Source organism: Pseudophryne corroboree, chromosome 2, assembly GCF_028390025.1.
Source record: "Pseudophryne corroboree isolate aPseCor3 chromosome 2, aPseCor3.hap2, whole genome shotgun sequence".
NCBI lineage: Eukaryota > Metazoa > Chordata > Amphibia > Anura > Myobatrachidae > Pseudophryne > Pseudophryne corroboree.
Window position 1 is genome coordinate 76,253,528 of NC_086445.1, and position 121,896 is coordinate 76,375,423.

General features: G+C 48.3%; 1 protein-coding gene and 1 long non-coding RNA gene across 3 annotated transcripts; one reads left to right on the forward strand and one right to left on the reverse strand.

The window, feature by feature from the left end:
* Window positions 1-32,650: 32,650 nt before the first annotated feature.
* LOC134999610 (uncharacterized) lies at window positions 32,651-89,851 on the reverse strand. Its single transcript, XR_010201693.1, has 3 exons — window positions 89,663-89,851; window positions 37,726-37,778; window positions 32,651-32,747 (listed from the first exon to the last, which is right to left on the reverse strand). It is a non-coding gene; the product is annotated as an uncharacterized LOC134999610 (long non-coding RNA).
* A 3,618-nt stretch (window positions 89,852-93,469) lies between these two features.
* On the forward strand, window positions 93,470-117,338 carry LOC134999589 (myb-related transcription factor, partner of profilin-like). 2 transcript variants are annotated; one of them, XR_010201682.1, is made up of 4 exons: window positions 93,470-93,569; window positions 115,649-115,708; window positions 115,784-115,996; window positions 116,611-117,338. XR_010201682.1 is itself a non-coding variant. In XM_063951437.1 (4 exons), exons 1-4 carry the CDS (start codon window positions 114,738-114,740, stop codon window positions 117,288-117,290), a joined length of 1,281 nt encoding a protein of 426 aa, XP_063807507.1. In that variant the 5' UTR covers window positions 114,727-114,737; the 3' UTR covers window positions 117,291-117,338. The 2 variants fall into 2 exon arrangements, 1 of the variants encoding a protein (XP_063807507.1); XM_063951437.1 differs by lacking the exon at window positions 93,470-93,569 and adding an exon at window positions 114,727-115,065.
* Window positions 117,339-121,896: the final 4,558 nt, after the last annotated feature.

Consider the following 121,896-nt stretch of genomic DNA (forward strand, 5'->3'; position numbering starts at 1 on the left):
GTGAGGCCACATCTTGAATACTGTGTGCAATTTTGGGCACCATATTACAAAAAAAGATATCCTGGAGCTAGAAAAGGTTCAGAGGCGGGCGACCAAACTAATTAAGAGCATGGAGACGCTGGAATACGAGGAAAGGCTTGCAAGGCTAGGCATGTTTACATTGGAAAAGAGGAGACTAAGAGGGGACATGATCAACATCTACAAATATATAAGGGGACAATACACAGAGCTTGCGAGGGACCTGTTTTCTATAAGATCAGCACAGAGGACACGTGGTCACTCGCTTAGGTTAGAGGAGAAGAGTTTCCGCACATTGAGGAGAAAAGGTTTTTTCACAGTAAGGACAATACGTGTTTGGAATTCCCTGCCTTAGAGAGTAGTAATGGCGGACTCAGTCAACACCTTTAAGAATGGGTTAGATAAATTCCTATTGGATAAAGATATTCAGGGTTATGGTGTGTAGGCACGCATTACAGTTAATATAACTAGTCCTATAATAAGACTGCATAGGAGACCACAAATAGGTTGAACTCGATGGACAATTGTCTTTTTCAACCTTAGTTACTATGTAATCACTAGAAATGGAAGGGAGGGGTGATTAGGACGCCCATCAGCTGCCAAATCTATGCAAGTAGCATTTCCACAACTGGAGTGCTTAATGTGCGACAGGGACATTGCAGATTACTGCTACGGCTCACCACTGGGGCATTAACCATGACAATCTATCTTCAAGATAGAATAACCATCTACAATGTTATGCCTCTTTCAGACATGCTGTCAGCAAATTCCCGGGTCTCAGGCCCGACCCTGGTAAAGAGCAGGCTTGGGGAATGGCACTTAGTCCCGGGTAGTTTGCATTGACACATGCAGAAATCCCAGATAAATGTGCATCATTCACGTGCAAAATCCTGGGATTTAGCTGCATGTGTGACGGGGTACCAATCGCATACTAGGTGCCTGATTCATATTTGTAAGTAAAGCAAAAAAGCAAGTAACTGTGTTTGGAACGCACCATGTTGCCATGCAAGGGGAGCAAATACATTTCTATTGTTTCTGTGCAGAGTAAATACTGGCTCCTTTTGCATGTAGCCAACAAATGTTACACAGCTTTATATTTTTAAAACTGCAATTTAATTTCAGTTTGAACACACCCCACCCAAATCTAACGCTCTCTGCACATATTACATCTGCCCCACCTGCAGTGCACATGGTTTTGCCCAGTAGCTTGCTTTATGCTTTACTTGTTACAAACATGAATTAGGCCCTGTGTGCCTAAACACGGGTATACCAAAGCCAAACCCCCCCAACATCCACGGGAGGCAAATCGGGACCCTCCGCGCGGCTTTCAGCGCCGTTGAGAGGGTGTGGTCTGCGGGAAAGGGAGCATTGCTTCGTGGGGATGCCGTGCTCGCAGGCCATGCCTCCCATTTTAGTCACAGTGGGCCATGCCCCCGGTCCCTCTGCCTCCCGGGAATAGACGCTGTGTACATGCGCACAGCGTCTATTCATTGCTGCTCTGCACTAAGCAGAGCAGTGAGTGACAGGAGCCTCTCAGCTGCCCCACCCACCCACCACAGGACACTGCGGCCTGCAGAAGGGACAGTCCAAAAAATAAAAAAACGGGACTGTCCCGCGAAAATCGGGACAGTTGGGAGGTATGCCAAGCCTCCTTCAAAATGTAAATAGTATAGGACACATACATTCATAAAAAAAAAAAAATATATATATATATATATATTTATTTTATATATAAAATAAGATTTTACTTACCGGTAAATCTATTTCTCGTAGTCCGTAGTGGATGCTGGGGACTCCGTAAGGACCATGGGGAATAGACGGGCTCCGCAGGAGACAGGGCACTTTAAGAAAGAATTAGGAATACTGGTGTGCTCTGGCTCCTCCCTCTATGCCCCTCCTCCAGACCTCAGTTAAGAAAACTGTGCCCGGAAGAGCTGACAGTACAAGGAAAGGATTTTGGAATCCAGGGTAAGACTCATACCAGCCACACCAATCACACCGTATCACTCGTGATAAACTTACCCAGTTAACAGTATGAACAACAACAGAGCATCAGACCAACCTGATGCAACCATAACATAACCCTTATGTAAGCAATAACTATATACAAGTATTGCAGAAGAAGTCCGCACTTGGGACGGGCGCCCAGCATCCACTACGGACTACGAGAAATAGATTTACCGGTAAGTAAAATCTTATTTTCTCTAACGTCCTAGTGGATGCTGGGGACTCCGTAAGGACCATGGGGATTATACCAAAGCTCCCAAACGGGCGGGAGAGTGCGGATGACTCTGCAGCACCGAATGAGCAAACACAAGGTCCTCCTCAGCCAGGGTATCAAACTTGTAGAACTTTGCAAAAGTGTTTGAACCCGACCAAGTAGCTGCTCGGCAAAGCTGTAATGCCGAGACCCCTCGGGCAGCTGCCCAAGAGGAGCCCACCTTCCTTGTGGAATGGGCTTTTACTGATTTTGGAGGCGGCAATCCAGCCGCAGAATGAGCCTGCTGAATCGTGTTACAGATTCAGCGAGCAATAGTCTGATTTGAAGCAGGAGCACCCAGCTTGTTGGATGCATACAGGATAAACAGCGAGTCAGTTTTCCTGACTCCAGCCGTTCTGGCTACATAAATCTTCAAAGCCCTGACTACATCTAGTAACTTGGAATCCTCCAAGTCACGAGTAGCCGCAGGCACCACAATAGGTTGGTTCAAATGAAAAGATGACACCACCTTCGGCAGAAATTGCGGACGAGTCCGTAATTCTGCCCTGTCCATATGGAAAACCAGATAGGGGCTTTTACATGACAAAGCCGCCAATTCTGACACACGCCTAGCTGAAGCTAAGGCCAATAGCATGACCACCTTCCACGTGAGATATTTTAACTCCACGGTCCTAAGTGGCTCAAACCAGTGAGATTTCAGGAAACTCAACACCACGTTAAGATCCCAAGGTGCCACTGGTGGCACAAAAGGGGGCTGAATATGCAGCACTCCCTTTACAAACGTCTGAACTTCAGGAAGAGAAGCCAGTTCCTTTTGAAAGAAAATGGATAGGGCCGAAATCTGGACCTTAATGGACCCTAATTTTAAGCCCATAGTCACTCCCGACTGTAGGAAGTGAAGGAAACGGCCCAGCTGGAATTCCTCTGTAGGGGCCTTCCTGGCCTCACACCAAGCAACATATTTTCGCCATATACGGTGATAATGTTTTGCTGTCACGTCCTTCCTAGCCTTTATCAGCGTAGGAATAACCTCATCCGGAATGCCTTTCTCCGCTAGGATCCGGCGTTCAACCGCCATGCCGTCAAACGCAGCCGCGGTAAGTCTTGGAACAGACAGGGCCCCTGTTGCAACAGATCCTGTCTGAGAGGCAGAGGCCATGGGTCCTCTGTGAGCATTTCTTGCAGTTCCGGATACCAAGTCCTTCTTGGCCAATCCGGAACAATGAGTATTGTTCTCACTCCTCTTTTTCTTACGATTCTCAGCACCTTGGGAATGAGAGGAAGAGGAGGAAACACATAAACCGACTGGAACACCCACGGTGTCACTAGGGCGTCCACAGCTTTCGCCTGAGGGTCTCTTGACCTGGCGCAATACCTTTGTAGCTTTTTGTTGAGGCGGAATGCCATCATGTCCACCTGTGGCAGTTCCCATCGATTTGTAATCTGTGTGAAGACTTCTTGATGAAGTCCCCACTCTCCCGGGTGGAGGTCGTGCCTGCTGAGGAAGTCTGCTTCCCAGTTGTCCACTCCCGGAATGAACACTGCTGACAGTGCTTGCACGTGATTCTCCGCCCAGCGAAGAATTCTGGTGGCTTCTGCCATCGCCACCCTGCTTCTTGTGCCGCCCTGGCGGTTTACATGAGCCACTGCGGTGATGTTGTCTGACTGAATCAGCACCGGTTGGTTGCGAAGCAGAGGCTCCGCTTGACTCAGGGCGTTGAATATGGCCCTTAGTTCCAGGATATTGATGTGCAGACAAGTCTCCTGACTTGACCACAGCCCCTGTAAATTTCTTCCCTGAGTGACTGCCCCCCACCCTCGGAGGCTTGCATCCGTGGTCACCAGGACCCAGTCCTGTATGCCGAACCTGCGGCCCTCGAGAAGGTGAGCACTCTGCAGCCACCACAGAAGAGACACCCTGGCCCTGGGGGATAGGGTGATCAGCCGATGCATCTGAAGATGCGATCCGGACCACTTGTCCAACAGATCCCACTGAAAGGTCCTCGCACGGAACCTGCCGAAGGGAATGGCTTCGTATGACGCCACCATCTTTCCCAGGACTCGCGTGCATTGATACACCGACACCTGTTTTGGTTTTAAGAGGTCTCTGACCAGAGTCACGAGCTCCTGGGCCTTCTCCGCTGGGAGAAACACCTTCTTCTGGTCTGTGTCCAGAATCATGCCCAGGAAGGGCAGACGCGTCGTAGGAATCAGCTGCGACTTTGGAATATTCAGAATCCAGCCGTGCTGTTGCAACACCTCCCGAGAGTGTGCTACACTGATCAGCAACTGCTCTCTGGACCTCGCCTTTATGAGGAGATCGTCCAAGTATGGGATAATTGTAACTCCTTGCTTTCGCAGAAGCACCATCATTTCTGCCATTACCTTGGTAAGTATTCTCTGTGCCGTGGACAGACCAAACGGCAACGTCTGGAATTGGTAATGACAGTCCTGTACCACAAATCTGAGGTACTCCTGATGAGGTGGATAAATGGGGACATGCAGGTAAGCATCCTTTATGTCCAGAGACTCCATAAAATCCCCCTCTTCCAAGCTTGCAATGACCGCCCTGAGCGATTCCATCTTGAACTTGAACCTTTTCAGGTAAATGTTCAGGGATTTTAAATTCAATATGGGTCTGACCGAACCGTCCGGTTTCGGTACCACAAACATTGTGGAATAGTAACCCCTTCCCTGTTGAGGGAGGGGAACCTTTACCACCACCTGCTGGAGATATAATTTGTGAATTGCCGCTAACACTACTTCCCTTTCTATGGGGGAAGCTGGATTTGAGGTAATGGTGAGGGGGCATCACTTCGAATTCCAGCTTGTATCCCTGAGACACAATCTGTATAGCCCAGGGATCCACCCGTGAGCGAACCCACTGGTGGCTGAAATTTCGGAGACGCGCCCCCACCGCTCCTGGCTCCACCTGTGGAGCCCCAACGTCATGCGGTGGATTTAGTGGAAGCCGGGGAGGACTTCTGTTCCTGGGAACTAGCTGTATTGTGCAGCTTCTTTCCTCTACCCCTGCCTCTGGCAAGAAAAGACGCACCTCGGACTTTGCCTCTTTGTGATCGAAAGGACTGCATTTGGTAATACGGTGCTTTCTTAGGTTGTGAGGGAATATATGGCAAAAAATTTGACTTCCCAGCCGTAGCTGTGGAAACTAGGTCCGAGAGACCGGCCCCAAACAATTCCTCACCCTTATAAGGTAAAACCTCCATGTGCTTTTTTGAGTTGGCATCACCTGTCCATTGCCGAGTCCACAGGACCCTTCTGGCAGCAATTGACATAGCATTTATTTTAGAGCCCAGTAGGCAAATGTCTCTCTGGGCATCCCTCATATATAGGACAGCGTCTTTTATATGCCCCAGGGTCAGTAATATAGTATCCTTGTCCAAGGTATCAAGTTCCTCAGAGTATCTGTCCATGCTGCTACAGCACTACACATCCAGGCCGACGCAATTGCCGGCCTTAGTGGGGTACCTGAATGTGTATAAACGGACTTCAGGATACCTTCCTGCTTCCTATCCGCAGGATCTTTTAGGGTGGCCGTATCCTGTGACGGCAGGGCTACCTTCTTAGATAAGCGTGTCAAAGCTTTGTCTACCCTAGGGGATGACTCCCAGCGTAACCTGTCCGTTGGCGGGAAAGGATACGCCATAAGTAACCGTTTGGAAATCTGCATTTCTCTGACGTCCTAGTGGATGCTGGGAACTCCGTAAGGACCATGGGGAATAGACGGGCTCCGCAGGAGACTGGGCACTATTTAAAGAAAGATTAGGTACTATATCTGGTGTGCACTGGCTCCTCCCTCTATGCCCCTCCTCCAGACCTCAGTTAGAATCTGTGCCCGGCTCGAGCTGGTTGCACACTAGGGGCTCTCCTGAGCCTCTAGTAAAGAAAGTATTTATTAGTTTTTTTATTTTCAGTGAGATCTGCTGGCAACAGACTCACTGCTACGAGGGACTTAGGGGAGAGAAGCGAACCTACCTGCTTGCAGCTAGCTTGGGCTTCTAGGCTACTGGACACCATTAGCTCCAGAGGGATCGAACACAGGCCCAGCCTCGGTCGTCCGATCCCGGAGCCGCGCCGCCGTCCCCCTTGCAGAGCCAGAAGCAAGAAGAACATCCTGGAAATCGGCGGCTGAAGACTCCGGTCTTCATTAAGGTAGCGCACAGCACTGCAGCTGTGCGCCATTGCTCCCTATGCACACCACATACTCCGGCCACTGATGGGTGCAGGGCGCTGGGGGGGGCGCCCTGGGCTGCAATTAGAGTACCTTAAATTGGCAAAACAACACATAATATAGTCTAATAAACTATATATGTGTAAAAATCCCCTGCCATAATATTAATAAAAGAGCGGGAGAAGCCCACCGAAAAAGGGGCGGGGCTATCTCCCTCAGCACACTGGCGCCATTTCCTCTTCACAGCTCCACTGGAAGACAGCTCCCCAGGCTCTTCCCTGCAGTTTCCAGGCTCAAAGGGTAAAAAAGAGAGGGGGGGCACTAAATTTAGGCGCAAAACTGTATTGTATAGCTGCTATAGGGAAAATCACTTTCTGTAATAGTGTAAATCCCTGTTTATATAGCGCTGTGGTGTGTGCTGGCATACTCTCTCTCTGTCTCCCCAAAGGACTTTGTGGGGTCCTGTCCTCAGTCAGAGCATTCCCTGTGTGTGTGCGGTGTGTCGGTACGGCTGTGTCGACATGTTTGATGAGGAGGCTTATGTGGAGGCGGAGCAGGTGCCGATAAATGTGATGTCAGCCCCTGCGGGGTCGACACCAGAGTGGATGGATATGTGGAAGGTATTAACCGACAGTGTCAACTCCTTACATAAAAGGCTGGATGACGCAACAGCTGTGGGACAGCCGGCTTCTCAGCCAGTGCCTGCCCAGGCGTCTCAAAGGCCATCAGGGGCTCAAAAATAAGATTTTACTTACCGATAAATCTATTTCTCGTAGTCCGTAGTGGATGCTGGGGACTCCGTCAGGACCATGGGGAATAGCGGGCTCCGCAGGAGACAGGGCACATCTAAAAAGCTCTTTAGGTCACATGGTGTGTACTGGCTCCTCCCCCTATGACCCTCCTCCAGGCTTCAGTTAGGTACTGTGCCCGGACGAGCGTACACAATAAGGAAGGATCTTGAATCCCGGGTAAGACTCATACCAGCCACACCAATCACACCGTACAACTTGTGATCTGAACCCAGTTAACAGTATGATAACAAAACGAAGTAGCCTCTAAGAAGATGGCTCACAACAATAGTAATAACCCGATTTTTTTGTAACAATAACTATGTACAAACATTGCAGACAATCCGCACTTGGGATGGGCGCCCAGCATCCACTACGGACTACGAGAAATAGATTTATCGGTAAGTAAAATCTTATTTTCTCTAACGTCCTAGTGGATGCTGGGGACTCCGTCAGGACCATGGGGATTATACCAAAGCTCCCAAACGGGCGGGAGAGTGCGGATGACTCTGCAGCACCGAATGAGAGAACTCCAGGTCCTCTTTAGCCAGAGTATCAAATTTGTAAAATTTTACAAACGTGTTCTCCCTTGACTACGTAACTGCTCGACAAAGTTATAATGCCGAGACTCCTCGGGCAGCCGCCCAGGATGAATGCCACCTTCCTTGTGGAATGGCATCTACATATTTCGACTGTGACAGGCCTGCCACAGAATGTGCAAGCTGAATTGTACTACAAATCCAGCGTGCAATAGACTGCTTAGAAGCAGACGCACCCAGCTTGTTGGGTGCATACAATATAAACAGCAAGCCGTCCTAACTATATATATATATATATATATATATATATTTATTTTTAGGGCCCTGACAACGTCTAGTAACTTGGAGTCCTCCAAGTCCCCAGTAGCCTCAGGCACCACAATAGGTTGTTTCAGGTGAAAACGCTGACACCCCTTTAGGAAGAAACTGGAGACGAGTCCCAGTTCTGCCCTGTTCAAATGGAAAATTATAATATGGGCTTTTGTAAGACACAGCCGCCCATTCTGACAATCGCCTGGCCGAGGCCAGGGCTAACAACATGGTCACTTTCCATGTGAGATATTGGTCAACAGCATGGTCACTTTCCATGTGAGATATTTCAAATCCACAGATTTGAGCGGTTCAAACCAATATGATTTTAAGGAATCCCAACACTATGTTGAGATCTCACGGTGCCCCTAGAGGCACAAAAAAACTGTATATGCAATACACCCTTTATAATCTGGACTTCAGGAACTGAAGTCAAATTTTTTTTTTTCTGGAAGAAAATCTACAGGGCCGAAATTTAAATCTTAATGAACCCCAATTTGAGGCTCAAAACACTCCTGTTTTCAGGAAGTGCAGAAATCGACCTAGTTGAATTTCCTTCGTGGAGCCTTCCTGGCCTTACCCACGCAACATATTTTCACCACATGTGGTGATGACGTTGTGCGGTCACCTCCTTCCTGGCTTTAACCAAGGTAGGTATGACCTCTTATGGAATGTCTTTTCCCTTCAGGATCCGGCATTCAACCGCCATGCCGTCACACGCAGCCGCGGTAAATCTTGGAATATACATGGTACTTGCTGAAGCAAGTCCCATCTTAGCTCCCCAGGCCCTTAGTCCTCTGTGAGCATCTCTTGAAGTTCCGGGTACCAAGTCCCTCTTGGCCAATCCGGAGCCACTAGTATAGTTCATACTCCTCTATGTCTTATAATTCTCAATACCTTGGTTATGAGAAACAGAGGAGGGAACACATACACTGACTGGTACACCCACGGTGTTACCAGAACATCCACAGCTATCGCCTGAAGGTCTCAAGACCTGGCGGAATACCTGTCCCGTTTTTTGTTCGGGCGGGACGCCATCATGTCCACCTTTGGTCTTTGCCAACGGTCCACAATCATGCTGAAAAACTTCCCTATGAAGTTTCCACTCTCCCGGGTGGAGGTAATGCCTGCTGAGGAAGTCTGCTTCCCAGTCGTCCACTCCCGGAAAGAACACTGCTGACAGTGCTATCACATGATTTTCCGCCTAGCGAAAAATCCTTGCAGTTTTGACACTGCCCTCCTGCTTCTTGTGCCGCCCTTTCTGTTTACGTGGGCGACTGCCGTGATGTTATCCCACTGGATCAATACCGGCTGACCTTGAAGCAGAGGTCTTGCTAAGTTTGGAGCATTATATATTTGCTCTAAGCTTATTTATGCGGAGAGAATTCTCCAGACTTAATCACACTTCCCTGGAAATTTTTTCCTTGTGTGACTGTTCCCCAGCCTCTCAGGCTGGCCTCCGTGGTCACCGGCATCCAATCCTGAATGCCGAATCTGCGGCCCTCTAGAAGATGAGCACTCTGTAATCACCACAGGAGAGACACCCTTGTCCTTGGATATAGGGTTATCCGCTGATGCATCTGAGGATGCGATCCGGACCATTTGTCCAGCAGATCCCATTGAAGAGTTCTTGCGGGAAATCTGCCGAATGGAATTGCTTCGTAATAAGCCACCATTTTTACCAGGACTCTTGTGCAATGATGCACTGACACTTTTCCTGGTTTTAGGAGGATCCCGATTATCTCGGATAACTCCCTGGCTTTCTCCACTGGGAGAAACACGTTTTTCTGGACTGTGTCCAGAATCATCCCTAGGAACAGTAGACGTGTCGTCGGAAAAAGCTGCGATTTTGGAATATTTAGAATCCACTCGTGCTGTCGTAGCACTACTTAAGATAGTGCTACTCCGACCTCCAACTGTTCTCTGGACCTTGCCCTTATCAGGAAAGCGTCCATGTTTCTTTTAAGAAAATTCATCATTCCGGCCATTACCTTGGTAAAGACCCGGGGCGCCGTGGACAATCCAAACGGCAGCGTCTGAACTGATAGTGACAGTTCTGTACCAGGAACCTGAAGTACCCTTGGTGAGAAGGGCAAATTTGGACCTGTAGGTAAGCGTCCCTGATATCCAGTGACACCATATCGTCCCCTTCTTCCTGGTTCGCTATCACTGCTCCGAGTGACTCCATCTTGATTTGAACGCTTGTATGTAAGTGTTCAAATATTTCAGATCTCACCGAGCCGGTTGGCTTCAGTACCACAATATAGTGTGGAATACTACCCCCTTCTGTAAAAGGGGTACTTTGATTATCACCTGCTGGGAATACAGCCTGTGAATTGTGTGAGGGGGAGACGTCTCGAATTTCTAATGTACACCTGGGATACTACATGTAGGATCCCGGAGTTCCCTTGCGAGTGAGCCCACTGCGTGCTGAAACTCTTGAGATGACCCCCTACCGCACCTGAGTCCGCTTGTACGGCCCCAGAGTTATGCTGCGGACTTGGCAGAAGCTGTGAGGGGCTTCTGTTCCTGGGAATGGGCTGCTTGCTGCAGTCTTCTTCCCTTTCCTCTACCCCTGGGCAGATATGACTGGCCTTTGCCCGCCTGCCCGTATGGGGACGAAAGGACTGAGACTGAAAAGACTGTGTCCTTTCTTGCCGATATGTGACTCGGGGTAACAAAAGGTGGATTTTTCAGCTGTTGCCATGGCCACCAGGTCCAATGGACCGCCCCTTTATACAGCAATACTTCCATATGCCGTCTGTAATCTGCCTCACCTGACCACTGTCGTGTCTTCGTCTGGCAGATATGTACATCACATTTACTCTTGATGCCAGAATACAATATATGCCTCTGCGCATCACGCATATATAGAAATGCATCCTTAAAATGCTCTATAGTAAATAAAATCTTGTCCCTGTCAAGGGTATCAAAATTTTCAGTCAGGAAATCCGACCAAGCCCCCTCAGCGCTGCACATCCATGCTGAGGCGATTGCTGGTCGTAGTATAACACCAGTATGTGTGTATATACTGTTATGATATTTTCCAGCATCCTATCAGCTGGCTCCTTGAGGCGGCCGTATCTGGAGACGGTAACGCCATGTTTTTACAAGCGTGTGAGCGCCTTATCCACCCTAAGGTGTGTTTTCCAACTCGCCCTTACTTCTGGCGGGAAAGGGTATACCGCCCATAACTTTCTATCGGAGGAACCCCACGTATCATCACACACTTCATTTAATTTATCTGATTCAGGCAAAACTACAAGTAGTTTATTCCCACCCAACAAAATACCCTTATTTGTGGTACTTGTGGTATCAGAAATATGTAACACCTCCTTCATTGCCCTTAACATGTAACTTGTGGCCCTAAAGGAAAAATACGTTTGTTTCTTCACCGTCGACACTGGGGTCAGTGTCCGTGTCAGTGTCTGTCGACCGACTGAGGTAAATGGGCGTTTTTACAAGCCCCTGACGGTGTCTGAGACGCCTGGACCAATACTAATTTGTCCGCCGGCTGTCTCATGTCGTCAACCGGCTTGCAGCGTGTTGACATTATCACGTAATTCCATAAGTAAGCCATCCATTCATGTGTCGACTCCCTAGAGAGTGACATCACTATTACAGGCAATTTGCTCCGTCTCCTCACCAACATTTTCCTCATACATGTCGACACACACGTACCGACCTATAGCACACACACAGGGAATGCTCTGATAGAGGACAGGACCCACTAGCCCTTTGGGGAGACAGAGGGAGAGTTTGCCAGCACACACCAAAATGCTATAATTATACAGGGACAACCTTTATATAAGTGTTCCTCCCTTATAGCATTTAATATATATTTATATCGCCAAATCATTGCCCCCCCTCTCTGTTATAACCCTGTTTCTGTAGTGCAGTGCAGGGGAGAGCATGGGAGCCTTCCCCTCAGCCTTTCTGTGAGGGAAAATGGCGCCTGTGTGCTGAGGAGAATAAGCTCCGCCCCTTTCTCGGCGGGCTTTTCCTCCCGGTTTTTTAATACTGGCCTGGGTTAAAATACATACATATAGCCTTAATGGCTATATGTGGTGTATTTCTTTTGCCAAATTAGGTATTTATATTGCTGCCCAGGGCGCCCCCAGCAGCGCCCTGCACCCTCCGTGACCGTGTCAGTGAGCCTGTGAGACAACAATGGCGCACAGCTGCAGTGCTGTGCGCTACCTCTATGAAGACTGAGAAGCCTTCTGCCGCCTGTCACCGGACCTCCGTCTCTGCCGTCTTCAGCGTCTGTAAGGGGGATCGGCGGCGCGGCTCCGGGACGAACCCCAGGCTGACCTGTGTTCCGACTCCCTCTGGAGCTCAGTGTCCAGTAGCCTAAGACTTCAATCCTCCTGCACGCAGGTGAGTTGCAAGTCTCTCCCCTAAGTCCCACGTTGCAGTGATCCTGTCGCCAGCAGGTATCACTGATTAGTTTAAACCTAAAAAAGACTTTTCTAAACAGCTCTATAAGAGAGCCATCCAGGTTGCACCCTACTCGGCCGGGCACAGAAACCTAACTGAAGCCTGGAGGAGGGTCATAGGGGGAGGAGCCAGTACACACCATGTGACCTAAAGAGCTTTTTAGATGTGCCCTGTCTCCTGCGGAGCCCGCTATTCCCCATGGTCCTGACGGAGTCCCCAGCATCCACTAGGACGTTAGAGAAAACGCCCGCTACCTCAGATGGCAGACACAGATGTCGACACGGAGTCTGACTCCAGTGTCGACGAGGATGAGACATATACACAATCCACAAGGGGCATCCGTTGCATGATTACGGCAATAAAAAATGTGTTGCACATTTCTGACATTAACCCAGGTACCACTAATAAGGGTATTATGTTTGGGGAGAAAAAGCAACCAGTGGTTTTTCCCCCATCAGATGAGTTGAATGAAGTGTGTGAAGAAGCGTGGGCTTCCCCCGATAAGAAACTAGTGATTTCTAAAAAGTTACTGATGGCGTACCCTTTCCCGCCAGAGGACAGGTTACGCTGGGAGACATCCCCAAGGGTGGATAAAGCGCTCACACGCTTGTCAAAAACTAAGATTTTACTTACCGATAAATCTACTTCTCGTAGTCCGTAGTGGATGCTGGGACTCCGCCAGGACCATGGGGATTAGCGGCTCCGCAGGAGACAGGGCACAAAAATAAAAGCTTTAGGACTAGGTGGTGTGCACTGGCTCCTCCCCCTATGACCCTCCTCCAAGCCTCAGTTAGGATACTGTGCCCGGACGAGCGTACACAATAAGGAAGGATTTTGAATCCCGGGTAAGACTCATACCAGCCACACCAATCACACCGTACAACCTGTGATCTGAACCCAGTTAACAGTATGACAAACGTAGGAGCCTCTGAACAGACGGCTCACAACAATAACAACCCGATTTTTTTGTAACAATAACTATGTACAAGTATTGCAGACAATCCGCACTTGGGATGGGCGCCCAGCATCCACTACGGACTACGAGAAATAGATTTATCGGTAAGTAAAATCTTATTTTCTCTGACGTCCTAGTGGATGCTGGGACTCCGTCAGGACCATGGGGATTATACCAAAGCTCCCAAACGGGCGGGAGAGTGCGGATGACTCTGCAGCACCGAATGAGAGAACTCCAGGTCCTCTTTAGCCAGGGTATCAAATTTGTAGAATTTTACAAACGTGTTCTCCCCCGACCACGTAGCTGCTCGGCAGAGTTGTAATGCCGAGACCCCTCGGGCAGCCGCCCAAGATGAGCCCACCTTCCTTGTGGAATGGGCCTTGATAGATTTAGGCTGTGGCAGGCCTGCCACAGAATGTGCAAGTTGAATTGTGCTACAAATCCAACGAGCAATCGTCTGCTTAGAAGCAGGAGCACCTAGCTTGTTGGGTGCATACAGTATAAACAGCGAGTCAGATTTTCTGACTCCAGCCGTCCTTGAAATATATATTTTCAATGCCCTGACAACGTCCAGCAACTTGGAATCCTCCAAATCGCTAGTAGCCGCAGGCACCACAATAGGCTGGTTCAGGTGAAACCACCTTAGGCAGAAACTGAGGACGCGTCCGCAGTTCTGCCCTGTCCGAATGGAAAATCAGATAATAAGAATTTACTTACCGATAATTCTATTTCTCGTAGTCCGTAGTGGATGCTGGGGACTCCGTCAGGACCATGGGGTTTAGCGGCTCCGCAGGAGACAGGGCACAATAATAAAAGCTTTAGGATCAGGTGGTGTGCACTGGCTCCTCCCCCTATGACCCTCCTCCAAGCCTCAGTTAGGATACTGTGCCCGGACGAGCGTGCATAATAAGGAAGGATATTGAATCCCGGGTAAGACTCATACCAGCCACACCAATCACACCGTACAACCTGTGATCTGAACCCAGTTAACAGTATGATAACAACGAAGGAGCCTCTGAAAAGATGGCTCACAACAAGAATAACCCGATTTTTGTAACAATAACTATGTACAAGTATTGCAGACAATCCGCACTTGGGATGGGCGCCCAGCATCCACTACGGACTACGAGAAATAGAATTATCGGTAAGTAAATTCTTATTTTCTCTAACGTCCTAAGTGGATGCTGGGGACTCCGTCAGGACCATGGGGATTATACCAAAGCTCCCAAACGGGCGGGAGAGTGCGGATGACTCTGCAGCACCGAATGAGAGAACTCCAGGTCCTCCTCAGTCAGGGTGTGCCCCTGACCAAGTAGCAGCTCGGCAAAGTTGTAAAGCAGAGACCCCTCGGGCAGCCGCCCAAGATGAGCCCACTTCCTTGTGGAATGGGCTTTTACTGATTTTGGCTGTGGCAAGCCTGCCACAGAATGTGCAAGCTGAATTGTACTACAAATCCAGCGAGCAATCGTCTGCTTAGAAGCAGGAACACCCATCTTGTTGGGTGCATACAGGCTAAACAGCGAGTCAGATTTTCTGACTCCAGTCGTCCTGGAAACATATATTTTCAGGGCCCTGACAACGTCAAGTAACTTGGAGTCCTCCAAGTCCCTAGTAGCCGCAGGTACCACAATAGGTTGGTTCATGTGAAAAACAGAAAACACCTTAAGGAGAAATTGAGGACGAGTCCTCAATTCTGCCCTGTCAGAATAAAAAATTAAGTAAGGGCTTTTATATGATAAAGCCGCCCATTCTGACACACGCCTGGCTGAAGCCAGGGCTAATAGAATCTTCACCTTCCATGTGAAATATTTTAATTCCACAGTGGTGAGTGGATCCAACCAATGTGACTTTAGGAAAACTCAAAACAACATTGAGATCCCAAGGTGCCACTGGGGGCACAAAAGGAGGCTGTATATGCAGTACCCCTTTTACAAACGTCTGAACTTCAGGCACTGAAGCCAGTTCTTTCTGGAAGAAATTCGACAGGGTCGAAATTTGAACCTTAATGGACCCTAATTTTAGGCCCATAGACAGTCCTGTTTTAGGAAATGTAGGAAACGACCCAGTTGGAATTCCTCTGTAGGGACCTTCTTGGCCTCACACCACGCAACATATTTTCGCCCAATGCGGTGAAAATGTTTTGCGATTACATCCTTCCTGGCTTCGACCAGGGTAGGGATGACTTCATCTGGAATGCCCTTTCAGGATCCGGCGTTCAACTGCCATGCCGTCAAACGCAGCCGCGGTAAGTCTTGGAACAGACAAGGCCCCTGCTGGAGCAGGTCCTCTCTTAAAGGTAGAGGCCACGGTTCTTCCGTGAGCATCTCTTGAAGTTCCGGGTACCAAGTCCTTCCTGATCCATCCGGAACCATGAGTATCGTTCTTACTCATCTCCTTCTTATGATTCTCAGTACTTTTGGTATGAGATGCATAGGAGGGAACACATACCCTGACTGGTACACCTACAGTGTTACCAGAGCGTCCACCGCTATTGCCTGAGGGTCCCTTGACCTGGCGCAATATCTGTCTAGTTTTTTGTTCAGGCGGGACGCCATCATGTCCACCTTTGGTTTTTCCCAACGGTTTACAATCATGTGGAAGACTTCCCGCTGAAGTCCCCACTCTCCCGGGTGGAGGTTATGCCTGCTGAGGAAGTCTGCTTCCCAGTTTTCCACTCCCGGAATTAACACTGCTGAGAGTGTTATCACATGATTTTTCGCCCAGCGAAGAATCCTTGCAGTTTCTGCCATTTCCCTCCTGCTTCATGTGCCGCCCTGTCTGTTTACGTGGGCGACTGCCGTGATGTTGTCCCACTGGATCAATACCGGCTGACCTTGAAGCAGAGGTCTTGCTAAGCTTAGAGCCTTGTAAATTGCCCTTAGCTCCAGTATATTTATGTGGATAGAAGTCTCCAGACTTGATCACACTCCCTGGAAATTTTTTCCTTGTGTGACTGCTCCCCAGCCACTCAGGCTGGCATCCGTGGTCACCAGGACCCAGTCCTGAATGTCGAATCTGCGGCCCTTTCATTAATGAGCACTCTGCAGCCACCGCAGAAGAAAACACCCTTGTCCTTGGAGACAGGGTTATCCGCTGATGCATCTGAAGATGCGATCCGGACCATTTTCCCAGCAGATTCCACTGAAAGGTTCTTGCGTGAAATCTACCGAATGGGATCGCTTTGTAAGAAACCACCATTTTTCACAGGACCCTTGTGCAATGATGCACTGATACTTTTCCTGGTTTTAGGAGGTTCCTGACTAGCTCGGATAACTCCCTGGCCTTCTTCTCCGGGAGAAAACATCCTTTTCTGGACTGTGTCCAGAATCATTCCTAGGAACATTAGACGTGTCGTCGGAAAAGCTGCGATTTTGGAATATTTAGAAACCACTCGTGCTGTCGTAGAACTACTTGAGATAGTGCTACTCCGACCGCCAACTGTTCTCTGGACCTTGCCCTTATCAGGAAAGCGTCCATATTTCTTTTAGGAAGAATCATCATTTCGGCCATTACCATGGTAAAGACCCGGGGTGCCGTGGACAATCCAACGGCAGCGTCTGAACTGATAGTGACAGTTCTGTACCACGAACCTGAGATACCCTTGGTGAGAAGGGCAAAATTTGGACATGTAGGTAAGCGTCCCTGATATCCAGTGACACCATATCGTCCTGGTTCGCTATCACTGCTCTGAGTGACTCCATCTTGATTTGAACCCTTGTATGTAATTGTTCAAATCTTTTAGATCTCACCGAGCCGTTTGGCTTCAGTACCACAATATAGTGTGGAATAATACCCCTTCCCTTGTTGTAGGAGGGGTACTTTGATTATCACCTGCTGGGAATACAGCCTGTGAATTTTTTCCCAATACTGCCTCCCTGTCGGAGGGAGACGTTGGTAAAGCAGACTTCAGGAACTTGTGAGGGGAAGACGTCTCGAATTTCCAATGTACACCTGGGATACTACGTGTAGGATCCAGGAGTCCACTTGCGAGTGAGCCCACTGCGTGCTGAAACTCTTGAGATGACCCCCCACCGCACCTGAGTCCGCTTGTATGGCCCCAGCGTCATGCTGCGGACTTGGCAGAAGCTGTGGAGGACTTCTGTTCCTGGGAATGGGCTGCCTGCTGCAGTCTTCTTCCCTTTCCTCTAACCCTGGGCAGATATGACTGGCCTTTTGCCCGCCTGCCTTTATGGGTACGAAAGGACTGAGACTGAAAAGACTGTGTCCTTTTCTGCTGAGATGTGACTTGGGGTAACAAAAGTGGATTTTCCAGCTGTTGCCATGGCCACCAGGTCCGATGGACCGCCCCTTTATACGGCATGCCGTCTGGAATCTGCATCACCTGACCACTGTCGTGTCTATAAACATCGTCTGGCAGATATGGACATCACATCTACTCTTGATGCCAGAATGCAAATATCCCTCTGCGCATCTCGCATATATAGAAATGCATCCTTAAAATGCTCTATAGGCAATAAAATATTGTTCCTGTCAAGGGTATCAATATTTTCAGTCAGGAAATCCGACCAAGCCCCCCCAGCGCTGCACATCCAGGCTGAGGCGATTGCTGGTCGTAGTATAACACCAGTATGTGTGTATATACTTTTTTGGATATGTTTCAGCTTCCTATCAGCTGGCTCCTCGAGGGCGGCCGTATCTGGAGACGGTAACGCCACTTGTTTTTATAAGCGTGTGAGCGCCTTATCCACCCTAAGGTGTGTTTCCCAACTCGCCCTCACTTCTGGCGGGAAAGGGCATACCTCCAATAATTTTCTATCGGAGGAAACCCACGTATCATCACACACTTTAATTTATCTGATTCAGGAAAAACTACAAGTAGATTATTCCCACCCTACATAATACCCTTATTTGTGGTACTTGTAGTATCAGAAATATGTAACACCTCCTTCATTGCCCTTAACATGTAACGTGTGGCCCTAAAGGAAAATACGTGTGTTTCTTCACCGTCGACACTGAAGTCAGTGTCCGTGTCTGTGTCGACCAACTGAGGTAAATGGGCGTTTTTACAAGCCCCTGACGGTGTCTGAGACGCCTGGACAGGTACTAATTTGTTTGCCGGCGGTCTCATGTCGTCAACCGACCTTGCATCGTGTTGACATTATCACGTAATTCCTAAATAAGCCATCCATTCCGGTGTCGACTCCCTAGAGAGTGACATCACCAATACAGGCAATTTGCTCCGCCTCCTCACCAACATCGTCCTCCTACATGTCGACACACACGTACCGACACACAGCACACACACAGGGAATGCTCTGATAGAGGACAGGACCCCACTAGCCCTTTGGGGAGACAGAGGGAGAGTTTGCCAGCACACACCAAAAACGCCATAATTATACAGGGACAACCCCTTATACAAGTGTTTTCCCTTATAGCATTTTCACATATGTAATCATATCGCCAAATAAGTGCCCCCCCTCTCTGTTTTAACCCTGTTTCTGTAGTGCAGTGCAGGGGAGAGCCTGGGAGCCTTCCTCACAGCAGAGCTGAGCAGGAAAATGGCGCCGTGTGCTGAGGAGAATAGGCCCCGCCCCCTAAAACGGCGGGCTCTTCTCCCGGAGTTTGTGAGATCTGGCAGGGGTTAAATACATCCATATAGCCTCAAGGGCTATATGTGATGTATTTTAGCCATAAAAAAGGTATAATACATTGCTGCCCAGGGCGCCCCCCCCAGCGCCCTGCACCCTCAGTGACCGCTGGTATGAAGTGTGCTGACAACAATGGCGCACAGCTGCAGTGCTGTGCGCTACCTTATGAAGACTGAAAGTCTTCTGCTGCCTGTTTCTGGACCTCTGGACCTCTTCAACTTCGGCATCTGCAAGGGGGGTCGGCGGCACGGCTCCGGGACGAACCCCAGGGTGAGACCTGTGTTCCGACTCCCTCTGGAGCTAATGGTGTCCAGTAGCCTAAGAAGCAAATCCATCCTGCACGCAGGTGAGTTTACTTCTCTCCCCTAAGTCCCTCGTAGCAGTGAGCCTGTTGCCAGCAGGACTCACTGAAAATAAAAAACCTAACTTAAACTTTTATTCTAAGCAGCTCAGGAGAGCCACCTAGATTGCACCCTTCTCGGCCGGGCACAAGAATCTAACTGAGGCTTGGAGGAGGGTCATAGGGGGAGGAGCCAGTGCACACCACCTGATCCTAAAGCTTTTATTATTGTGCCCTGTCTCCTGCGGAGCCGCTAAACCCCATGGTCCTGACGGAGTCCCCAGCATCCACTTAGGACGTTAGAGAAATGGGCTTTTATACGATAAAGCCGCCAATTCTGACACTCTCCTGGCTGAAGCCAGGGCCAGTAGCATGGTTACTTTCCATGTAAGATATTTCAAATCCACCGATTTGAGTGGCTCAAACCAATGGGATTTGAGAAAATCCAAAACTACATTAAGATCCCACGGAGCCACTGGGGGCACAACCGGGGGCTGTATATGTAGTACTCCTTTTACAAAAGTCTGGACTTCAGGAACTGAAGCCAATTCTTTCTGGAAGAAAATCGACAGGGCCGAAATTTGAACCTTAATGGACCCTAATTTGAGGCCCATAGACAATCCTGTTTGCAGGAAATGTAGGAATCGACCCAGTTGAAATTCCTCCGTCGGGGCCTTCCTGGCCTCACACCACGCAACATATTTTCTCCAAATGCGGTGATAATGTTGTGCAGTCACCTCCTTCCTGGCTTTTACCAGGGTAGGGATGACCTCTTCCGGAATGCCTTTTTCCCTTAGAATTCGGCGTTCAACCGCCATGCCGTCAAACGCAGCCGCGGTAAGTCTTGGAATAGACACGGTCCCTGCTGAAGCAGGTCCCGTCTTAGAGGTAGAGGCCACGGATCTTCCGTGAGCATCTCCTGAAGTTCCGGGTACCAAGTTCTTCTTGGCCAATCCGGAGCCACGAGTATCGTTCTTACTCCCCTTTGCCGTATAATTCTCAGTACTTTTGGTATGAGAGGCAGAGGAGGAAACACATACACTGACTGGAACACCCACGGTGTTACCAGAGCGTCCAAAGCTATTGCCTGAGGGTCTCTTGACCTGGCGCAATACCTGTCCAGTTTTTTGTTGAGGCGGGACGCCATCATATCCACCTTTGGTTTTTCCCAACGGTTCACAATCATGTGGAAGACTTCTGGATGAAGTCCCCACTCTCCCGGGTGTAGATCGTGTCTGCTGAGGAAGTCCGCTTCCCAGTTGTCCACTCCCGGAATGAACACTGCTGACAGTGCTATCACATGATCTTCCGCCCAGCGAAGAATCCTTGCAGCTTCTGCCATTGCCCTCCTGCTTCTTGTGCCGCCCTGTCTGTTTACGTGGGCGACTGCCGTGATGTTGTCCGACTGGATCAACACCGGCTGACCCTGAAGCAGGGGTTTTGCCAGGCTTAGAGCATTGTAAATCGCTCTTAGCTCCAGTATATTTATGTGAAGAGACATCTCCAGGCTTGACCACACTCCCTGGAAGTTTCTTCCCTGTGTGACCGCTCCCCAGCCTCTCAGACTGGCATCCGTGGTCACCAGGACCCAGTCCTGTATGCCGAATCTGCGGCCCTCTAACAGATGAGCACTCTGCAACCACCACAGAAGAGACACCCTTGTCCGTGGAGACAAAGTTATCCGCTGATGCATCTGCAGATGCGATCCAGACCATTTGTCCAGCAGATCCCACTGAAAAGTTCGTGCGTGGAATCTGCCGAATGGAATCGTTTCGTAAGAAGCCACCATTTTTCCCAGGACTCTTGTGCATTGATGCACAGACACTTTTCCTGGTTTTAGGAGGTTCCTGACAAGTTCGGATAACTCCCTGGCTTTCTCCTCCGGAAGAAACACCTTTTTCTGAACCGTGTCCAGAATCATTCCCAGGAACAGCAGATGTGTCGTCGGGGTCAATTGAGATTTTGGAAAATTCAGAATCCACCCGTGCTGTTGCAGCACTACTTGGGTTAGTGCTACTACGTCCTCCAGCTGTTCTCTGGACCTTGCCCTTATCAGGAGATCGTCCAAGTAAGGGATAATTAATACGCCTTTTCTTCGCAGAAGAAACATCATTTCGGCCATTACCTTGGTAAAGACCCGAGGTGCCGTGGACAATCCAAACGGCAGCGTCTGAAACTGATAATGACAGTTTTGCACCACGAACCTGAGGTACCCTTGATGTGAAGGGCAAATTGGGACATGCAGGTAAGCATCCTTGATGTCCAGAGACACCATAAAGTCCCCTTCTTCCAGATTCGCTATCACTGCTCTGAGTGACTCCATCTTGAACTTGAATTTTTGTATGTACAGGTTCAAAGATTTCAGATTTAGAATAGGTCTTACCGAGCCGTCCGGCTTCGGTACCACAAATAGTGTGGAATAATACCCCTTTCCCTGTTGTAGGAGGGGTACCTTGACTATCACCTGCTGAGAATACAGCTTGAGAATGGCTTCCAATACCGTCGCCCTGTCTGAGGGAGACGTTGGCAGAGCAGACTTTAGGAACCGGCGAGGGGGAGACTTCTCGAATTCCAACCTGTAACCCTGAGATACTACCTGCAGGATCCAGGGGTCCACCTGTGAGTGAGCCCACTGTGCGCTGAAATTCTTGAGTCGACCCCCCACCGCCCCTGAGACCGCTTGTAAAGCCCCAACGTCATGCTGAGGGCTTTGCAGAAGCCGGGGAGGGCTTCTGCTCCTGGGAGGGAGCTGCTTGGTGCACTCTCTTACCCTTTCCTTTGCCTCGGGGCAGATATGACTGTCCTTTTGCCCGCTTGTTCTTATAGGAACGAAAGGACTGCGGCTGAAAAGACGGTGTCTTTTTCTGTTGGGAGGGGACCTGAGGTAAAAAGGTGGATTTCCCGGCTGTTGCCGTGGCCACCAAATCCGATAGACCGACCCCAAATAATTCCTCCCCTTTATACGGCAATACTTCCATATGCCGTTTGGAATCCGCATCACCTGACCACTGTCGCGTCCATAAACTTCTTCTGGCAGATATGGACATTGCACTTACTCTCGATGCCAGAGTGCAAATATCCCTCTGAGCATCTCGCATATAAAGAAAAGCATCCTTTAATTGCTCTATAGTCAATAAAATACTGTCCCTATCCAGGGTATCAATATTTTCAGTCAGGGAATCCGACCAAACCACCCCAGCACTGCACATCCATGCTGAGGCGATGGCTGGTCGCAGTATAACACCAGTATGAGTGTATATACTTTTCAGGGTAGTTTCCAGCCTCCTATCAGCTGGATCCTTGAGGGCGGCCGTTTCAGGAGACGGTAACGCCACTTGTTTTGATAAGCGTGTGAGTGCCTTATCCACCCTAGGGGGTATTTCCCAGCGCGCCCTAACCTCTGGCGGGAATTGATATAATGCCAATAACTTCTTTGAAATTAGCAGTTTTCTATCGGGGTTAACCCACGCTTCATCACACACTTCATTCAATTCCTCTGATTCAGGAAAAACTACAGGTAGTTTTTTCAGACCCCACATAATACCCCTTTTTGTGGTACTTGCAGTATCAGAGATATGCAAAGCCTCCTTCATTGCCGTGATCATATAACGTGTGGCCCTACTGGAAAATACGTTTGTTTCTTCACCGTCGACACTAGATTCGGTGTCCGTGTCTGGGTCTGTGTCGACCGACTGAGGTAAAGGGCGTTTTACAGCCCCTGACGGTGTCTGAGACGCCTGGACAGGTACTAACTGGTTTGCCGGCCATCTCATGTCGTCAACTGATTTTTGTAACGTGCTGACATTATCACGTAATTCCATAAACAAAGCCATCCATTCCGGTGTCGACTCCCTAGGGGGTGACATCACCATTACCGGCAATTGCTCCGCCTCCACACCAACATCGTCCTCATACATGTCGACACACACGTACCGACACACAGCAGACACACAGGGAATGCTCTTATCGAAGACAGGACCCCACTAGCCCTTTGGGGAGACAGAGGGAGAGTTTGCCAGCACACACCCAAGCGCTATAAATATATAGGAACAACCCTACAGAAGTGTTGTTTCCTTTATAGCAGCTTAATATATCAATATCGCCAAAAAAGTGCCCCCCCTCTCTGTTTTTTTTACCCTGTTTCTGTAGTGCAGTGCAGGGGAGAGTCCTGGGAGCCTTCCTCGCAGCGGAGCTGTGCAGGAAAATGGCGCTGTGTGCTGAGGAGATAGGCCCCGCCCCCTATTTTGGCGGGCTCTTCTCCCGGTGTTTGTGAGACCTGGCAGGGGTTAAATACATCCATATAGCCCCAGGGGCTATATGTGATGTATTTTTAGCCAGAACAAGGTATTATCATTGCTGCCCAGGGCGCCCCCCCCCAGCGCCCTGCACCCTCAGTGACCGCTGGTGTGAAGTGTGCTGACAACAATGGCGCACAGCTGCAGTGCTGTGCGCTACCTCATGAAGACTGAAAAGTCTTCTGCCGCCGGTTTCTGGACCTCTTCACTTTTCGGCATCTGCAAGGGGGTCGGCGGCGCGGCTCCGGGACCGGACTCCATGGCTGGGCCTGTGTTCGATCCCTCTGGAGCTAATGGTGTCCAGTAGCCTAAGAAGCCAATCCATCCTGCACGCAGGTGAGTTCACTTCTTCTCCCCTAAGTCCCTCGTTGCAGTGAGCCTGTTGCCAGCAGGACTCACTGAAAATAAAAAACCTAATAACTTTTTCTAAGCAGCTCTTTAGGAGAGCCACCTAGATTGCACCCTGCTCGGACGGGCACAAAAACCTAACTGAGGCTTGGAGGAGGGTCATAGGGGGAGGAGCCAGTGCACACCACCTAGTCCTAAAGCTTTTATTTTTGTGCCCTGTCTCCTGCGGAGCCGCTAATCCCCATGGTCCTGACGGAGTCCCAGCATCCACTAGGACGTCAGAGAAAAGGTGGCGCTGCCGTCTCAGGATACGGCCGCCTTAAAGGAGCCTGCGGATAGAAAGCAGGAGGCTATCCTGAAGTCTGTATATACACACTCAGGTACTATACTGAGACCTGCTATTGCTTCAGCATGGATGTGCAGTGCTGCAGCAGCGTGGTCTGATTCCCTGTCTGATAACATTGATTCCCTTGACAGGGACACTATATTGCTAACCATAGAGCATATTAAAGACGTAGTCTTATCTATGAGAGATGCACAGAGGGATATTTGCCGGCTGGAATCTAGAATAAATGCAATGTCCATCTCTGCCAGGAGAGTATTATGGACTCGGCAGTGGACAGGTGATGCGGATTCTAAAAGGCACATGGAGGTTTTGCCTTACAAGGGTGAGGAATTGTTTGGGGATGGTCTCTCGGACCTCGTTTCCACAGCAACAGCTGGGAAGTCGACATTTTTACCTCAGGTTCCCTCACAGCCTAAGAAAGCACCATATTATCAGGTACAGTCCTTTCGGCCCCAGAAAGGCAAGCGGGTTAAAGGCGTGTCCTTTCTGCCCAGAGGCAGGGGTAGAGGGAAAAAGCTGCACCATACAGCCAGTTCCCAAGAACAAAAATCCTCCCCTGCTTCCACTAAATCCACATGACGCTGGGGCTCCACTGGTGGAGCCAGGTGCGGTGGGGGCCCGTCTCCGGAACTTCAGCGACCGGTGGGTTCGCTCACAGGTGGATCCCTGGGTTCTACAAGTGGTATCTCAGGGAGACAAGCTGGAATTCGAGACGTCTCCCCCTCGCCGTTACCTCAAATCAGCCTTGCCAGCCACTCCCCCGGACAGGGAGGTAGTGCTGGCGGCAATTCACAAGCTGTACCTCCAGCAGGTGATAATAAAAGTTCCCCTCCTTCAACAGGGACGGGGTTACTATTCCACAATGTTTGTGGTACCGAAACCAGACGGTTCGGTGAGACCCATTCTAAATTTGAAATCCTTGAACACTTATATAAGGAGGTTCAAGTTCAAAATGGAATCGCTCAGGGCGGTTATTGCAAGCCTGGAAGAAGGGGATTACATGGTATCACTGGACATCAAGGATGCTTACCTGCATGTCCCCATTTACCCACCTCACCAGGTGTACCTCCGTTTTGTGGTACAAGACTGCCATTACCAATTCCAGACGTTGCCGTTTGGTCTGTCCACGGCACCGGAGGTTTTTACCAAAGTAATGGCCGAAATGATGATACTCCTTCGAAAGAAGGGAGTTATAATTATCCCATACTTGGATGATCTCCTTATAAAGGCGAGGTCCAGGGAGCAGTTGTTGGTCGGAGTTGCACTATCTCAGGAAGTGCTACAACAGCACAGCTGGATTCTGAATATTCCAAAGTCGCAGCTGGTTCCGACGACGCGTCTGCTGTTCCTGGGTATGATTCTGGACACAGAACAGAAGAAGGTGTTTCTCCCGGAGGAGAAGCCAAGGAGTTGTCATCTCTGGTCAGAGACCTCCTGAAACCAAAACAGGTGTCGGTGCATCACTGCACGCGAGTCCTGGGAAAGATGGTAGCTTCTTACGAGGCAATTCCATTCGGCAGGTTCCATGCAAGGATCTTTCAGTGGGATCTGTTAGACAAGTGGTCCGGATCGCATCTTCAGATGCATCGGCTGATCACCCTGTACCCGAGGGCCAGGGTGTCTCTGCTGTGGTGGCTGCAGAGTGCTCATCTTCTAGAGGGCCGCAGATTCGGCATATAGGACTGGGTCCTGGTGACCACGGATGCAAGCCTCCGAGGTTGGGGGGCAGTCACTCAGGGAAGAAACTTCCAAGGACAATGGTCGAGTCAGGAGGCTTCCCTACACATAAATATTCTGGAACTAAGGGCCATTTACAATGCCCTAAGTCAGGCAAGACCCCTGCTTCAAAACCAGCCGGTACTGATTCAGTCAGACAACATCACGGCGGCCGCCCATGTAAACCGACAGGGCGGCACAAGAAGCAGGATGGCGATGGCAGAAGCCACAAGGATTCTCCGATGGGCGGAAAATCACGTGATAGCACTGTCAGCAGTGTTCATTCCGGGAGTGGACAACTGGGAAGCAGACTTCCTCAGCAGGCACGACCTCCACCCGGGAGAGTGGGGACTTCATCAAGAAGTCTTCATTCAGATTACAAGTCGATGGGAACTGCCACAGGTAGACATGATGGCGTCCCGTCTCAACAAAAAGCTGCAACGGTATTGCGCCAGGTCAAGGGACCCTCAGGCAATAGCTGTGGACGCTCTAGTGACACCGTGGGTGTACCAGTCGGTTTATGTGTTCCCTCCTCTTCCTCTCATACCAAAGGTGCTGAGGATAATAAGAAAGAGAGGAGTAAGAACTATACTCATCGTTCCGGATTGGCCAAGAAGGACTTGGTACCCGGAACTGCAAGAAATGATCTCAGAGGACCCTTGGCCTCTGCCTCTCAGACAGGACCTGCTACAGCAGGGGCCCTGTCTGTTCCAAGACTTACCGCGGCTGCGTTTGACGGCATGGCGGTTGAACGCCGGATCCTGATGGAAAAGGGCATTCCGGTTGAAGTCATTCCTACGCTGATAAAAGCTAGGAAAGATGTGACAGCAAAGCATTATCACTGCATATGGCGAAAATATGTTGCTTGGTGTGAGGCTATGAAGGCCCCCACAGAAGAATTTCAGCTGGGTCGTTTTCTGCACTTTCTACAGTCAGGACTGACTATGGGCCTAAAATTGGGTTCCATTAAAGTCCAGATTTTGGCCCTGTCTATTTTCTTTCAAAAAGAACTGGCTTCACTGCCTGAAGTTCAGACTTTTGTTAAGGGAGTGCTGCACATTCAGCCCCTTTTTGTGCCCCCGGTGGCACCTTGGGATCTCAACGTTGTGTTGGATTTCCTAAAATCACATTGGTTTGAGCCACTTCAGACCGTGGAATTAAAATATCTCACGTGGAAAGTGGTCATGCTTTTGGCCTTGGCTTCGGCTAGGCGGGTGTCAGAATTGGCGGCTTTGTCCTGTAAAAGCCCCTATCTGATCTTCCATATGGACAGAGCAGAATTGAGGACGCGTCACCAATTCCTCCCTAAGGTGGTATCAGCGTTTCATTTGAACCAACCTATTGTGGTGCATGCGGCTACTCGGGACTTGGAGGCCTCCAAGTTGCTGGACGTAGTCCGGGCCCTGAAAATCTATGTTTCCAGGACGGCTAGAGTCAGAAAGACTGACTCGCTGTTTATCCTGCATGCACCCAACAAGCTGGGTGCTCCTGCTTCTAAGCAGACTATTGCTCGCTGGATCTGCTCCACGATTCAACTTGCACATTCTGCGGCTGGACTGCCACATCCTAAATCAGTAAAGGCCCATTCCACGAGGAAGGTGGGCTCTTCTTGGGCGGCTGCCCGAGGGGTCTCGGCTTTACAACTTTGCCGAGCTGCTACCTGGTCGGGATCAAACACGTTTGCAAAATTCTACAAGTTTGATACCCTGGCTGGGGAGGACCTTGAGTTTGCTCATTCGGTGCTGCAGAGTCATCCGCACTCTCCCGTCCGTTTGGGAGCTTTGGTATAATCCCCATGGTCCTTACGGAGTACCCAGCATCCACTAGGACGTCAGAGAAAATAAGAATTTACTCACCGGTAATTCTATTTCTCGTAGTCCGTAGTGGATGCTGGGCGCCCATCTCAAGTGCGGATTGTCTGCAATACTTGTATATAGTTATTGCCTAACTAAAGGGTTATTGTTCTGAGCCATCTGTTCAGTGAGGCTCAGTTGTTATTCATACTGTTAACTGGGTATAGTTATCACGAGTTGTACGGTGTGATTGGTGTGGCTGGTATGAGTCTTACCCTGGATTATAAATCCTTTCCTAGTAATGTCAGCTCTTCCGGGCACAGTTTCCCTAACTGAGGTCTGGAGGAGGGGCATAGAGGGAGGAGCCAGTGCACACCAGATATAGTACCTAATCTTTCTTTAAAGAGTGCCCAGTCTCCTGCGGAGCCAGTCTATTCCCCATGGTCCTTACGGAGTTCCCAGCATCCACTACGGACTACGAGAAATAGAATTACCGGTGAGTAAATTCCTATTTCTCTAACGTCCTAAGTGGATGCTGGGGACTCCGTAAGGACCATGGAAATAGCGGCTCCGCAGGAGACTGGGCACATCTAAAGAAAGCTTTAGGACTAACTGGTGTGCACTGGCTCCTCCCCCTATGACCCTCCTCCAAGCCTCAGTTAGATTTCTGTGCCCGACGAGAAGGGTGCACACTAGGGGCTCTCCTGAGCTTCTTAGTGAAAGTTTTAGTTTAGGTTTGTTATTTTCAGTGAGACCTGCTGGCAACAGGCTCACTGCATCGAGGGACTAAGGGGAGTAGAAGCGAACTCACCTGCGTGCAGAGTGGATTGGGCTTCTTGGCTACTGGACATTAGCTCCAGAGGGACGATCACAGGTTCAGCCTGGATGGGTCCCGGAGCCGCGCCGCCGGCCCCCTTACAGAGCCAGAAGAGCGAAGAGGTCCGGAGAAAGCGGCGGCAGAAGACGTTCCTGTCTTCAAATAAGGTAGCGCACAGCACTGCAGCTGTGCGCCATTGCTCTCAGCACACTTCACACTCCGGTCACTGAGGGTGCAGGGCGCTGGGGGGGGCGCCCTGAGGCGCAATAAAACATGACAGAAATACCTTACATGGCAAAAAATGCATCACATATAGCTCCTGGGCTATATGGATGCATTTAACCCCTGCCAGAATATACAAAAAACCGGGAGATAAGGCCGCCGAAAAGGGGGCGGAGCCTATCTCCTCAGCACACTGGCGCCATTTTCCCTCACAGCTCAGTTGGAGGGAAGCTCCTTGGCTCTTCCCTGCACTACAGAAAGGGTTAAAAAAAGAGAGGGGGGCACTATTTAGGCGCAGTATTAAAACATACAGCAGCTATAAGGGGAAAAACACTTATATAAGGTTATCCCTGTATATATATAGCGCTCTGGTGTGTGCTGGCAAACTCTCCCTCTGTCTCCCCAAAGGGCTAGTGGGGTCCTGTCCTCTATCAGAGCATTCCCTGTGTGTGTGCTGTGTGTCGGTACGTTTGTGTCGACATGTATGAGGAGAAAAATGATGTGGAGACGGAGCAGAGTGTCTGTAACAGTGATGTCACCCCCTAGGGCAGAGGTGGCCAACCAGTCAGTGACAAAGAGCCAAAAAACCTTGTTATGTACGTCAAAGAGCCGACATCGAGCCGATGGCGCACATGCAAAAATGGAATGTGGCCTTGTGTGGTATAAAATACATTGAAAAAGCCAGAACGACATAAAATAAAAAAATTAAGCCAGATCCATTAAAAAAGCCACTTTCACATAAAATAATTGAAAAAGTCAGATTCACATAACAAATTTCAGCTCCCCCATGTGTCTCTCCAGTCAACACCCTCCTGTCACTCCGGCCAGCTCTTCCATGTGTCACTCCTGCTAGCACCCTCCTATGTCACTCCAGCCAACTCTCCCATGTGTCACTACTGCTACCACCCTCCTATGTCACTCCAGCCAGCTCTCCCATGTGTCACTACTGCTACCACCCTCCTATGGCACTCCAGCCAGCTCTCCCATGTGTCACTCCTGCTACCACCCTCCTATGTCACTCCAGCCAGCTCTCCCATGTGTCACTACTGCTACCACCCTCCTATGTCACTCCAGCCAGCTCTCCCATGTGTCACTACTGCTACCACCCTCCTATGTCACTCCAGCCAGCTCTCCCATGTGTCACTACTGCTACCACCCTCCTATGTCACTCCAGCCAGCTCTCCCATGTGTCACTACTGCTTCCACCCTCCTATGTCACTCCAGCCAGCTCTCCCATGTGTCACTACTGCTACCACCCTCCTATGTCACTCCTGCCAGCTCTCCCATGTGTCACTCCTGCTAGCACCCTCCTATGTCACTCCAGCCAACTCTCCCATGTGTCACTACTGCTACCACCCTCCTATGTCACTCCAGCCAACTCTCCCATGTGTCACTACTGCTACCACCCTCCTATGTCACTCCTGCTAGCACCCTCCTATGTCACTCCGGCCAGCTCTTCCATGTGTCACTCCTGCTAGCACCCTCCTATGTCACTCCAGCCAACTCTCCCATGTGTCACTACTGCTACCACCCTCCTATGTCACTCCAGCCAGCTCTCCCATGTGTCACTACTGCTACCACCCTCCTATGTCACTCCAGCCAGCTCTCCCATGTGTCACTACTGCTACCACCCTCCTATGTCACTCCAGCCAGCTCTCCCATGTGTCACTACTGCTACCACCCTCCTATGTCACTCCAGCCAGCTCTCCCATGTGTCACTACTGCTACCACCCTCCTATGTCACTCCGGCCAGCTCTTCCATGTGTCACTCCTGCTAGCACCCTCCTATGTCACTCCAGCCAACTCTCCCATGTGTCACTACTGCTACCACCCTCCTATGTCACTCCAGCCAGCTCTCCCATGTGTCACTACTGCTACCACCCTCCTATGTCACTCCAGCCAGCTCTCCCATGTGTCACTCCTGCTACCACCCTCCTATGTCACTCCAGCCAGCTCTCCCATGTGTCACTACTGCTACCACCCTCCTATGTCACTCCAGCCAGCTCTCCCATGTGTCACTCCTGCTACCACCCTCCTATGTCACTCCAGCCAGCTCTCCCATGTGTCACTACTGCTACCACCCTCCTATGTCACTCCAGCCAGCTCTCCCATGCCAGCACACACCCCAGCGCTATATGATCCAGGAATCACACAGTAACTTAGTGTTTACCCAGTAGCTGCTGTATACACTGATTTTGCGCTAAATTTATGTGTCCCCCTCTCTTTTTACCCTCTTTCTACCGTGATTCTGCAGGGGAGAGCCTGGGGAGCTTCCTCTCAGCGGAGCTGTGGAGAGAAAATGGCGCTGGTGAGTGCTGAGGAAGAAGCCCCACCCCCTCAGCGGCGGGCTTCTGTCCCGCGATTTTGTGTAAAATAATGGCGGGGGCTCATGCATATATACAGTGCCCAACTGTATATATGCTCTTTTATGCCAAGAGGTACTTAATTGCTGCCCAGGGCGCCCCCCCTGCACCCTACAGTGACCTGGGGTTTAATGTGGGAGCAATGGCGCACAGCTGCAGTGCTGTGCGCTACCTCATATTTAGACTGGAGTCTTCTGCCGCCACTTTTGACGTCTTCTTGCTTCTCACGCCGGCTTCTGGCTCTGCGAGGGGGACGGCGGCGCGGCGTCCGGGCGACCAAGGGTGCGTTCCTGTGTTCGATCCCTCTGGAGCTAATGGTGTCCAGTAGCCTAAGAAGCATGACCTATCCGCAGTTAGTAGGGCTGCTTCTCTCCCCTCAGTCCCACATAGCAGAGAGTCTGTTGCCAGCAGATCTCTCTGAAAATAAAAAATCCTAACAAAATACTTTCTTATTAGCAAGCTCAGGAGAGCTCACTAAAGTGCACCCAGCTCGTCCGGGCACAGATTCTAACTGAGGTCTGGAGGAGGGACATAGAGGGAGGAGCCAGTGCACACCAGTATTCCTAATTCTTTCTTAAAGTGCCCTGTCTCCTGCGGAGCCCGTCTATTCCCCATGGTCCTTACGGAGTCCCCAGCATCCACTAGGACGTTAGAGAAAATAATAATAATAATAAATAAAATAATAACCATAAAGAAAAAACAAAAAACAACCACCACAAAAGAGGATTTGTTATATTATTTATTCCAAAAATAAATATCAGGGCTGTAGGGTACAATATATTAGATTGACATTACCACAAGAGTCCTTTGGCAACGGAGACAGAATACAGCAACAGCGTTGTACAGGATTATAGCAAGATTCCACCCAACATTCCCCATCCTCCCTCTTATCTGTATAAGCTGGTCTGTTTAAAAACTATTTTTCAATTTAAAAAAAAAGGCACAACTGTTGCATGTTTCATAAAATGTATGGCACATCTGTTGTTCATACCCCATTTTTACATTCGATAAAAGTACAAGGCAGAAGCGATCAGAAAGTACTGCTGATGACTGACCAATTCCCCTTACACATTGTTGACTGTTGAAGATAGAAAAAGGTTGTATTTGGTTCTTTTGGCACGAGGCATTTGTACCCACACAAAGGGAGAATGCATTATTCAATAGTGTTTGGACGTGTTGCCACGTATACAAACACAACAATTAACACCACCACTACGGCCAGGGTGGGAAGCACCACAGTAGTTATTTGCTGCCGGGCTTCCTGCATCGCCTGTTTTCTTTCCTTCTTATCCCTGGAAGATTCTTTCTTAGGCTTTCCTTTCAGCTGCCTCATTGTCCCGTCCTCGCGTTGCAGCACTTGCGCGATTCACGTTGTGCAACAAGCCAGTAGATCAATAAACCTCTCAGCGGTATCAGTCAGCTGTTGGGCTGGAGTCCTAGAAAAAGCAAGATGGAGCACTATTAATGATGGATAAAATGTCAGATGTACTAGGTGCCGACACATGATGGAGGAAGCCATTTTGTGTACTAGATGCAGACACATGATGGAGGAAGCCATTTTGTGTGCTATAAGATTCACAAACATGCAACCTCTCCCTTATGAATTTGTGTGTCCCAGAGTTTTCCAAACTCCGCCATTACAGGCCAGGTTTTAAAGATATCCATGTGGACTCGAGCATGAATGTCCTTAAAACCTGGCCTGTAATGGCAGGGTTTGGTAAACCCTGGTGTGACCTAGAAGTCCCTCACGCCTCAGTGAAGTCTTCATTTTCGTGAAATCTGATTGGCCGATTATTAATGTCTCCCTCAATTGTGTATATATTTAAGTTCATGCATCTTTTTTGGTAATTGGAGGTGCTGTGACTTTTAAAACATGCTGGAATTTGTAGTTTTAGCAACAGATGGTCAACATTACTTGTTATGAAATGTGGCAACTTGCATTTACAAAAAACAAACAATCAGAATACGGCAGTGAAGGCTTACTGAAGGAAAGCTTTGTTATGATAAATTATGAAGCAGACAATGAACACACTTTGATACACATTAGTAATTGCGTTATTCAATATTTTGTATTCTCTCTGTATACCATTGCATTGTGCATTGCTGTTTAGGGGATAATTTAACTCTGCTCCCAGAGCTCTAATTATTCACCTTAACAAACAGGTCAAACAGTGTTAAGGAATAAACGCATAAAATTAGTTACTTATAGACTAGGTTCTAATCCTCCTTTAAATTAAAATAAACAGATACCTGCAGAGTTGTATTAATATTAATGACTATAATCCTACGTAAGTAAGGTAAATAATGCATACACGCTCTTGCTGTAGAAGGCAGGATTAACCACATCTTTTTATAGTTCATTAAAAATGCAGAACAATTTTAAATCATGTCTCTAAATATAGTTAAAAGTACAATGTGTGTCAGCAGTGTGCATAGTACAGAGCGCAGTAGGCGGTACAACTAAATGGGAAGAGTGGCTCTCCTTTGTAATGTAACAAATTCTAGTGCACCCGTTGCTTTATACACCGTGGAGGCAGCCATTTTGTGGGAGCCAGGGACATACTGAGAGAGCAAAAATGGCTGCTGTCTGTGTCTCATGCCTCAGTGATGGCAACTGGTGGCAGACTCATGAATATGGGCTCCATTGTTTGTACATATGTCTATTCTATATAAGTCAAGTGAGGGGTGTGAGAGCAAAAGGGCTTTTTTGGAGGGAAATGCTTAAAAAAGAAAAAAAAAAGGGACCACTATGAGGTAAATTGAAATAACCGCAATCTCCTGTTGCACCTGCTTCCAGGTACTATAGTAGTTTAAGTATTGTTTATTGGGGTTGCTTGCAAAGGACAGTGATCATGGACTACAATAACATGCTGCAGTTTTCCGTCAGCCCTCATGATTGTTACCTACTTTGGAAGAATCATCAAATAATTCCTATTTCTATTATGTTTTACTGTATTAATACATTTTCACAACGGCTGAAAAGCCACAGGCTACCTGCTTCCTACAATACCCTTGTGATATATGTACAGCATAGTTATGGATACGCGTATGAGTTACCTCAGCAATATTGTTTTTTTTAAACAAAACCCATGTCCCTCTATTCAGTTACAGACACGCTCTGAAGAGAAGGACGCTTGCTGCATTTCCGCGTCCTTTGTCCTTGGCACCGGTAAAGCATTAAAAGCCACGTAGGAGCCAGTATTTCTTGTTGAATAAAAGATCAGGGATGTTCTGACCTGATACGGCTGTATTGAACGCAACTCCAAAATGACCTTGCTGTACAGTGGAATGGGTGTTTGCAGTCCGTGAGCGCACTGCTATGTTATAAACCAAAAGAAACAATTCCATGGTACTGTAAGAACCTTCAATTTACTGTTACGTACCATTTATCCAGCAGATTCTACACACTAATTTTCTATTTTCCTGTTCGCCTCCACATGAAACATTAACCGTTTCATAGCACAGCATACTTAGAAATAGATTACTCAATGTAAGTTTCACTTGTAATAATGGTTATCTTGCTCATTCATGAATGACAGATCTAGGTGGAATACATGGACTATCAATACGCACATTCTATTCAGCACATTAATCATGCGCCTAATTGTGTGTCTGTGCCTACAATGGTTTAGAATAAGCCCCCTTTGCACATGCTAGTCCTTCTTGCCTAACCCCTGTGGGACAACACAGGAGAACAAGCAGCAGGTGAGGTGTAAGCCACAGTCCAGGGTTCTGTACATGTGCGAGGAGACTGCGGCACAGAAGTGTTGAGCAGTAGATGTAGTCTATACGCACAGTTAGATATTGAGCAACAGTGCAGGAGTGGAGTCTGGGCACTAAGCAGAAGGTGCAGCACATGGAGATACAGCCAGTCTTGGCAATAGCAGAACGCTCACATGACCCATAACGCCATGTAAAGTTGTCGAAAGCAAATTGCGCTCACTTTATTGGAGAATGCCGCTCTTGCCCAAGACAGACCGCCAGACCACCCAGGTTGCGGAGACTTTTCAGGTGGGGCCAGGTGTTAGGGGGTTATGGCCACTGGAGTGGAAGTAGAAAAACATGGAGGGAACTGTAGTGAAAGTGGGTGGGATGGGCTTACTCTACCACCCTGCCCTTCTCTTTACACAGGTTATAGGGGTTTTATCCTCGGGCCTTGGTCTTCCCCACCACTCTGTAAGCTACCGTTCCCGATTATTCCTAGTGCTAGCACCCATTTCCAGATTCCAATTCTTCCCAATGATCTGTTTTAATAAATAAATGGAATTATGGGGCTCATACATCTTTGAGCCGTATCCGGTCTATAGAGCTACAATAAAAAGGTCTACAGTCAATAGGGTCGACAGGATCAAAAGGCAGACACTTTTTTGTTTGTTTTTTAAAACATTTTTAAAACTTTTGCTGCATTTACTATCCATGCCACAAACTATTACCTTTAGTAACCTTGCGGCAAATGAAGCGGAGCGAGCCACCGAGCCCGAAGCGCGGCGAGCGAAGCGAGCCCACGAGGGGACGCATTTCAACAAATTGGGGGTAAAAGTGTTTAAAAACACCCATTTTTGTGTGTGTGTGTGTGTGTCGACCTTTTGACCCCGTTGACTTTTTACTGTAGACCAAATGACCGTCTATCTTTATAATGTCCATCTTCTGTATCTGAACCAGCCGATTGCCTGTTCAGGCGACGTCGATCCAATATGCTGATCAAGAACGCAGGTCAGCGGACAGTGATGACTGCCGATACAGTGTGTAATCGGCAACAAAACTGCATGTTTAAAATCCCAACTCGCCAATCCAGATCTTTTTTTTTGGTCAGAAACAGCAAATCGAGGATTTCCAGCATGTCCGATTTCCCCAAAACCCCTGATCCATGCTGTGGGAGAACGGGGAATTGCCCCCATAATCCCTTGACATATAGGCCCCATTACCTACTGTGCAGAACCATGACTTGCTTGTATCCTGTTTCCAAGCAGCCAGGACACACCAAAGCCTAAGTAGCACCATAGAGGTCAGGCTAGAGAAATCTGTTCTTGTTCCCCCTGAGCCTACTGCCAGTGAGCCGAGGCCTATCACTATCAAGAAATGGGCACTCTCTATCCGAGTTGCACGTTCACATTTCAGCCTCCGGTCTTGAGTTAGATCCTGGGAAAATGGAGGAAAACCTGGATTGGCCTCAACACCATCTCACATTTATTAGGATTTTCAAAGGATCTTTGTAAATTTTTCAAAAAGGATGTGCCTCTCTGCTAACAACTAATCTTAGGATTTTATAAACCTAAAAAAATGTGTCCAATTGACCCGTGTGTTGCGCCACTATATTACAAGGGCTGCCCTGCAGTTCCCGTAGCCAGAGGAAGTGTCTCTCCAAAACACAACAGAATATAGTCATACACAGAAGGAAAATTATAGCTACAGGTACCACCAGGCGCCTATACAGATATGTTCACAATACAATAATGGATAAGCAAACAATACAACCCTTTAGTTGATGCAGGGATGTTCGATCTTCAAAACTTTGTGCACCTCCATTTTGAAGGAAATGGTTCCATACATCAGTTCTTTAATTCACAAAGTTTGCAAGACTCTGGAACATTGTATCGGGATCAGAGCAAAATGATAGCAACACACTGTGATCTTGCAGTGTTGGAGTGCCTTGTACATGGAGGAAATAGACAACAACTATATCACTTCTAAGTTGTTGGCTCACAAGCTATATACAGCCGACAGAAGCTATACTATTGGAGATCGGGTACAATTAGCTATCAACTTTTCTAATTAAGAATGGATTCATCTTCTAGAAGGGGCTTATTTCATTTCCCAACATCTAAATCCCTGCCAAACGAGGTGGTCCCTATTTTCTCTCAGAGTATTAGGTTTCTACCTGTACTCCAGCATTCCTGTGTCTTACTAGTGCCCGTCCCTTGTGACTAGGAACTGACCCATTGCTGTAATCACTCTTGCATGCAGTTTTGGTTCAGACGTAGATTCGGCTAGCAGCTGACCCAGTTTGACCTGAACCTTACTTTGCCGCCGGTCCATGCACTTCCCTTACACTTGCCATAATCTCAGCAAACCTTGGGGTAGGGCGGGGCGCTGCCACCGGCGAACCTACCAAAAAAGTCAATCTAAAAATTCCTTGCGGGAATCCCTGGTGAGAACCGGATGTTCATTAGTCTTCACATTCTGTTTCTGCCAGCGCTAACCTAGGTTAGAATTCGAATATCTATTATACTGCACTAAAATGCAAATCAATATTAATAAGAAAAAATAAATAAAAGAAAGGAATCAAGGGGATCACTAGGTTACTATGATGTGTTGGAGGGGATGGGGGGGGGGGGGGGGGAGGAGGATTCTTCAGGTTGTGGGTCAACAGAGAAGTCATGCTCGCATTGCGTCAGACCATACACACATTCGTACCTCACAGCTGGTCTGCAGATCTTCCACAAATGATCCGGAGTCTCTTCTATAGCCTATAATACAAATAATGGGAATAGGTTAACGTCTAACTGCAGTAGATATAAAGAACACAGAAAGATAGCCACAATGGACCAGTCCTGGCAAACCTGAGGTGCTTCAGCTGTTGCGAAACTACACATCCCAGCATGCCCCGCCACAGTTTTAGCATATGCTAATAGCAAAGCTGTAGCAGTGAATGCTGGGACTTGTAGTTTTATAACAGCTGGAGAGCCACAAGTTGACCTGACCTGCAATAGGCAAATGCTTTTTCAAATCATAAGCTGCGGGTACCGGGGTCTAAGAACTACAAATTGCCACATTATCATAACCAGCCACTGTCTGAAGGTATGGCAGTGATCATCAGCATTTACTTATAAGATGCCACTTAGTGTACACAGCACCACACAGGAATTACAAAAGAATATGTAACAATAAAAATGAATATTAATGTAAAAAAAAAAAAATAGGATAAAACAGTCATAAACAGGGGCAAATGATACAACAATAATGAGATACAGGTCTTAGGAAAAGCATCCATGATCCTCTGCCAGAGAGAGGGTGAGGACCCTGCTCATGATATTACAGTCTAAAGGAATGGCGGGAAACTTGGAGGTTACCTGGGAACAGATGAGGGAGGACAGTAGATGAGTATGAATAGCGCAAATGCTAGAATACCGGACGTGTGAACAGACCTCGGTCAGTCACTAAACATTATGCATTTATTAAACTATAATAAAAGTAGGTAAAGTTATGGGGATGGTTCCATATACCCTGACCGTATAACCACATGCTCTATTCACTTGTGTTACGTCATCCGCTGACCACCAACCCACAATGGGCTCACATTTGACAAAGTATTACTGGAGTCTTCTTAAGGACACTGAGTAACCAACCTAAGGGCTGAATGCATTACATGCTGTCTAACACAAGGATAATGGATACCAATAGCTTCATCTTCCACAAGGGAAAGGGTCTACTAGCTCTATCATTAAGAAACTCAGATTAAGGGCCGGAGCTATTCTAATGTTGCTTCGGACGGGCGCGTCAAGTTCATTTCAGCTTGCTAACCCCAGAGGTAACGAGGCGAAATGCGCGTAAAGAGACCCGTTTGGGCGCCCAATCGGGTCTTTTCACGATTGCGCCCATCAGTTTAGTTGGGTTTAGGTGCTTTGCGCGCCTAAACCCAACTGTACTGGGCGCGATAACGGGGGACTTTTTTTTTTTTTTAAAGTCGAACCGAGATGGTCGGAAACAAGGCCAAAATCTTTCGAATTTGGCCCCGTTTCCCCCAGAAGCACGTGAAATCGGCAGCTATACAGATGATTCACGTACTATTCGACAAGTTGAATTCACAGACTTGTCGAATAAAAATGCTGGGGCCTGGATAGGTCGGAACCCCCTTCCGACCTGAAAAAGTCGAAAACTGCCGTCTTTTCGACAAGACCTTAATTGAATATACCCCACAGAAGCGCAATTATCCATGTGGATTCAGAGATACATCGCCATGGCGATCTTTCTACCCTATAATAGTACTGGAACACTAATTTACTAGCGTGCTTAACTGAAATCGGAGGTTCTCAAGGTTGTTTCCTCACTCGGTAAATCGCCAAGTCAGTCAGATCGCGACTACTATTTCTGACGTGTACCTAGATTTACTCGCATCGAGGGACATTTAGAAAAGAGTTTGAGAGTTAATTTATATTCAAGAATAGCACTCACAGGAGCACCGTGCATTCTAATATAGAGTGTGCAGGACATTTTGTTTTTGCGAGGAGGGCTGGAGGTTATAGTTGTAACAGAAGTATAGTATTAAAAAGGGAAAAAAAATACAGACCCAGAGGAAATACGTAAAAACAGGAGGGGAATACACTAGCTCAGTGGTTCTCAAACTGTGTGCCGTGACACCCTGGGGTGCCTCCGGACACTTGCAGGGGTGCTCTGGGTTGTTGGTCCAGGACCAATTAAAATCATTTATGGTCAATGTAAGTAACAAAACTAGTGCTGGTGTGGACAAACAGAAGCAAATTTTTTCCCTCGCTACACAATTAAACCTTGCATGACATATTAAACACAATTTAATTTAATATTTCTTTCTTCATTTGTCAATAAGAAACTTTTGGCCTAGGGGTGCTGTAAAAAAAAAAATTCTGATACTTTAGGGCGCCGTGATTTAAAGAGGTTTGAGAACCACTGCACTAGCTCCATATAGACGAGGGGCAATTCAGGAGTCAAACCCATGACCACGTGCGGTCCATAAAAAGAAAGAAATAAATCCACAACAAAAACACAACACTACCACCCTCTTCTCGTAGATCAGCCCTTAAAACAGAAAGAAAAGTAAAATGTATTTTATATTATAGGTTTGGCTGTGTAGTATGGTCTACATTAAAAATGGTAATTTCTCAATTAAAATATATTCACTGCCACTTCAATTAAGAGCAATAACATGCTCCTTTCTACGAAACAAACATTAAATAAAAAAAAGCCACCTCACAAAACTAAAAGGTGTGTACACACAGAGATTTTTTCTTTTGATTTTGTCTATATGGTCAAAATAGCAAGAAAAGTTAGTGCAGATCGTAAGGTGAAAGTCACCTTGCGATCCCAATGCGCGGTCCCGCGAGGTCGGTATCTCAAGGCTAGATAGTCAAAAGTGACTTGCCTGCATAGTCTATCTACTTTAAAAGTATAGTCAAAATTGACACTTAGCCAAAATCATATTCAATAGCCGTCGGGTCCTTTCCGACTGAAAGGACCCAACAGCTCTCTATTCAATGCTGGGCCAAACCTGACAGGTTTGGCCCGGTCCAGACAGTGTCAATCCGACTTTAAAAGACGAATTGACATTGTCGGAAACGGGGCTAAAACCTATCTGGTTTGGCCGCGCTTCCGACAATACACGCGGGTCATCGGCTGAAGCCGCAGATCCGCGTGTATTCTGACAGTCTTCCGACAGACTTGTCGGAAAAAAGTTGCCAGTAATGAATAGGTCGGAACCCCTTCCGACCTCAATCAGTCGGAAAGCTGCCTTCTTTCCGACAAGACGGCAGCTTCCGACTCTTCTTGAATACACCCCATAGTCAGTATCGCAAGCACAGTCATCTATGCTTGCGATACCAACCACAGTAAATGTCGCATAGTGAGAATCGAATCTCACCGTGTGTACACACCCACAGTTAGTCACGGAACAAAAACTATTCAGCTGAAATGGTATCTGGAAAGCTGCATCATTTGAAGGGGCTACATGAAGAGGAATTAGCAATTTTATTAATGGGAATCATTTCTCATTTTCACATTAGTTTTTGCCAAGATAAAAGTAAATGGATAAAAAAAAGGCAATTTCTCATCTCTTGAACGAGGCTTGGCTGAGCTGTAATATTTCAGTTTTATTCGTACGATCCTTGAGAGCTGGCGAGTAAATTGAATTTTTTTTTTTAACACAATAAATAAATCGTATTTATACTTAAAAAAAAAACCCATCTCACAAGTAATGGTAGAAAAACCCCAAACACAATAAAACAGAAAGCAGTAATGTATTCGTCATCAAACTGCAGGGTTGTATAAAAGACAATACAGTTGTGTCCATAGATCCATAATTTAACCGTTGTATGCAATAGTTATTTCAGACAAGGGCTTTGCAAGATGCACGAACAACCCAGTAATTTTCTGGCCTTCTCTCACTGTATTTTATGGATGGACAAAACACAGTTATGAGTATAGCTTGCACCAGGGGGCTGTATTTGGCAGAGACCCCACTGATGCCAGGATAGAGGGGAGATGTATACTTGCCTACTCTCCTGGTTTCTGCGGGAGACACCCGATTTTTGGGGTATTCAATCACACCCCCCAGATGAGTGGGTACCTAGTGAAGTGTGCAGAATGCGGGAGATAGATATAGGCAATCTGCAGTCCCTGTGGAGGGGGCGGGGCCTAATGGTGCAGTTATATGCTAATTGTGTTATTTCAACCCTACCCCTTTGTAAATAGTGTCCAACTGCATTAGCTTTGTACTGAGTAGGTGGCGCCTAATGACTCAATTAGCCCCACCCCATCACTATCCTCCTGTTTCTCTCGAGGTATCTCCCGGGGAGGAAATATTAAAAGTTGGTAAGTATGAGGAGATGTATTATGCTTTGGAGAGAGATAAGTGGAGCAGTTGCCCAGAGCAGCCCACCAACTCCTAACTTTCTTATCAAATCCTGCGCTAGATAAATGACAGTTATTAGCTGATCTGTTGCTTTGTGCAACAACTCCACTTTATCTCTCCCCAAGGGGTCTATTTACTAAGCCTTGTGGCGGGACATACTGGAGTACGTTCGTCCGACATGCGGGATGCTGGCCAAACTGGGACGTTTGAGTTCGTCCGGCATCCTGCACGTCTGGCGAACTCTTACTCCATAACATCCTGCTACTGGGGAGAAATAAAGTGGACGGAGATAAAGTACCAGTCAATCAGCTTCTAACTGCCATGTTACAGGCTGCGTCTGAAAAAGGACAGGAGCCGATTGGCTGGTACATTGTCCACAACTAAAGATCATCCATGTGATATGCAAATGTGAGCAATCTGAACGCCCATCACATCGCTATTAAACAGCGGTCACAGTACAACACCTAGGGGGAGGTATATCAAGTCTTCGGGATCTATGTACTAAGCCTCAGAGAGAGATACAGTGGCTGGAGATAAAGTACCAACCAATCAGCTCCTAACTGCCATGTTACATGGCTGTGTCTGAAACATGACAGGAGCCGATTGGTTGGTACTTAAACTCTCCCCACGACTTATTACATAGACAGCAAATCGCATACTGTACATGTGCAACAAAAAAAAAATGTATCCATGGTAGTGCGCAAGTCCCGGTACGAATGAGGAAAGCTGCAGATGGAAAACCGGTGGACGGCCCAGTCATCCACATAACGTCAGCCGGGGGCTTGCATGGATGAATGGAAGCTTGGATTAGTATAAGGTAGTATGCAGACTGCCGCCGACGATGCGTCTGGCTCAAAATTAGGCCCACACGTTTACATTTGGGAACCAAATAAACTGCACAGGTCAGTCCACAAAATGGCGGCTTCCTTTGTGTGGGTGACATTTTGAAGCTGATGTGCATTGCTTCTACTTTACTCTCCCTTGTGATGCAAGACAAAACCCCCACACCATGACAAAATAAGATTTTACTCACCGGTAAATCTATTTCTCGTAGTCCGTAGTGGATGCTGGGACTCCGTAAGGACCATGGGGATTATACCAAAGCTCCCAAACGGGCGGGAGAGTGCGGATGACTCTGCAGCACCGAATGAGCAAACTCTAGGTCCTCCTCAGCCAGGGTATCAAACTTGTAGACTGTTGCAAAAATGTTTGAACCCGACCAAGTAACAGCTCGGCAAAGTTGTAAAGCCGAGACCTCTCGGGCAGCCGCCCAAGAAAAGCCCACTTTCCTCGTGGAATGGGCTTTTACAGATTTAGGGTGCGGCAGTCCAGCCGCAGCATGTGCAAGTTGAATCGTGCTACAGATCCAGCGAGCAATAGTCTGCTTAGAAGCAGGAGCACCCAGCTTGTTGGGTGCATACAGGATAAATAGCGAGTCAGTTTTCCTGACTCCAGCCGTCCTGGAAACATATACTTTTCAGGGCCCTGACTACGTTCAGTAACTTGGAATCCTCCAAATCCCAAGTAGCCGCAGGCACCATAATAGGTTGGTTCACATGAAAAACTGATACCACCTTAGGAAGGAATTGGGAACGAGTCCTCAATTCCGCCTTATCCATATAAAATACAGATAAGGGCTTTTGTATGACAAAGCCGCCAATTCTGATACACGCCTGGCCGACGCCACGGCCCACAGCATGACCACTTTCCACGTGAGGTATTGTAGCTCCACGGATTTAAGTGGCTCAACCCATTGCGACTTCAGGAAATCCAACACCACGTTGAGATCCCACGGTGCCACTTGAGGCACAAACGGGGGCTGACTATGCAGCACTCCCTTAACAAAAGTCCGAACTTCAGGCAGTGAAGCCAGTTCTATTTTGGAAGAAAATCGATAGAGCCGAAATCTGGACCTTCATGGAACCCAATTTTAGGCCCATAGTCACCTCTGACTGTAGGAAGTGCAGAAATCGACCTAGCTGAAATTTCTCCTTTGGGGCCTTCCTGGCCTCACAGCACGCAACATATTTCCACCATATGCGGTGATAATGGTTTGCGTTCTCTTCTTTCCTAGCTTTAAATAGCGTAGGGATAACTTCCTCCGGAATGCCCTTTTCCTTCAGGATCCGGCGTTCAACCGCCATGCCGTCAAACGCAGCCGCGGTACGTCTTGGAACAGACAGGCCCCCTGCTGCAGCAGGTCCTGTCTGAACGGCAGAGGCCATGGGTCCTCTGAGATCATTTCTTGGCGTTCTGGTTACCAAGCTCTTCTTGGCCAACCCGGAACAATGAGTATAGTTCTTACTCCTCTCCTTCTTATTATTCTCATTACCCTGGGTAAGAGAGGCAGAGAAGGGAACACATACACCGACTGGTACACCCACAGTGTTACCAGAGCGTCCACAGCTATCGCCTGAGGGTCCCTTGACCTGGCGCAATATCTTTGTAGCTTTTTGTTGAGGCGGGATGCCATCATGTCCACCTGTGGCCTTTCCCAACGGTGTACAATCATTTGGAAAACTTCTTGATGAAGTCCCCACTCTCCCGGGTGGAGGTCGTGTCTTCTGAGAAAGTCTGCTTCTCAGTTGTCCACTCCGGGAATGAACACTGCTGACAGTGCTAACACATGATTTTCCGCCCATCGGAGAATCCTTGTGGCTTCTGCCATCGCCATCCTGCTTCTTGTGCCGCCCTGTCGGTTTACATGAGCGACCGCCGTGATGTTGTCTGACTGGATCAGCACCGGCCGGTGTTGAAGCAGGGGTCTAGCCTGACTTAGGGCATTGTAAATGGCCCTTAGTTCCAGAATATTTATGTGTAGGGAAGTCTCCTGACTTTTCCATAGCCTTGGAAGTTTCTTCCCTGTGTGACTGCCCCCCAGCCTCGAAGGCTGGCATCCGTGGTCACCAGGACCCAGTCCTGTATGCCGAATCTGCGGCCCCCTAGAAGATGAGCACTCTGCAGCCACCACAACAGCGACACCCTGGCCCTTGGAGACAGGGTTATCCGCCGATGCATCTGAAGATGCGACCCGGACCACTTTCCCACTGGAAAATCCTTGCATGGGACCTGGCGAATGGAATTTCTTTGTAAGAAGCTACCATCCTTCCCAAGGCTCGCGTGCATTGATGCACCGACACCTGTATACGTATTAGGAGGTCTGTCTAGAGACGACAACTCCTTGGACTTCTCCTCCGGGAGAAACTTTTTTTATCCTGTTCTGTGTCCAGAACCATACCCAGGAACAGTAGACGCGTCGTAGGAACCAGCTGCGACTTTGGAATATTCAGAATCGAGCCGTGCTGTTGTAGCACTTCCCGAGATAGTGCTACTCCGCCGAACAACTGCTCCCTGGACCTCGCCTTTATAAAGGAGATCGTCCAAGTACGGGATAATTATTTCGGCCATTACCTTGGTAAATACCTCGGTGCCGGGGACAGACCAACGGCAACGTCTGGAATTGGTAATGACAATCCTGTACCACAATTTTGAGGTACTCCTGGTGAAGAGGGTAAATAGGGACATGCAGGTAAGCATCCTTGATGTCCAGTGATACCATGAAATTCTCCAGGCTTGCAATAATCGCCCTGAGCGATTCCATTTTGAACTTGAACCTTCGTATATAAGTGTTCAAGGCTTTCAATTTTAGAATGGGTCTCACCGAACCGTCTGGTTTCGGTACCACAACATTTTGGAATAGTAACCCCGGCCTTGTTGAAGGAGGGGTACCTTGATTTCACCTGCTGGAAGTACAGCTTGTGAATTGCCGCCAGTACTACCTTTCTCCGAGGGCAGCAGGCAAGGCTGATGTGAGGTAACGGCGAGGGGGAGTCGCCTCGAACTCCAGCCTGTATCCCTGTGATACTATTTGCAGAACCTAGGGATCCACCTGTGGGCAAGCCCACTGGTCCCTGAAGTTCCCGAGACGCGCACCTGTCTCCACCTGTGGAGCCCCAACGTCATGCGGTGGACTCAAGAGGAAGCGGGGGAAGATTTTTGATCCTGGGAACTGGCTGCTGGTGCAGCTTTTTCCTTCTTCCCTTGTCTCTGTGCAGAAAGGAAGCGAGCGCCTTTGACCCGCTTGCTTTTCTGAAGCCGAAAGGACTGTACCTGAAAATACAGTGCTTTCTTAGGCTGTGAGGAAACCTGAGGTAAAAAATTTTCTTCCCAGCTGTTGCTGTGGATACGAGGTCCCAGAGACAATCCCCAAACAATTCCTCACCCTTATAAGGCAGAATCTCCTTGTGCCTTTTATAGGCAGCATCACCTGTCCACTGCCGGGTTTCTAATACCCTCCTGGCAGAATGGACATTGCATTAATTCTGGATGCCAGCCGGCAAATATCCCTCTGTGCATCCTTTATATCTAAGATGACGTCTTTAATATGCTCTATGTTAGCAAACTATTATCCCTGTCTTAGCGTATTAATATTATCTGACTGGGTATCAGACCACGCTGCAGCAGCACTATTTATGCTGAGGCAATTGCAGGTCTCAGTATATAACCTGAGTGTGTATATACAGACTTCAGGATAGCCTCCTGCTTTTTATCAGCAGGCTCCTTCAAGGTGGCCGTATCCTAATACGGCAGTGCCACCTTTTTTGACAAACATGTGAGCGCCTTATCCACCCTAAGGGATATCTCCCAACGTGACCTATCCTCTGGCGGGAAAGGGTACGCCATCAGTAACTTTTTAGAAATTACCAGTTTCTTATCGGGGGAACCCACGCTACTTTACACACTTCATTCATTCATCTGATGGGGGAACAAAACACTGGCTGCTTTTTCTCCCCAAAAATAAAACCCCTTTTATGTGGTACTTGGGTTCATGTCAGAAATGCGTAACACATTTTTCATTGCCGAGATCATGTAACGGATGTTCCTAGTGGATTGTGTATATGTCTCAACCTCGTCGACACTGGAGTCAGACTCCGTGTCAACATCTGTGTCTGCCATCTGAGGTAACGGGCGCTTTTTTGAGCCCCTGATGGCCTTTGAGACACCTGGGCAGGCGCGGGCTGAGAAGCCGGCTGTCCCACAGCTGTTTTACGTCATCCAGCCTTCTATGTAAGGAGTTGACATTGTCGGTTAATACCTTCCACCTATCCATCCACTCAGGTGTCGGCCCCACAGGGGGCGACATCCCATTTATCGGCCTCTGCTCCACCTCCACGTAACCTTCCTCATCCCACATGTCGACAGCCGTACCGACACACAGCACACACACAGGGAATGCTCTGACTGAGGACAGGACCCCACAAAGTCCTTTGGGGAGACGGAGAGAGAGTATGCCAGCACACACCAGAGCGCTATATAATGCAGGGATTAACACTATAACTGAGTGATTTTTTCCCCCAATAGCTGCTTGTATAAACAATATTGTGCCTAAATTTAGTGCCCCCCCTCTCTTTTTAACACTTTGAGCCTGAAAACTACAGGGGAGAGCCTGGGGAGTTGTCTTCCAGCTGCACTGTGAAGAGAAAATGGCGCCAGTGTGCTGAGGGAGATAGCTCCGCCCCTTTTTTGCGGCCTTTTCTCCCGCTTTTTTATGGATTCTGGCAGGGGTATTTATCACATATATAGCCTCTGGGGCTATATATTGTGATGATTTTGCCAGGCAAGGTGTTTATATTGCTGCTCAGGGCGCCCCCCCCCCCCAGCACGCATCAGTGACCGGAGTGTGAGGTGTGCATGAGGAGCAATGGCGCACAGCTGCAGTGCTGTGCGCTACCTTGGTGAAGACTGAAGTCTTCTGCCGCCGATTTTCCGCAACACTTCTTGCTTCTGGCTCTGTAAGGGGGGCGGCGGCGCGGCTCCGGGACCGAACATCAATGGCCGGTTCCATGCGGTCGATCCTTCTGGAGCTAATGTGTCCAGTAGCCTAAGAAGCCCAAGCTACCACCAGTTAGGTAGGTTCGCTTCTTCTCCCCTTAGTCCCTCGCTGCAGTGAGTCTGTTGCCAGCAGATCTCACTGTAAAATAAAAAACCTAAAATATACTTTCTTTCTAGGAGCTCAGGAGAGCCTCTAGTGTACATCCAGCTCAGCCGGGCACAAGATTCTAACTGAGGTCTGGAGGAGGGTCTTGGTGGGAGGAGCCAGTGCACACCAGGTAGTCCTAAAGCTTTCTTTAGTTGTGCCCAGTCTCCTGCAGAGCCGCTAATCCCCATGGTCCTTACGGAGTCCCAGCATCCACTTAGGACGTCAGAGAAATAGCCATTTACCATTTCCACTGGTAGCCCCCGCAGAGCTTCGTAAAGCATTATCAGCAGCTAGTGCCGGTACATTAATAAGATCACACAGATGCTCTTGCTAATCTAAAGGAAAACGTCAGGATAGGTGTGGAAGTGACAGGTTGGTGTGTTAGCGCTCTATAGATCTCACTTTGGACATCACCCAATAATGGATTTTATTTATAGGCATTTGGCAGTGAAAGCACACAGATGCAACGCGAGGCATATTTACACTGTCCAAATCGATTTTAAAAACCCTCATTAGCGGTAGTCTATTTTGCAGCTATTAGCACGGTGCATAGCCACAGTGAGAGATTAAATTATATATCAAAAGGCTCTTTACACTTCTGCTAGATTGAGAGGATGCATGTCTAGCGCTTCACAGGTGTTACCGCCAAGATGGAAAAACTGGGTGCTTTCTGCCAATGTCACAATATTGAGTAGTGAAAGAGAGAACAACAAGACTACTTCTCTCTCCCTTGGTACAACAGCCAACTTAAAATATCACCAAAATACTAAAATGAAAGCTGTGCACGAATGAAGCAGTGATAAATGTAGTTTGTGACCCGGCTGCCTACTTCCACTTAAAAAGGAATTACAAATACAAAACAAATCATTGATTTACACTTTGCAGCACTGGGCACCTTGAGAAAAAACGCCTGCGAGGCATTGAAACGTAGGCTATTTTGCACAATGCTTGTTTAATCATGATGCACTGAATACTTGTGGATTTATAAAAATGTGACTTTATTCAAAAATCCGTGGAGTGCCGCCTGATTCTTACATTGTGAAGGAGACTTGCCAGTCCAGACCAGGGAACCACATTATCTATATATCCTGATTTTAGGCAGGTCAAGAGGTTCAGTTGCTCAGACTAAACAACAGCTTTGGGAAGAAACAAGAAGTAGAGGGCTAATCATTTACTTGATGTTTTCACCAAATATGGGTGGTGCGTATATCACCTCTGAAAGATGCTTTAACGCCTTTTAAATTTAGAATACCTTGGGGTTTTTTGCCAAAAGACTCTGACTTTTCATAAAGTACCATTTGTTTGCTTATACCTCCTGACATGGCAAAGAAGATCTACTCTAAAGTGTTTAAGATTTGTTTGTTTTTTTCAATGAAAAATGAACTCACACAAATGTGTGTATAAAAGGTATACAACCACTAAGACATACTTTGTGGTTCCTGCTCTGGCATCAATACACCTCTCCCAACACTACACAGCAAAAAGACGGCTTCTACACCGGGTTTCATAATGAAATCTACGCTTACAAATAATACTGCTAAAAAAACACAACACACACACACCACATACACTTTCAGAGCGACTCCCGTTTTTTCCCTACGAGGTTTGTCACGAGTCTTTAGCTTCCAAGATGGTGGTATTAGTGACTTCCCCAACCCCTGGTTCTTTAGAAGTTTCTGTCCGCAGCGGCTGAGAAGAGGTACATCCTGATGAAGCCATTATTGCCCCACCGCCTCCACTTTGGAACTCACAAGCAGCAGTAACTATCAGTGGGGACAGGTAAAGTGTTTGTTACTTTGAACGTGAGCAGTGCTGAGGATAAGTAAGACTCTGTATATGCCAAAGAGGAGTCCCACAAGTTATAAGCACTGAAGGCATAAATGTTTGTTAGGCATAACTGCACCCCCTTTTGTGTTAGCCATATAGGGTTTAACCATGTGTATAGGATATGGATAAACCATCTGCTTCAGGTTATTTTTAAAGACACAGATGAAAAACCAAGAGAGCTTTATCTACAGCCAGCAAATGTAGCAAACAGTGTTTGGTAAAACTAAACTCTGCGGCAACTCTCTTGAATGCAAATAACATTGCTAGCGGGTATGGGAGTCACTCCGCTCCCTTAAGAAGTTGCAGATGTAGCGATGAAACGCATTTGGTCTCACCGCATAAAACAATCGGGCTGTACGTGCTCGGCTTCTGCAAAAATAAGAATTTACTTACCGATAATTCTATTTCTCATAGTCCGTAGTGGATGCTGGGGACTCCGAAAGGACCATGGGGAATAGCGGCTCCGCAGGAGACTGGGCACAAAGTAAAAGCTTTAGGACTAGCTGGTGTGCACTGGCTCCTCCCCCTATGACCCTCCAAGCCTCAGTTAGGATACTGTGCCCGGACGAGCGTACACAATAAGGAAGGATTTTGAATCCCGGGTAAGACTCATTACCAGCCACACCAATCACACCGTACAACTTGTGATCTGAACCCAGTTAACAGCATGATAACAGAAGGAGCCTCTGAAAAGATGGCTCACAACAACAATAACCCGATTTTTGTAACAATAACTATGTACAAGTAATGCAGACAATCCGCACTTGGGATGGGCGCCCAGCATCCACTACGGACTATGAGAAGTAGAATTATCGGTAAGTAAATTCTTATTTTCTCTAACGTCCTAGTGGATGCTGGGGACTCCGAAAGGACCATGGGGATTATACCAAAGCTCCCAAACGGGCGGGAGAGTGCGGATGACTCTGCAGCACCGAATGAGAGAACTCCAGGTCCTCCTCAGCCAGGGTATCAAATTTGTAGAATTTAGCAAACGTGTTTGCCCCTGACCAAGTAGCTGCTCGGCAAAGTTGTAAAGCCGAGACCCCTCGGGCAGCCGCCCAAGATGAGCCCACTTTCCGTGTGGAATGGGCTTTTACAGATTTTGGCTGTGGCAGGCCTGCCACAGAATGTGCAAGCTGAATTGTACTGCAAATCCAACGAGCAATCGTCTGCTTAGAAGCAGGAGCACCCAGCTTGTTGGGTGCATACAGGATAAACAGCGAGTCAGATTTTCTGACTCCAGCCGTCCTGGAAACATATATTTTCAGGGCCCTGACTACGTCCAGCAACTTGGAATCCTCCAAGTCCCTAGTAGCCGCAGGCACCACAATAGGTTGGTTTAAGTGAAATGCTGAAAACACCTTAGGGAGAAATTGAGGACGAGTCCTCAATTCCGCCCTGTCCGAATGGAAAATCAGATAAGGGCTTTTACAGGATAAAGCCGCCAATTCTGACACGCGCCTGGCCCAGGCCAGGGCCAACAGCATGACCACTTTCCATGTGAGATATTTTAACTCCACAGATTTAAGTGGTTCAAACCAATGTGACTTTTGGAATCCAAAAAAAAAAAAAAAACACTACATTGAGATCCCAAGTGCCACTGGAGGCACAAAAGGAGGCTGTATATGCAGTACCCCTTTTACAAACGTCTGAACTTCAGGGACTGAAGCTAGTTCTTTTTGGAAGAAAATTGACAGGGCCGAAATTTGAACCTTAATGGACCCCAATTTCAGGCCCATAGACACTCCTGTTTGCAGGAAATGTAGGAATCGACCCAGTCGAATTTCCACCGTCGGGCCTTACTGGCCTCGCACCACGCAACATATTTTCGCCAATTGCGGTGATAATGTTTTTGCGGTTACATCCTTCCTGGCTTTGATCAGGATAGGGATGACTTCATCCGGAATGCCCTTTTTCCTTCAGGATCCGGCGTTCAACCGCCATGCCGTCAAACGCAGCCGCGGTAAGTCTTGGAACAGACAGGGTCCTTGCTGGAGCAGGTCCCTTCTTAGAGGTAGAGGCCACGGATCCTCCGTGAGCATCTCTTGAAGTTCCGGTTACCAAGTCCTTCTTGGCCAATCCGGAGCCACGAATATAGTGCTTACTCCTCACCATCTTATCAATCTCAGTACCTTGGGTATGAGAGGCAGAGGAGGAAACACATACCCTGACTGGTACACCCACGGTGTTACCAAAGCGTCTACAGCTATTGCCTGAGGGTCCCTGGACCTGGCGCAATACCTGTCGAGTTTTTCCCAACGGTTTATAATCCTGTGGAAGACTTCTGGGTGAAGTCCCCACTCTCCCCGGGTGGAGGTCGTGCTGAGGAAGTCTGCTTCCCAGTTGTCCACTCCCGGAATGAATACTGCTGACAGTGCTATCCCATGATTTTCCGCCCAGCGAAGAATCCTTGCAGTTTCTGTCATTGCCCTTCTGCTTCTTGTGCCACCCTGTCTGTTTACGTGGGTGACTGCCGTGATGTTGTCCGACTGGATCAACACCGGCTGTCCTTGAAGCAAAGGTCTTGCTAAGCTTAGAGCATTGTAAATGTCCCTTAGCTTCAGGATATTTATGTGAAGTGATGTCTCCAGGCTTGACCATAAGTCCTGGATATTCCTTCCCTGTGTGACTGCTCCCCAGCCTCACAGGCTGGCATCCGTGGTTACCAGGACCCAGTCCTGAATGCCGAATCTGCGGCCCTCTAGAAGATGAGCACTCTGCAACCACCACAGGAGGGACACCCTTGTCCTTCGTGACAGGGTTATCCGCTGATGCATCTGAAGATGCGACTCGGACCATTTGTCCAGCAGGTCCCACTGGAAAGTTCTTGCGTGGAATCTGCCAAATGGGATTGCTTCGTAGGAAGCCCCCATTTTACCCAGAACCCTTGTGCATTGATGCACTGAGACTTGGCTCGGTTTTAGGAGGTTCCTGACTAGCTCGGATAACTCCCTGGCTTTCTCCTCCGGGAGAAACACCTTTTTCTGGACTGTGTCCAGGATCATCCCTAGGAACAGAAGACACGTCGACGGAACCAGCTGCGATTTTGGAATATTGAGAATCCAATCGTGCTGCCGCAACACTATCTGAGATAGTGCTACACCGACCTCCAACTGTTCCCTGGATCTTACCCTTATCAGGGAATCGTCCAAGTAAGGGATAACTAAAATTCCCTTCCTTCGAAGGAACATCATCATTTCGGCCATTACCTTGGTAAAGACCCGGGGTGCCGTGGACCATCCCTACGGCAGCGTCTGAACTGATAGTGACAGTTCTGTACCATAAACCTGAGGTACCCTTGGTGAGAAGGGTAAATTTTGACATGAAGGTAAGCATCCTTGATGTCCCGAGACATCATGTAGTCCCCTTCTTCCAGGTTCGCAATCACTGCTCTGAGTGACTCAATCTTGAATTTGAACCTCTGTATGTAAGTGTTCAAAGATTTTAGATTTTAGAATCGGTCTCACCGAGCCGTCTGGCTTCGGTACCACAATAGTGTGGAATAATACCCCGTTCCCTGTTGCAGGAGGGGTACCTTGATTATCACCTGCTGGGAATACAGCTTGTGAATGGCTTCCAAAACTGCCTCCCTGTCCGAGGGAGACGTCGGTAAAGTCGACTTTTGGAAACGGCGAGGGGGAGACGTCTCGAATTCCAATATGTACCCCTGAGATATTACCTGAAGGATCCAGGGGTCTACTTGCGAGTGAGCCCACTGAAATTCATTGAGAACGGGCCCCCACCGTGCCTGAGCTTGTAAAGCCCTAGCGTCATACTGAGGGCTTGGCAGAGGCTGGAAAGGGTTTCTGTTCCTGGGAACTGGCTGATCTCTGCAGCCTTTTTCCTCTCCCTCTGTCACGAGCAGAAAAAGAGGAACCTTTTGTCCGCTTGCCAACAAAGGACTGCGCCTGATAATACGGCGTCTTATTTTGAGAGGCGACCTGGGGTACAAAACGTGGATTTCCCAGCTGTTGCCGTGGCCACCAGGTCTAAAAGACCGACCCCAAATGTCCCCTTTCAAAGGCAATACTTCCAAATGACGTTTGGAATCCGCATCACCTGACCATTTTACTGGTAGAATTGGACAACGCACTTATACTTGATGCCAGTTGGCAATTATTCCGCTGTGCATCATGCATATATAGAAATGCATCTTTTAAATGCTCTATAGGCAATAATATACTATCCTTATCTAGGATATCAATATTTCCAGTCAGGGAATCCGACCATGCCAACCCAGCACTGCACCTCCAGGCTGAGGCGATAGCTGGTCGCAGTATAACACCAGTATGTGTGTAAATAACTTTTTTTGGATACCCTCCTGCTTTCTATCAGCAGGATCCTTAAGGGCGGCCATCTCATGAGAGGGTAGAGCCCTTGTTCTTACAAGCGTGTGAGCGCCTTATCCCCCCTAGGGGGTGTTTCCCAATGCATCCTAACCTCTGGCGGGAAAGGGTATGCAGCCAATACTTTTTAAGAAATTATTAATTGTTATCGGGGGGAAACCCACGCATCATCACACATTTTATTTCTCAGAGTCAGGAAAACTACAGGTAGTTTTTCCCTCACCGAACATAATACCCCTTTTTTGGTGGTACTCGTATTATCAGAAATGTATAAAACATTTTCCATTGTCTCAATCATGTAACGTGTGGCCCTACTGGAAATCACGGTTGTCTCTTCACCGTCGACACAGGAGTCAGTATCCGTGTCGGCGTCTGTATCTGCCATCTGCCTGACGGCCTATGAGACGTCTGGACAGGCACAAGCTGAGTAGCCGGCTGTCTCATGTCAACCACTGTTTTTTTATATAGAGCTGACACTGTCACGTAATTTTCAACAGTACATCCACTCAGGTGTCGACCCCCTAGGGGGTGACATCACTGTTACAGACACTCTGCTCCGCCTCCGCATCATTTTCCTCCTCATACATGTCGACACACACGTACCGACACCCAGCACACACACAGGGAATGCTCTGATAGAGGACAGGACCCAATTAGCCCTTTGGGGAGACAGAGGGAGAGTTTGCCAGCACACACCAGAGCGCTATATATGTATAGGGACAACCTTACAATAAGTGTCTATCCCTTATAGCTGCTTATATCTGTTATTTTGCCAAATAAGTGCCCCCTCTCTTTTTTACCCTGTTTCTGTAGTTGCAGGATGCAGGGGAGATTCTGGGAGCCTTCCTACCAGCGGAGCTGTGTGGGAAAAATGGCGCTGTGTGCTGAGGAGATAGGCCCCGCCCCCTTCACGGCGGGCTCTTCTCCCGCTTTTTACTGGAAAACTGGCAGGCGTTAAATACATCCATATAGCCCAGGAGCTATATGTGATGTATTTTTCGCCAACTAAGGTAAATTCATTGCTTCCCAGGACGCCCCCCCGCAGCGTCCTGCACCCTCAGTGACCGGAGTGTGAAGTGTGCTGAGAGCAATGGCGCACAGCTGCAGTGCTGTGCGCTACCTTATGAAGACAGGAAAGTCTTCTGCCGCCGATTTATGGACCTCTTCTTGCTTCAGCATCTGTAAGGGGGCCGGTGGCGCGGCTCCGGGACCCATCCATGGCAGGGCCTGTGATCGTCCCTCTGGAGCTAATGTCCAGTAGCCTAAGAAACCCAATCCACTCTGCACGCAGGTGAGTTCGTTTCTCTCCCCTAAGTCCCTCGATGCAGTGAGCCTGTTGCCAGCAGGACTCACTGAAAATAAAAAAACTATTTAAACTTTTACTCTAAGCAGCTCAGGAGAGCCACCTAGATTGCACCCTTCTCGTTCGGGCACAAAATCTAACTGAGGCTTGGAGGAGGGTCATAGGGGGAGGAGCCAGTGCACACCAGCTAGTCCTAAAGCTTTTACTTTGTGCCCAGTCTCCTGCGGAGCCGCTATTCCCCATGGTCCTTTCGGAGTCCCCAGCATCCACTAGGACGTTAGAGAAATAAACTATTACTATTATAATCTATTTAATACTACATACAGTCTGCGGTAAACACCTGCAATCACCAATTTCCACAAGGAGAGAGATGCCAAGCCTGCCACTCAGCGCTCAAGACATCATCCATGACAATTTGCATACGAGACCTAAGATTTTACATCTGCCACCAGCAGAATGATCACGTGACCACTGGCACACATTACACAGACAGCAACACAGTCTGAGCTGACAAACTTCCCTCCCCACTTAAAGTAGTCAAGTAATCATTACAGAGCACCGTTTCCTCCCCCCCATTAATACAGTATAGTACATAGTATCCGTACAGCAGTGTTAGGCTTGGTACACACTATATAATATATTGGGGGTCATTCCGACCCGATCGCACGCAGCAGTTTTTTGCAGCCGTACGATCGGGTCTGGAATGCGCATGCGCTGCGGCCGCAATGCGCAGGCACGTCGCTGCCCGGCGACGGGGAACGCCAGGCAGCGATTGTTCTAACGAAGATTTCGATCGCAACGGCAATCGTAAGGTGACCGCCAGCAGGAAGGCGTTCTGGGGTGTCAACTGACCGTTTTCTGAGAGTGGAGAGGAAAACGCAGGCGTGTCCAGGCGTTTGCAGGGCGGGTGTCTGACGTCAAATCCGGGACCTGATAGGCTGAAGTGATCGCAGCGGCTGAGTAAGTTCAGAGCTACTCAGAAACTGCACAAAATGTTTTTGGACAGGGCAGCTGCACAGACATTCGCACACTTGCACAGCTAAATTACACTACCCCACAGGCGACTATCTGATCGCATGGGCTGCAAAAAGTTGCAGCGTGCAATCAACTCGGAATGACCCCCACTGTGCAATCTTCGTACTTCTGACCAATCTGCACGACCATCTTATAGTGTATACACCAGTGTTGGCCAAGCTCGTTCCTCAAGACACGCTAACATTCCAGGTTTTGGTGATATCCATGTTTGAGCACACATGGTTAAATAAAAAAAATAACTGGCATACTAATTAAGTCACCTCTCATGCTCAAGTACGGAGATCCCTAAAACATGGACTGTTAGTATGCCTTGAGAACCGTGTTCAGTAAATCCTGGTGTCCATCCAATCCGTCACTCATTGCACCATCCCATTGTATGTTCTGCATGTCCAACAGGATGATTCCACGGATGACGCATATAACAATATATTGAGTCGCAGTACTGTGTATCGCGTAGTACGTACAGCATTGCGAAAGATCGTCACAACGCTATGCCGCTCCATCATTTAGGTGTGTACCCAGCTTTATACACTACTTACATTTACAAAGGAACACAGTACTTAAAGATTAAGAAGTCCCAACCTTTTACCGAAACTTACCACAAAGGGAACAGAATACATCACACTCATTACTTGCTTCCATGCACGATTCCAGGACTTTCTTCGGGCTGCACCCACTCTGTGGAATGCCCTACCACGTACAATAAGACTCTCCTCTAGTCTTCAAACCTTCAAGCGTTCCCTGAAAACTCACCTATTCAGACAAGCTTATCAAATTCCAGAACCGCTCACATTACCTTCATAGCTTTCCTATCCAATTATATCCCCACAGTACAGTCCACACACATCCCCCACATATTTAATTCTTCACTCTCCCTTCCTCCTGACCCTGGTTCATCACTGCTGTGATGTGATATCATGCAGCCCACCAAGAACCTTTGCAATCTGGTGGACAACTATGCAATACACAAGGATAGGTGTTATTTTCCCATAGATAGTAAGCTTGCGAGCCGGGCCCTCCTACCTCTATGACTGTTTTTACCCAGTTTTGTCTTCTAATTGCGCCCAGTTGTAAAGCGCAATGGAATATGCTGCGCTATATAAGAAACTGTTAATAAATAAATAATACAATGTAAAGCTATACCTTGCTTTCCTACTCCTGTGGGCTGTGATGTCCTTGCACTGCAGTGTGAACGTCTCAGAACAAATGCGTGTTCCAGACAATTGCTGGGAAACTGGAAAGCCTTAGACCACTCTGAATATCAAACATGCCCTCCTTATAGATAGGTTTAAACATACATCTACATTATAATACTTTATTTACACAGTGCTGCTCAATCACATGCTGTTTACTTATTCCCTGCCCCGGTACAATATAAACGCCTTTAGCACAGGATAACACAAACTCTAGGCAAATGGGATCAGACGCAGATTCACTGTATGGAAGAAACCTATGAGAACAGAGGACAGACATACAAACTCATTGCAGATGCCACTCTGGTCAGAAGTGGGGTGGTCTTCTGTTTGCCGGCGGTCGGGCTCCCGGCGCTCAGTATACCGGCGCCGGGAGCCCGACAGCCGGAATACCGACAATTATTTTCCCTCGTGGGGGTCCACGACCCCCATAGAGGGAGAATAAAATAGTGTGGCGCGCGTAGCGCCACCGTGCCCGTAGCGTGGCGAGCGCAGCGAGCCCGCAAGGGGCTCATTTGCGCTCGCCAAGCTGTCGGTAAGCCGGCGGTCGGGCTCCCGGCGCCGGGATGCTGGTCGCCGGGAGCCCGACCGCCGGCCAGCCGTAGTGAACCCCAGAAGTGGGCCCAGATACCCATCATTACAAGGCAGCAATGCCAACTACTTTGCTACTCAAAGGCAATTTTATTAATGTATTTTAAGTCAAACAGAAGGTCCTCAGCTGCTTCAAACACTACATGCCAAAGGTCGTATCGGTGGGAATTATGCGCTTCTCTGTCCACCCGTTGCTCAGATTAAAGCCATTCGTACAGTACTATGGAGCCATACTATACTACACCAATGCCTATACCTCCTATGTAAGGCACCTGTCCTCAAGCATTCGTACTGAACACCAGCCGCGATGATGCCTCTGCTGCTGAACGTTGGCCTGTTTCAGTACCCTATGTTCTCCAATCCTTGACCACTGAGCCGTTTCCAACCCTTAATCTTGATTACTCTACCTTCTCAGTCCCCATCACTGGTCATTCTGGATCCACTTACTGTGTAGTCCTATAAGGCACAGTCCTTCTCTATGTCTGGCTGGCCCTAATCGTGTAAGAGGCGCTCCTATATTTTGGGATCTGCTTGTACAAAACTGTACAGATTTGAAGGTTTCTGGGAGAAGAACCTGCAGGTAAATAACATACACAACTGAAGAAAGACATGCATTATCAGCAGATATAAGGCAGTAAAAGAAAGCAGTTAACTATGCAGTACGATTAAGGTTAGCATTTGGCTTTTGTCCAATTGAAGATAGTACAGAAGATTTTTATTTTTTTTGTTAGAGTGGAGTTCAGCGATTTAAAAGCCTGAATTGGCAGAGGTCTTTGCATTAACACCAAACGTGTCGGAAAAAGGACAATTTCAGCATGTTTCGGCTGTCGCACAGCCCACTGCAGTGTGTTAATTAAGGACATATTTCTAACGAATGACAAAAAATTAAATCCTATTACATTTATATGGCCTTAAGTGCGCAATTCAGCAGAGCTGCAAGTGAATGAGGTCAATTATAAAAGCTTTAAGACGAATATAAAAAGGAGGTGGTGAAATTAAAACGGAGCCAGTCTAATAAACGTCATACAACAAACGTATGCCAACAGGAGAGAAAAAGTAGAGATTGTGCAGTTTAGAATTCAGACGGAAACCCCTCAACCATTACCATAAACCGAACTCGTCAGGTTTGGTACTGTGTGTGGCGACTACTGTCATTAGCTAATAGTCCACTGTGTTTTGCAGTGAAATCCTCCTACACTATGGGGGTAATTCAGACCCGATTGCTGGGCAGCGATTTTTGCAGCCCTGCGATCAGATAGTCGTCGCCTACAGGGGGAGTGTATTTTCGCTGTGCAGGTGTGCGATCGCATGTGTAGCAGAGCTGTACGAACAGATTTTGTGCAATGTCTGCGCAGCACAGGACTTACTCAGTCGCTGCGATCACGTCAGCCTGTCCAGGGCCGGAATGGACATCAGGAACCCTCCCTGCAAACGCTTGGACAAACACTCCCTTAAAATGGTCAGTTACCCCCCACAAACGCCCTCTTCTTGTCAATCTCCTTGCGAACACCCGTGCAAATGGATCCTTCGCACAAACCCGTCGCTGACCGGCGATCCGCTTTGTAGCTGTCCATCGCGCCTGCACATTGTAGTGTATACGCAATTTGGATCTGATGGCCCGCTGTGTGAAAACGCACATCAGTGATCAGATCTGAATGATCCTATGGGGGATATCCAATTATCCCCGGAAAAACATGGACTTTTTTTCCGATGTTTCACCTATTTTTTCTTTACAGGCTATCCAGATGGATCGCCCGTATTAAAAAAAAAAAAAAAAAAAAAAAAAAAACTTCTCCAGAAAACACACAGGTTCATTGAAACCTGTGTGTTTTGTGTGAAACAGCCCCGTTTTCTGCTGTTTCCGGGGATTCTGCTTCGACTGCTGGAGGCAGGTGAAACAAAATCCCTGATAAGCCTGCGCATGCCGCGGCTTATCGGGGCTAATTAGCTAGCCCCCGGCGGGACAATTAGCCCTGGTAAATTACCAGGGCTAATTGGATATCCCCCTATGGCAGGGATGGGGACCCTTCGGCCCTCCAGCTGTTGTTGAACTACCCATCCCAGCATGCCCTGCAACAGTTTTAGCATGGCCAAATAGCAAAACTGTAGCAAGGCATGCTGGTATGTGTAGTTCAACAACAGCTGGAGGGCCGAAGGTTCCCCTTCCCTGCCCTATGTGTTCTACCAGACACACTTCACCTTCCATTTCCTTCTCTATTGTCAATAGAGGACGTGTCACTTTCATCATCCCGTTGGCACCCAGCAACACCTGGCACTCCAGCGGGTAATGTGAATCTCAGGTGCATCAGGAGTAAACTTTAAGAAATAAGCAAACAGTAGAAAGTAAATAGAGACAGTGACAGCAAATTACAAAATGTTCCCTTCATCAGGCCCCGAGGCACCGTAACTGCATCCACAGCTTTACGGCACTTTAAATGTGCCTGGTGCAACCACTGCTATTAGTGCACCAACGCCATACAGCCAGATGAACTTGCGGTTCCCCATCTAGTGCCATGGGTACACTGTGAAGGCTCACACCATTCACGTTTAGAACAGGCTTATTTAGATTATGTGAATCTATTGCTAAGAAGTTTATAGCAGAAAGGCACTAAAACACTGGTATATATTGTGGAGAAACAAAACTATGTAATAGAGCCAACTAGTACCTTGTGCCAACCAACAGGATCCCACACGCATGTGGACACACGACTGCCACGCACACGTGGGCGGGAATTGTTATTTGCCAACTGTATTTTCTAGTTGGGGTCGGTATATTCACCGTATCGACGTCAGAATGTCAATGTCTACTTAGGAAGAGTCTCACCTTAACCCCTAAACTAAACATAACCCTAATTGCCCATGTCACCATAGTACTGTGGGGCAGATGTACGAAGCCTTGGTGAGAGATAAAGTACCAGCCAATCAGCTTGTAGCTGCCATATTACAGGATATGTTTGAAAAACAGGAGCTGATTGGTTGGTACTTTCTCTCCTCTTTATCTCTCTCAGAGGCTTCATAAATCTACCCCTCTATACCTTTTAGCTCAGACAGAATATGTTTATATGACTGGGCTAGAGCAGGGCACTACCTAAGGAAGATCTAGTACCCGGGATAACTACAGGCCGTTCAAGAGCAGAATCCGCAACGCAGGTTTCAGTCATAAAGACACACAAGATTATTTTGACATCATCTGGATAATGATGACATTAGCCAGTCTACGAGGGATGCTTCTGTGAAACAGATAAACAGTAATATGAGTACATATACTGTAAGTAGTCACTATAAGTTACCTACTTACAATACTGCATTATTACATAATTCTACTTTCCATATTGGTACTACTGTATATTGTCGACATGTACGCAGCTGGGGGTTGCAGCAATACCTGTCGGCACATCGTGTTGAACTGATTCCCCCCCTACAAGTTCGAGTGAGTCAGACATGTACAGAGGCAGCCAGGGAGCAAAAAGGCAGATCAAAAAAACATAGACCCCCAGAATGGTGGCAGTGCTAAAAATAATAAAAAATTCTCTTATTCTCTTTTTTTTTATTCAGAATGTCCCTTTTCAATAAAACTGCAACAAAAGCAACTATTATATTAAAGTCATGTCTTGTGGAAGCAAATGGTCAATTGTCATTTGTTTTCATCCATTACCAGATTTCCATTCCAACCAGCTAGATCTTGCAGATTATCTGCCAGATAATTGTATAGTGTATGTCCAGCTTTATACCCTATACCCGCTAAAAACAACCCCGATACCATAACCCAATTCCCTAAACCAGTGTTTCCCAACCGCGGTCCTCAAGGCACACAAACAGTCCTGGTTTTAGGGATATCCAGGCTTGAACACAGGTGACTTAATTAGTATCTCAGTTATTTTGATTTAACCATCTGTGCTGCAGGCTGGATATCACTAAAACCTGCACTGTTGGTGTGCCTTGAGGACCGCGGGTGGCAATGCCTGCCCTAAACCTTAACCCTAAATGGGCAGACTGGATGGTACATATGGTTCTTATCTGCCATCAAATTCTAAGTCTCAAGCTGTGACATCTTTCTCCAGCTTTCTTACCAGAGAAAGTGGCCATGACTGCCATCTCCTATTTATCTTACGTTCTAGAGGATGCTGGGGTCCACATTAGTACCATGGGGTATAGACGGGTCCACTAGGAACCATTGGCACTTTGAGAGTGTGGGCTGGCTCGTCCCTCTATGCCACTCCCACCAGACTCCGTTTAGAAAATGTGCCCGGAGAGGCCGGTCACAGCTAGGGGAGCTCCATAGGAGTTTCCCTGGTTTTATTATTTTTCTAGAGCTTAGGCACAGGGAGGCTGCTGGCAACAGGCTTTGTGGGACTTGGGGGGGGGGGGGGGGGGGGGAGAGTAGTGTCCTCCCTGCTGGGTTCGAGCCACTATCTCCGCTGCGAGGACATTAGCTCCTGAGGGTGATGATTGTTAGCCGCCCCAAGCGAAATTTCAGCACAATTCCTTAGGCCAGTATAATGAAGTGGAGAGCGGTTAGCAGCGCCATTATACCAGTTCCACCTTATATGCAAAACAAGGGTTATTATTCAAACCTTTTCGTGGTACCGAAACCGGATGGTTCGGTCAGACCAATTTTGAACTTTAAATCGTTGAACCCTTATCTGAGGGTGTTCAAATTCAAAATGGAGTCTCTCAGAGCGGTGATCTCCGGTCTGGAGGAGGGGGAGTTTCTGGTATCCCTGGATATCAAGGATGCGTACCTCCACATTCCGATTTGGCCGCCGCACCAGGCTTATCTCAAATTTGCACCGTTCAACAGTCACTATCAATTTCAGGCACTGTCATTCGGCCTCTCCACAGCACCGAGGGTGTTCACCAAGGTGATGGCAGAGATGATGGTTCTCCTCCGCAGACAGGAGGTGAACATTATTCCATATCTGGACAATCTATCGATAAAGGCATCGTCCAGGGAGACGTTGTTGCAGTCCATTGCTCTCATGACTCATCTACTCAGGAAACACGGTTGGGTCCTAAACCTTCCAAAGTCACAGTTGGGGCTGACAGAGATGGTCTTTTCTGGGGATGATCCTCGACACGGAGGTGCAGAGGGTGTTTCTACCGGAGGGGAAAGCGTTGGTGATTCAAACAATGATCCGGGATGTCCTGAACTCAGCTCGGGCATCGGTTCATCAGTGCATTCGCCTTCTGGGGAAGATGGTTGCCTCCTACGAGGCTCTACAGTACGGAAGATTTCATGCTCGGTCCTTCCAACTGGATCTCCTAGACAAGTGGTCGGGATCTCACCTACACATGCACCAGAGCAAGGATTTCACTCCTCTGGTGGCTGCAAATGCCTCACCTTCTGGAGGGCCGCAGTTTTGGGATTCAGGACTGGATCCTTCTAACCACAGATGCAAGTCTCCGGGGTTGGGGTGCAGTCGTTCAAGGGGAAACCTTCCAAGGAAGGTGGTCAAGCCTGGAATCCAGTCTTCCAATAAACATTCTGGAACTAAGAGCAGTCTACAACGGTCTCCCCCAAGCGGCTCATCTTTTGCGAGATCGAGTCATTCAAGTGCAGTCGGACAATGTAACGACGGTGGCCTACATAAACAGACAGGGTGGAACGAAGAGCAGAGCTGCAATGTCACGGAGGTAACAAATCTTTGTAGTGTACCTCAAATAGACATGATGGCCTCCCGTCTCAACAAGAAGCTTCAGAGGTACTGTTCCAGGTCAAGAGACCCACAAGCAGTGGCTGTGGAAGCCCTGGTGACTCCATGGGTGTTCCAGTCAGTGTACATGTTTCCTCCCCTTCCACTCATTCCAAGGATTCTAAAGCTCATAAGGAGAACAAGAGTTCAGGCAATCCTCATTGCTCCGGACTGGCCAAGAAGGGCTTGGTACGCAGATCTTCTGGATCTAATGCTGGAAGATCTGAGGCCTCTTCCTCTTCGGGAGGACCTGTTACAACAGGGGCCGTTTCGCTTATCAAGACTTACCGCGGCTACGTTTGACGGCATGGAGGTTGAACGCCAGATATTAGCTCGGAAGGGCATTCCGAACACAGTCATTCCTAGCCTGATACAGGCTAGGAAAGGAGTAACGTCGAAACATTACCATCATATTTGGAAAAAGTATGTACCTTGGTGAGAGTCCGAGAAGTTTCCTACGGTGGAGTTTCAACTGGGACTGTTTCTCCTCTTTCTGCAAGCAGGTGTGGCTATGGGCCTGAGGTTGGGATATGTAAAAGGTCCAGATTTCGGCCTTATCTATTTTCTTCCAGAAACAATTGGCTGCCCTCCCTGAGGTTCAGACTTTTTTGAAAGGGGTTCTGCACATCAGCCTCCCTTTGTACTGCATACGGCGCCCTGGGATCTTAACGTGGTGTTGCAGTTCCTTCAATCGGATTGGTTTGAGCCTCTACAGGAGGTTGAGATCAAGTTTCTCACGTGGAAGGCTGTCACTTTGTTGGCCTTCCTGTTAGACGTGTGTCGGAGTTGGGGGGCTTTGTCTTGCAAAAGTCCCTACTTGATCTTCCATGAAGATAGGGCTGAGCTCCAGACACGTCAGCAGTTCCTTCCAAAGGTTGTATTGGCTTTTCATATCAACCAACCTATTGTGGTGCCAGTTGCTACTGACTCCTCAATTCCGTCAAAGTCCTTGGATGTTGTAAGGGCTCTGAAAATCTATGTGAAGAGGACTGCTTGTCACAGAAAAAAAAAATAAAAAAATTATATATATATATATATATATATATATATGACTCTGTTTGTCCTGTATGATCCCAAGATAATTGGGCATCCTGCTTTTAAGCAGACGATCTCTCGCTGGATCAGGTTCACTGTCCAGCATGCGTATTCTACAGCAGGATTGCCGTGTCCACGTTCTGTTAAGGCCCACTCTACTCGTAAAGTGGGTTCTTCCTGGGCGGCTGCTCGGGGTGTCTTGGCTTTACAGCTTTGTCAAGCGGCTACTTGGTCAGGGTTGAACACGTTTGCCAAGTTCTACAAGTTCGATACTTGGGCCTCTGAAGACCTAAAATTTGGTCAATCAGTTCTGCAGGAGCCTCCGCGCTCTTCCTCCCTTTCTGGGAGCTTTGGTACATCCCCATGGTACTAATGTGGACCCCATCATCCTCTAGGACGTAAGAGAAAATAAGATTTTGATTACCTACCGGTAAATCCTTTTCTCGTAGTCCGTAGAGGATGCTGGGCGCCGCCCAGCGCTTCGTTATCCTGCAGTGGTTACTTGGTCAGTACTACTTTGTTCTTCGTTAAGTATTGCGTTATTACTTGGTTCAGTAATGTTGTTCAGCTGTTGCTGAGTTTTAAAGCTAGTTAGCTTGGTTTGCCTTGTTTGTGTGAGCTGGTGTGAATCTCGCCACTACCTGTATAAAATCCTTTTCTCGAAGTTGTCCGTCTCCTCGGGAACAGTTTCTAGACTGAGTCTGGTGGGAGGGGCATAGAGGGAGGAGCCAGCCCACACTCTCAAGCTCTTAAAGTGCCAATGGCTCCTAGTGGACCAGTCTATACCCCATGGTACTAATGTGGACCCCAGCATCCTCTACGACTACGAGAAAAGGATTTACCGGTAGGTAATCAAAATCCTATTTTAACAACTGGAGAACGTAGAGAAATTACTGATTTGAGCGTATTTGTTGCAGGTTACTGCATCCCCACATTCAGCTACGAAGACCGAGGTGTCTGCTCAATTTAACATTCAGAAGGAGTTTCTTATACCGGCAATGGGGAACACGCATAGCCAAAAAGGCGGTACTTAATTCTCGCCAAAGATCAACCTAACGCACGCCACTGGCAGCGCATTTGACAGGAGGTCCTTGGCTGGCAGGATTAGGCTGATTTTAGCTGGCGTGTAGGCTACTTAGATAGACTGAGAAAAATTAGCGCTTATGGAGTTAAATAAAATTCAAATCGCTATGAAGAAGATAAAATAAGTAGCGTGTGCTTCTGCGGCATATTCAGATCACACATTCAAGTGTCTAACGTGTTAAGCTCTTCCATTAAAACCCAAGGCTGTGAAGCTACTGTACATAAGCAGAGCTAGACCTTGAATGGTCACGTATAGAACGGTGTCCTCTGTAGATTCATGTGCCATCTAACACAGATAATCTCTGGTTTAACTCTCAAACTAAATTAATCCCAACAGGCGCATGAATAAAATTGCTAACCGCTTCACGGATCAAGGACATTCAGACAGCGTCATTGGAGCATGCGAGCACTGGAGGGCACGTGGTCATACATAATACACTGGGCTTTTTTGTTTGGTCTTCAAGTGCTGTTATTAGGAGGAGGCAATGTGAACACTTATACTACTTATATGTTACGTCACAAAAGAAGATGAAAAAAGAAAAAAAAAAAAAAAAAAAAAAGAGAAACGGACTAGAAAATGATAGACAGTCTTGCTGCTATGAGCAACATCACCGCTTTTCATTTTTAGAACCTTTAGTACATTTACCCCTAATAGTCTATGTCCAGAAATGATCATATGAATTCTACAAAAATACTGACTAGTGGGTCACCATGCAACAACAAATGTGTAACTCACAGTCACCGACTTGACAACCATGATATCCTGTCCCGCCACCAGAGAGCCATACTCAGTACTTCACAATCCATTCATATGGTTATCTATGGGAAAGACTGAATGGAAGAGGGGAATCCAATTCAAATCTAGAACAGCAACTTGTGTTCATCTACATGGTAAAGTCTGCCTCTCACCCCATTGCTAGTACCCCGGGTCTGACCACAGACAGAAGCTCATTGCGAAGGCTCAGAGACTTAAGGGGGGCACACACGGAGAGATCCCTGCATTAAATCTAAGCAATCCAACGAGCATGCAGGCTCAATCAAGCAGGTTGCTCACTTCAGCGTGTGTGAAGTGAGGGGTCCCCCCCCACCCTAGCTCAGCACGCATTGCGCTGTGTGCTGAGCGGTCTGTGATAGATCGCTCAGCACACCTCTCTAGTGTGTAACCGGGTTCACTACGGCTGGCCGGCGGTCGGGCTCCCGGCGACCAGCATACCGGCGCCGGGAGCCCGACCGCCGGCTTACCAACAGTGTGGCGAGCGCAAATGAGCCCCTTGCGGGCTTGCTGCGCTCGCCACGCTACGGGCACGGTGGCGCGCTACACTATTTTATTCTCCCGCTAGGGGGGTCGTGGACCCCCACGAGGGAAAATAAGTGTCGGTATGCCGGCGCCGGTATACTGAGCGCCGGGAGCCCGACCGCCGGCATACAGACGACCACCCGTGTAACCCCCCTGTACAGTTCTGAAATCTAGCTTCTTTGTGTTGTATGGAGGATAATAAGAATTTACTTACCGATAATTCTATTTCTCATAGTCCGTAGTGGATGCTGGGACTTCCGTAAGGACCATGGGGAATAGCGGCTCCGCAGGAGACTGGGCACAAAAGTAAAAGCTTTAGACTAGCTGGTGTGCACTGGCTCCTCCCCCTATGACCCTCCTCCAAGCCTCAGTTAGGATACTGTGCCCGGACGAGCGTACATAATAAGGAAGGATTTTGAATCCCGGGTAAGACTCATACCAGCCACACCAATCACACTGTACAACCTGTGATCTGAACCCAGTTAACAGTATGATAAACGTAGGAGCCTCTGAAAAGATGGCTCACAACAATAAACAACCCGATTTTTTTGCAACAATAACTATATACAAGTATTGCAGACAATCCGCACTTGGGATGGGCGCCCAGCATCCACTACGGACTATGAGAAATAGAATTATCGGTAAGTAAATTCTTATTTTCTCTGACGTCCTAGTGGATGCTGGGACTTCCGTAAGGACCATGGGGATTATACCAAAGCTCCCAAACGGGCGGGAGAGTGCGGATGACTCTGCAGCACCGAATGAGAGAACTCCAGGTCCTCCTCAGCCAGGGTATCGAATTTGTAAAATTTTGCAAACGTGTTTGCCCCTGACCAAGTAGCTGCTCTGCAAAGTTGTAAAGCCGAGACCCCTCGGGCAGCCGCCCAAGATGAGCCCACTTTCCTTGTGGAATGGGCTTTAACAGATTTTGGCTGTGGCAGTCCTGCCACAGAATGTGCAAGCTGAATTGTACTACAAATCCAACGAGCAATCGTCTGCTTAGAAGCAGGAGCACCCAGCTTGTTGGGTGCATACAGGATAAACAGCGAGTCAGATTTTCTGACTCCAGCCGTCCTGGAAACATATATTTTCAGGGCCCTGACTACGTCCAACAACTTGGAGTCCTCCAAGTCCCTAGTAGCCGCAGGCACCACAATAGGTTGGTTCATGTGAAACGCTGAAACCACCTTAGGGAGAAATTGAGGACGAGTCCTCAATTCTGCCCTGTCTGAATGAAAAATTAGGTAAGGGCTTTTATATGACAAAGCCGCCAATTCTGAGACACGCCTGGCTGACGCCAGAGCTAACAGCATGACCACCTTCTATGTGAGATATTTTAATTCCACAGTGGTGAGTGGTTCAAACCAATGTGATTTTAGGAACCCTAAAACTACATTGAGATCCCAAGGTGCCACTGGTGGCACAAAAGGAGGCTGTATATGCAGTACCCCCTTGACAAACGTCTGAACTTCAGGCACTGAAGCCAGTTCTTTCTGGAAGAAGATCGACAGGGCCGAAATTTGAACCTTAATGGATCCTAATTTTAGGCCCATAGACAGTCCTGCTTGCAGGAAATGCAGGAAACGACCCAGTTGAAATTCCTCTGTGGGGGCCTTCTTGGCCTCACACCACGCAACATATTTTCGCCAAATGCGGTGATAATGTTTCGCGGTTACATCCTTCCTGGCTTTGATCAGGGTAGGGATGACTTCATCTGGAATGCCTTTTTCCATCAGGATCCGGCGTTCAACCGCCATGCCGTCAAACGCAGCCGCGGTAAGTCTTGGAACAGACAAGGTCCCTGCTGGAGCAGGTCCTTTCTTAGAGGTAGAGGCCACGGGTCCTCCGTGAGCATCTCTTGCAGTTCCAGGTACCAAGTTCTTCTTGGCCAATCCGGAGCCACGAGTATAGTCTTTACTCCTCTCCTTCTTATGATTCTCAGTACTTTTGGTATGAGAGGCAGAGGAGGGAACACATACACCGACTGGTACACCCACGGTGTTACCAGAGCGTCCACCGCTATTGCCTGAGGGTCCCTTGACCTGGCGCAATATCTGTCCAGTTTTTTGTTGAGACGGGACGCCATCATGTCCACCTTTGGTTTTTCCCAACAGTTTACAATCACTTGAAAGACTTCTGGGTGAAGTCCCCACTCCCCCGGGTGGAGGTCGTGTCTACTGAGGAAGTCTGCTTCCCAGTTGTCCACTCCCGGAATGAACACTGCTGACAGTGCCACCACATAATTTTCCGCCCAGCGAAGAATCCTTGCAGCTTCTGCCATTGCCCTCCTGCTTCTTGTGCCGCCCTGTCTGTTGACGTGGGCAACTGCCGTGATGTTGTCCGATTGGATCAATACCGACTGACCCTGAAGCAGAGGCCTTGCTTGACTTAGGGCATTGTAAATGGCCCTTAGTTCCAGGATATTTATGTGAAGAGACGTTTCCATGCTTGACCACAAGCCCTGGAAATTTCTTCCCTGTGTGACTGCTCCCCAGCCTCTCAGGCTGGCATCGGTGGTCACCAGCATCCAATCCTGAATGCCGAATCTGCGGCCCTCTAGAAGATGAGCACTCTGTAACCACCACAGGAGAGACACCCTTGTCCTTGGAGATAGGGTTATCCGCTGATGCATCTGAAGATGCGATCCGGACCATTTGTCCAGCAGATCCCACTGAAAAGTTCTTGCATGGAATCTTCCGAATGGAATCGCTTCGTAAGAAGCCACCATTTTTCCCAGGACTCTCGTGCATTGATGCACTGACACTTGGCCTGGTTTTAGGAGTTTCCTGACTAGCTCGGATAACTCCCTGGCCTTCTCCTCCGGGAGAAACACCTTTTTCTGGACTGTGTCCAGAATCATCCCCAGGAACAGTAGACGTGTTGTTGGAATCAGCTGTGATTTTGGGATATTTAGGATCCACCCGTGCTGACGTAGCACTACCTGTGATAGTGCTACTCCGACCTCTAACTGTTCCCTGGACCTTGCCCTTATCAGGAGATCGTCCAAGTAATGGATAATTAAGACGCCTTTTCTTCGAAGAAGAATCATCATTTCGGCCATTACCTTGGTAAAGACCCGTGGTGCCGTGGACAATCCAAACGGCAGCGTCTGAAACTGATAGTGACAGTTCTGTACCACAAACCTGAGGTACCCTTGGTGAGAAGGGTAGATTGGGACATGGAGATAAGCATCTTTGATGTCTAGAGATACCATATAGTCCCCTTCTTCCAGGTTCGCTATCACTGCTCTGAGTGACTCCATCTTGAATTTGAACCTTTTTATGTAAGTGTTCAAGGATTTTAGATTTAAAATTGGTCTCACCGAGCCGTCCGGCTTCGGTACCACAAACAGCGTGGAATAATACCCCTTTCCCTGTTGTAGGAGGGGTACCTTGATTATCACCTGCTGGGAATACAGCTTGTGAATAGCTTCCACTACCGCCTCCCTGTCGGAGGGAGACGTTGGTAGAGCAGACTTCAGGAACCGGCGAGGGGGAGACGTCTCGAATTCCAATTTGTACCCCTGTGATACTACCTGCAGGATCCAGGGGTCCACTTGCGAGTGAGCCCACTGCGCGCTGAAATTCTTGATACGGCCCCCCACCGTGCCTGAGTCCGCTTATAGAGCCCCAGCGTCATGCTGAAGACTTGGCAGAAGCGGGGGAGGGCTTCTACTCCTGGGAAGAGGCTGCCTGGTGCAGTCTTTTTCCCCTTCCTCTGCCCCGGGGCAGAAATGAGTGTCCTTTTGCCCGCTTGCCCTTATGGGGACGAAAGGACTGAGTTTGAAAAGACGGTGTCTTTTTCTGCTGAGAGGTGACCTGGGGTAAAAAGGTGGATTTTCCAGCCGTTGCCGTGGCCACCAGGTCCGATAGACCGACCCCAAATAACTCCTCCCCTTTATACGGCAATACTTCCATATGTCGTTTGGAATCCGCATCACCTGACCACTGTCGTGTCCATAACGCTCTTCTGGCAGAAATGGACATCGCACTCACTCTAGATGCCAGGGTGCAAATATCCCTCTGTGCATCTCGCATATATAGTAATGCATCCTTTAAATGCTCTATAGTTAATAATATACTGTCCCTATCCAGGGTATCAATATTTTCAGTCAGGGAATCCGACCAAGCCACTCCAGCGCTGCACATCCAGGCTGAGGCGATTGCTGGTCGCAGTATACCACCAGTATGTGTGTATATACCTTTTAGGATATTTTCCAGCCTTCTATCAGCTGGTTCCTTAAGGGCGGCCGTATCGGGAGACGGTAACGCCACTTGTTTTGATAAGCGTGTGAGCGCCTTATCTACCCTAGGAGGTGTTTCCCAACGTGCCCTAACCTCTGGCGGGAAAGGGTATAGTGCCAATAATTTATTAGAAATCAGCAGTTTTTTATCGGGGGAAAACCACGCTTTATCACACACCTCATTTAATTCATCTGATTCAGGAAAAACTACTGGTAGTTTTTTCACACCCCACATAATACCCTTTTTTGTGGTACTTGTAGTGTCAGAAATATTCAATGCCTCCTTCATTGCCGTGATCATGTAATGTGTGGCCCTACTGGACATTACGTTTGTCTCCTCACCGTCGACACTGGATTCAGTATCCGTGTCTGGGTCTGTGTCGACCATCTGAGGTAACGGGCGTTTTAGCGCCCCTGACGGTGTCTGAGACGCCTGAACAGGCACTAATTGATTTGCCGGCTGTCTCATGTCGTCAACAGTTTTTTGCAAAGTGCTGACATTGTCACGTAATTCTTTAAATACGACCATCCAGTCAGGTGTCGACTCCCTAGGGGGTGACATCACTAACACAGGCAATTGCTCTGCTTCCACATCATTTTCCTCCTCATACATGTCGACACAATCGTACCGACACCCAGCACACACACAGGGAATGCTCTGAAAGAGGACAGGACCCCACGAGCCCTTTGGGGAGACAGAGGGAGAGTTTGCCAGCACACACCAGAGCGCTATATATATATACAGGGATAACCTTATGTAAGTGTTTCTCCCTTTATAGCTGCTGTTTTATATTAGCTGCCAATAGTGCCCCCCCTCTCTTGTTTTACCCCGATTCTTGTAGCAGGACTGCAGGGGAGAGTCAGGGAGCCGTCCTTCCAGCGGAGCTGTGAAAGAAAATGGCGCTTGTGTGCTGAGGAGAAAGGCTCCGCCCCCTTCACGGCGGCCTTTTCTCCCGCTTTTTTCAGGAAAACTGGCAGGGGTTAAATGCATCCATATAGCCCAGGAGCTATATGTGATGCATTTCTTTAGCCATATAAGGTTTTTATAGTGTTTTATTGCGTCTCAGGGCGCTCCCCCCCAGCGCCCTGCACCCTCAGTGACCGGAGTGTGAAGTGTGCTGAGAGCAATGGCGCACAGCTGCAGTGCTGTGCGCTACCTTATCTGAAGACAGGAACGTCTTCTGCCGCCGATTTCTCCAGACCTCTTCGCTCTTCTGGCTCTGTAAGGGGGCCGGCGGCGCGGCTCCGGGACCCATCCAGGCTGAACCTGTGATCGTCCCTCTGGAGCTAATGTCCAGTAGCCAAGAAGCCCAATCCACTCTGCACGCAGGTGAGTTCGCTTCTTCTCCCCTTAGTCCCACGATGCAGTGAGCCTGTTGCCAGCAGGACTCACTGAAAATAAAAAACCTATTTAAACTTTTACTTCTAAGCAGCTCAGGAGAGCCACCTAGCATGCACCCTTCTCGTTCGGGCACAAAAATCTAACTGAGGCTTGGAGGAGGGTCATAGGGGGAGGAGCCAGTGCACACCAGCTAGTCTAAAGCTTTTACTTTTGTGCCCAGTCTCCTGCGGAGCCGCTATTCCCCATGGTCCTTACGAAAGTCCCAGCATCCACTAGGACGTCAGAGAAAAGTGGCAAATAGTATCCAAATTAGCAACCAACTTTGAATAGATATTTGTCTGGGAAGAAGAAAAGGTTTGTGTACACACAGCTGGCTACTTTGAGTTGTCCGCAGATCTTTCCGCTTCCTATCAATATTAAGTACTTGGTATCCTATATATTACCTGGAACATTTATCAAGTTTAGTTTTCTACATTTTAAAACACGATGCTTAAGGGGGAAACCAGTTACCTACAGTGAATTCGCAGGTGTGAGAAAGTGCGGCTGTTCGCAACCCCACAGGACTTCAAGCAAAAATGTGCAACTCCGGCACTAGAAGGGCCGTTGTCAGCGTTTACACACCACTGCAACGACAGCTCGCATCCTCTGCAGGGAATAGTATTCCCACCATAAATTGTACGGAATTCCCCATGTCTTATTCCCGCACTGCCCCTGGTGTTTATGTCATCATGTTATCTGTAGGTGTCACAACAAACAGGCCTTTTGCAAGTCACTGCTTCTCTGCAGGTTTTATCTACGACTAAAGCAACACTAATAAGGGTAAAACACGCTGGCCTTTGCACTCCGTATTAGTGCCACTTTACATTTTGATGGTAACCCTACAGAGAAATGTTGGCTTGCACTAGCCACCGTTTCATAAATATACCTCATGGTCTCCAAATAAAGTGTGTACCAAGATAAATATGTTGAAGGCAAAACCGCTAAGGGAAGTATTCAATTAGCCGCTGTAAATTACTGTGAGGTAATTGATCCCCTGGGGCTATTCAATTAGCTTCTGTCGGCAGCACTTATTGGGGATATTTTTTTTATTTATTTTTTTAACACCTGTGCAATGGCCAATAATCCTGATGGTCAGGCCAAAACTCCCTTTGTCCCGGAGCAGTGGAGATTGTTCTGTCCTTCGTTAAATGGAGTTTACAGCCAATCAATGCATGTGTTATCGTTCACATGCAGTACGGCCGACCAGAAGATATCAAATGCGACCTCGGGCAGTGTGTATGCCTAATTTGTTGTTCCAATTTGCCTGGAGACAACAAACAGGGCAAAATTGGCGTAGTGTGTACCCAGCCTGAGCGCCCATTAACACGTTAAGTTACAGGGTGTCCACCCCCCACCTCGCGTGAAACAGGGAGTGTAATTGAACAGCCATGGGCTACCTTCCTTTTTTCTACCCATGGTAATTTACCACTGGTAATTGAATCCCCCCCCCCCCACACACACCCCTTTAAATGTCTCTATAAACATTTAACAATTCTTAAACCTTTGTAGATGTGAATACCCCATTAAGTTACTACCACCATATGAACCAGGGGCAGATATTTAGGAGGCTTCATGTGGCCTTTGGACCCACTAGTGGTCCAACACATTCCCAATGCAGATAAATATTAGAACAGAACACTGGTAGTGCTAATAGATGACCGACTAGAGGAGAGTATATAGTCACATCCACAGTGTAGGCATCTACAACTATAGTGTGTTTAGTCCGACATCACGCACTTTACAGTTTACCAATCCCTTTACCAATCATGGACTACGATTGGTAACGGTAACCTGTGCCAAGCGCAGCGAGGCACCTTGCTTGAAGTTTGCGAGCCATGCGAGGGGACACAGTGCACTAATTGGGGTTCCCAGTCACTTTACGAAGAAAACGACACCAAAAAAATAAATAAAATAAAAGTGTTAAAAAATAAAAATAAAAAACACAAACACAACACCAACAACAACTCCTCATGTCGACCCTTTGACCTGGTCAACCTAATGACCATGTTGACCTGGTGACCTTGTTGACCTAATGCATGTCGACCAATGGTGGTCGACCTAAGTTGTGTCGACCCAACGACCCATACCCGATGGAGATAAAGTCGCTGGAGATAAAAGTACCAGCCAATCAGCTCCTGTCATGTCACAGGCTGCGCTTGAAAAATTACAGTTAGGAGCTGATTGGACAGAGATAAAGTTCCCACCACTTTACCTGCATCCAAGGCTTAGTAAATAGACACCTAAGTCAGTATTCATCATTAGATTGCAGTTACAGGCTCGCCTGGTAAAGATCATCGGCCAGACAAGTAATTTCTACCCCACACGATACATCGGAACACTTTCAGTGCACTTTAAGCTATTGGATCAGAATAAGGTTTCCACGTCACTCTGATATCTGGCGGAGCAGCCTGTACCAGAGCGCTACATTGTAGATTTTTCAGATATGTACTGTACACAGAGATCAGTATATAAGCCCTGGGATAAAAGCCCAGAACCAATCAGCAAAATGGGGAGAAAACAGAAAATCAAGGTTAAATTGAATAGATAGTTCAAAGTAATTTACTGCTTCAGCAAGCCAGAGGCAGCTGTTACAGGGAGATACTGCAGCTCCCCAGCAAAACGCCAATTCTATTAAGTGCTGAGAGAGCCAGCGGAATCCGTGACCTGCAGAGGGGTTTACTGAGCAGGTCAAACCACATGCAAATATCACACACATTTCAGAGCTCGCTCCATGGGGCGGATTCGGATGTGGTTGGAGGTGCTATGGCTGCTGCTGACATAGAAGCAGCAGTGATATCACTAATAGAGGTAATGCAGCAGGAGTCTGATGTAAGTAGCCGCAGCATCGGATCAACTGCAACACCATCGACCCATGGGAGTCACGCAAGCCAGCTGCCGCAGATCCAACAGAAAGGCCTTAAAATCTGTCTACCGATGGAGAACCCGGCCTCATACCACCCCCCCCCCCCCCCCCAAATGGAGGCAACAGACTCAACCACCGACAGTCTGCTGCCGTTCATCGGTACTTTTAGTAATGATCCGCAGTTCCAGCCACTTCTGAATCTAGGAGGGAGTTTCTTTAAATCTCTCAGAAGACAACTTATTATGGTCATGAGAAAGATTCTGACCAGATATCTGACCCATTTAACAGCGGGGAGATGAGAGAGGACCGGCTGGTGGAATCAGTGTCCAAACTGCGCCTAATTCAGGTTGATCACAGCAGCAAATTTGTTAGCAGTTGGGCAAAACCATGTGCAGTGCAGGCGGGGGGGTGGGGGCGGCAGCAGATATAACATGTGCAGAGAGAGTAAAGGTGCATACACACTGGCCGTTTTTCCCCCCTGCCCAGCGATGTCAGTGGAGGTGAGCGGCTTTCCATAGCAGGTCGCTATGGAAAGCCACTCACCCCGCCGTTCATCTACTGGTAATACCAATAGATGAACGGCGGCCGCTAGCGATGAAACGGGAGCGCGCATCAGCGCTCACCGCTTGTCCACACACACTGGGCGGCTTTGAGCTGAAAGCAGCTCAACACACCAAAAGTTATCTGCTTTCAGCTCAAAATCGCTCCCAGTGTGTATGGGCCTTTAGACTTGGGTGGGCTGTGTTCAAACTGAAATCTAAATTGCAGTGTAAAAATAAAGCAGCCAGTATTTACCCTGCACAGAAACAATATAACCCACCTAAATCTAAATATCTCTGCACGTTATATCTGCCTCCCCCTGCAGTGCACATGGGGGGTAATTCCAAGTTGATCGCAGCAGGAAAGTTTTTAGCAGTTGGGCAAAACCATGTGCACTGCAGGGGAGGCAGATATAACATGTGCAGAGAGTTAGATTTGGGTGGGGTGTGTTCAATCTGCAATCTAAATTGCAGTGTAAAAACAAGCAGCCAGTATTTACCCTGCACTGAAACGAAATAACCCACCCAAATCTAACTCTTTCTGCACATGTTATATCTGCCCCCCCTGCAGTGCACATGGTTTTGCCCAATTGCTAACAAACTTGCTGCTGCGATCAACTCAGAATTACCCCCATGGTTTTGCCCAACTGCTAACAAATTTGCTGCTGCGTTCAACTCTGAATTACCAAAGTGACTACAACAACTAGCTGAGAAACATTGCTAAATAAAGGTGCCACATCCCCTCTGCACCCCTTTACTAGCACTGCAAATCCCAATATCCAGTTCAATTGTTAACTCTGGCCTGACTCCTAGCTAACGCAGTTCACCAGGAATGGTTCCAGGAGGAAGCCCACCGCTGATGTGCTTTGTAGGTGTGTGGGGGGGGGGTCAAAAAAAAGTGGGAGATCTGCTGACAGAATAAGTAGTCATAACCATATTCATTTTAAGATAAAAGTAATCTTAGAAGATTGCTTTAATTAACCACTTGCCTGGCATGGTCGCAGGTCGCATGAGATGCAACAACAGGTGGCTGGGATTTATTGGATGCGGTCGCATGGGATGCATCCGCAGGTTCTCCTCATCTCCAGGCATTTTTGTGCTTCCGATTCCTTCCAGTATATGAGAGGGAACGTCATACCCTCTTCAGTGAAAGACCATATGACAATATTTGTGCTTCCCAAAATGCATTGCAATCAACATTCTGGAGGTGGAGTTCCCGTTTACTGTAGAAGTGCTTGGAAGGTAACGAGCTCTGGATGGCAGATTGCTACAGTGCACTCTGAGCGGGTTGATGTGGGGTCATCTGTCACTCAGAGTGCCCCTTCCTGCTCACAAAGGACTGATCGGATGCCTCTGAGCTGCAGGTCACACGCCTCGCTGCCTACATGCATATACAGGAGGGTGAGTGGGAGCCAATAGAGGGATCTACTGTATGGTCACAGAAGTGAGAGGTCAAACCACAGAGGTGGGGGAATAATGTCTGAAGTCATCAACATTACTGGAGGGGTTGCTACAGGAAGAGGGGATAGTTTTGATTATTTTTTTTAGATGGAATTCATAGAAATTTGATGGCAGATAAGAACCACTTGGAGCATCTAGTCTGCCCTAAACACGTGTATATGCACTAGGATTAATTGTTTATTAGGAGCCAATTACCCTACCAGTGTATTTTTGGATTGTGGGAGGAAACCAGAGTACCCGGAGGAAACCCACGCAAGTACGGAGGATATACAAACTCCACACAGTTAGTGCAGTATTGGGAAACGAACCCATGACCTGTATGTGTGGATGCAGTATGGGATGGGATGACAGAAACTCCAATGTCCCTTGTAATAAGAGAAGGTGCCGGCTCCAGTACAGGATGGCAATACACACCAGCAGCTGTAAGGATGCAGCTGTCCTACACCAAGGGGGTAATTCAGACCTGTTAGCTCGCTAGGGGTCATGCAAAAACAAAAAGATTTTATACTTATTCATGCAACTTTTTTAGACATGATCTATTATGTTCATTTGATGTTTATGAGGGAACTAAAAAAAAACTTTTAAATGTAATAATTAGCAGAACAGTCCAATTTTAAGAAAACACGTTTGCTCAACATGAATCGGTCATATAACAGATATGTGCTCTATATAGTTTCTGAGTCCGCAATCCGCAGCATATAGAGTCTATGAGATCAGTCTTACGCTCCAGGTGTAATCATACCGTGATTGTAACGCAGCAGGGATCCTTTACATTGTTCCAATAAAACAGATCTGTTTCATGCCATTGTGAACGTGATGTAACCACTATGTGAAACACTTCTAGTTTCTGCCCCCTTGCTACTTTGTGAATATCAGTGTAGTTTGTTCCCCCTGTGGAAGCAGGAATAAACATGTGGGAGAGGTCTCACAAGTTTGTATAATAGGCTATACAGTATGGTGTGTGTGTGTGTGTGTGTGTGTGTGTGTGTGTGTGTGTGTGTGTGTGTGTGTTGCGCACTGCGGACTACCAGTTGTGTGATCCTGTACTCTCTTTGATCTACGCTAGTTTCCATTTGGGGTTGGGTATGAAAATCCTGGCTGTCGGGATACACAGCGGAATCCCAATGGACAATCTCTATGAGTCCCGGTAAGTATTTTAACCCTAACTTCTCCCTCCTGCAGCCTAACCCTATCCCCAAGCCCAGTACATTATACCGTACAGTGCACCCAGATCATATGATACCGTATTAAAGTGCCACAGGTTTACTTATGCCACATTGTATTGCTGCCAGTACACATGCCACACAGTGCTCCCAGGTCACATTATACCACACAATGCTTAGCAGGCAATTCCGGAAACCTGGTACACAACTTTATGACCTGGGTGCAGCGGAGTTGGGCCCCAGAAGTGGGCTCCCCAAGCCTCTGGGCCAGATATCAATGGCACCCCCTATAGCTATGGCCCATGGTGCCCCTGCTCATAGGCTTCAGAGACAAAGTGGGAGATTCTTTACTGGCGATATGCCTTAAAGCAAAGCTGCAATGTTTGGCTCTGCACATATCAGCCAGTTACGTTACCCCTGACATTGGAAGTACTGTATTCCTGCACTCTTATGGGGAACGAGGCAAAACTTGCAATGTGGATGGATGCAACCTAAACTTCCATTGGCTGAATTTCTCCCATACACAACTATTTTGACTAGGTCCTAAATATACACTCAACTGATGAATTACCCGTGTATAAGAAGCGACATATCCTGGCCAGCAAATGGACCCTGGTGACCGATGGTCCCACCTCCCTCGCAGCTAGAGCAACGACGCACACCCTGGCTCCCACAGCACATGCATGTTGGAGATGGGACAGACCTTAGCACGTTATTATTTTAATAGGGGTTATGTTCTACATGTATTTCACATGTGCATCGCCAAAGCTCATGTCTTTTTTCTCCTCTTCTGTGCGCGGTGTGAATTTGTTTAGCGCGACAGTACCGCCTAGAACCAGATTTTCAATCCTGGAACACATACTTAGCCTTGAGTGAGCGGAGTATTCTAGACAGTCAAGATATATCTGGTATTGCCATTTAAATTATCTTCTCAAGTAGGATTTGCTTTGAATTGACTGGAGGAGAGATGGGCGATTAGTTGGAAGGTTAACAAGGAGAATATTATACAGTCCAGAAAGAAACAACCCGATCCGTCCAACTTAGAACCACTCTGAGATATGCCAAGATGCATAGGATCGCTACGGTAGGTTTGCTAAAACTCGCTGGATGTATCGCAGTCACATATCCGTGGCCATGGCGGGAATCGATCCCATGAACTCCGTGCTGGTCCATCTGTACTGCCTGAAATGTGACAGAAGGTGAGGGTGGAACATCGATGCATTACAAGGAAGACTATAGGAGGTTAAAATTTCGAAGGCGATAGGTCACACAGGAGGAAATGGCTGAAAGAGTTGGGAGATTTTAATTCATGACAGATGGGTGGAGATCAGGGTATATATAGATCATTGGTTCCCAAACGTGGTACTTAAGACATCCTAACAGTCCAGGTTTTAGGGATATCCCTGCTTGTGCATGGATAGTATATTCAAACTGACTGAGGTACTAAGTCACCTGTGCCTTGGGAACCATTGGTATAGATGGCAAATTTGTTATTAACATACAGTACACGGGGTATAGAAAGCCCAGAGAGGCCCTTTTACTGGAAGGAGAAGAAGAACATGTCCTGGTTTTTTTGGACGCCAAATTTGAGTTGTAGATGTTACATCTGAGCAGGAGACTTGACAAGAACATGGACTTGAACCACAAGAGCACTGAGCCATGTGAGAAATGGAGTACAGAGTGTTAGGTGATGATCCACTGTGTGAAAGGCAGCAAATGGCTCTAGAACGGAGGAGATGAAGACGCAGCCATTGGATCACTTGGGACTTTGCTCAGAAAAGTTTCTGTAGACTTCTGCTGTCTCAACACATCCAAACATACCTGCTCCATCTGGTGAAGAAACCGTCACCGCGTAACGGCAAATAAACGCGTTAAGGATCCCCAGCAGCGATTTCCACTATCGACGGGACCTTCCTAAATAACCTGGGACCATACCACACAACAATACCAGCAGTGGGATAGCTGCGCCCTCCCTCCCGCCTCAAGCAAAACAGATCTGCACTACTCACTCACAACAAACCAGCTATTGGAACACGCATATGGTGTCTGGGACAGCTGTGATCATATGACCGGTGTGATATTGTATGCAGCAGAGTGGGAGGTCGAGCATAGAGCTGGCTAAAGACACTAACTGGTGGTCCAGTACAGCCGTATCAATCTATAGCATGCTAATAAGGGCCTAATTCAGACCTGACCGCTCCTCTGCGAGTTTGCAGAGGTTTGCGATCTGATAGCCGCCGGCCAGACAGAGTGAAATACCACAACTCACTCACCATCAAATGATTTTTCCAGTCTCTGCGTAGCCCAGGACTTACTCCTACAATGAGATACAAACAGGCTGATTGCGGCCGGAGCAGACGTCACACGCCCACCCTGAAACCGCAGGGGAACGCCTTCGTTTTTCCTATTTTTTACTTGTGACTTTTATGCGCTATAAATACAGGTGCAGGAAATAACTAGAGACCACATCAATGTAATAGAAATATGTATAGAAGGTTTCTTTTATGTAAACATAAAAAAAACTTGTATAAAAAGACATTTAATATCACTTAAAACGACAACCTCAAACGGCATCCAGTGATATACATTATCAATTGGATTTTTTGTATAGTCACGTGACTCTTCCTGTATAGAATCCAGATACAATTTATTGAATGAGGACATATTTATACATTGTATCTCCAGACTAGGGAGGCCAATCCCGGGATCGGCGGGATCCTGGGATTTGGGCCCAAAAATGCCGGGATTCACGGGATTAGAGTGCGCATGCGCAGTTTTGCCGGACAGCGCTGAGCACTATAGCTCAGCGCTGCCCGGCTGTCAGCGAGGGAGTTACATCAGCTATGGACACATACATACTGAACGCGCTGGCGGCATTTCAAACGTAGCGCCGGCCGCCAGCCAATCAAAGCTGGCAGACCGGCAGCCAATCAGGGAAGCGGCAGCAGCCCCTGATTGGCTGCCGGACTGCCAGTTCTGACTGGCTGGCGGCCAGCGTTACGTTTGAAATGCTGCCAGCACGGTCAGTGTGTGTGTGTGTCCATGGCTGGTGCCCACGGCCCGCCCATAAGTAGTAAATGTTTATCTTCGCTACCTACACCCACACTCTCTGCTCCTGACATCCTCCCTCTGCTCGCTACACCCACCGGCACCTTCCCTTCCTGTACCTTACATGCTCACTACACACCCACTCTCCCGCTGCTCCCTACACCCACCCTCCAGCTGCTCCCTACACCCACCCTCCCTTCCTGTTCCTTACATGCTCCCTACACCCACCCTCCCTTGCTCCCTACATCCACCCTGCCTTGCTGCCCTCCACATATACTTTCCCTGCTCTCTACACTGATCCCTACACTGATCCCTACTGCAATCCCGGGATTGAGCATTTTTCAATCCCGAATCCCGGGATTGAAAAAATGGCCCGGGATTGGCCTCCCTACTCCAGACTAAAAACTTTGTATCTCAATGTCCATTATAATGGATTGTATTCCTTGTGCTGGAAATTAATGCTGTTCAATGCACCGTTCCTATTGTTTAAGCCCTGAGAAAGAAGCTGTAATGGGCTATGTTCTTATTACACAAATATCCTCCAGCAGGAGTGAGTGGTGTGCAGCCGTACCTGTGATACTCTCCACTACTGGCCAGGATGGGTGTGTCTCTTGGCGGTGAGCTCCAACCGATGGGAAACGCTTCTGTAACGTGGCTGCGTCCAACTTTAACACTCCTGCTCAGCTAACAGCTCCAGTCTCTAATGCCTCCTTCACGATGAGCGCCTCTAGCATATAGCGTCTCAGTAGCAAACGTGAATGCAGGAGGATTTTCTGGATGTACTCAGCATGAATGGCGGGTGTCCACAGCAGCTGTACAAGTCCTTTGGGGGGTACAGGGGTAACTCTCTGACGTGTCTCACACCCCAAGTTTAGTGTTTACATAAAATAAACTTTCTAAACATATTTCTATTACATTGATGTGGTCTCTAGTCATTTCATGCACCTGTATTTATAGCGCATAAAAGTCACAAGTAAAATATTGTTTTTTTTTGGTGCAGCTGAAGTCCGCTGCTACTAATTGAGCTGTGTGAACACAGACACAGCTAGACTGAATTGCTGTATTCTTTTGCAGTTTGGCCTCGCGTGTGTGCACTATGGGGGTAATTCCAAGTTGATCGCAGCAGGAATTCTGTTAGCAATTGGGCAAACCCATGTGCACTGAAGGGGAGGGAGATATAACATGTGCAGAGAGAGTTAGATTTGGGTGTGGCGTGTTCAATCTGCAATCTAATTTGCAATGTAAAAATAAAGCAGCCAGTATTTACCCTGCACAGAAATAAAATAACCCACCCAAATCTAACTCTCTGTGCACATGTTATATCTGCCTCCCCTGCAGTGCACATGGTTTTGCCCAATTGCTATCAAAAATCCTGCTGCGATCAACTTGGAATTACCCCCTATGATCCGTACGCCTGCGAACGATAATCAGCTGCCTTGCGAATTCGCACAACAGCGATCAGGTCTGAATTAGGCCCTAAGTTATTAACATTCACAGCCAATTTGTCATTTGGAAATGGAGCCCCAAATATTAAGTGGAACCTAAGTCACGCTGTTATAAATGCACGGTCAGCGATATTATTATTCTTATTATTATTTTAAACATTGTACAATTTTTAACCTTTTCATTTTTCTGTGTAATATTTGTGTGTCCTTGTTGGACAATTATTAATACTGTTTATTGAAACTCTAATAAGATACTATTTGCCCTCTCTATACGAGTAATTGGTATTGTTCTGTTGTTTATGTGGACATCCAAAAAGTGTGTGCAAGATCCACAGTCCCTCATCATCCTCGTACTTCCAGGTTAGCCAGCGCTTCCGCCCAGTCAATCTATGAATTGCACACACTGGGGTCGATTCAATTCTCAGACAGTTGAATAGCGCCGGAAATTAACTCCCGGACTTAACAGGTTGATTTGTCGGGAGAACGGGCATTCTCCGACTTAACTCCCTGCCATGATGCTGATTCCCGACAGAATCAGCCTCGCGGAGGCACTTTTGTTGGATTTCCTCTCCCATCCCCCAGGGGTGAGAGAAGAATTCCCGACAATTGAGTGTCACTTGGCGCTGTATCGAATAGCGCCGGGAGCTAATTCCCGGCGCTATTCAACTGTCAGAGAATTGAATCGACCCCACTGTGTACTAGCTCCAGAATGCAGCTGTAACAATACACACCAAGGATACAAAACCTGTTACCACTGCAATTCAATTACCATTGTCGTGATGTGGCGTGCTATTCTATAGATTGTAAGCTTGCGAGCAGGGCCTTCCTACCTCTATGTCTGTCTGTTTTTACCTAGTTTTGTTCTATTACTTTGGTCTTAATTGTAAAGCACAACGGAATATGCTGGGCTATATATGAAACTGTTAATAAATATTCCACTAATGAGTAATGCCGCCCCACACATCTTAAAAAAAAGGGGGGGGGGGGCGCTTTATTACCACTTTATAAACAGTGCCCAGAATGTGTTAGTACTGGCATACCTGTTTTTATTGTGCACCCTCCCGAAGCAGTCACTGGGGTATCTGAATGATAGACAGTGTCTAGGTCAACATATGGTCGACACAATTTTATTTTTCACGTTTTCCAACATTTGCTTAATCCCTGTGGAAATTGTAACCTGCGGTGCGCAAATCGTTCCAATTACCCAAAGTGTGGCAAGAGAAGCAAACCTGCAGGTACGATTAAATTGATGGTGGCCACATATTACCAAACATAGCTTCTATCGACCATTTGTGTGTCGACCATTACCCCCATCGATCTTCTGTAACCATTTGGTGTTGACCTAAATACTGTAGTTCTTCTATACTACACGCGGCTGCTGACTGAGCAGTCCATTGCGTGTGTCAGGGAGTCAGTGGACAGGCTGTAGAGCTGTCTAGTATTCTGCCATTAAGGAGCACAAGTTGAAAGTGGGTTACGTTCACAAGTGGTGTTAAATGCTGACTGCTGCTGTTGTGACCAGCCACACGAGAGAAAAAATAAATAAATAATAGATCCTAAAAAACATCTACCATGAAGGATGTCACCTCTATCCACTAATAAACTCAACATCACGAATGTTCAGCAATTACGCATGAAGCTTTGACAAGTACACATCAAAGGCCCTTTGCTGTTAGAGCAGTCAGTACATATTAAACAATGTACTACTGCAGATCGCAGCGATAGCATGAGGTTATAGAAAATAATCTAATTAAAATCGACATGCTTGAAGTAACACGCTGCGGACCAGCAATTAAAACATGACAATCAGCAGCCGGCATTGTTGCGCTTTTATGTAGAGATTTAGACGTTTGTCTCATAACAATACATCGAAAAATAGTTTGTCAAAGTCAGAGGTTATTATGCCATACCCCTGACTTAAGCACCTGTGGTCTACCAGCTGTAGTGAGACTATAAGTCCCAGCAATGCCAGTGACTGGGAAAGGCAAACGGACCCTTATTGCTTCACCACAGCAAATAGAGCATCCTTCCTCTGAAACACACAAGTATCCCATACTACAAGACACATCGAGGATTCCTAAGTCTTCTACAAGAATACACATTCTGGGGTCTATTCATGAAACAGTGACAAGTGTGGAGAAGTGATCCAGTGGAGAAGTTGCCTATGCCAACCAATCAGTGTTGAGGTAACATTTAAAAAATGCCTTCTATACAGTTGTACGGAGCAGCTGACTGGCTCACTTCTACACTTTTCACTGCTTCATGAATATACCCCTCTGTGTCACATTACTCAGTGAGCTGCTTGTGGTATTCTCACCATGGGGTCTATTCATGAAGCAGTGGAAAAAAAAAAAAAAAAAAAAAAAAAAAAAAAAAAAAAGGAGTGGAGAAGTGATCCTGTGGAGAAGTTGCCAGTAGCAACCAATCAGCTGGTCCGTACAACTGTATAGTATGGAAATTATAAAGGTTACTTCAATGTTGATTGGTTGCCATGGGCAACTTCACCACTGGCTCATTTCTCCACACTTTTCACTGCCTCATGAATAGACCCCCCCTATTGTTTTACACAAGAGAAACAACGATACAACAGTGAGATGACTTAGGGGTCTATTCATGTAGCAGTGAAAAGCCCTGTTTTGCGTTAAACAGGGCTTTTCGCTGCCTGGTGCAATTCACAGAGCGGGTTACCGTGGAGAAGTCTCTGACTTCCCCAGCGGTACCCCCGCTCTGTGCCTGAATCGCATCACCATATCTTTGTATGGTGAGTGCGATTCATGAAGGTGCTTCTCCATGGAGTTCAGGTTCACCATCTCAGGACGGCGTAACCCGAACTGTGGTGCGGAGACGGCAGGGAAGCTCAATACTTCCCTGCTCTCTGCTCAGCACCTGGCGCTGGCTCCGCCCCCAACATCCCAGCAGCCACTGCGGCCTGCCGGGAGGTCAACAAGCTGCGCATGCGCAGAAGGACCCGCCGCTGGACTCTGCGCATCACAGGGAGTGGCCGCTGGAGATGACCTCACCACAGGAGCCCCATACAGCGCAGCGCATCGTCAGAAGGGTGATTATACATGAATTGCTACTTATTACAGCTATACATCTCATTGAAGTAGCAATTCTGTTTTCGTTTTCTTAGTGAATAGACGCCTAAAGGGTCTATTCATGAAGCAGTGATAAATGTGGAGAAGTGAGCCAGTAGAGAAGTTGCCCATGGCAACCAATTAGCTGCTCCTTGCAATTGTACAATATGCAAATTATAGATGTTACTTCAATGCTGATTGGTTGCCATGGGCAACTTCTCCACAGGCTCACTTCTCCACATTTATCACTTCTTCATGAACAGACCCCTTAGGGGTCTATTCATGCAGCAGAGAAAAGCCCTGTTTGCGGTAAACATGGCTTTTTTCTGCTCACCGCAATTCACAGAGCGGGTTACCGTGAAGAAGTCCATAACTTCCCCAGCGGCACCCCCGCTCTGTGGCTGAATCGCATCACAATATCAGAGGAGCCCAGAACATATGCATTTGCATCTGCCGGGTCACCTCCTCCTTGCTGCCCTTGCCCGCCGCTGGAGGTCTTGTTTCCCCTGCGCATGCGCAGATGACACATGGAGGGGGAGGGGGAGGAAGGGGGAACACTGCGCATGTGCAGCAGACCCCAGTCGCGGTATGAAGAGAGAAGACTGGAGAAGCCAGGATCGCAGAACAGCCGGATACCGCATCGCATCAGGGAACAGGTAAGTATTAATGAATTGTGTTAGAAATCTGAAAAAATCCTGAAATAAGAATGCGATGTTTAGTGAAAAAAGTTTAACATAAACATCGCATATGAAGCAGTGATAAGAGTGGAGAAGTTAGCCTGTGGAGAAGTTACCCATGACAACCAATCAGCATTGAAGTAACATTTATAATTTGCATACTATACAATTGTACGGAGCAGCTAATTGGTTGCCATGGGCAACTTCTCCACATTTATCACTGCTTCATGAATAGACCCCTTATTCACGGTTTAGATGTTAAGTAGGGATAAAGACATACAGTACCTTCCAACATTTCAAATGGGAATAAATAAAGGTTTCTAAAAATAACAAACATAAAGCCAACAAATGAAAGATTTTCAGATATAGTAGACTATGATAGCAGATGTAAAACATCTACATACTCTGCAAATCACTAGAATTAGGGAATATATAAAAGTGGCTGATGCTATACAGGTATAAGTTACAAACCAGCAAAAGAGTTTATAGAGATCTTTACATAAAAGCAAAAAATAATAACAATATTTGTATAGAAAGAGGAGCGGATTGGCAGAGTAGGGGCAGTTGTGTGTGGTACATGGTAAAATCACCCCAGGACTTACCAGTTTATGGCAGTCAGAAATTTTAAAAATCACAGCCCCCACACTGCAGGCAATGAAGAGGCGAGCAGAGAGGCGTGGAGAAGTGGGCAGGCGGGTGGGGGAGGTAGTAGCAGAGGTATGTGTTAAGGAGGACCAGGGTGGGGTGGGAGGCAGAGAGATGGATAGGTATCAGAGAAGTGGGGTGGGGGGGACCGACCAGTGGGGTAGATATCAGAGAGGGTGGGGACAACAACAAAGAGAAGAGTGGGAGGGGGCGGAGGTGACTAGGGAACAGAAGAGAAAAGGGGGGGGGGCCAGCGGAGGTGACTAGGGAACAGTAGAGAAGGGGGGGCAGCGGAGGTGACTAGGGAACAGAAGAGAAAAGGGGTTGCGGCGGAGGGGACTAGGGAACAGTAGAGAAGGGGGGTCGGCGGAGGTGACTAGGGAACAGTAGAGAAGGGGGGTCGGCGGAGGTGACTAGGGAACAGTAGAGAAGGGGGGTCGGCGGAGGTGACTAGGGAACAGTAGAGAAGGGGGGTCGGCGGAGGTGACTAGGGAACAGTAGAGAAGGGGGGTCGGCGGAGGTGACTAGGGAACAGTAGAGAAGGGGGGTCGGCGGAGGTGACTAGGGAACAGTAGAGAAGGGGGGTCGGCGGAGGTGACTAGGGAACAGTAGAGAAGGGGGGTCGGCGGAGGTGACTAGGGAACAGTAGAGAAGGGGGGTCGGCGGAGGTGACTAGGGAACAGCAGAGAAGGGGGGTCGGCGGAGGTGACTAGGGAACAGCAGAGAAGGGGGGTCGGCGGAGGTGACTAGGGAACAGCAGAGAAGGGGGGTCGGCGGAGGTGACTAGGGAACAATAGAGAAGGGGGGTCGGCGGAGGTGACTAGGGAACAATAGAGAAGGGGGGTCGGCGGAGGTGACTAGGGAACAGTAGAGAAGGGGGGTCGGCGGAGGTGACTAGGGAACAGTAGAGAAGGGGGTCAGCGGAGGTGACTAGAGAACAGTAGAGAAGGGGGGTCAGCGGAGGTGACTAGGGAACAGTAGAGAAGGGGGTCAGCGGAGGTGACTAGGGAACAGTAGAGAAGGGGGGGGCAGCGGAGGTGACTAGGGAACAGTAGAGAAGGGGGGGCAGCGGAGGTGACTAGGGAACAGTAGAGAAGGGGGGTCGGCGGAGGTGACTAGGGAACAATAGAGAAGGGGGGTCGGCGGAGGTGACTAGGGAACAATAGAGAAGGGGGGTCGGCGGAGGTGACTAGGGAACAGTAGAGAAGGGGGGTCGGCGGAGGTGACTAGGGAACAGTAGAGAAGGGGGTCAGCGGAGGTGACTAGAGAACAGTAGAGAAGGGGGGTCAGCGGAGGTGACTAGGGAACAGTAGAGAAGGGGGTCAGCGGAGGTGACTAGGGAACAGTAGAGAAGGGGGGGGCAGCGGAGGTGACTAGGGAACAGTAGAGAAGGGGGGGCAGCGGAGGTGACTAGGGAACAGTAGAGAAGGGGGGGCAGCGGAGGTGACTAGGGAACAGTAGAGAAGGGGGGGGGCGGCGGAGCTGACTAGGGAACAGTACAGAAGGGGGGGCGGCGGAGGTGACTAGAGAACAGTAGAGAAGGGGGGCGACCAGGGAACAGATGAGGGGTGTTGGGGGGGGGGGGGTGTTGGGGGGGGGGGGGGGGGGGGAGGACTAGGGACAAGACAACTTTCTCCAAACTACATGACACACTGCAGACTGGCCATTCTGTAGTTAATGTCTGAAACAGAAGTGACCAATCCTAAACAAGTTGAATGACCCTGAAGTTCCCAACCCAGTGACCCCAATCCTCCCTCTTGCCCAGGACACAGCAGCCAAACCACAACTTCTGCCGCTGCGTTACCCCGAGCCGCGGCGATCCTTACCGCCAATGCGCTAAAGCGGAGAACGAGCGCTGCGACTTCCCCGGCTTCCGCCGCTACAGAGCGCTGCCGCCGATCCGCTCCGTCTCCCCTCCTGCGCTCTGCCTGGTCCCAACAAGCAGTCCATGAGCTGGACCGCACCGGAGACTACAACTCCCAGCAGCACCGTGCGCTAAATTCAAAGGCTGGAAACTTTATTAGATGATAGAGCGCTGAGGGCTGACGTGGCGACATTAGCAGTGAAGCCCCGCCCGCTCCCGCCCTGCTGCAGCTTAACCAGCTCAGTGCTAGCGGTTCCCTGAACCTGGTGTTGTCACTGTGTGTGAGAGCACTTCCTCACCAGTAATACACAAAAGTGCAGACCACAGATGTTCGTGGTGCTGAAATCTCCTCATATAATTCCTATCTCTCCAAAACTTCACATTATTTAATTTGGCCCCTTTTTACTCTTCAATTTAGAGTTCAAATTAATATTTTCATTGTTCATTAAGTTCATTTATTTATCTAGGTCTCCATTTAAGAACAATGGGGGTAATGCCAAGTTGACCGCAGCAGAAATTTAGTTAGCAATTGGGCAAAACCATGTGCACAGCAGGGGAGGCAGATGTAACATGTGCAGAGACAGTTAGATTTGGGTGGGGTGTGTTCACTCTGCAATCTAATTTGCAGTGTAAAAATAAAGCAGCCAGTATTTACCCTGCACACAAATAAAATAAAAAATAATCCACCCAAATCTAACTCTTTCTGCACATGTTAAATCTGCCTCCCCTGCAGTGCACATAGTTTTGCCCAATTGCTAACTAAATTCCAGCTGCGATCAACTTGGAATTACCCCCAATACTAATTATAAGCGGCGTACTTCGTTTTGTATCACTGCATCTCACAGTGGTGTTAATATGCTGCAGGTAGTTACCATCACTTACCTGTCTGGAGAGGTCCAGCGGTGTCTCCCTCCAGTGCAGCCTCCCCTGCTGTGCTGCCACGGGTTGCTGATAAATTTGTGGTGACCATCTGTGGCAGGGATTTGGCCAACCATAGTAGGGGGATCAGTACGTAATCCCGCTGGACGGGATCCCGGCGATCGAAATACCGACGCCGGAATCCCGACCACACAATCCCGACAGGGGTGGCGAGCGGTACGGAGCCCCTTGCGGGCACGGTGCCTCGCTACGCTCGGCACACTATTATATTCTCCCTCTATGGGTGTCGTGGACACTCACGGAGGGAGAATATGTCGGGATTGTGGCGGTCGGGATTGTGGCGGTCGGGATTCCGGCGTCGGTATTTCGACCGCCGGGATCCCGTCCAGCGGGATGTTGGCCGCATCCCCTAGTAGGCTTTGCTGGCGCCATAAAAGGCTTTACTGGGTCCCCATTGCAGGCAAGAGGGACTGTGCCACTTATGCCATAGGCGGTATGATTTCTACATAAACAGCAGTAAGCTGTTTACCGTATTTGATAAATATTGAATTAATGCCATAACTCTTGCCGTCAGACATGAGTACCAAAAGGGTTTTGTCTCGTTCATTAATGGCATCAGGGGATTGGCTGCCATAGCGGTGTGACTCCTACATTTATACACCATTGGGCTAGCAGCCAATCAGACTGAGGGGAATTCAGTTGCTAATACATTCATGTCAGTTCAGGGCTGTAACTCAGGGACGTGCGGCGAGCTAGGGGTGTAAAGCTGGGTACACACTGAGGCAAAGTGTACCGGGACAATATGGCGGGCACTGGGCCAACATAACGCTACCACGGTACACATCAGAATGATCTAATGAAGGATAGAACAATCACTGTTTCCTTCTTAATTAGCATACATGTCACTAGTATTATCTCCTGGTTGGTCCCTGATGCAGGGCTGACGGGGCGATGTTGCTAGCGTCCCCAGAAACCCGCATATCGGGCATACACAGTGAGTGATGTCATTCCGATTCGTCCAGAAATGACATATCGGGACAAGATCATCTTTAGTGGTGCCGTTGCCCAGGGCACCTAAGGTTTTGGTGGCGGGGCGAGCACAGGACTGTAAAGAGCACTGTATCAGCCCTGTGCTTATTTGTTTCCATGGGGAAATTTCTTAAAACTGGGGGGGTTCAATCCGACCCGTTTGCACGCTGCTGTTTGTCACAGCAGTGCGAACAGGTCGGTTCTGCACATGCGCGGAGGCTGCGTCGTTGCCAGGCAGTGACGCCGCTAATGACAAAAGCAGTCGCAGCGGCGACCGCAAGAAGATTGACAGGAGGAAGGAGTTCCGAGGCATCAACTGACCGTTTTCCGGGAGTGGTTCGGCGAATGCAGGCGTGTCCAGGCATTTGGAGGGCGGATGTCTGACGTCAATTCCGGGACCTGCATCACTGGAACGATTGCACAGGGTAAGAAACTCTTACCCTGGTCTTCTTTTACAGGAAACTATTTTTTGCATAGCAGGGCTACACAAGTGATTGCAGCCCTGCTATGCAGATATACACTTCCACATAGGCGGCGTCTAGTTGATTGCACGGGCAGCAAAAAGTTGCTACGTGCGATCAACTCGGAATGACCCCCCATAATCCATACTTACTGAAATTTTACCCTGGAGATGCCACAAGTCACAGTCCCACCCATCACTACAGTACAATGCAAGACTGGAGCTATTATACGGCCCTGGCATTTTATTGTGCAACCACACACAGAAAGAGTGTGTGATCACGGAAGTGTGTCGCGAGTCACGGGCCTGGTCTTGCAGCCTGCCCCCGTCTCTCTATGCCAGGTGGCCAAGCAGAGCGCAGGAAGGTGGATCTGTTTGGCCAGCCCCTGTCTATGTGAGCCGGGCAGCCGAGCGGAGTGCCAGGAGGTTGATCTGCACGGCCAGCCCCAGTCACAGAATGCTAGATGGGCAGTCCGAACCTGTTCACCCCCACAATGAAGTGATTCACTGTGATTCACAGCATCAAGGCTCTGGACTGACTTTCAGTGTGGGCCTGTGAGCACTGCCCAACCTGCACCCATTATATATATGCTATTGGATGGTTGAACCATCAATGACCCAGAATTACACACTCACAGACCATCCAACGTTGGACCTCTGCACCCGATGTTCACCATCAGTGAACATCCATTTACTAACCATCGATGGCCTGTGCGGTGGTTGGATTAAGCCATGAAGCTAAGGGCTAGGTGACGATGTACTAAGAGTTGGTTTTGAAGCCTAAAATTCAGAAGGGCCACACAGGGAGTACCACTGTTTTAGGAACTAATATATATCTCACCACATTCCTGATGGGCTATGTCCCCTTTTTAATAGGTGACACTTTTTTGGCCTCTGAAAATAGAGACTTTTTGGGGGTGAAAATCCAGTGCTTTGAACAATAATTCTCCCATAATATTATATACAGTATAATGTTCTTATACATTATTTAACGTATAATAATAATAATAATCATCATCATCTGTTAATAGCACAGACTTTATTACAACATTAAACTATAAGGTTTTAGATAATAACATTTTAGGGGTTAATGTTAAATCCCCATAACAGGAAAACTCTGGCTGCAGTTATTGCATATAAAATATATCTGTGCTGTTCCTGTATATTATCTGCCGGCTAACCTGCGGCTACTGGGTGTTGTATAGGACAATACATCTGGGCTACATGCAGTCATTTCTTTTCGGAATTGCAAGCACTTACTTTATTCAGTAATTGTGGGTGGGAGAGACGGCGCAGCTGAAGTGTTCTACAGCTGACTATAAGATAAGCACTTAGGACTGACATTCCCTGACACCATGAAAGAGGACCCATCCAGGCTTAACACGGTATTGATTGGCAGATAACACCTGTCTTCTGGGGGCTGCACTACTAAGCTGCCTTCCAGTCAATGGAAAGTGGGGCGATGCAATCATTACCAGCTGATAAATGTGACTGCAGCAAGGTAAGTACGAAAGGAATTGGGGTTTCAGTCTAGCATAATGGTTCCAAAATACCCCCTAAACAAATTTGTTTGTACTGCTAAAACCATACTAATGTTTTGAATATGGTAATTATTTATTTAAGCGAAGCAGTTATCCATAGGGGCAGATTCAATGAGCCACGGATTTATTCATGCGGTCTGCACTCCAGGGTAAAATGCCCGGAGCTGTCCAAATACAGACCTGCGATCAACCTGTGGCAAAATGAATAGCCCCCTAAGAAGCTTCTTAAGATGGCAGAAAAAAAATCAGGGTCATTCAGTTCAGTACTCTGCGTATGTGCAGGACCCATTCTGTGCATATGCAAACGGGTCCTGCAAGGTAGGAAGCAGGACAGCAGCAGACTGTTAGGAATTGACAGTCTGCTGCCGATTGGGGGGCAGGGGGAGGGGAGGCATGATGGCCTCTGTCTCCCAAATTGAAGGCGTGTCGCCACCTTTTAGGGGGAGGGAAGAGGCCAGGTATCTCTGTCATTGGATGGAGATTTCCTGTCCTCTGCAATGGGTGCCATACCTGTCTCCATGGGTAACATAAGCCGTCTGATGGTGAGTGAGTGATCCGATGCCCATAACGCAGGTTTGATCGCTACTGCAGCAGGAGGCGTCTACTTGTAATAGACGCCCCCTGCTTCATCACCATACAGCGCTATCACTGCCGCCTCCTGCTTCATTACCATACAGCGCTATCACTGCTGCCTCCTGCTTCATTACCATACAGCGCTATCACTGCCGCCTCCTGCTTCATTACCATACAGCGCTATCACTGCCGCCTCCTGCTTCATTACCATACAGCGCTATCACTGCCGCCTCCTGCTTCATTACCATACAGCGCTGTCACTGCTTCATTACCATACAGCGCTATCACTGCTGCCTCCTGCTTCATTACTATACAGCGCTATCACTGCTGCCTCCTGCTTCATTACTATACAGCGCTGTCACTGCTTCATTACCATACAGCGCTATCACTGCTGCCTCCTGCTTCATTACTATACAGCGCTATCACTGCTGCCTCCTGCTTCATTACTATACAGCGCTATCACTGCCGCCTCCTGCTTCATTACCATACAGCGCTATCACTGCCGCCTCCTGCTTCATTACCATACAGCGCTATCACTGCCGCCTCCTGCTTCATTACTATACAGCGCTATCACTGCCGCCTCCTGCTTCATTACCATACAGCGCTATCACTGCCGCCTCCTGCTTCATTACCATACAGCGCTATCACTGCCGCCTCCTGCTTCATTACCATACAGCGCTATCACTGCCGCCTCCTGCTTCATTACCATACAGCGCTATCACTGCCGCCTCCTGCTTCATTACCATACAGCGCTATCACTGCCGCCTCCTGCTTCATTACCATACAGCGCTATCACTGCCGCCTCCTGCTTCATCACCATACAGCGCTGTCACTGCCGCCTTCTGCTTCATTACCATACAGCGCTATCACTGCCGCCTCCTGCTTCATTACTATACAGCGCTATCACTGCTGCCTCCTGCTTCATTACTATACAGCGCTATCACTGCTGCCTCCCGCTTCATCACCATACAGCGCTATCACTGCCGCCTCCTGCTTCATCATCATACAGCGCTATCACTGCCGCCTCCTGCTTCATTACCATACAGCGCTGTCACTGCCGCCTCCTGCTTCATCACCATACAGCGCTATCACTGCCGCCTCCTGCTTCATTACCATACAGCGCCATCACTGCTGCCTCCTGCTTCATTACCATACAGCGCTATCACTGCCGCCTCCTGCTTCATCACCATACAGCGCTATCACCGCCGCCTCCTGCTTCATTACCATACAGCGCTATCACCGCCGCCTCCTGCTTCATCACCATACAGCGCTATCACCGCCGCCTCCTGCTTCATCACCATACAGCGCTATCACTGCTGCCTCCTGCTTCATTACCATACAGCGCTATCACTGCCGCCTCCTGCTTCATTACCATACAGCGCTATCACTGCCGCCTCCTGCTTCATCACCATACAGCGCTATCACTGCCGCCTCCTGCTTCATTACCATACAGCGCTATCACTGCTGCCTCCTGCTTCATTACTATACAGCGCTGTCACCGCCGCCTCCTGCTTCATTACTATACAGCGCTGTCACCGCCGCCTCCTGCTTCATTACCATACAGTGCTATCACTGCCGCCTCCTGCTTCATTACCATACAGCGCTATCACTGCCGCCTCCTGCTTCATTACCATACAGCGCTATCACTGCCGCCTCCTGCTTCATCACCATACAGCGCTATCACTGCTGCCTCCTGCTTCATCACCATACAGCGCTATCACTGCCGCCTCCTGCTTCATCACCATACAGCGCTATCACTGCCGCCTCCTTCTTCATTACCATACAGCGCTATCACTGCCGCCTCCTGCTTCATTACCATACAGCGCTATCACTGCCGCCTCCTTCTTCATTACCATACAGCGCTATCACTGCTGCCTCCTGCTTCATTACCATACAGCGCTATCACTGCTGCCTCCTGCTTCATTACCATACAGCGCTATCACTGCCGCCTCCTGCTTCATTACCATACAGCGCTATCACTGCCGCCTCCTGCTTCATTACCATACAGCGCTATCACTGCCGCCTCCTGCTTCATCACCATACAGCGCTATCACCGCCGCCTCCTGCTTCATTACCATACAGCGCTATCACTGCCGCCTCCTGCTTCATTACCATACAGCGCTATCACTGCCGCCTCCTGCTTCATTACCATACAGCGCTATCACTGCTGCCTCCTGCTTCATCACCATACAGCGCTATCACTGCTGCCTCCTGCTTCATTACTATACAGCGCTATCACTGCCGCCTCCTGCTTCATTACCATACAGCGCTATCACTGCCGCCTCCTGCTTCATTACCATACAGCGCTATCACTGCCGCCTCCTGCTTCATTACCATACAGTGCTATCACTGCTGCCTCCTGCTTCATTACCATACAGCGCTATCACTGCCGCCTCCTGCTTCATTACCATACAGCGCTATCACTGCCGCCTCCTGCTTCATTACCATACAGCGCTATCACTGCCGCCTCCTGCTTCATTACCATACAGCGCTATCACTGCCGCCTCCTGCTTCATTACCATACAGCGCTATCACTGCCGCCTCCTGCTTCATTACCATACAGCGCTATCACTGCTGCCTCCTGCTTCATCACCATACAGTGCTATCACTGCCGCCTCCTGCTTCATTACCATACAGTGCTATCACTGCCGCCTCCTGCTTCATCACCATACAGCGCTATCACTGCCGCCTCCTGCTTCATCACCATACAGCGCTATCACTGCTGCCTCCTGCTTCATCACCATACAGCGCTATCACTGCCGCCTCCTGCTTCATTACCATACAGCGCTATCACTGCCGCCTCCTGCTTCATCACCATACAGCGCTATCACTGCCGCCTCCTGCTTCATTACCATACAGCGCTATCACTGCCGCCTCCTGCTTCATTACCATACAGCGCTATCACTGCTGCCTCCTGCTTCATTACCATACAGTGCTATCACTGCTGCCTCCTGCTTCATTACCATACAGCGCTATCACTGCTGCCTCCTGCTTCATTACCATACAGCGCTATCACTGCTGCCTCCTGCTTCATTACCATACAGCGCTATCACTGCCGCCTCCTGCTTCATTACCATACAGCGCTATCACTGCCGCCTCCTGCTTAATCACCATACAGCGCTATCACTGCCGCCTCCTGCTTCATTACCATACAGCGCTATCACTGCCGCCTCCTGCTTCATTACCATACAGCGCTATCACTGCTGCCTCCTGCTTCATTACTATACAGCGCTATCACTGGAGCCTCCTGCTTCATTACCATACAGCGCTATCACTGCCGCCTCCTGCTTCATTACCATACAGCGCTATCACTGCCGCCTCCTGCTTCATTACCATACAGCGCTATCACTGCCGCCTCCGGCTTCATTACCATACAGCGCTATCACTGCCGCCTCCTGCTTCATTACCATACAGCGCTATCACTGCTGCCTCCTGCTTCATTACCATACAGCGCTATCACTGCTGCCTCCTGCTTCATCACTATACAGCGCTATCACTGCAGCCTCCTGCTTCATCACCATACAGCGCTATCACTGCCGCCTCCTGCTTCATCACCATACAGCGCTATCACTGCCGCCTCCTGCTTCATCACCATACAGCGCTATCACTGCTGCCTCCTGCTTCATCACCATACAGCGCTATCACTGCCGCCTCCTGCTTCATCACCATACAGCGCTATCACTGCCGCCTCCTGCTTCATCACCATACAGCGCTATCACTGCCGCCTCCTGCTTCATTACTATACAGCGCTATCACTGCAGCCTCCTGCTTCATTACTATACAGCGCTATCACTGCTGCCTCCTGCTTCATTACTATACAGCGCTATCACTGCCGCCTCCTGCTTCATCACCATACAGCGCTATCACTGCCGCCTCCTGCTTCATCACCATACAGCGCTATCACTGCAGCCTCCTGCTTCATTACCATACAGCGCTATCACTGCTGCCTCCTGCTTCATCACCATACAGCGCTATCACTGCAGCCTCCTGCTTCATTACCATACAGCGCTATCACTGCTGCCTCCTGCTTCATCACCATACAGCGCTATCACTGCTGCCTCCTGCTTCATTACCATACAGCGCTATCACTGCTGCCTCCTGCTTCATTACCATACAGCGCTATCACTGCCGCCTCCTGCTTCATTACCATACAGCGCTATCACTGCTGCCTCCTGCTTCATTACTATACAGCGCTATCATTGCCGCCTCCTGCTTCATTACCATACAGCACTATCACTGCCGCCTCCTGCTTCATTACTATACAGCGCTATCATTGCCGCCTCCTGCTTCATTACCATACAGTGCTATCACTGCTGCCTCCTGCTTCATCACCATACAGCGCTATCACTGCTGCCTCCTGCTTCATTACTATACAGCGCTATCACTGCCGCCTCCTGCTTCATTACCATACAGCGCTATCACTGCCGCCTCCTGCTTCATCACCATACAGCGCTATCACTGCCGCCTCCTGCTTCATTACCATACAGCGCTATCACTGCCGCCTCCTGCTTCATTACTATACAGCGCTATCACTGCTGCCTCCTGCTTCATTACTATACAGCGCTATCACTGCTGCCTCATACAGCGCTATCACTGCCGCCTCCTGCTTCATCACCATACAGCGCTATCACTGCCGCCTCCTGCTTCATTACTATACAGCGCTATCACTGTTGCCTCCTGCTTCATTACTATACAGCGCTATCACTGCTGCCTCATACAGCGCTATCACTGCCGCCTCCTGCTTCATCACCATACAGCGCTATCATTGCCGCCTCCTGCTTCATCACCATACAGCGCTATCACTGCCGCCTCCTGCTTCATTACCATACAGCGCTATCACTGCTGCCTCCTGCTTCATCACCATACAGCGCTATCACTGCTGCCTCCTGCTTCATCACCATACAGCGCTATCACTGCCGCCTCCTGCTTCATTACCATACAGCGCTATCACTGCCACCTCCTGCTTCATTACCATACAGCGCTATCACTGCCGCCTCCTGCTTCATTACCATACAGCGCTATCACTGCCGCCTCCTGCTTCATCACCATACAGCGCTATCACTGCCGCCTCCTGCTTCATTACCATACAGCGCTATCACTGCCACCTCCTGCTTCATTACCATACAGCGCTATCACTGCCGCCTCCTGCTTCATTACCATACAGCGCTATCACTGCTGCCTCCTGCTTCATCACCATACAGCGCTATCACTGCTGCCTCCTGCTTCATCACCATACAGCGCTATCACTGCCGCCTCCTGCTTCATTACCATACAGCGCTATCACTGCCGCCTCCTGCTTTATTATCATACAGCGCTATCACTGCCGCCTCCTGCTTCATTACTATACAGCGCTATCATTGCCGCCTCCTGCTTCATTACCATACAGCGCTATCACTGCCGCCTCCTGCTTCATTACCATACAGCGCTATCACTGCTGCCTCCTGCTACATTACCATACAGCGCTATCACTGCCGCCTCCTGCTTCATTACTATACAGCGCTATCACTGCCACCTCCTGCTTCATTACCATACAGCGCTATCACTGCCGCCTCCTGCTTCATTACCATACAGCGCTATCACTGCCGCCTCCTGCTTTATTACCATACAGCGCTGTCACTGCCGCCTCCTGCTTCATCACCATACAGCGCTATCACTGCTGCCTCCTGCTTCATTACTATACAGCGCTATCACTGCTGCCTCCTGCTTCATTACCATACAGCGCTATCACTGCCGCCTCCTGCTTCATTACCATACAGCGCTATCACTGCCGCCTCCTGCTTCATCACCATACAGCGCTATCACTGCCGCCTCCTGCTTCATTACCATACAGCGCTATCACTGCTGCCTCCTGCTTCATTACCATACAGCGCTGTCACTGCCGCCTCCTGCTTCATTACCATACAGCGCTGTCACTGCCACCTCCTGCTACATTACCATACAGCGCTATCACTGCCGACTCCTGCTACATTACCATACAGCGCTATCACTGCCGCCTCCTGCTTCATCACCATACAGCGCTATCACTGCCGCCTCCTGCTTCATTACCATACAGCGCTATCACTGCCGCCTCCTGCTTCATTACCATACAGCGCTGTCACTGCCGCCTCCTGCTTCATTACCATACAGCGCTGTCACTGCCGCCTCCTGCTTCATTACCATACAGCGCTGTCACTGCCGCCTCCTGCTTCATTACCATACAGCGCTATCACTGCCGCCTCCTGCTTTATTACCATACAGCGCTATCACTGCCGCCTCCTGCTTCATTACCATACAGCGCTATCACTGCTGCCTCCTGCTTCACCATACAGCGCTATCACTGCTGCCTCCTGCTTCATCACCATACAGCGCTATCACTGCTGCCTCCTGCTTCATTACCATACAGCGCTATCACTGCTGCCTCCTGCTTCATTACCATACAGCGCTATCACTGCTGCCTCCTGCTTCATCACCATACAGCGCTATCACTGCTGCCTCCTGCTTCATCACCATACAGCGCTATCACTGCTGCCTCCTGCTTCATCACCATACAGCGCTATCACTGCTGCCTCCTGCTTCATTACCATACAGCGCTATCACTGCTGCCTCCTGCTTCATTACCATACAGCGCTATCACTGCTGCCTCCTGCTTCATCACCATACAGCGCTATCACTGCTGCCTCCTGCTTCATCACCATACAGCACTGTCACTGCCGCCTCCTGCTTCATTACCATACAGCGCTGTCACTGCCGCCTCCTGCTTCATTACCATACAGCGCTATCACTGCTGCCTCCTGCTTCATTACCATACAGCGCTATCACTGCCGCCTCCTGCTTCATCACCATACAGCGCTATCACTGCCACCTCCTGCTTCATTACCATACAGCGCTATCACTGCCGCCTCCTGCTTCATTACTATACAGCGCTATCACTGCCGCCTCCTGCTTCATTACTATACAGCGCTATCACTGCCGCCTCCTGCTTCATTACCATACAGCGCTATCACTGCCGCCTCCTGCTTCATCACCATACAGCGCTATCACTGCCGCCTCCTGCTTCATCACCATACAGCGCTATCACTGCTGCCTCCTGCTTCATTACTATACAGCGCTATCACTGCAGCCTCCTGCTTCATCACCATACAGCGCTATCACTGCCGCCTCCTGCTTCATTACCATACAGCGCTATCACTGCCGCCTCCTGCTTCATTACCATACAGCGCTATCACTGCCGCCTCCTGCTTCATTACCATACAGCGCTATCACTGCCGCCTCCTGCTTCATTACCATACAGCGCTATCACTGCTGCCTCCTGCTTCATTACCATACAGCGCTATCACTGCTGCCTCCTGCTTCATTACCATACAGCGCTGTCACCGCCGCCTCCTACTTCATTACCATACAGCGCTATCACTTCCGCTTCCTGCTTCATCACCATACAGCGCTATCACCGCCGCCTCCTGCTTTATTACCATACAGCGCTATCACTGCCGCCTCCTGCTTCATTACCATACAGCGCTATCACTGCCGCCTCCTGCTTCATCACCATACAGCGCTATCACTGCCGCCTCCTGCTTCATCACCATACAGCGCTATCACTGCCGCCTCCTGCTTCATCATCATACAGCGCTGTCACTGCCGCCTCCTGCTTCATTACCATACAGCGCTATCACTGCCGCCTCCTGCTTCATTACCATACAGCGCTATCACTGCTGCCTCCTGCTTCATTACCATACAGCGCTATCACTGCCGCCTCCTGCTTCATTACCATACAGTGCTATCACTGCCGCCTCCTGCTTCATTACCATACAGCGCTATCACTGCCGCCTCCTGCTTCATTACCATACAGCGCTATCACTGCCGCCTCCTGCTTCATTACCATACAGTGCTATCACTGCCGCCTCCTGCTTCATTACCATACAGCGCTAGCACTGCCGCCTCCTGCTTCATTACCATACAGCGCTATCACTGCTGCCTCCTGCTTCATTACCATACAGCGCTATCACTGCTGCCTCCTGCTTCATCACCATACAGCGCTATCACTGCTGCCTCCTGCTTCATTACCATACAGCGCTATCACTGCTGCCTCCTGCTTCATCACCATACAGCGCTATCACTGCCGCCTCCTGCTTCATTACCATACAGCGCTATCACTGCTGCCTCCTGCTTCATCACCATACAGCGCTATCACTGCTGCCTCCTGCTTCATCACCATACAGCGCTATCACTGCCGCCTCCTGCTTCATCACCATACAGCGCTATCACTGCTGCCTCCTGCTTCATCACCATACAGCGCTATCACTGCTGCCTCCTGCTTCATTACCATACAGCGCTATCACTGCTGCCTCCTGCTTCATTACCATACAGCGCTATCACTGCTGCCTCCTGCTTCATTACCATACAGCGCTATCACTGCTGCCTCCTGCTTCATTACAATACAGCGCTATCACTGCTGCCTCCTGCTTCATTACCATACAGCGCTATCACTGCTGCCTCCTGCTTCATCACCATACAGCGCTGTCACCGCCGCCTCCTGCTTCATCACCATACAGCGCTATCACTGCCGCCTCCTGGTTCATTACCATACAGCGCTATCACTGCTGCCTCCTGCTTCATTACCATACAGCGCTATCACTGCCGCCTCCTGCTTCATTACCATACAGCGCTATCACTGCTGCCTCCTGCTTCATTACTATACAGCGCTATCACTGCAGCCTCCTGCTTCATCACCATACAGCGCTATCACTGCCGCCTCCTGCTTCATTACCATACAGCGCTATCACTGCCGCCTCCTGCTTCATTACCATACAGCGCTATCACTGCCGCCTCCTGCTTCATTACCATACAGCGCTATCACTGCCGCCTCCTGCTTCATTACCATACAGCGCTATCACTGCCGCCTCCTGCTTCATTACCATACAGCGCTATCACTGCCGCCTCCTGCTTCATTACCATACAGCGCTATCACTGCTGCCTCCTGCTTCATTACCATACAGCGCTATCACTGCTGCCTCCTGCTTCATCACCATACAGCGCTATCACTGCTGCCTCCTGCTTCATCACCATACAGCGCTATCACTGCTGCCTCCTGCTTCATCACCATACAGCGCTATCACTGCTGCCTCCTGCTTCATCACCATACAGCACTGTCACTGCCGCCTCCTGCTTCATTACCATACAGCGCTATCACTGCCGCCTCCTGCTTCATTACCATACAGCGCTATCACTGCTGCCTCCTGCTTCATCACCATACAGCGCTATCACTGCCGCCTCCTGCTTCATCACCATACAGCGCTATCACTGCCACCTCCTGCTTCATTACCATACAGCGCTATCACTGCCGCCTCCTGCTTCATTACTATACAGCGCTATCACTGCCGCCTCCTGCTTCATTACTATACAGCGCTATCACTGCCGCCTCCTGCTTCATTACCATACAGCGCTATCACTGCCGCCTCCTGCTTCATCACCATACAGCGCTATCACTGCCGCCTCCTGCTTCATCACCATACAGCGCTATCACTGCTGCCTCCTGCTTCATCACTATACAGCGCTATCACTGCTGCCTCCTGCTTCATCACCATACAGCGCTATCACTGCCGCCTCCTGCTTCATTACCATACAGCGCTATCACTGCCGCCTCCTGCTTCATTACCATACAGCGCTATCACTGCCGCCTCCTGCTTCATTACCATACAGCGCTATCACTGCCGCCTCCTGCTTCATTACCATACAGCGCTATCACTGCTGCCTCCTGCTTCATTACCATACAGCGCTATCACTGCTGCCTCCTGCTTCATTACCATACAGCGCTGTCACCGCCGCCTCCTACTTCATTACCATACAGCGCTATCACTTCCGCTTCCTGCTTCATCACCATACAGCGCTATCACCGCCGCCTCCTGCTTTATTACCATACAGCGCTATCACTGCCGCCTCCTGCTTCATTACCATACAGCGCTATCACTGCCGCCTCCTGCTTCATCACCATACAGCGCTATCACTGCCGCCTCCTGCTTCATCACCATACAGCGCTATCACTGCCGCCTCCTGCTTCATCATCATACAGCGCTGTCACTGCCGCCTCCTGCTTCATTACCATACAGCGCTATCACTGCCGCCTCCTGCTTCATTACCATACAGCGCTATCACTGCTGCCTCCTGCTTCATTACCATACAGCGCTATCACTGCCGCCTCCTGCTTCATTACCATACAGTGCTATCACTGCCGCCTCCTGCTTCATTACCATACAGCGCTATCACTGCCGCCTCCTGCTTCATTACCATACAGCGCTATCACTGCCGCCTCCTGCTTCATTACCATACAGTGCTATCACTGCCGCCTCCTGCTTCATTACCATACAGCGCTATCACTGCCGCCTCCTGCTTCATTACCATACAGCGCTATCACTGCTGCCTCCTGCTTCATTACCATACAGCGCTATCACTGCTGCCTCCTGCTTCATCACCATACAGCGCTATCACTGCTGCCTCCTGCTTCATTACCATACAGCGATATCACTGCTGCCTCCTGCTTCATCACCATACAGCGCTATCACTGCCGCCTCCTGCTTCATTACCATACAGCGCTATCACTGCTGCCTCCTGCTTCATCACCATACAGCGCTATCACTGCTGCCTCCTGCTTCATCACCATACAGCGCTATCACTGCCGCCTCCTGCTTCATCACCATACAGCGCTATCACTGCTGCCTCCTGCTTCATCACCATACAGCGCTATCACTGCTGCCTCCTGCTTCATTACCATACAGCGCTATCACTGCTGCCTCCTGCTTCATTACCATACAGCGCTATCACTGCTGCCTCCTGCTTCATTACCATACAGCGCTATCACTGCTGCCTCCTGCTTCATTACAATACAGCGCTATCACTGCTGCCTCCTGCTTCATTACCATACAGCGCTATCACTGCTGCCTCCTGCTTCATCACCATACAGCGCTGTCACCGCCGCCTCCTGCTTCATCACCATACAGCGCTATCACTGCCGCCTCCTGCTTCATTACCATACAGCGCTATCACTGCTGCCTCCTGCTTCATTACCATACAGCGCTATCACTGCCGCCTCCTGCTTCATTACCATACAGCGCTATCACTGCTGCCTCCTGCTTCATTACTATACAGCGCTATCACTGCAGCCTCCTGCTTCATCACCATACAGCGCTATCACTGCCGCCTCCTGCTTCATTACCATACAGCGCTATCACTGCCGCCTCCTGCTTCATTACCATACAGCGCTATCACTGCTGCCTCCTGCTTCATTACCATACAGCGCTATCACTGCTGCCTCCTGCTTCATTACCATACAGCGCTATCACTGCTGCCTCCTGCTTCATTACCATACAGCGCTATCACTGCTGCCTCCTGCTTCATTACAATACAGCGCTATCACTGCTGCCTCCTGCTTCATTACCATACAGCGCTATCACTGCTGCCTCCTGCTTCATCACCATACAGCGCTGTCACCGCCGCCTCCTGCTTCATCACCATACAGCGCTATCACTGCCGCCTCCTGCTTCATTACCATACAGCGCTATCACTGCCGCCTCCTGCTTCATCACCATACAGCGCTATCACTGCCGCCTCCTGCTTCATTACCATACAGCGCTGTTACCGCCGCCTCCTGCTTCATTACCATACAGCGCTGTCACTGCTGCTTCCAAAGAAACCGCAGTTTGAAAATAGTTTTTGTATGAAATCATTTCCTAAGACATTAGCTGCATCTGGAACATTAGGAGTTACCGTTCTTATACCGTCTTTTAACTGGTTTGGTCTGAATGAAATAGAGAATGTAAACGATTAGACACAGTCGGACTTTGTTTATTTTGTGCTGGCATGAAAACCAGGATTTCCTTCCTATTGGAAAGAAAAGTGTTTATGTGTAATTAACCTTTTTACAGTGATTTAACGTGGTACAGGTCTTTAACGTGCAAGGCCGTAACCAGGAAGGCAAGAGCAGTGCCGTTGTCAAGGGCCCTGGGGGCAGCACTGTTGCTATCAGTGGCGGCTCCAGAGGTGGGGCTGCAGCGCAGTCCAAAGTTCAAAAATGAAAAGTCACACCAACTGCCACCAACTGTCATCCCAAACTTACTCACTGGCAGTTGGTGTGGCTCCCCTATTTGAAATTTGGGCTGTTCTCCAGCATCAGCCCTGGAGCCGCCATTCGCTACCCTACTGCCCTGCATGTTGGGTGCAGTGCGCCGCTTCCAGTAGCATTGCTACAGAGTCGTCCTAAGGCACACTGCAGCCTGTGGAACTGCACCGGTCAATGCGATTCTTCCTAGAGCCGGATGGCCCACCCCCCTAGACGTGATGTCTTGATGTTACGGGCTTAGGTCACAGCGCCAGCACAGGGCGGCATAGTGCCCTGTCCTGGCCCTGTTCTTGTGTGTCTTTTTTCTACATAGTGGATGCAACCTAAAAAATGTCCTGTAGCCGCGAATGGGAGCAGATAGTGAGTGTGGATGAGAGGCGCAGATCTTGCGCGGCGCAGAGATATTTAAGAGGTGAGCGAAGAGATGTATGTTGGTGCGGTTTTGTTAATAGCCCTATGTGTAAGCAGAAGTATTTTATATTGAAAGAATACAGGCAACTGGGGCGGCCAATCCCGGGCCTTTTTTTCAATCCTGGGTATTGGGATTGAAAAATGATCAATCCCAGGATTCCCAGGATTGGTTTCTGTTCAAGGCATCTCCCCCCCTTCCCCCTCCCCAGCCCACATAACTCACCCTCATCAAAATTGGTGGGAGGGTGGGTCCTCTTGGTGCGGGGCAGAACAGGTGGTAAGGTCCAGACGGCGGGCAGCAGGCTGCGCAGTGTGCACAGTTGGGGGCAGGGGCAGCCGGGCAGTATCTGAGCCTCCTGGGGATGCTCAACGCTGCCCGGCGTTGAAAAAAACAAAGGGGCTGGCCAATCCCGAAATCCCTGAGATTGGCCACCATACAGGTAACCAATGGAGGGACTGGCAGAGCAGCAGAGGATGACGTTGGCGAGGGAGATCAGCATCGCAGCTGCATTCAGAATGGATTGTAGTGGAGAGAGTCTGTATTGGGGAAGAGCAGTAAGGAGACTATTGCAATAATCAATGCGGGAAATACTGAGAGCATGGAGTAGAGTTATTGCAGTGTCCTGTGTGAGACATGGTCGTATTCTGTTATATATGTGTGTTAGATATATTTATCAGGATTTCGGCGGTCATTCCGAGTTGATCGCTTGCTAGCAACTTTTTGCTGTGCTGCGATCAGATAGTCGCCGCCTATGGGGGAGTGTATTTTCGCTTTGCAAGTGTGCGAACGCTTTTGCAGCCGACGGCACAAAAATGTTTTTTGCCGTTTATGAGTAACTCTGGACTTACTCAGCCGCTGCGATCACTTCAGTCTTTTTGGTGCCGCAATTGACGTCAGACAACCGCCTTGCAAACGCCCGGACACGTCTGCGTTTTCCCAAACACTCCCAGAAAATGGTCAGTTGACACCCATAAACGCCCTCTTTCTGTCAATCTCCTTGCGATCAGCTGTGCGAATGGATTCTTTGTTAAATCCATCACCCAGCACCGATCCTCTTTGTACCTGTACGACGCGCCTGCGCAATGTGGGGCATACACATGCGCAGTTTTGCCGAGATTTAACCTGATCGCAGCGCTGCAAAAAGTTCATAGCGAGCGATCAACTCGGAATGACCCCCTTAAAGGCTACCTGATGTTTTAACGGGTCAATCACTTAAAATGCAAAACCAACCACATCAGACAGTCCCCTCGTGAATACAACGATGCCTACAAGCTGCAGGCTATTACACGGGCCTATTACCCTGAATGAGGGGACAAAGGACCGTTCAGAGTCAAGGATGATACCTAGGCAGCGAGCTTGTGGGGTAGGATTGATTGCTGAGTTATAAACAGTGATAGAGATATAGCCACGCTCATCCAGCCTGCGGCTCAGCTGCACGGCCACACTCTCCACACCGAGGTGTGACTTAGTACATCGAGCTGCGGCTTAGTACGCCGCCCTTGTATTCCTATGTGTGTGCGTACTTAGACACACGTGCGCGTCCTAGTCACGGGCACATTTGCTGAATTTCCACAGACATGGCAAAATGCAGGCTGGCTAAGCGTGGCTACATCTGTAGGCATGGCTGGATTAAGGAAGGGATGGCCGCCCTGGGGCCCCCACACACTAGGGGACCCACACATACCTCCCAGTTGTCCCGATGTCCCACCCGCAGGCTGCAGTGTCCCGCGGGCAGGGGAGGACGCTCTAACACCGCTACTTTGCATTGCGAAACAGTGGAAAATGGATGATGGGCACATGTGCTCCTCATCCACAGATTGTGCCGGCTCCAGGAGAGATTTGCACATGCGCACTGGAGATGTTCCCAGAAACAGTGTACGGGTGCCATGTTCCCGGAGACCTGCGCATGTGCAGTAGACCCTGGCATTATGCCAGTGTCTACTAGCTGCCGGAGAGGAGGAAGCTGCACGCGGGTCCCCTCCTCTCCTAAAACGCCCCTGATACGTAGAGAATATAAGAGGCGGTGGTGTATCTGTAATGAATGCTGCCTTTGTCCAGTGGGGTCCACACCACACAGCTTGCACACATTTAGTATACCTACCTCTCTAGAGTCTCACGTTGGTGCTGCGCAAATCACTGGGAACATGTCTATAACAAATATACTGTAGCCGAGAGGAAGTAATGTCTGGTATTTATAGAGCTGGAAAACATTGTGTCTCGTGATATGATGCCAAATATTGTGGAATGTTTAGTTAACTGTTGTAGCATGATTTAGGCGGGGAAGATGCTAAGTGCTGCTGATATCCCTGTCGACCTAGAAACCCTGTCGACCTAGTTACTGTCGACCAATAGTGGTCTACCTAGACACTGTTAACATAAGTCTTGTCGACCTAGAGACCAGATACCGGGGGTCAATCCAAGTTGATCGTAGCTGTGCTAAATTTAGCACAGCTATGATCAGGAAAACAGACATGCGGGGGGACGCCCAGCACAGGGCTAACCCGCCCCACATGTCAGGCGATGCTTTTGTACTTCAGGAGTAGCTCCCGACCAGCGCAGCTTTTGCGTGCTGGCTGGGAGTTAATCTTCGCTGCCCGGCTCGCAGTGGCTGCGTGTGACATCACGCAGCCGCTGCGGCTCGCCCCCCGCACAGTCCGGCCTTGCTTGCGTTGGCCGGACCGCGCTCACAAAATGGCAGCCAAACGCCCCCGTGACGCCCCCTCCCGCCCAGCGACTGCCTCTGCCTGTCAATCAGGCATAGGCGATCGCTAGGCAACGGCAGCCGTCAGCTGTCAGACATGCACCAGCGCACTACGCCGCCGGCTCGTGCGCAGTTCTGAACTGAACGCTGCGCTGCGAAGAACTGCAGCGAGCGTTCAGATCAGAATGACCCCCACCATCCAAACTCTGTATTGTACAGACAAATACTTCAGAGGCTATGGACAGACCTGATTGTGCTTTCCGCAGCAACCTGCTCTCTGTCGCCCTCTCCTGCTGGAAAATGTTTCTTGTAAAATGTACTTTCTTTATCAGGCCCATTGAAGATATTTTGAAATATCTGTCACAGGAGAAAATCAAACGACTTATTTGATCAAATGTGTCTTTGTAATTCCATGTTTTCTTTCATATAACATTTACAAAAAACATGCCTTATACATGTGAATTTGATTAGATATATTTAATGATATATACTTTATATGTGTCTGTTACATTAACTTATTCTTTATCTCTCCACTTGGGGATTTAGGATGGGGGTACCTACAGTAATGCATACCTCCCAACTGTCTCGCTTTCAGTGGGACAGGCCCGTTTTTTATGGGACTCTCCCTCTGTCCCACCTGTGGGGGGAAGCATACTCGCCTACACCATAACGTAACGGCCGGGAGGCTTCAAAAATCTGGTTGCGCTCCCGGCCCCCGGAAAGGCGTGCAAGTCTCCTGCATCCCTCTCCAGCTGCTCGCGCCACCCCACGGCCGCCCACAACAGATCACAAGTGGATGGTTCTAGGGGACCCGATGACACCATTCGTGCTGAATCGGCTCATAATAGAACTGCCAAATGTTATACAGCGCCACAATGATGTGATCATGCCACCACCATAGGCAAACGCAGAGGGGGTTTCTGGTTGACTAGAAACCCCCCCTCCTCTTGCCAAGTGGCTCAAATTATAACAACAATAGCATTGGTATATAATACGATTACTAGAGCTGCCACCACATCATGCAGTTTAAGGAACAGAGCAGAACTGCCGCACATGCCCAGTGGTAGCAGCTTCTTCTACCAAGTTTGATATGTGTGTGTTTCTGAGTTCTCAATCAGTGCACTGGACCAGAGAGTAACTACCAGGAAGAAGAGACGGGAGCCTAACCACGAGGTGGGAGTATGTTTGCATAGGAAGTGCAGTACTGGTTCTATTGTGTTAAATATTAATACTGTATTCCATGTTCAACATATTGGGAGATTGTGGATTTCATTTGGAAACCCTCCTCTATAAATCCTGCGTTTGCCACTGAGCACGCCCCCCGAACAGCCCACTTATGCGCCAGCCGCACCCACTATGCACTGACCGGGCTTCTCTCTCCCGGAGGAGAGAAACGCAAAGTCGGTAAGTATGGGGGAAAGGCTGTGGAAGAGCGCTGTCACTGCTGTTCTGTATAGCACAGCAGAGTGTAAGAAGATGCCGTGCAATGTGCTGAGAGCAGCCCAGCATCTCGGAGAGTGCTGGGCACGCCACCACAGTGATGCCAACAGGAGTGCTGTGATGCCCCCCCCCCCCCCCCCCCCACCACCACCACGGCTTACCTGTCCAGCACCGTGGTGTCTCTTCGTTTGGGATCCCGGCTGTCGGGATTCCGGCGTGCCGGGATGGTGCACCCATTCTGGATGCCGGTGTCGGCTTTCAGAATGGTGTCAGGATTCTGACTGCTGGGATCCCGACAGCCAGGATCCTGACTGCTTCCTATGTCTACAACCTTCTTGTCAAACCATGAAACTGGGATGAAAAGGGAACAACATGTAAACAGAGTGATAGCAGGATCGGGGTAAGCAAAGGTCGTGGTCAGTTGCAAATAGTGCTCAAGTAACAAAGTCCTGGGGACATCTTATGGGTGGTCTCTGGACACCCTGTAATCATTATAGATATATTACACTAGCCTTGTTACCCTGATAATTGTGTGATGATGGTGCTGTTTGCACATGATTCCATATGATTTTCATGAACATAAGGGGTTAATAAAAGAACCCCATGAAAGAAGAGCGCACCCTGGGCATGGACCATATGTGCATAATCCAAGAGCATCATTGTTCCAGGGCGTACACCCGGCAGTATGACCACATTGGCTTGGCTACAATTTAAGGGGCACCATCTAAGATCTTGTCTAGGGCACCAAACCGGTCAGGGCCAGTTCTACCTAAGTGTACAGGTAGGTCTTATTTTATGATGTCATTTCATTTAATCAGTCATGTAGCTGGACAAAGGCTATAATGGCCAGAGACAATACTATCTAAATTAGTGAATAAAGACATAGGCATAAATGTAATAGCCTGCTAGTTGCGATCAGGGAATTTCCACATTAACTTTTGTGGCTAATTAGCAAAACCTCCCTGATCTCCCGTTCCACTGGGTATCATTGGACTGCGCATGTCGGGAATCTGATGATGTGGCATAGCCACGTACATGGGTGACTTCCTACATGGTTGTGCACCAGAGCAAAATCTAAACCCATCACTACAGCACATCAGCCAGCCAGCCAGTCCCAGGACTCAACGGGACTCTGTGTCGGCCTCTCTAATGGAGGCTGGGGAGGGGGTGAGGGAGGTCTCTTGGAACTGTAAATTGCAATTCTATTTTGTTTAAATGTTTTTAGTTTTTTTACCTCGTTCCTCAGATTCATGTGGTTCATCTGAATAAGTATCAACTACAAATATAATTTTAAACATAGGGTAACAGACGTTGGGGGTAATTCCAAGTTGATCGCAGCAGGAATTTTTTTAGCAGTTGGGCAAAACCATGTGCACTGCAGGGGAGACAGATATAACATGTGCAGAAAGAGTTAGATTTGGGTGGGTTATTTTGTTTATATGCAGGGTAAATACTGGCTGCTTTATTTTTACACTGCAATTTAGTTTGCAGATTGAACACACCCCACCCAAATCAAACTCTCTCTGCACATGTTATATCTGCCTCCCCTGCAGTGCACATGGTTTTGCCCAACTGCTAACAAAGTTCCTGCTGTGATCAACTCGGAATTACCCCCGTTGTACAGTGCATACGTCTTACTTAAAACAGGGTGGATCTTATGGTGCCCATACACTTGTGAGATATCTGGTACAATCCTTCGTTTTCTACCGCATCGGTGCGATAAATCGCAGGACTGTATGCATGTCGAATGTGTCCCCTGATGCTATGGGCCTGCACGCTGGTTGAATCTCGCATCTCACGATATTATGTGCTGCACTTAATATTTATCGGATCGCACGTGCGTTCACATGCTGTTTTTACCACATTCGATTTAACACACAGTGATGTGTGATCTGTGAGGTATTTAGCTCACTTCCTGGACACCACTTCCTGGACTCCACCCTGTTCGCAAGGGGCATGCGATAAATCGCATGATTGTATGCGCATCGAATGCACAAAAGGGGAGCTTCAAGGGAAATTGAAGGGTGATATCGCATCGCGCTCAATCGCACAAGTGTATAGGCACCATAAGACAATTGCATCAAAAAAACTACAATTCTATTACAATTCGAATGTGCTGCAAAAGATTGTTACTTATTATGGATACTGTATATGGCTATAAAGTATATATGTGTTCCTTGGTCCAAAAATAGGAAACATTGGAATGTTGTTTTAAATTGTCTCAAAATAATGCGGGGCATACACTATACAATTATCTAGACAATCTACCTGATATCTGAAAATATAATTTGTTCCGTCCGATGCAATTGAGGCCAAGCGACTGATAATGTCGATATTATCTTAAACCGTAAAGCTATACCTCTACATACACTTTTACCGTGGAGCCGCTATGGCCGCTAGACTGAATACATGTGCTACGCACTTTGTACGCTATTTGCGTACAGAGTCCCGTACGTGGTACGTAATTGGCATCCACATGCCGCGCTGAGTGTACAGAGTACGCACAGCGCACGCACACACAATTGATAACCTTTAAACCTTGTTAGTGATACATTGTAATGATATGATTACACTTTAAACCCTTAGCAGCAAAGTACTGCAACGATGTTATACCTTAAACCTTAAGTAGCGCTGGCGGTATAAAGTACCCGCAGTGCGTACACCTTATCAATGCTTATAAACCTTATACAGTTAAATATGCTTTTAAAACCCTTGCAGGAAAGTGAGGACACAACACCGATTTGTAGTTGAAACCACAGGGTTCTAAGGCCACCGTGGATTATTTCAAAAGGTAAAACAGTACAAATCATACACTACAGGCTAACAAGATAAATCTAAAACAGAATAATGGCTACAGAGAATGTACATACGTGAGAATGTTCGCAAGCGCAACCCGGCCGGTCCTCCGCTTGTCAGGTAGATAGCGTTCAGAGGGGTAAATTTACTAAGATTCGTAATTTCCAGAATCATGTCCAAGTTCAATCACGAATGACATCGACAGTGTAAAATTGCAACTTTTTGAATTGATTACGACTAATTTACTAAGCTGTCGTATTCGTATTTTTCGTTTCTTCCGATGTCGATGTCATTCGTGCTTTTCTGCTGTAGATTGCGGCCGCGTTTGCTGTTTCGCGGCCGCGTTTATGGGTTTTTTTACGACTGCGTCACATGTCTGTTACGGCAGTGATTTAGAAATTGCTGCCGCGTTTTTAGTCCTAAGTTTCGTTTTTGTCACGCGGCCGTGATTGGTTGTATTCGTGAAGGAGGAGTGTCTGTGCATATTACTATAAAACCGCCCCAAACACACCGCACCTCGTGGGTTTAGCTAGTGGAGAGGAGAGAGGAAGGTGTATTTGGAGTTGGTGAGTTTGGTGGAGTTTTTGGTGGATTTGGAGAGGAGTTTGGTGATTGTTGAGTGCTGTACTGTGTGTGTAAGTAGTCTTGTCATATTTGTAGTATTGTTTTTTCACAGTTTGTCTACTTTTTTGTCCTTGTTTTTTTTTTACAGTCTTTTGTCATTGTTTGAGTGAGTGAGTGAGTGAGTGAGTGAGCGTGTGTGTTGGCTGTGTGGTGTGTAGTAGTAGGAGTAGTGGAGGAGTGTGTTTTGTGTTTTGATTTTTCAGTGTTTTTTGTTGTTTGTCATGTCAGACTCAGAGGTCAGTGTGGTGGCGGAGGTTAGTGAGGTGGAGGCTGGTAGTGAGGTGGAGGCTGGTAGTGAGGTGGAGGCTGTTAGTGAGGTGGAGGGGGGTAGTGAGAGGGAGGAGGTTAGTGAGGAGGAGGAGGAGGGGGTGCCTGTTGCTGTATTTTCCAGTGATAGTGATGGTGTTGTGGCTCCGCAGCCACGCACCACTACCAAGACTGGCAGGAATATAAAGTTCAGCTATGCTGAAAACATGGCTTTGGTGCGTGAGCTGATGAAGCACCATCGCCAATTGTTTGGTCAGGATGCTGGCAAGGTGTCCTCCCGCAGGAAGTCTGTCCTGTGGGGGCAAGTAATACTTGCCGTGAATAGTGAGGGTGTGGTGAGGCGGACTGAGGACACGTGCCGCAAGAGGTTTTATGATATAAAGCGGCGTGTCAAGGCCAAGATGGCCAAAGAGGCCAAATCTGCAAGAAAAACCGGAGGTGGCCCCCCTTTCCGGGCCACCTATCGGGACTGGGAGGAGCCTGTGCGGGCATTGATTCCTGCCGAAGTGGTGTCTGCTACTCATGTCCGGGATTCGGACCGACCCACGCAGGATGGTAAGTTTGATGTGTTATATTTTTATTTAAATGTCCTCTAAATGTTGTAAATGTCATTTTTAAAGGGTAAAGGATGCATAAATTGTGTTTCACATATTGCAGGCCTATGCACCCTTAAGGTGTGTTTGTGTTTAGAATGTGCTTTTTTCACCTTGCATTGGCTGTTTGGTAAATTTAATATTGCGCAAAAACATGTGCAATGGCTTTTTAATTTTTAAAAAAAAAAGATTTTTTTTTTTGACGATATTGCTTGGACATCTGTGTTGTCTGCTTATTTTAAAAATATTTTTGTATTTATTTACTTCTGAAAAACGGTGCAATTATTTCAACATTAAATTTGTGAAACATTTGCAAGTAGTCAATCTCTGCAATATCTGAGGCATAATTCTAAAATGTAACAGATTTATTGTGTGCAACATCATGTACATTTGGATATACACCACAAAATAATGAAGCTTGAAGCTCTTAATCAGAAATTATTTGTTTATCCAATACCTAATAGATGGTTACAGTACAATAAGGCTTTGCAGGGTTTTTTTTTACACAAAGCATGGTAATAATGTTTGGTACACTTTTTCAACAGTCCCACAGACCAGCCGGCCAGACAGGCCTCAGACAAGTCAGGATGAGGCTGGGATTGCAGGTAAGACTTCAGTGTAGTCACATATTCTGCAAACACATAGAAGTACAAAATATTAATGTTTATATTTTCACATAGGTTCTGCTTCTGGAAGCCGACCTCCTGTAAGGCGCCCATCACAGGGCTTGGGCCACTTACCCAGGAGGCCAAGTAAGACACGGCGTCTTGGCTCGGAATCTGCGGCTCCATCATCCCCACCCAGGCGACGACTTTCGGCAGTGTCACCCCAGCCACCACTGGCACTATTGGCGAGTTCGCAGAGTGATGAGCCCCGATCCCCTCAGTTATCTGGTGAGTAAAAACAGAAATTAAACACATAGGCAATAATATACACAGTACAGTTAATATGTTGTTAGTTGGTTTTGAGATTACATGTTTTCCAGAACAAGCAATGTGATGTTACGTCTTCAATTGCTAAAGGTGAAAAAAAAATTTTTTATAAGGTCTTAGTGGATGTTCTCGCCAACATCATTTTTAATAAATATCAGAATTTTTTTAAAATTTGGCCCACACACGTGCACATTTAAATAAAATAACAATAAAATTCCAAAAAAAAAACAGCATCCACAACATTATAGTGTTCACACATCTCCCCTGTCCAGTATGTAGATGGCTTACTTGCTCCGCTCCTCTGGACTATCCAGGTAAGTAGTCTATATCGTGGTCAGGGGAGGGAATCTAACAGTGTAATGCTGTGGAGGGGAGTTAGTTAGGTGAGGATTATGCAAATCTGTCTATGTGGCCGCCTGTGTTGGTATATATGTTTTTGAGCATAAAAAACATTATAAGTTTATAAAATCAACGCCAAAAAGTTAAAAAATGGAGTATTATGAATGTAGTAATGTGTAGAAGTAGCCTTGCAAAAAATTTACAAATAAACATTGCATGTTGGCCACCCCATACAGAGCCCAGCTTGATGGCCGACGTGGACCAGCAGGGACAAGACCAACAGGCAACCATCACACTGCAACTTACACCTGTTGACCCAAGCCAGCCAATACAGCTGCAGGATATCCCCCAAGCCTCCATCAGTCCACAACTGGCACAAGCTCCGCCCCCAAGCCAAATACCAGATGATTTTTGGGCCAGTTGGACAAGCCAACAGGCCCAAAGCAATGCCAGCCTGACCGCACATACACAACACCTTGCCAGTCTGCCCCATCATCTACCGCGTATTAGTCGCAACTCGGGCAGACTGATTGTACAAGTAGGGCGAATGGCAACCTCAATGGAGCAAATAAGGGCTGACAACCGCCAAATGCTTGCTCATTTATCGCGCATCATAGATGAGCAACAGCGCCATCAGCAGGCACTCGTTCAGCTCATTCAGCACAACCAAGTGGTGAATGAGTCGTTATCCAGGATTGTAGCCAGCCACACTGCAACCAACACTCAGCTGATTGCAAGCCTTAATAATTTGAGCAGCAATATTTCATTGATGGGAGCTCACCAAGTAACCTCCAGCTCGGGGACCACGACCCCTATCCAAACGCCAGTAACCTCCCCTGTTCGGCGTTCCTCCAGAGCACGTGCCAGTGAGCCAGCACAAAGCTCAGCACCCAGCACACACAAGCGGAAAAAATAACCCCAATGTGATTGGCAAAATAAAAATTTGTATTTGACAAACACACAACTTCCTGTGTCCGTCTCAAACATTGTCGAAGCTGCTCTGTATGTATGTATGTTTTTCATGGGTAATGACTGAAAATGTATTTTTAGCATAAACTAAGTACAATGGACACACCACTATAAACTACAAACAGTAAGTAACAAAACACACAATAGAAAGTAGTGCAAAGTGTTTAGTCAAGGATAATTACAGCCTACTAAAACTGACCTGAAAAATAGCGCAGGATCACTTCTTGCCGTACCTGCCTCCCTACATATGTACTCACACTGTCACCAGATGGGTCTAACTCCTCTGCTTGCCGACTGCTTTCTCCCTCATCATGTGCCAGATGTTGGGTTAAACACAGATTATGGAGAAAACAGCAGCAGAACACAATTCTAGTCACCTTTGAGGGACTATACAACAAAAGGCCAGCAGATTTATCCAGACACCGAAACCGTGACTTCAGCACACCAAAACATCTTTCTATCACATTCCGCGTAGCCTTATGTGCATGATTGTAACTGTGTTCAGCAGGAGAATCAGGTTGGGACAATGGAGTAAGGAGCCAAGAGTAGCAGCCGTAACCCCCATCACCTGAAAAACAGATATAGTCCACATTAGTACATATGTTAGATTATTCTTTCACCTAATCATAACTCGAGTTTGTGGATAAAAGACATACACACAAAACATTTTAAACATACCCAACAGCCAGCCATCAGGCATTTGTCCGTCCTCAAATTTATCGAAGAGCGATGACTGACTGAGGATGAAGGAGTCATGGCAGCCACCAGGGTAATCTGCAACAACACTCATAATTTTTAAGTTTGCATCACAGACCACCTGGACATTAGTTGATTGGGACAGATGTCTATTAGTATATATATATTGGCGGCCCTTAGGTGATCTCAGCTGAACGTGTGTGCAATCTATGGCCCCCAGCACATTGGGCATGCCAGCAAGCTCATAGAAAGCTACCCTGACAGCACTCCACTCCGACTCCTCGGTAGGGAAGCAGATTGAGGCATTAATGTGTGGCTCCAACACATCCAAAACCTGAGTGGACATTAAAGAAGCTAAGGTGAGTGTCATGTTAGGTATTCTCTACAATACTGTGTTGTTTGAACTTACAGAAGCAACACTTAGACATAACCGCCTATGTATTTTTAGACTCACCTGCATCAAATATCTGGAAAAGGTGGGCTGTGAGATACCAATGACGTCGCCTGCCACAGCCTGGAAGCTCCCAGTAGCCATAAAGTGTAACACAGCCAGGAGTTTGTGTAGGCCTGAGACAGAGCGAGAGCGTGCTGTCTCAGGGTCTATGCCCAGTTTGACAAGGTCATACAGGTGGAAAATGTTGTTTCTATTTAGGCGGAACATCTGTATGACCCTATCATCGGACAATGCATTTAAGTTTAAACGCCCTCTAAAAAAACGAGGCTGGCGCAGCCTCCGCGGTACCTGGACAACCTGTTGACCATGTTCACTTACCTGGGCCTGATTCCTGGAAGCCTCATGGAGCAGTCTAAGGTATCCCACAGCAAACAAAAAATCATTGCCACACACCACAGCCGCCATTTCAGAGTGAGAGAAGTTCAAAATGTGCCTGGAACACTTTTATAGGGCCAAACATTCAGGTGTGAGTAATGGATAATTGAGTACACATGTAAACACGCTTTTCAAATGCTGGCGCGTTTTTTTTTAGGAAAAAATTACGATTTGTAATTTTTCGCGGCCGCGAATGCATTTTCACGGCAGCAATTACAATTACGAATGGTTAGTAAATGACCGAGATTCATATCTAAACAGGCGTAATTTGACCGATGGTGTATTCATTCGTAATTTTTTACTTGGACTTGCAAAAAATTACGAATGCCCTCATCTCTGCCGTGATTAGTGTTTAGTAAATTACCGAGATGACACTTTGAAGAAAAAACGGCATCTCGGTCAAAATCGGGAGCTTAGTAAATTTACCCCAGAGTCTTCTGACCGGCCAGGCAACAATGGGCTTTTTATACACAACTTACATACACAATACAATGGTCACTGTAATCTCATTGTCCATTGGACACAGAGATGTGTCTTTTCATTACAGGAGAGGTCATAGGTTGATTTGAAAAGATGGGTGATGTCTTTCCCCAACTGCTCTTGTGGGTGGTATCCTCTGGATTCCCGCCGCATACATAATATACAGTAAATACAGTTAATATCTATATTCTACTTTTGCACATAACTATACGCTGGAACATGCGATCTTTCTCTAACCAACACCGGAATGTTACCCTTAAAATACCCTACAGCTGGATACTAGACATCACCTTCCAACCTTTATCTGACCCTTCCTATCATGCAAAGGCGAATCCCTTAGTCCTGGAACTGTTTAAACTGTTGATACTCGCTGATGTGGTGTAGGGGAACTAGGGGTACAAAATGCACTATTTGGGTTAAATATGTAATGTTCTAATAACCCTCTACGCGCTCACAAACTCCGTCGTAAATACCCATACCACACGCCTGATCGCAGGAGCAAGCCTACGCAAATTGCGGATATGTGCACGCACGGCGGACTGAGTGCACGCGTAGCGGGCATGTGCATGGGGTTAGTACAGGGTATATGCATTACAATATTTTTCGACTTTGACACGACGGACATTTCCCCTGTTCCTTCACAGCAGAGGAATAGGGAAATGTCTCCTCCCCGGGGGGAGGAACTCATATATTGTGTGACCATATACTGTGAGATGGGATGCAGTGACAAACCCAACGGTCGGGATTCCGGTGCACAAGATACCAGCACTGGAATCTCGACACATGACAGAGTGCCGGCACTGGAATCTCTAAACGGGACAGGACCCCGACTACACAATCCCGATCGCCGGGATCCCAGTCATCTACACAGTGGCCTGTTAAGTATTGTGCTGGGGATGGGGAAGTCAGGTTTAGTCGACCCCAGGGGGACTTATGGTTAGGGTGCGGGGAGTAAGGGGGGGTGGAGGGTTAGGCACCTAAAAGGGAGGGTTTGGGGGAAGGTTACAACTACAAACTGCCCCTTGTTGCGATTTTGACTGTCAAGATGCCGCTAACGGTCTCCTGACTGCCGACAGCCGGCATTTCATACCCAACTCCTGTGAGATATCTCACAGTGTCATAGGGGGAGAGAGAAGAAAGACTCTATGGGTGGAATTCAATTGTTTGAAAAGTCGGTTGGGTGTCTTTTTTCTCCTGTCTATTAGATAGGAAAAAACAGACTCTCAACTGACTTTTCAAACAATTGAATATACCCTCCTATGTTGGGGCACACTTGAACAATGAACATGAATTAAAATATAACTTTTATTATTGGTAAATATAAAATAGTTTGACACACAGATTAATGTAACATAAAAATTTCACCTAGGGAAGAATGAGGTTTGTTGGTATTGCCTATAGATGGGTTTCAGTATTCCCTTATTAGACACCAACCTCATTTTTTTTGTGATGTCACGTAGGTTAGAGTGCTCCTCCGGTGAAAGTAATTTAAAAACCAAGATACGGTATCAGTGATATCTGAGATTCTATGAGCACAAATTGTTAAGAATGAAAACTCAGAAATTGTTACTGATGGTGTGCTCAAATGGTGATGGCTCTCTTGGTAATCGTTAAGGTTATTCTGCTAATGATACTACCCTCTGGTATCCCTCCTAAGGGTGCTGGAGAGGGGTAAGATTCTGCCTCCGGATACCCCTTGTGATTATTAGTATGTAAATTGCTCCACAGGGGAGAGAGGGTAAGGAAGTGCTGAAAGGGAGTAGGATTCCACTTCGTTCATCTGATTTAACTCAAGTGAAAGTAGGTACTTTCTGACTATTTGACCCTTGTGCCGCACTTTCAGGAGAGGTAATAGTCCGTAGTGGGGGGGGGGGTATAGATCGGGTCCACTGGAGCCTGGGACTTTAAAAACCTTTAGTGTGTGTATGTGTGTGCTGGCTCCTCCCCTCAATGCCCCTCCTACCAGACTCAGTCTAGGAAACTGTGCCCGAGGAGACACACATACCACGAGAGAAGATAACAAGTACAACAGCGGTGAGGCACAAAGCCAACACACAACTATAACCGAAAGGAGGGTGCTAACCAGAACAGAGGATAGCAACACCAACCTAACCAGGATATCACAGCTATCCCAACAACATAATGGGACCGCAATGGTGGGCCAATCAAATACTTATACAGGTAAGCAGGAATCGAAGCACTGAGGCCGGCGCCCAGTATCCACTACGGACTATGAGAAAAGGAATTACCGGTAGATATTAAATTCCTATTTTCTCTAACGTCCTAGTGGATACTGGGGAACTGTACTTTAGTACCATGGGGAAGTCCCAAAGCTTCCAAACGGGTGGGAGAGTGCTGAGACCCCTGTAAAACCGCCTGACCAAACTGAAGGTCATCCTTGGCCAGGGTGTCGAACCGATAGAATTGAAAAAAAGTGTTCGAACCAGACCAAGTAGCAGCTCGGCACAACTGTAAGGCAAAGACACCCCAGGCAACCGCCCAGGAAGAGCCCACAGACCTTGTAGAGTGGGCCTGAATAGACGTCGGC

What these genes read in the sequence shown, in the direction of transcription:
- LOC134999589 (XM_063951437.1), top strand. Translation starts at nt 114,738, where the DNA reads ATGAAGCACCATCGCCAATTGTTTGGTCAGGATGCTGGCAAGGTGTCC. An exon ending in GGACCGACCCACGCAGGATG is followed by an intron (nt 115,066 to 115,648) that starts GTAAGTTTGATG and finishes CTTTTTCAACAG; the next exon opens with TCCCACAGACCAGCCGGCCA. An exon ending in CCGATCCCCTCAGTTATCTG is followed by an intron (nt 115,997 to 116,610) that starts GTGAGTAAAAAC and finishes CACCCCATACAG; the next exon opens with AGCCCAGCTTGATGGCCGAC.